At 50.7% G+C, this 144,179-nt stretch overlaps 2 protein-coding genes and 1 non-coding gene across 3 annotated transcripts in view; all 3 read right to left on the reverse strand.

Moving 5' to 3' along the window:
* LOC140387136 (forkhead box protein N1-like) overlaps window positions 1-20,736 on the reverse strand; it is a 90,567-nt gene extending 69,831 nt beyond the window's left edge. Inside the window, exon 1 of the mRNA XM_072470147.1 lies at window positions 20,542-20,736. Coding sequence (XP_072326248.1) covers window positions 20,542-20,736 — 195 coding nt within the window. The remainder of the gene's footprint in view (window positions 1-20,541) is intronic.
* A 22,710-nt stretch (window positions 20,737-43,446) lies between these two features.
* trnai-aau (transfer RNA isoleucine (anticodon AAU)) lies at window positions 43,447-43,520 on the reverse strand. The gene has a single exon. It is a non-coding gene; the product is annotated as a tRNA-Ile (tRNA).
* Window positions 43,521-66,242: 22,722 nt separating this feature from the next.
* Window positions 66,243-117,360, reverse strand: LOC140387137 (RNA-binding protein 45-like). Its single transcript, XM_072470148.1, has 4 exons — window positions 117,090-117,360; window positions 115,910-115,994; window positions 115,546-115,656; window positions 66,243-68,751 (listed from the first exon to the last, which is right to left on the reverse strand). Exon 4 carries the CDS (start codon window positions 68,655-68,657, stop codon window positions 66,513-66,515), a length of 2,145 nt encoding a protein of 714 aa, XP_072326249.1. The 5' UTR covers window positions 68,658-68,751; window positions 115,546-115,656; window positions 115,910-115,994; window positions 117,090-117,360; the 3' UTR covers window positions 66,243-66,512.
* Window positions 117,361-144,179: the final 26,819 nt, after the last annotated feature.

Genomic DNA, 144,179 nt, shown 5'->3' on the forward strand with positions numbered 1-144,179 from the left:
AACAAGTATACCGCTTTGGATACTTGTGGGGGGGACGACTTACCAGGGGTAAGCCATGGGGTACAGACCTCTGGCACAGAGTCTGTCCCTGTTGCTCAGAAGGGAAGGGGGGAGAGGAGCAGAGCATTAGTAATTGGGGACTCTATAGCCAGGGGCACAGATAGGAGATTTTGTGGGAGCGTGAGAGACTCACGTTTGGTATGTTGCCTCCCAGGTGCAAGGGTACGTGATGTCTCGGATCGTGTTTTCCGGGTCCTTAAGGGGGAGGGGGAGCAGCCCCAAGTCGTGGTCCACATTGGCACTAACGACATAGGTAGGAAAGGGGATAAGGATGTCAGGCAGGCTTTCAGGGAGCTAGGATGGAAGCTCAGAACTAGAACAAACAGAGTTGTTATCTCTGGGTTGTTGCCCGTGCCACGTGATAGTGAGATGAGGAATAGGGAGAGAGAGCAATTAAACACGTGGCTACAGGGATGGTGCAGGCGGGAGGGATTCAGATTTCTGGATAACTGGGGCGCTTTCTGGGGAAGGTGGGACCTCTACAGACAGGATGGTCTACATCTGAACCTGCGGGGCACAAATATCCTGGGGGGGAGATTTGTTAGTGCTCTTTGGGGGGGTTTAAACTAATGCAGCAGGGGCATGGGAACCTGGATTGTAGTTTTAGGGTAAGGGAGAATGAGAGTATAGAGGTCAGGAGCTCAGATTTGACGTCGGAGGAGGGGGCCAGTGTTCAGGTAGGTGGTTTGAAGTGTGTCTACTTCAATGCCAGGAGTATACGAAATAAGGTAGGGGAACTGGCAGCATGGGTTGGTACCTGGGACTTCGATGTTGTGGCCATTTCGGAGACGTGGATAGAGCAGGGACAGGAATGGATGTTGCAGGTTCCGGGGTTTAGGTGTTTTAGTAAGCTCAGGGAAGGAGGCAAAAGAGGGGGAGGTGTGGCGCTGCTAGTCAAGAGCAGTATTACGGTGGCGGAGAGGATGCTAGATGGGGACTCATCTTCCGAGGTAGTATGGGCTGAGGTTAGAAACAGGAAAGGAGAGGTCACCCTGTTGGGAGTTTTCTATAGGCCTCCAAATAGTTCTAGGGATGTAGAGGAAAGGATGGCGAAGATGATCCTGGATATGAGCGAAAGTAACAGGGTAGTTATTATGGGAGACTTTAACTTTCCAAATATTGACTGGAAAAGATATAGTTCGAGTACATTAGATGGGTCGTTTTTTGTTCAGTGTGTGCAGGAGGGTTTCCTGACACAGTTTGTTGACAGGCCAACAAGAGGTGAGGCCACATTGGATTTGGTTTTGGGTAATGAACCAGGCCAGGTGTTGGATTTGGAGGTAGGTGAGCACTTTGGGGACAGTGACCACAATTCGGTGACGTTTACGTTAAGGATGGAAAGGGATAAGTATACACCGCAGGGCAAGAGTTATAGCTGGGGGAAGGGAAATTATGATGCCATTAGACGTGACTTGGGGGGGATAAGGTGGAGAAGTAGGCTGCAAGTTTTGGACACACTGGATAAGTGGAGCTTGTTCAAGGATCAGCTATTGCGTGTTCTTGATAAGTATGTACCGGTCAGGCAGGGAGGAAGGTGCCGAGCGAGGGAACCGTGGTTTACCAAAGAAGTGGAATCTCTTGTTAAGAGGAAGAAGGAGGCCTATGTGAAGATGAGGTGTGAAGTTTCAGTTGGGGCGATGGATAGTTACAAGGTAGCGAGGAAGGATCTAAAGAGAGAGCTAAGACGAGCAAGGAGGGGACATGAGAAGTATTTGGCAGGAAGGATCAAGGAAAACCCAAAAGCTTTCTATAGGTATGTCAGGAATAAGCGAATGACTAGGGACAGAGTAGGACCAGTCAAGGACAGGGATGGGAAGTTGTGTGTAGAGTCTGAAGAGATAGGCGAGATACTAAATGAATATTTTTCGTCAGTATTCACTCAGGAAAAAGATAATGTTGTGGAGGAGAATGCTGAGCTCCAGGTAAATAGATTAGATGGCATTGAGGTAAGTAGGGAAGAGGTGTTGGCAATTCTGGACAGGCTGAAAATAGATAAGTCCCCGGGGCCTGATGGGATTTATCCTAGGATTCTCTGGGAGGCCAGGGAAGAGATTGCTGGACCATTGGCTTTGATTTTTATGTCATCATTGGATACAGGAATAGTGCCAGAGGACTGGAGGATAGCAAATGTGGTCCCTTTGTTCAAAAAGGGGAGCAGAGACAACCCCGGCAACTATAGACCGGTGAGCCTCACGTCTGTAGTGGGTAAAGTCTTGGAGGGCATTATAAGAGACAAGATTTATAATCATCTAGATAGGAATAATATGATCAGGGATAGTCAGCATGGCTTTGTGAAGGGTAGGTCATGCCTCACAAACCTTATCGAGTTCTTTGAGAAGGTGACTGAACAGGTAGACGAGGGTAGAGCAGTTGATGTGGTGTATATGGATTTCAGCAAAGCGTTTGATAAGGTTCCCCACGGTAGGCTATTGCAGAAAATACGGAGGCTGGGGATTGAGGGTGATTTAGAGATGTGGATCAGAAATTGGCTAGCTGAAAGAAGACAGAGGGTGGTGGTTGATGGGAAATGTTCAGAATGGAGTTCTGTCACAAGTGGAGTACCACAAGGATCTGTTCTGGGGCCGTTGCTGTTTGTCATTTTTATCAATGACCTAGAGGAAGGCGCAGAAGGGTGGGTGAGTAAATTTGCAGACGATACTAAAGTCGGTGGTGTTGTCGATAGTGAGGAAGGAAGTAGCAGGTTACAGAGGGATATAGATAAGCTGCAGTGCTGGGCTGAGAGGTGGCAAATGGAGTTTAATGTAGAGAAGTGTGAGGTGATTCACTTTGGAAGGAAAAACAGGAATGTGGAATATGTGGCTAATGGAAAAGTTCTTGAAAGTGTGGATGAGCAGAGGGATCTAGGTGTCCATGTACATAGATCCCTGAAAGTTGCCACCCAGGTTGATAGGGTGGTGAAGAAGGCCTATGGAGTGTTGGCCTTTATCGGTAGAGGGATTGAGTTCCGGAGTCAGGAGGTCATGTTGCAGCTGTACAGAACTCTGGTACGGCCGCATTTGGAGTATTGCGTACAGTTCTGGTCACCGCATTATAGGAAGGACGTGGAGGCTTTGGAACGGGTGCAGAGGAGATTTACCAGGATGTTGCCTGGTATGGAGGGAAAATCTTATGAGGAAAGGCTGATGGACTTGAGGTTGTTTTCGTTAGAGAGAAGAAGGTTAAGAGGAGACTTAATAGAGGCATACAAAATGATCAGAGGGTTAGATAGGGTGGACAGTGAGAGCCTTCTCCCGCGGATGGAAATGGCTAGCACGAGGGGACATAGCCTTAAACTGAGGGGTAATAGATATAGGACAGAGGTCAGGGGTAGGTTCTTTACGCAAAGAGTAGTGAGGCCGTGGAATGCCCTACCTGCTACAGTAGTGAACTCGCCAACATTAAGGGCATTTAAAAGTTTATTGGATAAACATATGGATGATAATGGTATAGTGTAGGTTAGATGGCTTTTGTTTCGGTGCAACATCGTGGGCCGAAGGGCCTGTACTGCGCTGTATTGTTCTATGTTCTATGTTCTATGCCCTTCTTTCAATCTTGCTCCAAATAAAGGGAGATCCTTAGCACGATACCCACCATCAAACGTTTATTTCCTCCTGTTGGCTTTGATAAGATGGAGACATGGGTTCAAAGCCCACCACTGCAGCTGGTGAGATTTAAACTTAATTAATTAATTCTGGAATTAAAAGGTAGTCTCAGTAATGGTGACCATAAAACTATCATAGAAATCCATCAGGTTCACTAAGGACACCTGCCGTCTTAATCAGTCTGGTCGATACATGATTCCAGGCGCACAGCAATGCGATTGACTGAGCTGCCCTCTGAAATGGCCACTCGGCTCAAGGGCAATGAGATATGGGGAACAAATGCTAGCCTTGCCACTGATGTCAACTTGCCATGAAACAAAATTAAATTAGGAAGAGTAATACAGTACTCACTTTCTTGGACAAAGTGCTCAAGCGAATTTCCAGCATAAATATTGATTGAGTGTCAGTCTTGTCAAATACCCCAGGAAGTCTCCTGGTATGTTTTAAAAGCTCTTTTAAAGCTCCATCAGCAAGTGAACAATGAAAGATGATACACGTTTAAACAGTACTCAAATATTCTGCAACAACTGGTTTGCTCCCAATCAGCAGGTCTCTGTGAGGAGGGTGATTAGATTAAGCACGAGCCTCAAAATATTGTATTAATGAGTGATAAGTCGCCATCAGCTGTTTAACAATTCGAGCAGATGATTCACCTCCTTTACCGAGAGGATTTATTAAACATTACGGGATGTGGGTGTCGTTGGTTAGGCCAACATTTGTGCCCATCCCCAATTCCCCATTGAGAAAGTGGTGGTGAGCTTCCTTCTTGAACAGCTACAATCCATGTGGTGTAGGTACACTCACTGTGCTGTTAGGGAGGGAATTCCTGGGGTTTGACCCAGCAACAGTGAAAGAACGGTAATATATTTCCAAGTCAGGGTGGTGAGTGACTTGGAGGGGAACCTCCAGGTGGTGGGGTTCCCAGGTATCTGCTGCCCTTGCCCATCTAGATGGTAGTGGTCGTGGGTTTGGAAGGTGCTGCTTAAGGAACCTTGGTGAGTTACTGCGGAGCATCTTGTAGATGGTACACGCAGCTGCTACTATGCGTTGGCGATGGAGGGAGTGAGTGCTTGTGGAAAGAGTGCCAATCAAGCGGGCTTGTTCGGAAGGTGTTGAGCATTTTGAGTGTTGTTGGAGCTGCACTCACCCAGGCAAGTGGAGAGTATTCCATTACACTCCTGACTCGTGCCTGGTAGATGGTGGACAAGCTTTGGGGGTCAGGAGGTGAGTTACTCTCCGCAGGATTCCTTTTGTAGTATTTATTTGGCTCCTCCAGTTCAGTTTCTGACCAATGGTAACCCCCAGGATGTAGATTGTGGGGATTCAGCGATGGTAATGCCAGTGAATGTCATGGGGCGGTGGTTTGATTGTCCCTTATTGGAGATGGATTGCATGGCACTTGAGTGGTGTGAATATAACTTGTCACGTGTCAGCCCACGCCTGGATTTTGTCCAGGCTTGTTGCAATTGAACATGGACTGCTTCAGTGTTTGAGGAGTCACGAATGGTGCTGAACATTCTGAACATCCCACTTCTGACCTTATGATGGAAGGCAGGTCGTTGATGAAGCAGCTGAAGATGGTTGGGCCGAGGACACTACCCTGAGGAACTCCCGCAGTGATGTCCTGGAGCTGAGATGACTGATCTCCAACCATCTTCCTTTGTGCCGGGTATGACTCCAACCGCGGAGAGTTTTCCCCGATTCCCATTGACCCCAGTTTAGCTCGGGCTCCTTGATGACACACTCGGTCAAATGCTGCCTTGATGTCGAGGGCAGTCACTCTCACCTCACCTCTGGCATTCAGCTCTTTTGTCCATGTTTGAACCAAGGCTGTAATGAGGTCAGGAGCTGAGTGACCCTGGTGGAACCCAAACTGAGCGTCCGTGAGCAGGTTATTGCTGAGTAAGTGCCGCTTGATAGCTCTGTTGCTGACTCCTTCCATCACTTTGCTGATGATGGAGAGTAGACGGACAGGACGGTAATTGGCTGGGTTGGATTTGTCCTGTTTCTCGTGTACAGGACACACCTGGGCAATTTTCCACATTCCGGGTAGATGCCAGTGTTGTAGCTGTACTGGAACAGTGTGGCTAGGGGTGCGGCAAGTTCTGGAGCACAAGTCATCAGTACTATTGCCGGAATATTGTCAGGGCCCATAGCCTTTGCAGTGTTCAGGGCCATCAGCCGTTTCTTGGAGTGAATCAAATGGCTGAAGGTGACATCTGTGATGCTGGGGAACTCCGGAGGAGACCGAGACGGATCATCCACTCAGCACTTCTGGCTGAAGATTGTTATGAATGCTTCAACCTTGTCTTTTGCTCAGATGTGCTGGGCTCCTCCATCACTGAGGATAGTCATCATTAGACTTTAATTCCAGATATTTATTGGATTCAGTTCCCACCATCTGCCATGGCGGGATTCGAATTCGGGTCCCCAGAGTATCAGCCTGGGTCTCTGGATCAGCAGTCCAGTGACAATACCACTACCCTTCATCTTAAAGCCCCATGTTTGGCCAGCTCAAAGACTTTTTAAAATAAATTTAGAGTACCCAATTATTCTTTTACAATTAATGGGCACTTTAGCGTGGCCAATCCACCTACCCTGTTGTGTTGTGGGGGCGAAACCCACACAAACACGGGGAGAATGTGCAAAGTCCACATGGACAGTGACTCGGGGCCAGGATCGAACCTGGGTCCTCAGCGCCGTGAGGCAGCAGTGCTAACCACTGTGCCAGCGTGCCACCCCCTATGAGCTCAGATGTTTTCAAACTAATGCCCCCATCCTCTCCCCGAGACCTTTTCACCCCCACATGAGCATCCACCCCTCCAACCCTCCCTTCACACTCCTCCCTTTACACCCCAACCCTTCCTTCACACTCCCCCTCCCACCCTGTGAACCATGCCTGTGGCTAACAATGCCCTCTCTTTGTCTACTCAGGAAAAGCTCTCCCACAATCCCCGGGAGAGGCCCAGATGGGGGGCGGCCAGACCTAAGAATCCTTACCTCCTCCGAGGAGCGCACCCTGGAGGTGACTGGGGTGGCTGAGGACAGGGCGGTCACCTACCACAATCGGCACATCACAGCTGCCATCCCCTCCCTCCACCAGCTCAGATACACACACCTCGGTGGGAAACGTTAGTGGACAGGCTTCTGGGGCACAATCTGGTGAGCACCACACTGCTGCTGATGCCCATCAAATGGAGGCAGAAACCCCCCCAGGCGAGACAACAGGTCCTGCTGGATTCCAGGACCCAGCTGGGTCCCAGCCTGATGCTGAGCTTCTGGAAGTGGATTACCCGGAGCTGATGGAGACGTTATGGAGCAGCCGGGGCAAACAGAGGGAAATGTCAGCGTCACTCCAGCAGATCCAGAGTCGATTGGAGGAGTCCCAGAGGCTAAGGGAGCAGGAGCTGTCGCAGTCAATGCATGACCGAGGCCAACACTGCTAGGGTGGCAACTGCAGTGGAGAGCCTGGTGCACAACGTCAGTGATGGCCATGGCTGAGGGTCTCGGCAGAATGTCCATCTCACTGGGGAATGTCACCCGGTACCAGGCTGACCTCGATGAGGTTCTGCTGGACATGCCCGCTCTCAGATGGAATGGTTGAGACGCTGCGGAGCTTGTCCCAGTTGCAGGTGGGTATTGGTTGAGGCACTGCAGAGCATGGCCCAGTCACTGAGGAGCATTGCTGAGGTTCGATACGATGGTGCAGGCATCGGGGAGCTGCAGGGCTGGCAGAGCCAGATGACGGAGGGGCAGCTGCAGCTCGAACAAGCTGCCCCTCCGTCCCAAGGTGAACCTGTGGGCACCGACTGGGAGGAGGAGGCGCTGGGTGCCAACCCGGACCTGTCCCATGGAGTGGCGATGGTGGCCACCAGCTCCCCCAAGTTCCACCCCTCTGATGAGGCTGCGTCTCACAGCGAGCACATGGGACAGGGCAGCACGGCTGTGCAGCATCGGGAGAGTGGGGAATTGCAAAACACAAAAAAACACCCTTGACCACAACCATTATGCCTCTGCACTTTCTTCCGCAATGCGGCCCGATCTCTGAACCTTTGACCCATCTCTCCAGGCATCACCCCCTCCCCGTGGCCCCCATTTCCCTGGAGCCGTGTCCCATCCCCTGGGTGTCTGGATGTTGGCTGCTGTGTGTGTGATGTTGCCTCCCGCAGTGTTCAAGCACAGTGTCCAGGCATCAAGGTGTGATTGGGATGCTAGGCAATGACTCCCACATGCTACATGGTCTGTCCCACGGTGGCGCAGTGGTTAGCACTGCTGCCTCATGGCACCGAGGTCCCAAGTTCGATCCCGTCCCTGGGTCACTGTCCGTGTGGAGTTTGCACATTCTCCCCGTGTCTGCGTGGGTCTCACTCCCACAACCCAAAGATGTGCAGGGGAGGTGGATTGGCCACGCTAAATTGCCCCTTAATTGGAACAAAATGAATTAGATACACTAAAAAAATTTTTTTTTAAAATACATGACCCGCCCACCCATGGGAATCCACTTGGGTTGTGTGAAGTGCTCACTTAACCACGATTGTTAATTCCCCATTAGCGATGGCCTTCAGCCACACCGCCAGAGGTCTCGGCAATCGGTGGGGGTCAGACGGACAGGGGCTAGGATTGCCTCCGGAATGGGTGCACATGATCCGCGGATTGGCATGGTGGTGCAGCGAGCGTTTGCCCCCCAGCGTCTCCCCACCTCCCCCTGCCCCCCTTCCCATGGCGGCCCACTCCTCCAGAGGGTGCCCCCCCCCCACCCAGCCAAGGGTCCCCAACCCCCTGCCGAGCACTGAGGTGGCAAGCCCAGCGCCCCCGTGCTCTTTGCCTGTGAGCAAAGATGGCTACAGTCTTCCTCGCTCCCCACAGAAGCTCTTCCGCCAGGTTCACGTTTTTCAAAAACAGCAGTAATCGGCGCCAGCGCGACCACTCGCTGGGGAGGCCGCTAAATGACGGAGGCTGTTGGATAAGGGATGGCTCCCGTTAATTGTATGGAAATGGGGCTTAAGTGGTGCTGATTGGTTTCTGGCCTCGCCCCGGCGAGATCCTGATTTCGCCTAAGGGAGTGGGTCGGTTGATTTGCAAACTGTTTGGTGCCTGACGGGGTTCTCGTTTTCGCCCTCTCCCACTATTCACCAACCTCGTTTCGCTTGTGCGAAAGCGCAACGAGGCCGGAGAATCGCGTCCATTCTTTCCAAGGGTTTTCCCTGGGTATTTCCTGTACACTGTTTTAATTGTATCTGGCAAGTACTGTACGTCAACACTTGTCTTTACCCGTATCCTTGGAAATTAAACTGAATTGTCAACAGTCCAATTAAGGCATTGCAGCTATCAGGCACAGACTGCCCTCTGGGGAAGATAGTAAACAAATATTCTTCATCATTTAGAAAGTTGGTTTGGTTATAAATGGCATTAGAAGCACAAAGCAACATTTAGCTCAGCATATTCACCCATAAGCAGATTGTAAAATATTTTAAAAAGCTTTTACATTTACACTGTGAATAAACTTTAGCAGAAAGACGGAAAGCCTCTAACTTTCTAGTTCTATTTTTCACTGAAATAAACATTCCCAAAGTTATTTTTTGTTCAATATCCTTTATATTTCCACAAGAAACATCATTGAGTTTTCTGCATCATGAAAGAATTCATCAATTATGGAAAGTGCTTTATTCAGTTGCTCAGGGTATTTCTCCTCAAAATACTCAAGTCTGTTTTGCTGATGTGATCTTCTAAATATTGAAAGTTCTTAAAAAAATTAACTAACAGGTTTTTCTTCTGCTCAGCAATGTTCACTGATTTTATTATTCCCAAAGTCAGTCGGTACACCCGATTAAGTTGGAACAAGTTGCGACAGGTAACTTACTTGCCTGTGGATAAAATAGATTTTAAACTTGCAGCGATTAAATAAAATATAACATACTGTCTCACCAGCCTTTTATTTCCTGATTATTCGTTCAAAGCTACTTCTGTCCATTGGCGGTTAACATGTATCAGAGCGTCCAGCAAGAGGCTTTTATCATCTTTGAGCTCTGCAAGCTGGCTTTCCTTAGTAACGTGCTCTCACCTCTCCTGCTACCTGGCTGCTTTTATATTTAATACTACCGGTAAACTGAGATCAGCTTGCCAAGTTTACTTTGGCTTGAATTTCAACAACTTTAGAGAAAAGAAAATGACGAGGTTTTCTCTTACCTTTTCCTGCTGACCCCCAACGACAATGCAGCTACTTCAGACCTCGTGAGGAAATGTCATTGAGGAGCAATGGGAGGGGAGAAGAAATTGTAACATCAGGTAGATAAGAATAGCGGCTGGGAGCAGTAAACATGAGCTTTTATGTGCCCCAGGTGTTGCTACATGAGAGAAGGTGAATATATTGTCATATTTGCAATTTTTTGCGCAGTATTGGAGACAGCTGGGACAACTTTAATAATTTCTCAGGTCCTTAGGTAGATGAACCACTGATTGCTCACTCAATAGAACTTCACCCTGACCCTTATTGAATTGTGTTGGTACCTGTGAGGCCATGTGATTCTCTGAAACTTTAAGCAGCTGTCGCACTGGTTGGTGTTGATCAGGTAGTTGGAATATTTTGTTTCCCAGCTCCAGCAAAGTTGTGCAATCAGCAGTAATAAGAGCAATTTTGCTGGTAAAATGTTGATCGTACCTTTTCACTGTGGTTCTGCTAGGAACACTGTCATCTTGGAGTCAGACAATTGTGGATTCAATCCCGACACCAGACTGAGTGAATAACTCGAACTGACACAATGATGTTCTACAGGTGACATTAAAATGAGCCTTGTCTGCTCAGGTGAAACAGTATTGAGAAGACAATACAATAGGATTGCAGTACCTGTGTATGGCTATCTTGATTATTGACAAAATTATGTTTGACTTTCTTGTCTCCTTCACTTGCATCATTCTCTCCTCTTTCATTTCCAATTTATTCTCCATCCGGCTTTGCACATCTCCCAGAAATGCACTCTAATTCCTAAAGTCCTCACTTCCGTTTCTCCAGCAGTCCACGTGTAGCAGAGTGAAAGGCTAGCTTCACCTATTGCTCAACTGTTTGAGACGCCTTACCCCCCAGGGTAATCTGAGATAGACTCAACACTTTTCAATACGCAAAGTAGTGACCTGAGGCCCATTGATGAATCGATGTGATGTACAGCAAGGAATGGTGTGATCAGGGTGGTCATTATCTCACAAGATTGTTTTGGTGCCCAATTTCAGCAACAGGTTTGCACAGTGAGCAAATGGCTTGGGCCCTATTTACAATGTTGCCAATACGGTCAATCTTACAGTGTGTGGAACTGTAGGAATCCCAAGGCGTATATTGAGCAGTGAAGGTGGGCTTGTAGTAGACCACGATAGAGAACTGACTGGCAGATTTCTCAACCAGTACATTAAGGGAAGGGAGCTCATTTGCCTGCTCCATTTCAAAACTGAATCTGAGTGAAGGATGGTGCCCATTAAGGTGTTTGTCATGATACCCACATCAGCATATCATGGTGCAATCACACACACACTGATGGACAGGTAGTTGGACCAACCAACACACACACAACATCGCAGCCAATCACCAGTGAGAGCACACGCGCTATAAAACAGGGAACACCACAGTTCCCGCTCATTCTACCAGGAGATAGCTCAGAGCACAGAGCTCACAGCGTGCCACTCAGACATAGACCATGTGCTGAGTGCCTCACTAAGATAGTGATAGGGCTGGGTCCACAGGTTAGCTGGTGAAGCACGTACCCAAGCCAGTAGTTAGTTGTTACCGATGTTTAGACAATAAAACAGAGTTGTACCATCTACAGCCGTGATGGATCATTTGTGCATCAGGACACCCAACACGACATGATACCAGTAGTGGACGCTAACCAGCGACCGTGAGACCTACCTGCACCCTTTCAGAAATCCGTCATCCTGCTCCATGTACACCATCAGCCCGCCGCAGCCGCTCCAAATCGCTGGAAATCTCGGCGTCAACTGGAAGCTGTTTAAACAGCACTTCCAGCTCTTTCTCGAAGCCACAGACAGGGAGAATGCATCGGACACCAGGAAGATCGCCCTCCTCCTCTCCACGGCAGGGCAACACGCCATCCACATCTACAACTCCCTGGCATTCGCGGAAGGCGAGGACAAAACAAAATATAAGACAGTGCTTCTGAAGTTCGATGAACACTTCAGCGTGGAAGTTAATGAGAACTTCGAGAGGTACCTCTTCCAGCAGCGCCTGCAGGGTAAGGATGAGCCTTTCCAATCTTACTTAACACACCTCCGAATCCTCGCGCAGTCCTGCGGCTATGAGGCCACCTCCGACTCCATGATATGGGATCAGATAGTTTTTAGGGTCATCTCGGACACCCTACGCCAGCAGCTCCTTAAAATAAAGCGACTCACCCTGGCGACTGCCATCGAGACCTGCGTCCTCCATGAGAACGCGACCAGCCGGTACTCCCAAATCCAGGCGGCCGAAACGGCACGGCACGGGCCCCACGAGGAGGAGTGGGTCCAGTCGATCGAGTTCCTCCCGGCCCGTGGCCCGGACGAGGGTGGCCATTTTGCGCGCTTTCCAAGGCCTCCCGCGCTTGTACGCGCTAAAAGGGGGGACGTTGACGCAGAGGAACATGATGCGCAGGCGCAATCTACGCAGGACCACACCACGTGTGCGCGGTGGTGCAACGAACGCCATGACGTCACGACGTGTGGCAACTGTGGCTCCGCCCACTTAAAGCGGCAATGTCCGGCCAAAGCGCGACAATGCCTTCGATGTGGCAGAATGGGCCACTATGCTGCCTGCTGTTGAGCAGCTCAACCTGCCAACTCCCAACAATTCCGCCAGCCTCGCAGGGACGTGCGGGCAATTCAGCCCCTCTACACTGAGTCATATCCAGATAATATGCAGACCAGCGATACTGAAGACAGGGACACCTTCCACGTTGCGGTAATCCACAAGAACCGGATGTCCCCAAGTCGGAACCACCAGCCGCTGCCAGGGCACAGCATTGATCCGGGCGATGAGTGGTGTGCCACCCTAACGGTCAACCGATCACAAATCACATTTCGCCTGGACACTGGTGCCTCCGCCAATCTCCTCACATGGTCAGCCTTCCAGACCTTGAAGGTTAAACCACCGATTCTGCCATCCCACTGTCAGCTGGTTGACTACAATGGAAACGTCATCCCGGCCACGGGGTCCTGCCAGCTCGAAGTTACACACAACGCCACATTATCATTTGAAATCGTAGGATCCTTGAAGGACTCTCTGTTAGGCGCACAGGATCCTCCACCTCGTTCAGCGGGTACACACTCTGTCTCCAGAAGGCAGTCCGATTTCCCGGATGCAGACTTTAGGGCGCAGCTCCACTCACTCCTCGCGCACAACCAGGAGGTTTTCGAGGGTATGGGCACACTGCCCTACACGTACAAAATACGGCTCAAACCGGATGCCACCCCGGTCATTCACGCACCTCGTAGGGTCCCAGCACCACTCAAGGACCGCCTCAAACAGCAGCTGCAGGACCTGCAAGACCAAGGAGTGGCTTTCCCGGGTCACGGAGCCAACGCCATGGGTCAGCTCCATGGTGTGCGTCAAGAAGCCCTCCGGCGAGCTCCGGATCTGCATCGACCATAAAGATTTAAATCACAACATAATGAGGGAACGCTACCCCATACCCAAACGTGAGGAGATCACGAGCGAGATGGCTCGGGCAAAAATATTCACCCAGCTTGATGCCTCAAAGGGCTTCTGGCAGATTCAACTGGATCAGTCCAGCAGGAAGCTGTGCACTTTCAACACTCCATTTGGCAGATGCTGCTACAGTAGGATGCCATTCGGCATCATTTCGGCCTCCAAAGTGTTCCATCGCATCATGGAACAGATGATGGAGGGATTCGAAGGGGTGCGCGTCTACGTAGACGACGTTATCATCTAACCAACCCGCTCTCGATGGCACATTCCGGAGCTCGCTCGGATATGGTGAGCATATCATTAACCTCAATTTAAATAAATTTGCATCTCTTTAGCGAGATTGAAGTCGAATGCAACGGCCTCACGGGAATTAATCGCCCCCCCCCCCCAAGCAAGAAATCACACAGGTGTCATTTAGTACTCGTTTTTAAAACGTGAAGTTGGTGCAATGGCTGCTGAAGGGAATTGACGAGGTGAGTAGCCATTTCCATTTTTTGATACGCAGCTTAAGGGCACTGGAGCATTAGGGGGGTTGGGCTTGGTCGGGGGGAGGCCCTGGGCTGTGGAGGGGGGTGGTTGGTGGTGTAGTGAGGGGCTTTACACCCGTGAGGCCTTCAAGCCATCTTTAAATATTGTGAACACCCATAACAGGAGCAACTATAGCTGCTGCCTGTTTGTCAGACCGAAAACCTCTAGGACAATGCCCTGTTCTTGGTTATATCCTGAATGCCACTTTAACTCCCTTTGACAGTGAGCAGCCTCAAGCTTCACAGCTGCAGGCTATTGCTAATAATGAACTGGCCTTGTTAGTTGTGAGAGCACTTCACGGCTGCAGGTTGTGTTTGCTGCTTGCTCCTGCTGGTGGCTGCAGATGCCTGCAGGCTGCTGTTGCTGTTTCCTTCCTTTTCTGCAGCCGGAAAGAAGGACAATTTTGTCTAAGATACCTGGGTCCTGTAACACCGGGCTCAGGGGGATGTCTGGGTCCAGAAGGCAATCCAGTTTGAAGCAAGGCGACGCTGTTGGACCTGATGTGTAACATTGATCCAAATAGGCCACCAGATGGTGCCATTGAAGAAATGCTTTCACAGATTGGTGACACTTTTTTTGTTGGTGTGGTGAGTGCTGCATGAAACTGGCACATCACCGCGGGTTAAACACAGTGAAAACACACCTCGAGCGCCAGTGGAATAGGTGGATGTCAGGATTTGATTCCGGTGAGATTGGGCCTTGTGGGAGGGGCCTGCACAGCTGGGGTTCCTGGGCGGAGACTGGCACTGTTACGTTTGTACTATTTAGATTTGGTATTCTTGCAAATGTCTTGCTGAGTGCAAAATGAAATGCTTCGACATCCGTCTTTTTTCTGCTCAATTTAGAGTTTGCAGGGTTTGGGAGATCAGGACGCAGGCACCAGCGAATCAAGTACAGGGACAACAAAAGCAAGGATAAGGATTTTGGTGGGAGAGAAGAGGGGTGGAGGTGGACAATAATGCTGAAACGGAAATACTTGTCTCAATCCTCAGAACTAGATAGCTAAACAACTGCAAAGCAGTACTGTAAATATTGTAAAACCTAGCCAGCAGAAACTAAATACAAGATCCAGTTGGTGTAAGATACAGATAACTCATCAGGCAGTGAGATGAGTAATAAGGAAAATGATCTGTGGCATGTTGAAAATAAAGACATGCAGCTGTGACCAATGGTGCTCTGACAGGCACAGAAAGTGGGACAGATTTGATCCCAATTGTTGCATCAGTTAACTTCAATGTTGCACACTTTACTGCACTTGGCATTACAAGAAATTAATGGCTTGCTTGTCATGTTGGAAGTGAAATGTTTTTCCACAGCTGTAAGTGCAGGATAGAATATACAGAGATGTATAGCTTGGCTGCATTAGATTCCGATTTACAAACATTACATCAGAATCAAATGATTTTAATGCATATCAGACTCTTCATTCCCTCATCGTCTGCTATCCATCCAGCTCTGCTGCTGAAGTTTCATAGAGTCCTTACGGTGCAGAAGGAGGCCATGTTAGGCCACTCTGGGCTGCTGCACAGTCAATTCCAGCCCCACAGGCCCCGTAGTCACAGCACAAGTGAATTAAACAATAACTCTGACAAAAATCCCCAAAACCTTTGACCCTTGGTGGCCCAATAATTACAGTCAACAGGTGTGTAAGTTGAATCACAATTACTGCTTATATATAAGATTCATGGTGAAATGTGCAGTGAATGAAACGGAATAGCAACAAGCTAACCAACTACCCCCTTTAATTGCCCCACCCTCTACCCACACACACAAGACAGACAAACACGGTGGGGGGAAAGGGTAAAAATAATAAGGGCGAAGGTCAAACGATCAGAATATTTGTTCTGATGGTAGTTCTGCAGCGGGCTTTCCTCCTAACACGCTGGTAGTTCAAAGCCTCTGGTTTACAGCTGATGATGGCCTTTCTGGCAGAGTCATCCGTCCAGTCTGGTACTTACAGGCAGCGCGCCTTCTGGAGAGACACTTTAGTTCTTATCAAACTGGGCCTTCAACTCAAAGATCCACATTCAGGCCTCTTTCTTTCCTGAGCCACTCTACCTCACATGAAACCTTGCCTTCAGCTAGGGGTTTCATTTCAAGCCTTTGCGGTCTTGTGAGAATGACACCCAGACTTACTGGAGAGAGAATCCGCCCTCATAGCGGCCTTATGAGACACATTGTAGCTGGATCTGTTGGGAGTGAATCAGTTGGGATCCTCCACTTACTCTGCAGAACCAAAAGTGTTCTGAAAAATATACCAGTGGCATCAGATCCAATCTCCACCTGTTATCGGGCAGAGCATCACCTTTTGGGCCCATTCATTGGCCGTGAGCCACATCAATCAATCCAAGTCATCACTGATGTCAGTCTAAAACAGCACAGCCTTCTGGATCTTCCTGTTTGAATTAAAGGCTACTCTACCTTAAAGTCACAGGTCCATTAAACATCCATGGGTCAAAAATGTAACAACAGAAATAAAAGAAAGGGAAAATAAAGGAAGAAACAGGGAATAAACAGGAAGGACCGTAACAAGCTCGGGGGCTGAAGTTTCATAGAATCCTTACAGTGCAGAAGGAAGCCATTCGGCCCATTGAGTCTGCACTGGCCCTCCAAAGGAGCACCCCACCCGGGCCCACGCCCCCGCCCTATCCCCATAACCCCACAAAACCTGTTTCTTTGGACATTAAGGGGCAATTTTAATCTTTATTCTTTCTTATTGTCACAGTAGACTTCCATTAACTCTGCAATGAAGTTACTGTGAAAATCCCCTAGTCGCCACACTCCGGCGCCTGTTCGGGTACACTGAGGGAGAATTCAGAATGGCCAATTCACCTAACAACACGTCTTTCGGGACTTGTGGGAGGAAGCCGGAGCACCCGGAGGAAACCCACACAGACACGGGGAGAATGTGCAGAGAATTTTTCGAACAGACAGTGACCCAAGCCAGGAATCGAACCTGAAACTCTGGCACTGTGAAGCAAAGTGCTAACCACTGTGCTACCGTGCCGTCCAAGCATTTTTTTGATATTTCTGTCCAGTATGACCAATACATCGAACCTGCCCATCTTTGGATTCTGAGGAAACCGGAGCACCCGGAGGAAACTCATGCAGACACTGGGAGAAAGTGCAAACCCCACACAGACAGTCACCCAAGGTCAGAATTGAACTCGGGTCCCTCATGCTGTGAGGCAGCCCTTGAACTGTTGCAGCTCAAACCTATAAAGATCTTATCTGAAATGGCTAGACAGCCTTAATCCGGTTCTTAGTGTATATGGGCCCATTCTTTGGCACTGAATTGGTCGCCTCATTTGGAATGCTCATGATGCATGTGGTTCAGGCTGCTCAGAGGGAACTTTACTCTATATCAAACCCTCCACCACCGACGAACAGTGGCAGCCGTGTGTACCGTCTACGAGATGCACTGCAGTAACTCACCAAGGTTCCTTAGACCTTCCAAACCCACGACCACTACCATCTAGAAGGTCAAGAGTTTCCCTTCCAAGTCACTCACCACCCTGACTTGGAAATATATCGGCCGTTCCTTCATTGTCGCTGGGGCAACATCCTGGAAATCCCTCCCTATCAGCACAGCGGGTGTACCTACACCTCAAGGGCTGCAGCAGTTCAAGAAGGCAGCTCACCACCACCTTCTAAAGGGCAATTAGGGATGGGCACTAAATGCCGGCCTAACCAGCGACACCCACATCCCGTAAATGAATTAAAAAACAGTGCTGAACCTACACCAGGAGTTTGATGGAACAATGTGGAGGGAGTTTTGCTTTGCATTTAACCCTGTTTTGTACCTGGCCTGGGAGTGTTTTATGGAGCAGTCATGAGGGAGCTTTACTCTCTATCTAATTTGTACTGACGTATATACTGAGTCCAACATGGGAGAATGTTTCATTGCTCTGCACCATGTTCCTCACCTGATAAACACTAAATTTAGCACAAAAGTTTCAAAGAACTGTGAAATAATTCTTGTGTTATGCCTGTTTCCAAACGGTTTAACACAACTCCTCAGTGATGAAGTCAAAATACCTTTCACCGGTTATCTATTAACATATTTTCAATATCGTCCTTCCCCTGTCACAGCATAACGCCGACGGCGAAATCGGGAAACGCGATTGGACAGAGAGTCGGCCTTGGCGTCTAAATCGTGGTGGGTGCCGGTTTCAGCAAAGTCCCAATTCTCTGGTGCCTCCCCTCAATTTGAACTTGATCTTTTCCAGGCGGAGAAAGTCGTACAGGTCCCCCAGCCAGGCTGCCAACCTCGGTTTTGTTGCTGACTGCAATCCAACAGACTCCTTCGCCACTCAACAAGAGAGGTGAAGGCCACAATGTCAGCCATCCTCCCCTCCATCAGCTCCGGCATTTCCGATACCCCAAAAATGCCCACCTTAGGGTCCGGCGCGGCCACTACCCCCACAATCTTCAATAGCATCCTAGACACCACCTTCCAGTGCCTCTTCAACTTCTCACAGCCCCAGGACATCTGCTTGTGATTCGCTGGCCCTCACCCAGTTGTCTGCCACCTGGAAGAACCCACTCATCCTCGCCCGAGTCGTGTGCACCCTGTGCAGCACCTTAAACTGAATCAAACTCATCCTCGCACACAAGGAGGTCGAATTCACCCTGTGCATTGCCTCATTCCACACGCCCCATCCCATCTCCCCTCAGTTCTCCTCCCATTTATTCTCAATCCTCACCACCTGCGCTGCCCCAACCACCTGTATATATTCCCAATCCTGCCTTCCCATCACGTCCGGGAGCAGCAGCTGCTCCAACAGGGTACGCTCCGGCAACTTGGGAAACCCTCTCCATTCCTTCCCTGCATTATCCCTCACTTGTACATACCTGAATTCACTTCCTTTCGGCAGCTCCACCCTCTCCCGCAGCTCTTCCAGACCTGCAAACCTCTCCTCAGGTACAAACCCCTCGCCCTCACCAGCCCTACCTCCCTCCACTTCCTATACATGCCACCCGTCTCCCCGAATTAAACCTGTGGTTCCTACACAGCGGTGTCAGCACCGACATCCCCGCCATCCTAAAGTGTCTCCTCAACTGGTTCCACACCCTAACCGTGGACTGCACCCCCGGGCGCACCGTGTACGTCCCAGCGGCAGCGGAACGGCCGCAGTCACCATGGCCCTCAGGCTGGACCTCCTCCAGGACTCATCCATCCTAACCCACTCTAACCCTTCTCCTTCCCACCACCACCTCACCATCTCCCCACTCGCCCGCCGCAGGTTTGGCAGTGCCAACCTCCCCTTCTGCCTCTGTAGTAAGGCCCATTTGCCCTTGGTACCTTCCCTGCCCATATAAACCCCGAGATCACTGTGTCCAATTTCCGGAAAAAGGCCTTGGGGATAAAGATCGGGAGGGTCTGCAATACAAAGAGGAACCTCGGCAGCACGTTCATCTTAACCACCTGGATCCTCCCCGCCAGTGTCAGGTGCAGCGTATCCCATCTCCTAAAATACCCCCTTACCTCCTCCACCAATGTTGTCAGATTCCACTCGTCGCCCACTCCCCCAGCACCTGGACCCCCAGATACCTGAACCTGTCCCTGGCTACCCTAAATGGCAACACCCCCAGATTGGCTCCCTGACCTGCCGCATTCACCAGAAACACCTCTCTTTCCGACATTCACCTTTTATTCCGAGAAGGCCCGAACCTCTCCAGTACATCCATAATTCACCCCATAGTCTTGAGCGGGTCCGACAGCAACAGGTGGTCTGCGTGCAGAGACCGGTGTTCCCTACTCCCCCTCACAATCCCCTGTCACTCCACTGACCCCCTAAGGGCCATCGCCAAGGGCTCCATCGCCAGCACCAACAACACTGAACTCATCTCATTTGTCCATACACTTGCCACCAGGACCACGTACAGCAGACACACCCACGCCACAAACCTCGGCCCAAACCTTCCCAAAATCCCAAACAGGTACTGCCATTACACCTGGTCGAAAGCCTTCTCCGCGTCCATAGAGACCACGACCTCCGGTAGACGTCCCTTCAATGGGTCATGATCACGCTTAATAACCGCATAATGTTACTGGAAAGTTGCCTTTACGAAGCCCGTTTGGTCCTCAGTGACCACCCCTGTAACACCCCCCCATCCTCCCCACCACTAACTTGGACAACACTTTCACATCCGTGTTTAGCCGTGAAATGAGCCGATATGACCCGCACGTTAATGGGTCCTTCTCCTTCTTCGGGATTAGTGTGACCGACGCCTGGGTTAATGTCTCCGGTAGCTCCCCCTTCTCCAGCACCTCACTAAACATCCCCAGGAGATGTGGTCCCCACTCTGTTACAAACTTTTTATAGGACTCCACTGGGTAGCCATCTGGCCCCGGGGCTTTCCCCGACTTCATCCCCCGTATGCTATCCATCACCTCTCTCAACCCTAGCAGCTCCTCCATCACCTGCCTCCTCTCCTCATCCAGCCTTGGGAATTCCAGTTCATCCAAAAACCACCCCATATCCCCTTCACCACCTGGATCAGCCCTATGTAACTTCTCATAGTACTCCCTGAGTGCCTCGTTAATCTTCCCCGGCTCCAATATCCCTCCCCTTCCCTGTCCGTACCTTCGGAATTTCCCTGGACTCGGCCTGCGAACCATAGCTGGTGGGTTAGCACCACTGCCTCCGATGCCACTACCCGATCACTGTGGTTGGACACCACCCTCTCCATCTCCCGGGTCTGTGACCCCTGTGCCTCGAGGCACTTCTCGACTCTCTCCATTGATCCATTCAGAGGTGCTACCGCTCCCTCGATGGCCTTTGCCCGATCTTCCTGCATCTCCTTTCGTTGTTGGCGGAACTCCTCTCTAAAAAACACCATCAGCTGCTCCATCTGGGGCTTTCCGACTTGCAACAACCCTTCCCCCTCCGCCACCTCCACAATTGCTACTGCGCCGCCGGTCTCCTCCAGTTCCTTGGCCAGGTCTTTAACCTTCTTCTGCTGGATCTGATGGCCAGCAGTCACGCCACTCCCGGGGGAACTTCTCCTTCACACCTTCAGCTACACTTTCCTGTCGTAATTCCACCGTTTTGGGGTAAAAAGAGCTCAAACCAAGGCCTTCTGGTTCCCCTCTATCCATTCTGGCTGAGACAACCTCGAAAAAGTAATAAATTAGTCAGACATAATTACCATTTCATGAAGCCATACTGACTGCTTGATTAGATTGTGACTTTACAAACATAGAACATAGAAAAACGTGATGCTATTATTTCCTTAATGATTGATTCCAACATTTTTCCAATAATAGATGTCAGATAAATCAGCCTATGGCCACCCAATTTCTGCCCCCAGCCCTTTTTGAATAAGGGTGTTACACCGGCAGTTTTCCAATCTCCGGCACTTCTCCAGAATCCAAGGATTTTTAGAAAATTACAACCAATGTATCTGCTGTGTCTGTAGCTACTTCTTTAGGACCCTAGGATGCAGCTGTCAGGGCCAGGGGGCCTTACCTGCCTTTAGCCCTATTACTTTGTCCAATAATACTTCACTAGTGATGGTATTTAATTCCCCCCCCCCCCCCCCCCCCCACAGAAGGCTGTTGCTAATAGGAGCAAACTTATAACTGTGGACTGCTCTCACAACTAACAAGGAGAGGCAGGTAGCCTGGGGTGGGAAGAAGGCGGCACATAACCACCGGGGGAGAGAGAAGACCAGAGGCGGCCGGCCGGATCTGCGACACCTCACCGCAGTGCAGCGGCAACCTCACCGCAGAGCAGCGGCACCTCACCGCAGAGCAGCGACACCTCACCGCAGTGCAGCGGCACCTCACCGCAGTGCAGCGGCACCTCACCGCAGAGCAGCGACACCTCACCGCAGTGCAGCGGCACCTCACCGCAGAGCAGCGGCACCTCACCGCAGAGCAGCGACACCTCACCGCAGTGCAGCGACACCTCACCGCAGTGCAGCGGCACCTCACCGCAGTGCAGCGGCACCTCACCGCAGAGCAGCGGCACCTCACCGCAGAGCAGCGGCACCTCACCGCAGTGCAGCGACACCTCACCGCAGTGCAGCGGCACCTCACCGCAGAGCAGCGGCACCTCACCGCAGTGCAGCGGCACCTCACCGCAGTGCAGCGGCACCTCACCGCAGTGCAGCGGCACCTCACCGCAGTGCAGCGGCACCTCACCGCAGTGCAGCGGCACCTCACCGCAGTGCAGCGGCACCTCACCGCAGAGCAGCGGCACCTCACCGCAGAGCAGCGGCACCTCACCGCAGTGCAGCGGCACCTCACCGCAGTGCAGCGGCACCTCACCGCAGTGCAGCGGCACCTCACCGCAGTGCAGCGGCACCTCACCGCAGTGCAGCGGCACCTCACCGCAGTGCAGCGGCACCTCACCGCAGTGCAGCGGCACCTCACCGCAGAGCAGCGGCACCTCACCGCAGTGCAGCGGCACCTCACCGCAGTGCAGCGGCACCTCACCGCAGTGCAGCGACACCTCACCGCAGTGCAGCGGCACCTCACCGCAGTGCAGCGGCACCTCACCGCAGTGCAGCGGCACCTCACCGCAGTGCAGCGGCACCTCACCGCAGTGCAGCGACAGGCAGTGGGCCTGGTTGTGGGCCAGACAGAGGGCAGTCACCAAGGCGGAGGTCAACATCGGGCGAGCAAGTGAGCCCCTGCTGAGTTGCAGTTCCCCATGGCACGTACGGTTCAACAACCCCCCTCCCCCCCCCCTCACCCCACCCCCACCCCACCTATCCCCCTCGGGATTCTGGAAATGGCGGTCCCATCGATAGTGGAGATGAAGTCACAGAGCCTGGGACTACATGAGGGGGTGTCAGCAACCATCCAGCAGGAGCAGCTGAGAGTCGAACCGCCTGTGGGGGCAGGAGGCGGTGCTGACTATATGTGCTACCCAGGCCAACACTGTGCAGTTGGCGTCGTGGTGGAGGCCTTGGTGGCAAAGGTATTGCCCATGGATCAGGATGTCCAAGGCCTCGGGCACTCTGTGCAGGCGGTGGCCAAGGCCCCCAATCGGGCTGCCCTGTCACAGGCAGCCATGTACCAGAGCCACCTGCGCATTGCAGCGGTGCTCCAGAGTTTGGCCCAGTCACAACGGGTCAAGTCTGCGGGCGGCGGCGGCATTGCCCCGGCACTGGCTGATATGCGCCAGTCAATGAGGGAGGTGGCACAATCACTGGGTGGCTGTGAGCATTGAAACCCTAGTCGAGGTGGGAGTGGGCCTCCAGGATTGGCAGTGGCAGCCTCAGGGGTTAGCTCTGCTCGTACCCCGTCCCATGGAGTATCCCGGGCTCCCAAGGGAAGGAGGTGATGGGGCCCATGCCGGTGGCTCCCGCAGGCTCGTGCTGGTGCCGGAATACTGCAGAGCCTCGGACCCCCCCTCCCCAATCCCTGCCACACCTGATGGGCAGCGGGCAGAACAGCGTGGCATTACGCCACCTGGGACACCCGAACCCATCCAGGCCCGGTCGCTCCAGGAAGGCGGCCGCCACAGGGGACCCATGTCACAGGGCAGTAACCGCAGCAGCTGCCTCCACTCCTGATGTACTGCCTGGGGGCCCACCTAGACCTAGCCTTAGGCCCGTAAGGCCAGAAACCCGATAAGTTGGCACGGGTGCAGTACACAATATAGCGTTCGGGGCTTGGGCACAAACCTGTACAAAAATGTTCACCGTTTCACAATAAACACCTGTTCACAACGTTTCAACCAGCCTCGGTGCTCTGGCAGATCCAGACTCGGTGCTCTGGAGAACCAGCCTCGGTGCTCTGGCAGAACCAGCCTCGGTGCTCTGGAGAACCAGCCTCGGTGCTCTGGAGATCCAGCCTCGGTGCTCTGGCAGAACCAGCCTCGGTGCTCTGGCAGAACCAGCCTCGGTGCTCTGGCAGAACCAGCCTCGTGCTCTGGCAGAACCAGCCTCGGTGCTCTGGCAGAACCAGCCTCGGTGCTCTGGCAGAACCAGCCTCGGTGCTCTGGAGAACCAGCCTCGGTGCTCTGGAGAACCAGCCTCGGTGCTCTGGAGAACCAGCCTCGGTGCTCTGGAGAACCAGCCTCGGTGCTCTGGAGAACCAGCCTCGGTGCTCTGGAGAACCAGCCTCGGTGCTCTGGAGAACCAGCCTCGGTGCTCTGGCAGAACCAGCCTCGGTGCTCTGGAGAACCAGCCTCGGTGCTCTGGCAGAACCAGCCTCGGTGCTCTGGAGAACCAGCCTCGGTGCTCTGGCAGAACCAGACTCGGTGCTCTGGAGAACCAGCCTCGGTGCTCTGGCAGAACCAGCCTCGGTGCTCTGGAGATCCAGCCTCGGTGCTCTGGCAGAACCAGCCTCGGTGCTCTGGCAGAACCAGCCTCGGTGCTCTGGCAGAACCAGCCTCGGTGCTCTGGAGATCCAGCCTCGGTGCTCTGGAGAACCAGCCTCGGTGCTCTGGCAGAACCAGCCTCGGTGCTCTGGCAGAACCAGCCTCGGTGCTCTGGCAGATCCAGCCTCGGTGCTCTGGAGAACCAGCCTCGGTGCTCTGGCAGATCCAGCCTCGGTGCTCTGGCAGATCCAGCCTCGGTGCTCTGGAGAACCAGCCTCGGTGCTCTGGAGAACCAGACTCGGTGCTCTGGCAGAACCAGCCTCGGTGCTCTGGAGAACCAGCCTCGGTGCTCTGGCAGAACCAGCCTCGGTGCTCTGGAGAACCAGCCTCGGTGCTCTGGCAGAACCAGACTCGGTGCTCTGGAGAACCAGCCTCGGTGCTCTGGCAGAACCAGCCTCGGTGCTCTGGCAGAACCAGACTCGGTGCTCTGGCAGAACCAGCCTCGGTGCTCTGGAGATCCAGCCTCGGTGCTCTGGCAGAACCAGCCTCGGTGCTCTGGAGAACCAGCCTCGGTGCTCTGGCAGAACCAGCCTCGGTGCTCTGGAGAACCAGCCTCGGTGCTCTGGCAGAACCAGACTCGGTGCTCTGGAGAACCAGCCTCGGTGCTCTGGCAGAACCAGCCTCGGTGCTCTGGCAGAACCAGACTCGGTGCTCTGGAGATCCAGCCTCGGTGCTCTGGAGAACCAGCCTCGGTGCTCTGGCAGAACCAGCCTCGGTGCTCTGGAGAACCAGCCTCGGTGCTCTGGAGAACCAGCCTCGGTGCTCTGGAGAACCAGCCTCGGTGCTCTGGCAGAACCAGCCTCGGTGCTCTGGAGAACCAGCCTCGGTGCTCTGGCAGAACCAGCCTCGGTGCTCTGGAGAACCAGCCTCGGTGCTCTGGAGAACCAGCCTCGGTGCTCTGGAGAACCAGACTCGGTGCTCTGGAGAACCAGCCTCGGTGCTCTGGCAGAACCAGACTCGGTGCTCTGGAGATCCAGCCTCGGTGCTCTGGCAGAACCAGCCTCGGTGCTCTGGCAGAACCAGCCTCGGTGCTCTGGAGAACCAGCCTCGGTGCTCTGGAGAACCAGCCTCGTGCTCTGGCAGAACCAGACTCGGTGCTCTGGCAGAACCAGACTCGGTGCTCTGGAGAACCAGCCTCGGTGCTCTGGCAGATCCAGACTCGGTGCTCTGGAGAACCAGCCTCGGTGCTCTGGAGAACCAGCCTCGGTGCTCTGGGGAACCAGCCTCGGTGCTCTGGAGAACCAGCCTCGGTGCTCTGGAGAACCAGCCTCGGTGCTCTGGCAGATCCAGCCTCGGTGCTCTGGCAGAACCAGCCTCGGTGCTCTGGAGAACCAGCCTCGGTGCTCTGGGGAACCAGCCTCGGTGCTCTGGAGAACCAGCCACGGTGCTCTGGCAGAACCAGCCTCGGTGCTCTGGAGAACCAGCCTCGGTGCTCTGGCAGATCCAGCCTCGGTGCTCTGGCAGATCCAGCCTCGGTGCTCTGGAGAACCAGCCTCGGTGCTCTGGCAGAACCAGCCTCGGTGCTCTGGAGAACCAGCCTCGGTGCTCTGGCAGATCCAGCCTCGGTGCTCTGGCAGAACCAGCCTCGGTGCTCTGGAGAACCAGCCTCGGTGCTCTGGGGAACCAGCCTCGGTGCTCTGGAGAACCAGCCACGGTGCTCTGGCAGAACCAGCCTCGGTGCTCTGGAGAACCAGCCTCGGTGCTCTGGCAGATCCAGCCTCGGTGCTCTGGCAGATCCAGCCTCGGTGCTCTGGCAGATCCAGCCTCGGTGCTCTGGAGAACCAGCCTCGGTGCTCTGGCAGATCCAGCCTCGGTGCTCTGGCAGAGGGGTGTGAGGGATGAGCAGGGCTGGGCTGGCTGAAGTGGGGGGAGATGGGCTCGGACCAGGGGTCCCAGTTCAGCTACCACTCACCATCCCGGTATCCCACCCCACCACTACCCCTCTCCTCCCGAAAACCCACCCCCCACCATCCCCACCACCCCAAGGGTCTGTTGGCACCGTGTGATGGAATGGCCAGCTTGCATGCAGGGATAGCCCAGGTGGACGGTGGCAGGTGCCACCATGGGCATGAGTCAGAAGTCAAACGATGTGGAGCACCAGAGCTCATCCCAGAGGGGTTATCATCATCCTCCATCCCATGGACCAGACCTACCATTACTGCCAACCCAGGGCCCGCACACCGTACTGAGGCAGGTAGGAATCACGGAGGGGGCGCATGGAGGGTGGTCGAGAAAGGGGGTGGTCGGCCGGGAGGGAGGTGTGGGGATGGGATGGGGTGTCTGTGCCGCTGGCCAGGCCCCCTAGTCAGTGAACCTGGAGGCGATTAGGGCCTCCCTTGCACACAGGCCAGGCCTACATGTTGTGCGATCTCCTGTGCCTGCCCAGGCCCCATGTCCTGTCCATCCAAGCTCTCTCCCACATCCTCCTCGTTGGACGAGGCTTTGCATTCATCCCCCTACTCCAGGACATCACCCCTTTGCTGCACCATGCTGTGGAGGGCGCAGCAGGCCACCAGGATGTGGGAGACCCTCCTAGTGCTTTACTGGAGGGCCCCTCCCAAGCGGTCCAGGCACCTGAACTGCATCTTCAAGATGCCGAATCACCACAATCACGTCCCAGTCATGGACATCATTGTAGCGGGTCTCCGCGTCGGTCTGTGGTCAGCGAATAGGCGTCATCAGCCACGGTCGCAGCTGATAACCCCTGTCACCTAAAAGCCAACCCCTCACCCGGGGGTGCACCTCGAAGAGGTCAGAAACAGTTGAGTGTGCCAGGATGAAGGCATTGTGCACGCTGCCTGGGTATCGGGCGCAGACATGCATGATGTGCAGCTCATGGTCACACATCAGCTGCATGTTCATCGAGTGGAACCCCTTTCAGTTTGTGTAGAGCGGCCTGTTCTCTGCATGTGCCCGTAGAGGAACATGCATCCCTTTGATCACCCCCTGGACCTGGGGCATCCCGGCGATGATTGTTGAGGGGGATAGCCTATCAGGGGAAAACAACAGCAACCAGAACTGGCTCTGTTGCTCAGTAGGGGAGGGCAAAGTGCAGGAGAGCGAGTTATCGGGGACTCTATAGTAACTGATTTGTTATGTTGTAGGTGTAACATAAGTGGCTTCCTTGTGGTGCACTTGACAAAGGAAGGTTCAGACGTGGAGATAACTTCAACACGTTTATTAAACTATTTACACTTCTATAACTCGGGTTCGACACTACTGCTAATCCTACTATAGCTACCCAGACTGACTAACCAGTTGCTGTAATCCACGTGGTGGGTGTAATATTGAATCAACCCTGTGTCTGTACTCACTGACTGTCTCCACTGGAAAGAGGCAGATCATGTGTGTGGTGTCCTTTATATATGGGTTGGTGTAATGCCCCCCTGTGGTCGTGTCACCTCCTTGTGTATCTTGAATGTCTATTGGTCACGTCCTATCTACTTGATCTATTGGTTGAGTGTGTGTGTGTGTGTGTGTGTGTGATGTTTCTAGTACTCCCTCTAGTGTCTAGCTAGCCTACATGTATTTACATTGATGCACATCACCACAGTAAGGGGCACAGATAGGCGCTTCTGTGGACGTGAAAAGGACTCCAGGATGGTGTGTTGCTTCCCTGGTGCCAGGGTCAAGGATGTCTCTGAACAAACACAAGACATACTGAAGGGGGAGGGTGAACAGCCAGAGGGCGTAGTACACATAGGTACTAACGACATTGGCAGGAAGAGTGATGAGGTCCTGCAGGAGTTCAGGGGGATAGGCAGTAGGTTGTAATCTCAGGATTACTTCCTGTGCCATGTGCCAGTGAGGCTAGAAATAGGAGGATAGAGCAGCTAAACACGTAGCTAAACTGGTGGTGTAGAAGGACGGGTTGCACCTAAACTGGAGGGTCACTGACACCCTGGCTGGGACGTTTGCTAGAGTCACTCGGGAGGATTTAAACTAATATGGCAGGGGGGTGGCAACCAGAATGTGAGCTTAGAAGGTGTAATAACTGAAGGGGAAATAGAGAACCAAAATAACAGAACAACATCACCCTCAGGCAGAGCAAAAAAGGTGACAAGTGTGCGGTGTGACCACTGCAGGAGTCCGCCATGCGCAGATCTGGGGCGTCATTCTCCGACCCCCCGCCGGGTCGGAGAATCGCCGGGGCCTGCCGTGAATCCCGCCCCCGCTGGTTGCCGAAGTCTCCGTTACCGGATATTCGGCGGGGGAGGGAATCGCGCCGCGCCGGTTGGCGGGCCCCCCCCTCGATTCTCCAGCCCGGATGGGCTGAAGTCCCGCCGATAAATTGCCTGTCCCGCCGTCGTGGATTAAACCACCTTTTGAACGGCGAGACAAGGCGGCGCGGGCGGGCTCCGGGGTCCTGGGGGGGGCGCGGGGTGATCTGGCCCCGGGGGTGCCCCCACGGTGGCCTGGCCCGTGATCGGGGCCCACCGATCCGCGGGCGGGCCTGTGCCGTGGGGGCACTCTTTCCCTTCCGCCTCCGCTACGGCCTCCACCATGGCGGAGGCTGAAGAGACTCCCTCCACTGGGCATGCGTGGAAACTGTCAGCGGCCGCTGACCCTCCCGCGCCGCCCGGATATGTCATTTCTGCGCCAGCTGGCGGGGCAACAAAGGCCGTTTCCGCCAGCTGGCGGGGCGGAAATTCCTCCGGCGTCGGCCTAGCCCCTCAATGTTGGGGCCCGGCCCCCAAAGATGCGGAGCATTCCGCACCTTTGGGGCGGCGCGATGCCCGTCTGATTGGCGCCGTTTTGGGCGCCAGTCAGCGGACATCGCGCCGTTTCGGGAGAATTTCGCCCGTGGTTACGGACCCGGCAATTCTCCATCCGTATCTGCAGGTAAAGTCGGGGGCTTTACATGGCGCGGAAGCTAGCCCCCCACCAGAGCACCGGTGCGGGGGCGCCACTGACCTTTTGCATAAGACCATAGTTTCTCCTCAAATCTGTTTTAAATTTGCTACCTCTTATTCTAAGATTATGGCCTCTCATTCTAGAATGCCCCACAAGAGGAATTCGCTCCGTGCCTATTTTATCCATACCTTTTATCATCTTGTATACCTCAATTTGATCTCCTCTCATTCTTCTAAACTCTAGACAGTACAAGCCTAAACTGTTCAATCTCTCCTCATACGACAAACCCCTCATCTCCAGAATCAACCTAGTGAACCACCTCTGAACTGTCTCCAATTAATTGGTGGGGTGGGGTTGGAGTGCGGGGGTGGTGAGGTGCAGGGTGGGGAATGCAGTGCGGGGTGGGTGGGGGGGTGCAGGGTGGGGAATGCAGTGCAGGGGTGGGTGGGGTGGTGCAGGGTGGGGAATGCAGTGCAGGGGTGGGTGGGGTGGTGCAGGGTGGGGAATGCAGTGCGGGGGTGGAGAGGTGCAGGGTGGGGAATGCAGTGCAGGGGTGGGTGGGGGGGTGCAGGGTGGGGAATGCAGTGCGGGGGTGGGTGGGGTGGTGCAGGGTGGGGAATGCAGTGCGGGGGTGGAGAGGTGCAGGGTGGGGAATGCAGTGCAGGGGTGGGTGGGGGGGTGCAGGGTGGGGAATGCAGTGCGGGGGTGGAGAGGTGCAGGGTGGGGAATGCAGTGCGGGGGTGGGTGGGGGGGTGCAGGGTGGGGAATGCAGTGCGGGGGTGGGTGGGGGGGTGCAGGGTGGGGAATGCAGTGCGGGGGTGGGTGGAGAGGTGCAGGGTGGGGAATGCAGTGCGGGGGTGGGTGGGGGGGTGCAGGGTGGGGAATGCAGTGCGGGGGTGGAGAGGTGCAGGGTGGGGAATGCAGTGCGGGGGTGGGTGGGGGGGTGCAGGGTGGGGAATGCAGTGCGGGGGTGGGTGGAGAGGTGCAGGGTGGGGAATGCAGTGCGGGGGTGGAGAGGTGCAGGGTGGGGAATGCAGTGCGGGGGTGGGTGGGGGGGGGTGCAGGGTAGGGTGGTGCAGTGCGGGGGTGGGTGGGGGGGATGCAGGGTGGGGAATGCAGTGCGGGGGTGGGTGGGGGGGTGCAGGGTAGGGTGGTGCAGTGCGGGGGTGGAGAGGTGCAGGGTGGGGAATGCAGTGCGGGGGTGGGTGGGGGGTGCAGGGTAGGGTGGTGCAGTGCGGGGGTGGAGAGGTGCAGGGTGGTGTGCGGGGGTGGTGGGTTGGGGTCACCCATATGGCCGGTGTCACTCTGTGCAATGATGGGCCACGGTGGGCGGCCAGTGGGGTCCGCAGCAAGATGGCTGCCTTGTAGGCCATAGCAACGGCAGTCCGTGCCTGGATACCCTGGTCCCGGGGGTGGTCACTCCGACCCCATGGCACATTACCCTGTTGGCCCCCTCCCCGGCCCTGGCAGTCACCCCCCCAACCCGCCTCCGGCGAGCAGCACGACCAGCACCTCCTCTATCTCCTCTTTCTTCCTCAAGAAGGGGTGGGGGGAAGCTGAGGGTAACAGGGGGTGGGGGTGGGGGTGTAGGCCGGCCTGCGATACTTAATAACATGGCAAAGGTTTCACATGCTTGAAGGGCAGAACATTTTAATTCTTCACTTCTGAAACCCTAACTGTCCCTCGCGAACGATGGTGCCTCACCTTGGACACCACAACTCATGGTGCTGACGTTGTGCTCCAGGCTTTCCACTGCAGTCACCACCCTCGCAGTGTTGGCCTTGGTACCACACATTGCCGGCACCATTGCTTGTGCCCGAAGCCTTTGGGATTTCTCGAATCAACTATGCACTCACCACAGTGTCGCTGACATCTCCTCCTGTATCCCACAACCGTATCTTAGAGTCAGCTCCAGGATAACCGTGTTCAGTGGCTCTGCATCTGACTGGGACCCAGCTGCATCCTGGGATCCAGCAGACCTCCGACTGCTGACTCCTTCGGATGTGCATCAGCGACTGTGTGCTGTTCACCAGATCGTGCCCCAGAGGCCTGTTCACTAAAGTCGCCCAATGCCGCGTGTTTCTCTGCGCTGGTGGAGAGTGGGTGTGACAGCTGTGACGTATCAATGGTGGCATCCTCGGAGCTCTTCCCCGAGGTGTTCTCCAGGGTGGGCGGAGGGCCGGGGCGGGGGGTTAGGGTTAGGCATCGATGGAAATCCTGCGAGAGAAAGGACATGTGGTCAGTGAGGACGGATCACTTTGTCCGATATGCACAACTCATGAGACAGGTCTTCTGGGAGAAGGGGCAGTGGATCCTCTCCTCTGTGGCGCAGGCCAACATCACTGTTAGTGACTGCTCTCTCCTCGGTCAGCCCCACGATCTCCAAGGCCCATTCCCCATAGTGGGTGAGGACTCTGATGTCTGGCACGCCACTGCCTGTTTAGGCCCTTTCCAGCCTATTATGTGCCAGTTTCTCCTGTGAGAACAAAGAGAAGAAATTGGGAGCCACACATTTATGCTTTGGGGGTGGGGTTGGGGGGTGTCAATGGCAGGCGCCATGTGTGGCCACCGCTGCTGGGCATGGGTGGGTTGTGCTAGGTGCCAGGTGTGCTGGAGCACCGGCACGGTATTATGCTGGGAGGGGGGTTGTGGTGTGAAGTGCCAGCCATCAACCCGTGTGGGGACGGGGGACCGGGGGGGAATGGGTGGAGGGGGGGGTTGCAGGTGGGACCGATGCCAGTGGGCTGGTGTCAACTTACCCCTGCGGCCCGGTGGAGGTCGTTGGTCTTCTCCCTGCACTGGAGTGAGGTCCTCCCGTTCGAGTTGCCTGAACTTACAGCCACTGCCTCCCAGGCGGTATTGGCAGCCCTGATCTTCCGACCCGGGAACAGGGTGTCCCGTCTCGTCTGCACGGCATCCTGCAGCCTGGTCAGCTCAGTGTCCTCGAAGCTGTCTGGAGTGTGTTCGGAGGGAATGGTTTATATGTTGCACCCTTGTTAGCGGGGATTTGCCGGGTGTGTTCCAGGCGAATCAGCTGGCAGGACGGCCATTTCTGCCATGGAGCCCGTGGGGGATCATTTCTGGCCCTAATTGACATGAGATACTAGGCGTGGTCTCGTCAGGCCAGCCGTTGGGAAGCACCCGGGAAGTTGCACCCACTACCCCACTTAGTGCTTCTCCCGTTAGGTCAAACCTAATAACTGTTTGACTCTTCTGCCATTTCCTTGTTCCCCATATAAGGAGGCAATAACTAACTCCCCAGATTCTTTTTCTAAGGGGCCTATGTTCACTTGAAATGAAAAATGAAAATCGCTTATTGTCACAAGTAGGCTTCAAATGAAGTTACTGTGAAAAGACCCTAGTCGCCACATTCCGGCGCCTGTTCGGGGATTGAACTGTGCTGCTGGCCTGCTTGCAAAGCCAGCGATTTAGTCCTGTGCTAAACAGCCCCTACTTTGACCTCGCTCTTCCTTTTTATATATTTAAAGAAGCTCTTGTTGTCAGTTTTTATATTCCTCGCTAGCTTGCCTTCATAGTTTATTTTCTCTCTCTCTATTATCTTTTTAGTCCTCCTTTGCGGGATTCTGAATTTATCCCAATCTTCAGGGCTCTCACTGACTTTTGCCTCCTTATATGTTTTTACTTTCAACTTAATACTCTCCTTAACTTCCTTGGTTAGCCATGGTTGGTTTATCTCTCTCTTAGAATCAATCCTTCTTCCTGGGATATTTTTTTGCTGAGTCATGAATTACCTCCTGAAATGTCTGTCACTGCTTGTTTCCTGTCTCCCTGCTAATCTATCTACCTGGTCAATCTGCATTTCATTGTAATTCCCTTTATTTAAGTTAAGCACAGTTGTTTCCGACCCAGATCTCTCACTCTCCCCTTGCTTGGACCCAGAGAGTGGGCATAGGCGAGTGGGGTCAGGAGAATCAGAAGTTTAAAAGGTACTTCAGCCTCTTTCGGGGATTCCAGTTGGGTGCTAGCTTCCGGGGCTAGGGGCTTCTGGAAGGCACAGTAACAGGGAGGCAGCTGGTCCGAGCTTGGGCCAGTCCTTCTGAACTGGAATGACAGGAAGATGGTTTTCGGACAGGGGCCTCTTCCACATTGATATTGTATATGGCTATAGTGCAGTAGCCTGGTGGGGTAAGCATGGGGTCCAATCTGGTTGAGGTACCTCTGCTGGTGAATTGGGTAATGGCATGTGTCTTTTTGGGCCACCAATGCCCTCTGTGGGATGATCAGCTCTTGCTGTACCTTTGAGTGGCTTATCAGCTGGGTGAGGCAACACCCTAATTCTTTCTGAGCAAATTTGGGAACTGTTCTGCTCCATGTTTAAATTTGTCATAAAATGTTCAACATATCAATGACTGGCTTCCTGGCCAGGACGCTCTCCTAACACGTTTCCTGTCCTCTGGAACACTACTGCCCTCTGGTGGAGGTGCAGCTCTAGTTATGCTCTCTCGTAGCTTTTATTTGATTTGATTTGATTTATTATTGTCACATGTATTAGTACACAGTGAAAAGTGTTGTTTCTTGTATGCTGTACAGACAACGCATACCATGCATAGGGAAGGAAGGAGAGACTGCAGAATATAATGTTACAGTCATAGCAAGGTGTAGAGGAAAGATCAACTTATTACAAGGTGGGCACATGATGGCAGTCGGGAAGAAGCTGTTCCTGAGTCGGATGGTACGTGACCTCAAACTTTGGTATCTTTTTCCTGACGGAAGAAGGTGGAAGAGGGTATGTCCGGGGTGCGTGGGGTCCTTAATTATGCTGGGGGGAGGCAAGTTTCCTCCTCAGCTCTGGGTTATTTAGGAATCCTTTGGCTTCTCCCCCAAATTCGGAAAGGTGGCTTTGGGTAGCCAGACCTCCTGCTCACCCAGCAGGGCGTAGGCTCCCTTTGACTTAAATCTGGCCAAAGTCACTCACCAAATGAGTATTTGTTTGGCAACTTTCCAGGCATCCCTCTTGTAAAAGTGAAAAGGTTTCAGACAGCCAAGCCTCCTCCTCATGCAGCAGAGGTTATAGGCACCCTTCTTTTTACATTTGATGGCCAGGTCTGGGTACTTTCTGTGCGCCTATTTAAAGCCAGAAAGAATGATTCTCCTGGCCATACTTTGGGTGAGTTATAACTATTTCCCTTTCAGACTTAACACCCTGTTTTCTTTCTGATTATTTGGCTACATGGGGCATCTCCCTCGCTATTACTTTCTCTGCTGAAGGATTTCTCTGGTTCCTCTTTAACTTGGGAATATTTGGGGATCCATTTCAGATTCTAAGGACCTTCTCTGCACCTTGTTTTATTTTACAGGCCTGGCTTTGGCCTTGCTGCCTTTGAGCAGCTCCTGCCTGAGGTCCCATTCTTTTGGGTCTCCTGACCTTTTCCACCTTTTTGCCCTTCCGAAGATTTCTGCTGTTTGGTGTTGGCATCGTTATACTTTTTGGCATAATCTTAGCCTTTTTTGATTCCAGGTAACTTTTCTAGAGCAACCTTATACCGATGGGTTATTTCGCCCACTGGAGAGTATCTGAACTTTCCCCAGCTTTCTGCTGTATGGATTGTTCAGCCTCTCTGGCTTGTTCTGGCTTCTTGGGGCACAATGCCTGGGACCTCACCAAGTCATTTCCCTGCAATATAGCTAATTCCCTCTCTGCTGTTTGAATTTTTAATCTCATCTCCAGCATCCTATGCTGGTGAGCCTGTTCTCTCTCTCACTCTATTTCCTGGAACTCGAAAACGAGCCTCCTCCTTCCCAGCTTCACAGGCTGGTCAGGGTAGCTTCCTGGACTACAGGGGCGAAATTCTCCTACCCGCCCCGCCACATTTCTGCCCCGACCGGCCGGCGGGAGCCTCCGTAACACCGGCTGGTCAATGGGGTTTCCCATTGTGGGGCAGCCCCACGCCGTCGGGAAACCCCCGGGCGCCGGCAAAACGGAGACTCCCGCCGGCGGAGAATGACGCCCCAGGTCTCCAATCATTGTTTTGGTCTGATTCTTTTACCTGCTCTGATTGGGACTGAAGTCTTTTCTTCAAAAGTATTTGCAGTACCTCAGGATTTGGGGTCTCAGGAGGAACTTCTACCTTATTTTTCTGGCTACAAATCTTAATTCCCCCAATTTAGAGAGACTAGGATTTCACTTTATTGTAATATTGTAATTTACCATGTTGTTCTAAGAGTTTGCTGTGGTACATTACTTTTCTTAAAATTAGTTTCATTAGAGAATTTTCCTTTTATGGTTTCCAATTGATTCTTTTATCTTTAATTTGGCTCATCTCTTAATTTGGACTTTGGTCAAATTCAAATTGGGTTTCCCTGACTTGAACTCCCAGTTTCTCTTATGGTCATGAGGGGATTAATTTAAACAGTCCTGATTTCTCCTCTCACTACCCATCCGCAAACAGAAAGGTGTTATTAATTTCCCTCTTTATAAGTGGTGGAATATTTCCCCCAATCATTAAATTTGGACAGTAAGAAGTCTTACAACACCAGGTTAAAGTCCAACAGGTTTGTTTCGAATCACTAGCTTTCTAGGTGAGAGATGGACCCCTTTCCTCAGGTGAGGAAGGAGCAGCGCTCCGAAAGCTAGTGATTCAAAACAAACCTGTTGGACTTTAACCTGGTGCTGTAAGAGTTCTTACTGTGCTCACCCCAGTCCAATGCCAGCATCTCCACATCATTACATTTGGAGTGTTGCAATGTTCTATGAATAACTTGCATAGCAAACTCAAAATAAGTGCAAAATAAAAGGGTTGTTTTTTTCATACACACATAATGTGGGAAAGGGGTCCGTCTCTTTTACAATAACAGAGGGATAAGGGAAAGAAAGGGGTACAGGGCCAGAGCACAATAAAATAATAAGCTATGGTTTTACACAAGTCCAAAACCATGTCTAATGCAGGGTCTCTTCTGAGGGTAGGCTGCTTCACTATCACACGGCGATCCATCTTTCTAGAACTGAGACTTTCACAAGGGGAGAAGGCATACAGAATTGAATTATAATAATAATAATTTTATTATTGTCACAAGGACTTGTGGGAGGAAACTGGAGCACCCAGAGAAAACCCACGCAGACACGGGGAGAACGTTCTGACTTCGCACAGACAGTGACCCAAGCCGGGAATCGAACCTGGGACCCTGGCGCTGTGAAGCAACAGTGCTAACCACTGTGCTACCGTGCCACCCTCCAGGAAGTGCTGAGGGTTTTGGCCAAGGGTGGTATCATGACCGGTACAGGCTTGGAGGGCCAAAGGGCCTGTTCCTGTGCTGTACTGTTCTTTGTTCTAATTCCGGCCACTATGTATGTCTCTAGCCATTTATTGTAGTAAAGTGCTGTCTTGTATGTTAGTCTTTCTTGTGTGTTTTGTTAAGTTAATATTCTTTTACGTTTGATTACAATAGGACTAGACTGTTCCTCACTGCTTTGCATATTTTTCCTCATATTATGTACCAAATTGAAACCATACACCCCAAAAACTGGTGTTCCAAGTTACCTTTCTGGGTTTTGGGATACCTTTGCATTTAACATCGATAGGGTTCTTAACAATCCCCAAATGACTTCCGGGTGCGGCGATGACCAGCTGAGTCGCACGTTTCGGCAGCTCCCGGTGAAACGGACTTTTGGGCTCTTGATAGGAGCCCCAACGGCAATTTTGACGGCTAAAAACACTGTGCGGTAAACCAGAAGGGAATCCCCCCTGGATACGGATGAAAAAAGGAGGAGAAAGTGGCCGGATTGCAGTGGATCCTTTAGAACAGCGGCAAGGAAGGCAAGCAAAAACCAAGATGGCGTCGGAAGGTGGCAGTTTAACATGGGGCCCTGAACAACAAGAGTTCTTGAAATGCTGTGTGGAAGAGCTCAAAAAGGAAATGAAGAAAGAGCTGTTGGCCCCGATACTACAGGCGATCGAAGGGCTAAAGGAGGAACAAAAGACCCAGGAGCGGGAGCTTCGGGTCGTGAAGGCAAAGGCAGCTGAGAATGAGGACGACATACAGGGCCTGGTGGTGAAGACGGAGACGCATGAGGCACATCAGAAACGATGTGTGGAAAGGTTGGAGGCACTGGAGAACAACGCAAGGAAGAACAACCTGAGGATTCTTGGTCTTCCTGAAGGTGCGGAGGGAGCGGACGTCGGGGCATATGTGAGCACGATGCTGCACTCGTTAATGGGAGCGGAGGCCCCGGCGGGTCCGTTGGAGGTGGAGGGAGCATACCAAGTGATGGCACGAGGACCGAGAGCAGGAGAAATTCCCAGAGCCATAGTGGTGAGATTCCTCCGTTTTAAGGATAGAGAAATGGTCCTTAGATGGGCGAAGAAAACTCGGAGCAGTAAATGGGAGAACGCGGTGATCCGCGTTTATCAAGACTGGAGTGCGGAGGTGGCGAGAAGGAGGGCGAGCTTTAATCGGGCCAAGGCGGTGCTTCATAAAAAGAAGATAAAATTTGGAATGCTGCAACCGGCAAGACTGTGGGTCACATATCGAGGGAGGCACCACTACTTTGAGACGGCGGATGAAGCGTGGACTTTTATTGTGGAAGAAAAACTGGAATGAGCGGGTTATTAAAAAGAACGTTTGAACAAAGTGGTGGGGCGAATGTGGGGGGCGAAGAGGGGGGTTAAAAAGGGGGGAAAGAGGAGTTTCATGTACTAATCCTGCGATGTGGTAACTTTTCTCTCTTCCACAGGTGGTGATGGGGGGAGGAGGGGAGGTGGAGGAGATGGGGCGTTGGCCATTGGGGGCGGGGCCAAGGGAGAAGCGCGGGCTTGGTTCCCGCGCTATGATAATCATGGCGGGAATAGAGAAGCAGGAAGGAGGGGGCATCGCACGGTGCGAGCCGAGGTCACGGGGGGAAGCCGAGGTCGGCCAGAGTTTGCTGACTTCTGGGAGCAACATGGGGGAGTAATTACGCTAGCGGGGGATCTAGCGGGGGGGGTGGGAGGGGGGAATTACTGGGTTGCTGCTGCTGGGGAGAAGGGGGATCTGGTATGGGAGAGGATGGGCGGGGGGGCACCATCTGGGGGAGATACAGCTGCGTGGGAACCGGGTGAGGAGCTGGAAAAAGGGGATGGCTAATCGACAAGGGGGGGGGGGGGTAGGAAGCCCCCCAACCTGGCTGATCACGTGGAACGTGAGAGGGCTGAACGGGCCGATAAAGAGGGCACGGGTACTCGCACACCTTAAGAAACTTAAGGCAGATGTGGTTATGTTACAGGAAACGCACCTGAAACTGATAGACCAGGTTAGGCTACGCAAAGGATGGGTGGGGCAGGTGTTCCATTCGGGGCTAGATGCGAAAAACAGGGGGGTGGCTATATTAGTGGGGAAGCGGGTAATGTTCGAGGCAAAGACTATAGTGGCGGATAACGGGGGCAGATACGTGATGGTGAGTGGCAAACTACAGGGGGAGATGGTGGTTTTGGTAAACGTATATGCCCCGAACTGGGATGATGCCAATTTTATGAGGCGGATGCTAGGACGCATTCCGGACCTAGAGATGGGAAAGCTGATAATGGGGGGAGATTTTAATACGGTGTTGGAACCAGGGCTGGATAGGTCGAAGTCCAGGACTGGAAGGAGGCCGGCAGCAGCCAAGGTACTTAAAGATTTTATGGAGCAGATGGGAGGTGTAGACCCGTGGAGATTTAGCAGACCTAGGAGTAAGGAGTTTTCGTTTTTCTCCTATGTCCATAAAGTCTACTCGCGAATAGACTTTTTTGTGCTGGGAAGGGCGTTGATCCCGAAGGTGAGGGGAACGGAGTATACGGCTATAGCCATTTCGGATCACGCTCCACACTGGGTAGACTTGGAGATAGGGGAGGAAACAGGAGGGCGCCCACCCTGGAGAATGGACATGGGACTAATGGCAGATGAGGGGGTGTGTCTAAGGGTGAGGGGGTGCATTGAAAAGTACTTGGAACTCAATGATAATGGGGAGGTCCAGGTGGGAGTGGTCTGGGAGGCGTTGAAGGCGGTGGTTAGAGGGGAGCTGATATCAATAAGGGCACATAAAGGGAAGCAGGAGAGTAAGGAACGGGAGCGGTTGCTGCAAGAACTTTTGAGGGTGGACAGACAATATGCGGAAGCACCGGAGGAGGGACTGTACAGGGAAAGGCAAAGGCTACATGTAGAATTTGACTTGCTGACTACGGGCACTGCAGAGGCACAATGGAGGAAGGCACAGGGTGTACAGTACGAATATGGGGAGAAGGCGAGCAGGTTGCTGGCACACCAATTGAGGAAAAGGGGAGCAGCGAGGGAAATAGGGGGAGTGAGGGATGAGGAAGGAGAGATGGAGCGGGGAGTGGAGAGAGTGAATGGAGTGTTCAAGACATTTTATAAAAAATTATATGAAGCGCAACCCCCGGATGGGAGGGAGAGAATGATGGGCTTTTTGGATCGGCTGGAATTTCCCAAGGTGGAAGAGCAGGAAAGGGTGGGACTGGGAGCACAGATCGAGGTAGAAGAAGTGGTGAAAGGAATTAGGAGCATGCAGGCGGGAAAGGCCCCGGGACCGGATGGATTCCCAGTCGAATTCTATAGAAAATATGTGGACTTGCTCGCCCCGGTATTGACGAGGACCTTTAATGAGGCAAAGGAAAGGGGACAACTGCCCCCGACTATGTCTGAAGCAACGATATCGCTTCTCTTAAAGAAGGAAAAGGACCCGCTACAATGCGGGTCCTATAGACCTATTTCCCTCCTAAATGTAGATGCCAAGATCCTGGCCAAGGTAATGGCAATGAGAATAGAGGAATGTGTCCCGGGGGTGGTCCACGAGGACCAAACTGGGTTTGTGAAGGGGAGACAGCTGAACACGAATATACGGAGGCTGTTAGGGGTAATGATGATGGCCCCACCAGAGGGGGGAACGGAGATAGTAGTGGCGATGGATGCCGAGAAAGCATTTGATAGAGTGGAGTGGGATTATTTGTGGGAGGTGTTGAGGAGATTTGGTTTTGGAGAGGGGTATGTTAGATGGGTGCAGCTGTTGTATAGGGCCCCGATGGCGAGCGTGGTCACGAATGGACGGGGATCTGCATATTTTCGGCTCCATAGAGGGACAAGGCAGGGATGCCCTCTGTCCCCATTATTGTTTGCACTGGCGATTGAGCCCCTGGCGATAGCGTTGAGGGGTTCCAAGAAGTGGAGGGGAGTACTTAGAGGAGAAGAACGCCGGGTATCTTTGTATGCGGACGATTTGCTACTATACGTGGCAGACCCGGCGGAGGGGATGCCAGAAATAATGCGGATACTTGGGGAGTTTGGGGATTTTTCAGGGTATAAATTGAACATGGGGAAAATTGAGTTGTTTGTGGTGCATCCAGGGGAGCAGAGTAGAGAAATAGAGGACCTACCGTTGAGGAAGGTAACAAGGGACTTTCGTTACCTGGGGATCCAGATAGCCAAGAATTGGGGCACATTGCATAGGTTAAATTTAACGCGGTTGGTGGAACAAATGGAGGAGGATTTCAAGAGATGGGATATGGTATCCCTGTCACTGGCAGGGAGGGTGCAGGCGGTTAAGATGGTGGTCCTCCCGAGATTCCTCTTTGTGTTTCAGTGCCTCCCGGTGGTGATCACGAAGGCTTTTTTTTAAAAGGATTGAAAAGAGCATCATGGGTTTTGTGTGGGCCGGGAAGACCCCGAGAGTGAGGAAGGGATTCTTACAGCGTAGCAGGGATAGGGGGGGGCTGGCACTACCGAGCCTAAGTGAGTATTATTGGGCCGCTAATATTTCAATGGTAAGTGGATGGGAGAGGAGGAGGGAGCGGCGTGGAAGAGATTAGAGAGGGCGTCCTGGAGGGGGACTAGCCTACAGGCTATGGTGACAGCCCCATTGCCGTTCTCACCGAGGAACTACACCACAAGCCCGGTGGTGGTGGCTACACTGAAGATTTGGGGACAGTGGAGACGGCATAGGGGAAAGACTGGAGCCTTGGGAGGGTCCCCGATAAGAAACAACCATAGGTTTGCCCCGGGGGGAATGGATGGGGGATATGGAATGTGGCAAAGAGCAGGAATAACGCAACTGAAAGATCTGTTTGTGGATGGGAAGTTCGCGAGTCTGGGAGCGCTGACCGAGAAATATGGGTTGCCCCAAGGGAATGCATTCTGGTATATGCAACTGAGGGCTTTTGCGAGGCAACAGGTGAGGGAATTCCCGCAGCTCCCGACACAAGAGGTGCAGGACAGAGTGATCTCAAAGACATGGGTGGGGGATGGTAAGGTGTCAGATATATATAGGGAAATGAGGGACGAAGGGGAGACTATGGTAGAAGAACTAAAAGGGAAATGGGAAGAAGAGCTGGGGGAGATCGAGGAGGGGCTGTGGGCAGATGCCCTAAGCAGGGTAAACTCGTCGTCCTCGTGTGCCAGGCTAAGCCTGATTCAGTTTAAGGTATTACACAGGGCGCATATGACTGGAGCACGGCTCAGTAAATTTTCTGGGGTGGAGGATAGGTGTGCGAGGTGCTCGAGAAGCCCAGCGAATCATACCCATATGTTTTGGTCATGCCCGGCACTACAGGGGTTTTGGATGGGGGTGACAAAGGTGCTTTCAAAAGTAGTGGGGGTCCGGGTCGAACCAAGCTGGGGGTTGGCTATATTTGGGGTTGCACAAGAGCCAGGAGTGCAGGAGGCGAGAGAGGCCGATGTTTTGGCCTTTGCGTCCCTAGTAGCCCGACGCAGGATATTGTTAATGTGGAAAGAAGCCAAGCCCCCGGGGGTGGAGACCTGGATAAATGACATGGCAGGGTTTATAAAGCTAGAGCGGATTAAGTTTGTTCTAAGGGGGTCGGCTCAAGGGTTCACCAGGCGGTGGCAACCGTTCGTCGAATACCTCGCAGAAAGATAGATGGAATGGAAAAAAGAAGGCAGCAGCAGCAGCCCAGGATCGGGGGGGGGGGGGGGGGGGGGAGGAGGAGGAGGAAACAGAAGGACTCTCAGGGTTGTTAATATATACTGTATAATATGTATAGGTCGTTGCTACAGATAATTATATATTGGACTGTTAAATTATATTTTTGGAGAGTGTTACTTGTGATAAGGCAGTTGCCAATTAGGGTTAGTTTTCATTTTTGTTATTTATTATTTATTCATTTTTTTGTTTATAAAATAGGTCATTGTTATTTGTGTTGTTATAATATTGTGTAAAGGATGCACAATGTACTGTGTTGGTTGACCAAAAATTTTCAATAAAATATTTATATAAAAAAAAACAATCCCCAAATCTCTGACTTCATAAATTCAATCTGTCAGGACGTTTCACAACTTTCCTTGATCATGTTCTTGTCAAACTGGGAAGATCAGTAGTGTCTCTTTGAACTTCTTTTTCTTGATTTGGTTGGTTTTCATTGAGAGTTGCAGTATCAGGTTCGTCAGCTTGTAACTCAACACCTAGTTTTTCCAAATGCATGATGGATAGATGTCTTTGAGGAATGACGGTAAGATTTCACCTGTTCCTTCTTATAGTATCCTCTGAAGTATGTACTAAATAAGATATCTGTTGTCATCCCTCACAACAATGACTCATTCTCTACCTTGGCCTCATATCTGGACCTCTTTATTTTTACCTCTTTGCTGTTATATTAATATTTTTTAAATATAAATTTAGAGTACCCAATTCATTTTTTCCAATTGAGGGGCAATTTAGCGTGACCAATCCACCTAGCCCGCACATCTTTTGGGTTGTGGGGGCGAAACCCACGCGAACACGGGGAGAATCTGCAAACTCCACATAGGCAGTGACCCAGAGCCGGGATCAAACCTGGGACCTCAGCGCCGTGAGGCGGCAGGGCTAACGCACTGTGTCACCGTGCTGCCCTTATTTATCTTGATCATTTGTCCTTTGGTTGGATTTTGTAGGTTTATATCTCTTTGCGTTTAACATGTTCTCTATCCTGATCTGTTGAGTTCTCTCGGTTTGCTTTGGATCATAGAATCATAGAATTTACAGTGCAGAAGGAGGCCATTCGGCCCATCGAGTCTGCATCGGCCCTTACAAAGAGCGCCCTACTGCAGCCCATGTAACTACTCGATCCCCGTAACCCAGTAACTCCCACTTAACATTTTTTTGGACACTAAGGACAACTTAGCATGGCCAATCCACCTAACCCGCACATCTTTGGACTGTGGGAGGAAACCGGAGCACCCGGAGGAAACCCACGCACACACGGGGAGAATGTGCAGACTCCGCACAGACAGTGACCCAAGCCGGGAATCGAACCTGGGACCCTGGAGCTGTGAAGCAGCTGTGGTAACCACTATGCTACCGTGATGCCCATCAAAATGCTGCGCAACCAACACTGGACAGGTTGCCTGAAAATGAATGCAGGGCGGAGGTGATTTTGTGACAGTATCGCATTGTTGGCCAGTACGGTGATTGAACCCGCGACCTTGGCATTATTAGCACCACACTCTAACCATCTGAACTAACCGGCCATGGCGTTGCCATTCTTTACTTCTGAAGTAGCCTCTTTGTGAACCCGTTGATAATCCTGGACTGCTATCTCTGAAAGTAATTGATGTTATTACAAATTATTTTTACCAGGATGTAAAGCTGTGAGGATGCCATGTAATCAATATCTTGCTTTTCCTCAAAAGCCAGCATGCCTGGTGTAGCAATAATGACAGTGTCTTGGAACATGGAAGAGGCAAATGCATGGTTTGTTCTATGTCCAGTTCTGAACCTTTTTTAATGCTAGCATCTTTGGCTATCACTTTTGGTGGATGGATAGGTTCAGATGTGCTTTCTAGAAGGTCAGCACTGTTGGATGAACCTGCAACAGTGTATTCTGTCACTTGTGTTACATCTTCCACCTTCTCAGCACAACCACATGATCATTGCCTTACTCAAGTACTCTCTGGTCTTCGTGTGTGAAGCTTAGCAGCATTCAATTCAAGATAACGCATCCTCTTTGTGTGTGAAGCTTAGCCTTATTCAATTCAAGGTAGTCCACAGGGCACATATGGCGGTGGCCAGGATGAGTAGGTTATTTGAGGGGGTGGAGGATAGGTGTGGGCGGTGTGTGGGTGGGCCTGCGAACCATATCCACATGTTTTGGGCCTGTCCGAAGCTGGAGGGATTCTGGCGGGGGTGTGCTGACGTTATGTCTGAGTTGTTGAGGGTAAAGGTGGTCCCAGGTCCAGAAATGGCAATCTTTGGAGTAACGGAAACCCAGGAGTCCAGGGGCCGAGATAGGCCGATGTGCCCGCCTTTGCCTCCCTGGTAGCTCGGAGATGGACCTTGCTGGAATGGAGGGTCTCGGGGCCGCTGAAACCTGGGGTGCGGGTGAGCGACCGCGCGGAATTCTGCAGGTTGGAAAAGATCAAGTTCGCCTTGAGATGGATTGTGGAGGGGTTTGCCCCAGAGATGGAAACCAGAATAGTTAAGAAGTCAGCTGCGTGCCGGGGGGGGGGGGGGACAGTTGTTGGGGGTAGAGGCAGGGAGAGTGGACGGTGGGGTGTTAGATATTTATTTGCTATGTGAATTCTTGTTTGCTCTCTTTTTGGTTGCCATTGTGTTTGATGTATATATATATATACAAATGCCTTAATAAAAACATTTTTTTAAAAAGTACTCTCTGGTCTAATTGGTTCACTGTGGCTTGAGGGAGAACAAGTTCACTCACATCCTCCTGCGCATCTTCCTGGAAAGGACTGGATTACCAATCTCTGTGAACAGTGCCAGAAAAATCAGCACTGAAGTCTCAATCCAGATCTTTAATGGGATAGTTTCAAGGGGTTCAGTTTTGATGTCATCCACGGTCTTGATGATATTGAGGTCAACACAAGCATTTCAACTTAGAGGAGAGAATTCCTGATTGCTTGCAACACATAAGGCGGGATCCTCCATCCCGTCACACCCGTTTTCTGGTGCAGGACAGGGATTCTCTGTCCCGGCAGCCGGCCAATGGAGTTTCCCATTGTGGGCACCCCCACGCCGTCGGGAAATCTGCGGGCGTGAGTGCACTGCAGGCGAAATGGAGGATCCCATTGTCACAGAATCCAGCCCATAATGTTTGCAGTATCTTTTTTCTCTTGTACTAATGTATTGCCTGTAACGTGCCTGTAATTTGTAGTTTGACCATGTAACAGGGTTTCAGTTGGCTTCAGGTATTCTGTCGTTAACCAGTCCTTTGTTTGATAAAACTGTTTTACTTGTTCCTGTATCCAGTTTAAAGTTGGTGATATGTCCTTTGACACTAATATCTGCCTTGCTGAATGCGTACTTAGGGTCTTTGATCTCACCCAGGAACCAGTTTTGTTCTTGTTGAAATTCCTCAATTTCATTCAGGGCCTTATAACCTGTAAGGTTAGAGGCATTACTGCGGTACATTTTCCCCAAGTGTCCTAAACAGTGGAAACATTCTGTAGTGCTTGCTGGACACTGTCATGCCTTTTGTATCTTTTTGATACCATAATGCTGCCATGGTTTGATAGCATCATGTACTTTTCATCAGCGATGGTAAAGCCATTGAATGTCAAGGGGGTGATGGTTAGATCCTCTCTTGTAGGAGATGGTCATTGCCTGTGCACTTGTGTGGTGGGAATGTAACTTGCCACTTGTCAGCCCAAGCCTGGATATTGTCCAGGTCTTGCTGCATTTGGACATGGACTGCTTCATTATCTGAGGAGTCGCAAACGGTGCTGAACATTTTGCAGTCATCTGCAAATATCCCCACTTCTGACCTTATGATGTGAGGGAGGTCATTGATGATGTTTTATATTTTGTTGTAGTAATGTCATTGAAAACACTGGGTTTAAGATAGACAGGCAGTGTGTCTACTAAAGCTGTAATTAAGAAGTTGTAAAAGTGAGGTAACTATTGTTTCTAACCATTTACTTGTTTATATATAGATGGATAACAGGATATTGCTGGAGATTCCCTGGGGTATAGATAATGTGAGGGATTGAGGTTAGTCCTAGCTAAGCAGATCATGGGATGTCTTAGTGAGATACAGATAATGCAATTAATAGGAGGTGCCAGGTATGTTTGCAGTTTGTAGTTTTACCAAATGCTGTTAAGTTTCACAAAAGGATCTGCCAAGACAGAAGTATATTGGTGGCAGTCCAGAGAGGGTTCATTAGATTAATCCTAAGTATGGAGGGATTTTCTTATGAGGAGAGGTTGAGTAGGTTCAACCTGTATTCATTGGAGCTTATAAGAACGAGGGGTGACTTAATTGAGACATTTATGATTCTCAGGGAGCTTGACAGGGAGCTGGATGGTTGTTTCTCCTTGTGGGAGAAGCTAGGACTGAGAGTATAATCTCAGAGCAAGAGGTTTTTTGTACTCATCATAGAATTTACAGTGCAGAAGGAGGCCATTCGGCCCATCGAGTCTGCACAGGCCATTGGAAAGAGCATCCTACTTAAGCCCACATCTCCACCCTATCCCCGTAAACCAGTAACCCCATCTAACCTTTTGGACACGAAGGGGCAATTTAGCATGACCAATTCACTTAACCTGCACATCTTTGGACTGTGGGAGGAAACCGGAGCACCCAGCTGCACAGTCACTCGAGGCCGGAATTGAACCCGGGTCCTTGGAGCTGTGAGACAGCAGTGCTATAATCATTGTGCCATTGTGCCGCCCCTATACATTTATCAAGAAAGCCCAGGATCGCACATGCTTTAATAACTGCTTTATTAACAATTATCATGGAATCATAGAATTTACAGTGCAGAAGGAGGCCATACAGCGCATCGAGCCTGCACCGGATCTTGGAAAGAAAACCCTACTTAAGCCCAGGCCTCCACCCCATGCTGTAACCCCGTAACCCCACCTCAACTTTTTGGACACTAAGGGCAATTTATCAAGGCCAATACACCTAACCTGCACATCTTTGGACTGTGAGAGGAAACCGCAGCACCCGGAGGAAACCCACGCACTCTGCACAGACAGTGACCCAGGCGGGAATCGAACCTGGGACCCAGGAGCTGTGAAACAACTGTGCTAACCACTGTGCTGGCATGCAGGCACTTTCTAATTTTTCTACACAAGCACCTCTTTTTTTTGCTCATTTAAGACAGACATGACAAAGAATATCTTCTCTTAGAGCGTAGTGAATCTGTGGAATTCTTTACTGCAGGGGGCTGTAGAAGCTGGGTTGTTCAGTATGTTCAAGGCTGACATAGACGGGTTTTCAATCAGCAAGGGAAACAAGGGCTATGCGAATAAGCAGGAAAGTGGAATTGAGGATAAGCAGGAATTGAGAATGGAGGGTCAGACGTGATGGGCCGATACTCGTGGCTGATTTCAGACAACTCAGTGTACAAAGGGGAAAAATTGAGTATTCTTTTTGTCCGATTGACAAGATTAATTTTGTTTTCTTGACTTTCTCCCAATGTTCCTGATTTTAATCCAACTTTCCATTTTCAACTCACTCCTTTTATTCAAATTCAATAGTATATTTTTAATGTACACATGAGCACATTAAGTCATGATACCAAAATATATTTTTGCACCTCTTCTCATAGATCTGGGCTGGATTCTCCAATCCCCGCGGCCAAGTTCTGACGCCGGCATGAATAGCGGCGGCAACCACTCCGGCATCAACCGTCCTCGATCATCGGGTATGCTCCCCTTCCTAGGGGGCTAGGTCGGCGCAGGAGTGGTCCCCTCAGCTCCAGCTGGCGCGGCACGGCCGGCATGCGATTGGGTTCCTGTCTCCGCGCTGGCCCCGGGCAATATGGCAGAGCTATACAGGGGCCCGGCGCGGAGGAACATAGGCACAAAAGAAACTTTGTGTGTTAATTAGATCATTGTATCTTAAGATGTACTTTGTAATCCGTGTCAATCCAAAAATTGTCGCTAAAGGGGAAGTAAAGGAGTATCGTATTATAACCTAATTTTGTCATGTTTAATCATGTTTTTTCTTGTTTTTAAAACGAATTTGTGGTCCTGTGACTCTTCCTCCACCTTTTATAAAAGTTACTGGATGGGATTCTTCGTCCCCGCGACCCCCAGTATGCTTTCCCCGATGGGACAGAGAATCAGGGCAAAATCGGGATCGGTGCGCACGCCATGCTCTGAACCCTCGCTGGCGGCGTGTACAAGTTCCATGCCACACGCCAGATGGAGCATGGAAATAAATGACCCATTTACATGTATTTAGCGGACCCGGCACCCTATGTTCTGCCCTCTGGTGATTCTCCGGTCCCCGCAGCATGAACGAGGTTAACTTGTGGTTTCTACAATCGTGAACCTGATGTTGCGGACCTTGCGAGGTCCACCACGTCAGGGCTATGATGGTAGAGACCACATGAGCCTATGTCCCCCCACCCCGCTCAGCACAGCAGCCCCCAACCCTGATTGCCTGAATGAACCCCCCACCCCTAAGTTTCGGGGTGATCTGCATCCCCTGAACCCCTGTAACAGGAAGACTCCCCAGAGGGACCCCTGTGATAGGGGGAACCCCCAGAGGGACCCCCACAGGGACCTGTGTGGTAGCGAGACGCCCCCCCCCCCCACAGGGACCCCCTGATTAAAGAAACCTCCTCAGGGCCCCTTAACTAAGTGACCCCCACCCCAGAAAAGCGACCCCTGTCTGGAAGATAGAGAGCAGTCCATACAGGGGCTGTGGGTGACATTATAGCTGTAATACTTACCTTGCAGCTCCATGTGTCCATTCCTCGAAGTAGAGAAGCTGCGCCTGCGTTTGGTTCCCACCGATCCACTATCTGCAGTCCATTCATGACTTTCCAGTAGTGGCCTGTGATTGACAGCTCGTAAAAACCATCTGCAGCTTTGAACCATTCATATCCCTTCACCATTCAGTGACCTAAGTGGTGAAACCCTAATATTTGTAATCATTGCCCACATCAAAGAGATGAAAGTGCAGTGAAATCACATGCTTGAGTGATTGGAATGCACTTAGTGCAATGGCCCCCAGATGTTTATGGTGGAGGAATTAAGCAATGGTAATGTCTTTGAATATCAAGGTAAGTTGTTAGATTCCCCCTTGTTAGAGATGGTCATTGCCTGGCATTTATGTGGTGCAAATGTTACCTGCCACAATGCAGCCCAAAAAAACTGTAATGGGCAGTGATATATCCTCCATCCTGCATGAACCATGGCTATCTGAAGCAAAAGGTGCAGATTATTGAGAGAAACAGGGTTAAATAAAGTCAAGATTGTATTGCCTTAACATTGGAGGGGAGTTCTGACATTTCTACCTGATAACAAGAAATTTGTAACAGCATTAGGAAAAACCTCATAACTGCACAATAATATCGAGAGTGTTTCTCTCCCAACCTCTTTCAGTTTTGTTCTCAGTAAAAAATACATGTACTCACATGCATGTGACTCCATTTATCTGAATTCAACACCATTTACCAATGCAAGCACACTCTCTTTGAATTGGATTGCAGTTCTCCATTGTTTTTAACCATTGCACAGATTTTGTGAATTTTCTTTTCCCTTCAGTCCGGATGAAATGATCAATCGAACACCAAGTTACTTCAGCAAACGTACGTTTGTTCACGGCCGGGACTTCACCACTGTATTTCCAAGAGTCTACAGTAGCAAGCCGAAATTAATACAGCAGACAATTACTTATATATAATTAAATGACAATGTTTCCTTCCTAAGGACAGCCCCCTTAGAGGAGGCCTGAGAATTACAGCATTCTGTTGCTCTCAGCTGAAATATAGTTATCTGTAGAATTGGAAACGATTCCCAAGGCCGTGTCTTGTTACTGTAAACTGTCTAGCGCAAAAGCATAAGCGATTACAAAAAACCTTGACATTCCATTAGACTAAAAGCTCTGTTTGACATTTCATTTTCCCATCAAGCTCTATTTTAGTTTTAGACTAAAAGCTCTGTTTGACATTCTATAGCTTGAGCCATATTCTCAATTTTGGGCTGGATTCTCCGGCCCCCCAGCCCCGTGTTTCTCAGCGCGCACCGTTTGCTGGCAGGTTCAACCACATCTGTTAAATAGATATTTTTGGCTGTGGATTGAGAACCAATTCCTAATCCAGTGCTTCAAATTTCGACTGTCTTTTATCTTGTGAAGTAATCTAGTGTGACTTATCTTTAAAAGTCTTTCTGAAAGTCCAGGTAGATAATGCCTACCTGATTTCTCTCATTCATTCTCAAGTGTGAGATTATCCATTTTGGTAGGAATAACAGCAAAAGGGATTATTATTTAAATGATTAAATATTAAAACATGCTGCTGTGCAGAGAGACCTGGGTGTGCTAGTGCATGAGTCGCAAAAAGTTGGTTAACAGGTGCAACAGGTGATTAAGAAGGCAAATGGAATTTTGTCCTTCATTGCTAGAGGGATGGAGTTTAAGACTAGGGAGGTTATGCTGCAATTGTATAAGGTGTTAGTGAGGCCACACCTGGAGTATTGTGTTCAGTTTTGGTCTCCTTACTTGAGAAAGGACATACTGGCACTGGAGGGTGTGCAGAGGAGATTCACTAGGTTAATCCCAGATCTGAAGGGGTTGGATTACGAGGAGAGGTTGAGTAGACTGGGACTGTACTCGTTGGAATTTAGAAGGATGAGGGGGGATCTTATAGAAACATATAAGATTATGAAGGGAATAGATAGGATAGATGCGGGCAGGTTGTTTCCACTGGTGGGTGAAAGTAGAACTAGGGGGCATAGCCTCAAAATAAGGGGAAGTAGATTTAGGACTGAGTTTAGGAGGAACTTCTTCACCGAAAGGGTAGTGAATCTATGGAATTCCTTGCCCAGTGAGGCAGTAGAGGCTCCTTCATTAAATGTTTTTAAGATAAAGATAGATAGTTTTTTGAAGAATCAAGGGATTAAGGGTTATGGTGTTCGGGCCGGAAAGTGGAGCGAAGTCCACAAAAGATCAGCCATGATCTCATTGAATGGTGGAGCAGGCTCGAGGGGCCAGATGGCCTACTCCTGCTCCTAGTTCTTATGTTCTTATGTTCTTATGTCTCCCTCCAAAATCTATCAACGTTGTTTGGCCTATTTTTCACAAGCTGTATTGTGAATTTCTAATGGTTGCTTCCTTCCTCTTCCTAGTGATCATAATGGACATGTCCTAAGATCCCTTCTAGCATCTTCTCAATAATGGATATTTTACTGATACATCCGTCATTCAATTATTCTTATTTGTATCCTTGTTTTGAAGATATGAATTACATGAACTAGCTTCCAACATAAGGGAACTATCCTTGATCCTACTGAGCTATTGAAGTTAAATGTAAAGGTCTTAACAGAACAGCTGTAACATTTCATTAATCATGCTTGGATGGATATTAATCAGACCTGGAGTCTTATAAATTTAGAGTTTTGACTTCCGGGTGCGGCGATGACCAGCTGAGTCGCACGTTTCGGCAGCTCCCGGTGGAACGGACTTTTGGGCTCTTAAATAAGAGCCCCAACGGCAATTTTAACGGCTAAAAGTACTGTGCGGTGAACCAGAAGGGAATCCCCCCTGGATACGGATGAAAAAAGGAGAGGAAGGTGGCCGGATTGCGGTGGATCCTTTAGAGCAGCGGCAAGGAAGGCAAGCAAAAACCAAGATGGCGTCGGAAGGTGGCAGTTTAATATGGGGCCCTGAACAATACGAGTTTTTGAAACGCTGCGTGGAAGAACTCAAAAAGGAAATGAAGAAGGAGCTGTTGGCCCCGATATTACAGGCGATCGAAGGGCTAAAGGAGGAGCAAAAGACCCAGGAGCGGGAGCTTCGGGTCGTGAAGGCAAAGGCTGCCGAGAATGAGGACGACATACAGGGCCTGGTGGTGAAGACGGAGATGCACGAGGCACACCATAAACGATGTGTGGAAAGGCTGGAGGACAATGCGAGGAGGAACAACCTAAGGATTCTTGGTCTTCCTGAAGGTGCGGAGGGAGTGGACGTCGGGGCATATGTGAGCACGATGCTGCACTCGTTAATGGGAGCGGAGGCCCCGGCGGGTCCGCTGGAGGTGGAGGGAGCATACCGAGTGATGGCGCGAGGACCGAGAGCAGGAGAAATTCCTAGAGCCATAGTGGTGAGATTCCTCCGTTTTAAGGATAGAGAGATGGTCCTTAGATGGGCAAAGAAAACTCGGAGCAGTAAGTGGGAGAACGCGGTGATCCGCGTATACCAAGACTGGAGTGCGGAGGTGGCGAGAAGGAGGGCGAGCTTTAATCGGGCCAAGGCGGTGCTTCACAAAAAGAAGATAAAATTCGGAATGCTGCAACCGGCAAGACTGTGGGTCACATATCAAGGGAGGCACCACTACTTTGAGACGGCGGATGAGGTGTGGACTTTTATCGTGGAAGAAAAATTGGAATGAGCAGGTTATTAAAAAAAAGAACGTTTGAAACAAAGTGGTGGGGCGAGTATGGGGGGCGAAGAGGGGGGTAAAAAGGGGGGAAGAGGAGCTTTATGTTATTAATCCTGCGATGTGGTAACTTTTCTCTCTTCCACAGGAGGTGGTGGGGGGAGGAAAGGAGGTGGAGGAGATGGGGCGTTGGCCATTGGGGGCGGGGCCAAGGGGGAAGCGCGGGCTCGGTTCCCGCGCTAGGATAATTATGGCGGGAATAGGGAAGCAGGAAGGAGGGGGCGTCGCACGGTGCGAGCCGAGGTCACGGGGGGAAGCCGAGGTCGGCCAGGGTTTGCTGACTTCTGGGAGCAACATGGGGGATGTAACTACGCTAGTGGGGGATCTAGCGGGGGGGGGGGGGGGGGGGGGGGGTGGGAGGGGGAAATTATTGGGCTGCTGCTGCTGGGGAGAGGGGGGAGCTGGCATGGGGTGGGATGGGCAGGGGGGGCACCGCCTTGGGGGGACACAGCTGCGTGGGAACCGGGTGAGGAGCTGGAAAAAGGGGATGGCTAATCGACAAGGGGGGGGTAAAAAGCCCCCCAACCCGGCTGATCACGTGGAACGTGAGAGGGCTGAACGGGCCGATAAAGAGGGCACGGGTACTCGCACACTTTAAGAAACTTAAGGCAGACGTGGTTATGTTACAGGAAACGCACTTGAAACTGATAGACCAGGTGAGACTACGCAAAGGTTGGGTGGGGCAGGTGTTCCATTCGGGGCTAGATGCGAAAAACAGGGGGGTGGCTATATTAGTGGGGAAGCGGGTAATGTTTGAGGCAAAGACTATAGTGGCGGATAGCGGGGGCAGATACGTGATGGTGAGTGCCAAACTACAGGGGGAGACGGTGGTTTTGGTAAACGTATATGCCCCGAACTGGGACGATGCCAATTTTATGAGGCGTATGCTAGGACGCATCCCGGACCTAGAGGTGGGAAAGTTGGTAATGGGGGGAGATTTCAATACGGTGTTGGAATCAGGGCTGGACAGGTCGAGGTCCAGGACTGGAAGGAGGCCGGCAGCAGCCAATGTGCTGAAAGATTTTATGGAGCAGATGGGAGGAGTAGACCCGTGGAGATTTAGCAGACCTAGGAGTAAGGAGTTTTCGTTTTTCTCCTATGTCCATAAAGTCTATTCGCGAATAGACTTTTTTGTTTTGGGAAGGGCGTTGATCCCGAAGGTGAGGGGAACGGAGTATACGGCTATAGCCATTTCGGATCACGCTCCACATTGGGTGGACTTGGAGATAGGGGAGGAAACAGAAGGGGGCCCACCCTGGAGAATGGACATGGGACTAATGGCAGATGAGGGGGTGTGTCTAAGGGTGAGGGGGTGCATTGAAAAGTACTTGGAACTCAATGATAATGGGGAGGTCCAGGTGGGAGTGGTCTGGGAGGCGCTGAAGGCAGTGGTTAGAGGGGAGCTGATATCAATAAGGGCACATAAAGGAAAGCAGGAGAGTAGGGAACGGGAGCGGTTGCTGCTCCTGTTCTGAGGGTGGACAGGCAATATGCGGAGGCACCGGAGGAGGGACTGTACAGGGAAAGGCAAAGGCTACACGTAGAATTTGACTTGCTGACAACGGGTACTGCAGAGGCACAGTGGAGGAAGGCACAGGGTGTACAGTACGAATATGGGGAGAAGGCGAGCAGGTTGCTGGCCCACGAATTGAGGAAAAGGGGAGCAGCGAGGGAAATAGGGGGAGTGAGGGATGAGGAAGGAGAGATGGAGCGGGGAGCGGAGAGAGTGAATGGAGTGTTCAAGGCATTTTATAAAAAATTATACGAAGCTCAACCCCCGGATGGGAGGGAGAGAATGATGGGCTTTCTGGACCGGCTGGAATTTCCCAAGGTGGAGGAGCAGGAAAGGGTGGGACTGGGAGCACAGATTGAAATAGAGGAAGTAGTGAAAGGAATTAGGAGCATGCAGGCGGGGAAGGCTCCGGGACCGGATGGATTCCCAGTGGAATTTTACAGGAAATATGTGGACTTGCTCGCCCCGCTACTGATGAGGACCTTTAATGAGGCAAAGGAAAGGGGACAGCTGCCCCCGACTATGTCTGAGGCAACGATATCGCTTCTCCTAAAGAAGGAAAAGGACCCGCTGCAACGCGGGTCCTATAGACCTATTTCCCTCCTAAATGTAGACGCTAAGATTCTGGCCATGGTAATGGCAATGAGGATAGAGGATTGTGTCCCGAGGGTGGTCCATGAGGACCAAACTGGGTTTGTGAAGGGGAGACAGCTGAATACGAATATACGGAGGTTGCTAGGGGTAATGATGATGCCCCCACCAGAGGGGGAAGCGGAGATAGTGGTGGCGATGGATGCCGAGAAAGCATTTGATAGAGTGGAGTGGGATTATCTGTGGGAGGTGCTGAGGAGATTTGGTTTCGGAGATGAGTATGTTGGATGGGTGCAGCTGTTGTATAGGGCCCCAGTGGCGAGTGTGGTCACGAATGGACGAGGATCTGCATACTTTCGGCTCCATAGAGGGACAAGGCAGGGATGCCCTCTGTCCCCATTATTGTTTGCACTGGCGATTGAGCCCCTGGCAATAGCATTGAGGGGTTCCAAGAAGTGGAGGGGAGTACTTAGAGGAGGAGAAGAACACCGGGTATCTCTGTATGCGGATGATTTGTTGTTATATGTAACGGACCCGGCGGAGGGGATGCCAGAGATAATGCGGACACTTCGGGAGTTTGGAGAATTCTCAGGATATAAACTGAACATGGGGAAAAGTGAGTTGTTTGTGGTGCATCCAGGGGAGCAGAGCAGAGAAATAGAGGACTTTCTGCTGAGGAAGGTAACAAGGGACTTTCGTTACTTGGGGATCCAGATAGCCAAGAATTGGGGTACATTGCATAGGTTAAATTTAACGCGATTGGTGGAACAAATGGAGGAGGACTTCAAGAGATGGGACATGGTATCCCTGTCACTGGCAGGGAGGGTGCAGGCGGTTAAAATGGTAGTCCTCCCGAGATTCCTTTTTGTGTTTCAGTGCCTCCCGGTGGTGATCACGAAGGCTTTTTTCAAAAGGATCGAAAAGAGTATCATGAGTTTTGTGTGGGCCGGGAAGACCCCGAGAGTGAGGAAGGGATTCTTACAGCGTAGTAGGGATAGGGGGGGGCTGGCACTACCGAGCCTAAGTGAGTACTACTGGGCCGCCAATATCTCAATGGTGAGTAAGTGGATGGGAGAAGAGGAGGGAGCGGCGTGGAAGAGATTGGAGAGGGCGTCCTGTAGGGGGACTAGCCTACAAGCTATGGTGATGGCCCCATTGCCGTTCTCACCGAAGAAATACACCACAAGCCCGGTGGTGGTGGCAACTTTGAAAATTTGGGGACAGTGGAGACGGCATAGGGGAAAGACGGGAGCCTTGGTGGGGTCCCCGATAAGAAATAACCATAGGTTTGCCCCGGGGAGAATGGATGGGGGATTTGGAATATGGCAAAGAGCAGGAGTAACGCAACTGAAAGATCTGTTTGTGGATGGGAAGTTCGCAAGTCTGGGAGCGCTGACCGAGAAATATGGGTTGCCCCAAGGGAATGCATTCCGGTATATGCAACTGAGGGCTTTTGCGAGGCAACAGGTGAGGGAATTCCCGCAGCTCCCGACGCATGAGGTGCAGGACAGAGTGATCTCAAAGACATGGATGGGGGACGGTAAGGTGTCAGATATATATAGGGAAATGAGGGACGAGGGGGAGATTATGGTAGATGAGCTGAAAGGGAAATGGGAAGAAGAGCTGGGGGAGGAGATTGAGGAGGGGCTGCGGGCGGATGCCCTAAGTAGGGTAAACTCATCGTCCTCGTGTGCCAGGCTAAGCCTGATTCAATATAAGGTGTTACACAGGGCGCATATGACTGGAGCACGTCTCAGTAAATTTTTTGGGGTAGAGGATAGGTGTGCGAGATGCTCGAGAAGCCCAGCAAATCACACCCACATGTTCTGGTCATGTCCGGCACTACAGGGGTTCTGGGTGGGGGTGACAAAGGTGCTTTCAAAAGTAGTGGGGGTCCAGGTCGAACCAAGCTGGGGGTTGGCTATATTTGGGGTTGCACAAGAGCCGGGAGTGCAGGAGGCGAGAGAGGCCGATGTTTTGGCCTTTGCGTCCCTAGTAGCCCGGCGCAGGAAGCCAAGCCCCCGGGGGTGGAGACCTGGATAAATGACATGGCAGGGTTTATAAAGCTGGAACGGATTAAGTTCGTCCTAAGGGGATCGGCTCAAGGGTTCACCAGGCGGTGGCAACTGTTCGTCGAATACCTCACAGAAAGATAGAGGGAATGGAAAAGAAGAAGGCAGCAGCAGCAGCCCGGGGGGGGGGGGGGGGGGGGGAGGAACCAGAAGGACTCTCAGGGTTGTTAATATATATGTATAATATGTATAGGTCGTTGCTATAAATAATTGTATATTGGACTGTTAAATCATATTTTTGGAGAGTGTTTATCTGAGACAAGGCAGTTGCCATTTAGTTTTAGTTTTCATTTTTGTTATATATTATTTATTCTTTGTTTATAAAACAGGTCATTGTTATTTATACTGTTATATTATTGTGTAAAGGATACACAATGTACTGTGATGGTTGACCAAAAATTTTCAATAAAATATTTTTTTAAAAAACAAAAGTTTTCCTAATCTATCCAAGATGACATGACTGTCTTTTTAATAGTAATAATTATATACAAACTGTGGTGAACCTATTATGGTAACCATTCACCACTGTATTGCATTGTACTATGTTGTGCCCTTGTGGACTCCACCTATGGACCATTGTACTGTATTACACCACTTGTATCATGTTGGTGCCCTTGTGGGCTCCGCCCCTGGCTCCGCCCCCTTGAGGGGAGGTATATAGAGCAGCAGCCCTGTCGGCGGCTCTCAGCGCAGAGCAGTCGCAGGCAGGCACTGTTCTAGTTGATTAAATCCACTGTTCACTTCAAGTCTCTGTCTCGTGTGAATTGATGGTTGCATCAATTTAATCAACTACAACATCGCGATGGAAGCAGCCCTCAAACCTGACCGACTGGAACTCGACCCACAGGCCGCGGAAGCCAAAGGGATCTTTTCGCACTGGCTCCGATGTTCAGGAGGCCTACCTCGCCGCCTCCTCCTCGCCCTCCGTCACCGACGGACAGAAGCTGAGCCTCCTCCACGCCCAGGTGAGCCATCGAATCTCCGTGCAAATCGAGGAAGCGACCATTTACGCAGATGCGCTCGTGATCCTGAAGCGGCAATATGTGAGGCCGGTGAACAAAGTGTTCACGCGGTATCTCCTCACCACTCGCCGCCAACGCCCCGCAGAGGAGTACCTACGCGACCTGAAAGTCCTCGCGCGAAGTTGCAACTACAAGGCCGTCACGGCCTCACAACACATGGAACTTGCCACCAAGGACGCCTACGTGGCTGGAGTCCAGTCCAATTCCGTCAGACAGCGTCTGCTCGAGAAGGGCGCCCTCGACCTAGAACATTTGTGAAACCACTCTAAAGCCCATCTACACTATTCCCTTATCGTCCATATGTCTATCCAATGACCATTTGAATGCCCTTAGTGTTGGCGAGTCCACTACTGTTGCAGAGACGGTAAAACTAACCACCTCCCTAGAAGTAGCGTTTCAAAGCCTCAACGCTTTCCCCTCCGACCACGCGACCCCCTCGTGGACACCCGACCAGAGAGTACCCCAGGCCTGTGCCGCGCGGCTGCCCGCCCAATCCGGAGGGCTGCCCTGCTACTTTTGCGGCTAAAACCAGCACCCCAGGCAGCGTTACCCGGCTCGGAATGCGAACTGTAGCGACTGTGGCAAGAAAGGACACTTTGCCAAAGCTTGCCTGGCCAGGTCCCAGTCCTCCAAATCACAGGCCCGGCTCTCAGACTCACAGGCCCGCAGACCCCGCAGCGTGGCTGCGTGCCTGCCGGCTCCGTCCCATTTGGACGCGTCACCCGCCTCGTGTTGTCCATGGGGCAGCCATCTTCTACTCTACATGACACGTGCGACTCACGGGGGCCGCCATCTTGGCCGCCGTCCCCCACGCGGCCCGCCATGTGCGACCGATGGGGGCCGCCATCTAGGCCGCCATCTTCAACGCCGCCCAACACGTGCGACCGACGGGGACAGCCAGCTTGGGGCCACCCCACCACCTCTGACCACGCTGGCTACCCGCAACTCGGCATGGTCACCCTCAACCAGTCATGCCCAAAGCACCTCAGGAACTCCATGATGACTGTCCGGGTCAATGGGCACGAAACGCCCTGCCTGTTTGACTCCGGGAGCACGGAGAGCTTCGTACACCCAGACACGGGAAGGCGCTGATCTCTCCAAATCTCCCCCGCATTTCAAACAATCTCTCTCGCTTCCGGATCGCACTCAGTGCAGCTCCTACTCAGTGCAGCTCCGGGGGTACACTGTCGTGAACCTCGCGATACAGGGCGTTGAATACGCAAACTTTAAACTATATGTACTCCACGATCTCTGCGCTCCTCTTCTGTTGGGACTGGACTTCCAGCGCAACCTCAGGAGCCTGACTCTAAAGTTCGGCGGGCCCCTACCCCCCTCACCATTTGTAGCCTCGCGACCCTGAAGGTCGACCCTCCCCTGCTATTTGCAAACCTCACCGCCGACTGTAAACCCGTCGCCACCAGGGGCAGGCGGTACAGTATCCAGGACAGGACTTTTATCAAGTCCGAGGTCCAGCGGCTCTTGCCGGAAGGGATCATTGAGGCCAGTAACAGCCCCTGGAGAGCCCAGGTGGTGGTTGTCAGGACCGGGGAAAAGAACCGGATGGTTGTAGATTACAGCCAAACCATAAACTGGTATACGCACCTCGATGCGTACCCCCTCCCTCGGATAGCGGACATGGTTAATCAGATTGCACACTACTGGGTGTTCTCCATGGTAGATCTGAAGTCCGCATACCACCAGCTCCCAATCTGCCCGGATGACCCCCACTACACGGCCTTTGAGGCAGATGGCCTCCTCTTCCACTTCCTCCGGGTCCCCTTCGGCGTCACCAACGGGGTTTCGGTCTTCCAAAGAATGATGGACCAAATGGTGGACCAGTACGGGCTGTGGGCCACATTTCCGTACTTGGACAACGTCACCAACGGCGGCCACGACAGTAGGACCACGACACCAACCTTCAGAAGTTTCTCCAAACCGCCCAATCCCTCAACCTCACTTACAACCAGGAGAAATGCGTTTTCCACACAACCAGACTAGCCATCCTCGGCTATGTCGTGGAAAACAGAGTCCTAGGGCCCGACCCCGACCGTATGCGCCCCCTCCTGCAACTCCCCCTTTCCCACTGCCCCAAGGCTCTGAAAAGCTGCCTCGGGTTCTTTTCCTATTATGCCCAGTGGGTCCCCAACTATGCGGACAAAGCCCGCCCACTGATCAAAGCTACCATCTTCCCGCTGGCGGCTGACGCCCGTCAGGCCTTCAGCCGCATCAAGGCAGATATTGCCAAAGCCGCGATGTGCGCGGTGGATGAGTCTGTCCCCTTCCAGGTGGAGAGCGACGCATCAGAGGTCGCCCTCGCCGCCACCCTTAACCAGGCAGGCAGGCCCGTAGCATTTTTCTCCCGTACCCTCAACACCGCCAAGATTCGACACTCCTCAGTCGAAAAAGAAGCTCAAGCCATCGTGGAAGCTGTACAGCACTGGAGGCACTACCTCGCTGGTAGGAGGTTTACCCTCGTCACCGACCAATGGTCGGTAGCCTTTATGTTCGACAATACACAGCGGGGCAAGATCAAGAACGATAAAATCTTGAGGTGGAGGATCGAACTCTCCACCTATAATTACGATATAGTGTATCGTCCTGGGAAGCTCAACGAGCCCCCAGATGCCCTGCCCCGCGGCACTTGCGCCGGCGCGCAAGATGACTGACTCCGGGCCATCCACAATGACCTCTGCCACCCGGGGGTCACCCGGCTTACCCATTACATCAAGGCCCGCAACCTGCCCTACTCCACTGAGGAGGTCAGGGCCATGACCAGGGACTGCCAAATCTGCGTGGAGTGCAAGCCGCACGTCTATCGACCGGATAAGGCCCACTTGGTGAAGGCATCCCGGCCCTTTGAGTGCCTCAGTATCGGCTTCAAAGGGCCCTTCCCCTCTACCAACCGCAACACGTATTTCCTCAACATCGTTAACGAGTACTCCCGCTTCCCCTTTGCAATCCCTTGCCCCGACATGACCGCGGCCACCGTCATTAAGGCCCTACATAGTATCTTCACCTTGTTCGGTTCCCCCACTTACGTCCACAATGACCGTGGTTCCTCATTTATGAGCGACGAACTGCATCATTACCTGCTCGGTAAGGGCATCTCCTCGAACAGGACTACCAGTTATAAATGGACAGGTGGAGAGGGAGAACACGACGGTATGGAAGGCCGTCCTCCTGGCCCTGCGGTCTAGGAATCTCCCAGTTTCCCATTGGCAGGAGGTCCTCCCCGACGCGCTCCACTCCATTAGGTCACTTCTTTGCACGGCCACGAATGAGACCCCTCATGACCGCCTATTTGTTTTCCCTACGAAATCCATCTCCGGGGTCTCGCTTCCAGCCTGGCTGAAGACACCGGGGCCCATACTCCTCCGGAAACACGTGAGGAGCCATAAATCAGACCCCTGGTCGAGACGGTCCAGCTCCTTCACGCCAACCCCCAGTATGCATACGTGGCGCACCCTGACGGCCGACAAGATACGGTCTCCCTCCGGGACCTGGCACCCGCAGGATCCCCTACGACCGCCACCTACCCCCCCCCAACCTACACCGAATGTTAAGTAATGGGTTAAGAGACATTGCAATTAGTTGTCTCATTTATGTTAAGTATCCATTAATTGACACTGATATGTAAAGGGGCTTCAGGTGGCCTCTGGGAGGTGGTGTGTTTTGTAAGAGTTTTGTGCAGAGGCTGTGGAAGTGAAATAAATGGTGTTTGGTGAAAAGGAACAAGAACTTTAGACTCTTCATTTCACAGCAACTAAAACGTCTAACAATGATAGCAGAGGATGGTTGCTGTGTAAATGTGAAGGTTTGAAAGATACAACTTTTCCTGATCAAACCAAGGGGTGAGTGAGAAGGAAAAAAAAAAGATACATGGCTGAACCCAGGATAAAGATGGCTGGATATGACTATCCTCCCTTATTTTCTGAAAGGGAATCGTACGACCAATGGAGAAGTGCAGTAGTTATGTGGACTAAAGTAACTGCTTTGGGAAAGAGAAAACAAGGTATGGCATTGGCTCTTTCTCTACCATATGGCAGTAAAATCCGAAACAAAGTGCTTTCTGAGCTGGAATTGGAAGAGCTAGACTCAGAAGAAGGTCTGGAGACTTTATTACATTATATGGATAAGATTTATAAGAAATTTGACTTGTTAAGTGCGTATGAAGCATGGTCGGATTTTGATAAGTTCCGGAAAATGGAGGATATCTCCATGGAAGACTATATAATGGAATTTGGCAGACTATATAAAAGGCTGCAGAAACACAACCTGGAATTTCCACAGTCTGTGTTGGCCTTTAAATTACTTGACTGTGCTAGAGTGAGCAACATGGAGAGGATCCTGGTTTTGACAGGAGTTCAGTTTACTGATAAGGATACCTTATTCGAACAGATGACAAAAGCTTTACAAAAGTTTCTGGGGAAACATTCGATTCCGATGGCTCTGATGACCCAAATAGATCAGCCTGCAATAAGGCAGAATATGGAAGATACACTAGTAACAGGATGGCAAAATCATATGGCTACGAACAGGGCTCAAGACTATAGACGGAGACCGAGACAAGGAAATTATGAAGACAGAAACCCAGTTAGAACCTACAATAGGAAGACGAACCCCAGAAATGCACGGGGCATGATAAATCGATGTTTTCGATGTGACTCTCAATACCATTATGCTTTCAACTGTCCAACTCGTTATGATAGAGTGTTTGAAGCGACACATGACACGGAAGAGTCAGAAGAGGAAAAAGATAGTGACCAGAAAGAAGGCATTGTCCTATTGACAAGCAGTTTTACGCCGGTAATGAAGGTGTTGGTTGCAGAATCCTTCAACTGTGCTGTATTGGACAGTGGCTGCACATCTACTGTGTGTGGAATTGACTGGTTAAAATGTTACCTGGACTCTTTGAATGCTAAAAATCGTAACAGGGTTAAGGAATTTGAAAGTTCCACATGTTTCAGGTATGGGGAGGCCACTGGAAAGTATAAACATTGGTTGAATGTACAGCATTCAGGGGAAGGAGTCAAGACAATGGATTGGGAAAACAAAGTTCAAAAATGGAGGGCACAGAAACGCAGTGCCAGTTCAGATAGTACATCGGATAGTGACCAGGTCCGCAGGAAAAGGTCGAGAACTATTGAAAGGACATCCCACAGCAGAAGGGAAAGATCAAGCAGTAGCAGTACGGAACGAGATACCAGGCGGGAGAGGGGACGTAGTTTATCAAGATCTCGGAACATGAGTAAGACTACGAATACTAATAGGAGTAGAAGCCCACATGCACGTGAGATTTTGGTGGCTTCAAATAAATTAGATGAAAAAGTTATTAAAGAAGCTAAACAGCAAGAATTGCATAGTTGGAGTGAATTTGGGGTATACACGGAAGTACCGGATAGGGGACAAAGAGCTCTATCCCACAGATGGATTTGCACGGAAAAGGTTCTTCCGGATGGAACTTATAAGGCAAAGGCCAGGCTTGTGGCAAGGGGATTTGAAGAAAACTTAGAAAATCAGGATTTAAGGGTAGATTCACCTACAGCAGGAAAGGTTATTTTAAAGATCTTCTTGGCTCTATTAGCCACAAAGGCATGGGAATGCAAATCTATAGATATAAAAGCTGCCTTTTTGCAGGGGCATCAGCTCCAGAGAGACATTTTTCTCCGTCCTCCTAAAGAAGCAGCTAACACAGAAGGGGTACTCTGGAAGTTGAACAAATGTGTATATGGATTAAATGATGCATCTAGAGTCTGGTATTTTTCGGTCAGGTCAGTTTTGTTAAAGTTAGGCTGTTGCCAGTTGAAAGCAGATTCTGCAATGTTTTACTGGCACTATAAAGGAAATCTTTCTGGCATTTTTATGATGCATGTCGATGATTTTTTGTGGGGTGGGACTAGTGATTTTGAAGCTGTTGTAATCTCTGGTTTGAGGAAAGAATTCAGGGTTGGGAGTCAGGCTTCCGGTGCATTGAAATATATTGGACTGGAAATTGGACAGACTAAGTTAGGGGCAACTTTACGTCAGCAATCTTATTTGGAAAGCATCACCCCAATAGCAATTAGTCATGGCCGAGTTTCACAAAAAGACACAATGGTTTCAAAGATAGAAAAAGAGCAACGCAAAGTTTAATTGGGCAACTGAACTGGTTAGGTAGACAGACTAGACCGGACGTGAGTTTTGATGTCTTAGAGTTGAGTACAAAATTGAATGATCCCAAAGTGGAAGACATAATAAGAGCAAATAAAGCGTTGGCCAAACTAAAAATGCAGGAGTGTCTTTTGAAGATCCCGGTTTCAGGTGACCTTAAGCACTTGAAACTCATAGTTTATAGTGATGCGTCCTACGCAAATTTATGTGATGGGGTTTCAAGCGCAGGAGGTTTTATAATTTTCCTTTTGGGGAACAATGGTAAATGTTGCCCACTTGTGTGGGAAACAAAGAAAATAAGGAGAGTGGTAAAAAAGCACTTTAGCTGCTGAGACGTTAAGCCTTATAGAGGCGGTGGATATGGCTTTTTATATAAGTATGATATTGACAGAAATTTTGGGATTAGGGGATTTGGGTAATATACCTATTGACTGTCACATTGACAATAAATCCCTGTGGGAAAATGTGCACTCTACAAAAAGTGTCAATGAAACGAGGTTACGGATAGACATCGCAAGTTTGAAGCAGATGTTTAACAGAGGGAAAATAACAAAAATTAAATGGGTCGACAGGAGCTATCAACTGTCAGACTGTTTTACGAAAAGAGGGGCGAGTTCACGGAAACTTTTGGATATTGTTAATGAAGGGTGCCTGTTTCTGTGACTGTTTTTTTTTCTTTCTTTCTCGTCCAAACAAACAAAAAACAAAAAAAAGGGGGGGGGAACATCTTGGGCGTCATTCTCCGCCGGCGGGAGTCTCCATTTTGCCGGCGCCCGGGGGTTTCCCGACGGCGTGGGGCTGCCCCACAATGGGAAACCCCATTGACCGGCCGGTGTTACGGAGACTCCCGCCGGCCGGTCGGGGCAGAAATGTGGCGGGGCGGGTAGGAGAATTTCGCCCCATGTGTGTGTTTTTGAGTTTCTTGAAATTTTGTTTTCACCTAATTATTTTTTTTTCTCCAAGGAAGGGGAGACTGTTAAGTAATGGGTTAAGAGACATTGCAATTAGTTGTCTCATTTATGTTAAGTATCCATTAATTGACACTGATATGTAAAGGGGTTTCAAGTGGCCTCTGGGAGGTGGTGTGTTTTGTAAGAGTTTTGTGCAGAGGCTGTGGAAGTGAAATAAATGGTGTTTGGTGAAAAGGAACAAGAACTTTAGACTCTTCATTTCACAGCAACTAAAACGTCTAACACCGAACAGCGCCCCCGCCCCTACATGGCCTCCACAACCCCTCCTATACCCCCTCCCATCGCCGACCTACAGGGCGAAGCTCCAGAAGACACGCTCCCGGAGTCCACACCCGTGCCCGAATCGACGAGTTCAACACCCATGCCTGCACCGACGAGTTTGACACCCGTGCCCACTGCGAAACCAGAGCTCAGGCGATCGCAGCGCACGGTCAGGGTGCCGGACAGACTCAACCTGTGAGCCCTTCACCCCCGCCGGACTTCAATTTTTTAACAGGGGGTGAATGCAGTGAACGTATTATGGTAACCATTCACCACTGTATTACATTGTACTATGTTGTGCCCTTGTGGGCTCCACCTATGGACCATTGTACTGTATTACACCGCTTGTATCATGTTGGTGCCCTTGTGGGCTCCGCCCCTGGCTCTGCCCCCTTGATGGGAGGTATATAGAGCAGCTGCCCTGTAGGCAGCTCTCAGTGCAGAGCATTCGCAGGCAGGCACTGTTCTAGTTGTTTAAAGCCACTGTTCACTTCAACTCTCTGTCTTGTGTGAATTGATGTTCGTATCACAAACCAAAACCAATGTGCCCATCAACCTCCTGCCCAAATATGGAAGATAATTATTATTTACGGGTATATATGCAAGAGTCAATCGGCAGCTCTACCATAAGTTGAGAATCAGTCCAACAGTACCTATTTGTGTGGCCCTATACAGTCCTTAATGGTCTTCTGACTAACATTAGCTGAAATAGCTCTTTTTATAACAAACCATCTTTTTTCTAGAAATATCTTGGCTAATCTTATGGCTGTTTTCGTCTCCCTCAATTGTATGCAATACTTATCCCTGTTCTTCTGAGTTAAATATCCAAAATGTGTATCCTAAATGCCTTCAGTTTCAATTAAATTTGCCTCTGTGCATTCCTTGTCATCCAAAATTGTTTTTTTGTGTATCATTTTAATCATTGAGACATTTGAAAATCATTTAACATATAACTAATTTGTCCTCCATATTTGATTTCCTGTCTGAGGGCTTCCCAGTCAACTTTTGCCAGATAATCAGTCATTTTTGTTAGTCCTCTTGAAATCCAGGACCAGCATTAGATTTGCTGCAGTCTTAGTTTGGCCAAGTAAGATTAAACCTAATTATAGTTTGTTCCTACCAGTGGTAAACTTAATCTTGGGTTTATACATTGAAATGTGGGCTTAATTTGCTTTGTATCTCAATCACAATAGTGTGGAATAAAATTATGCAGCAAGTATACAAAACCAGAATAACTCACAAGCAAGTTTTATTTTGCGGCATACACGTTATGTAAGACTGCACATGAACAGGTATAATCCAAATTAACTGGGATTGTAAGGTTACATGGATTCAAGCACATTTCTACAAGTTATAGTCTTTGAAAATTCCTATCTTGAATAGTGTGAATTAAACTATGTCAAGATCTTCATTTGTTGCTCATTCTCACAAAGTAAAAGTAAATAAAGTTAACTGCTCAGTTGGAAGTTACTGGGTATTTTTAAATTGGTCTGACAGTTAGCCAACTGATATGTCCCCTCTCTTGAAACGTCTCAGTGTGTTCTTTGGCGTTTGACTGAATCTTCTCTTGGAGGATCACCATTTTGAGGTGTAGGTGCAACAAAGTCAACCTGCAACTGAGATATTGGAATACTAGTGCTTCCTCTAAAACCAGATGAAGAAGGATCCATCTGATGGCCAACAGAATTGCTACAGGTTATTGACATCAACTGAGCTGCCACAAGTTGCAAGGCCATCATTCCAACTGGGTTTGAACACCTCTCACCAAGGGCACCTTCAATGTAATTGACTCTCAGCTGATTACCAGGCGGGTACTCAAATCCGTGCAACTTTTCTTTGGCATGTACTGCTGATGCCACATTGTTGTACCGAACAATGGCATAACCTATTTTGGGGTCTCTCTGAATTTCACAACATTCAATTCCTGGGATGACATCGAAAAGACTATAAATCTGCTCATGTGTAAGCAGGCATCTAGTAGACACTGAAAGACAAGTAGTAATATTTTCTCCATTCCTTGTTTCACCAGTTCTGATTTCACAAATACCTCTCATCTCACCAGTGCCTCTCATTTCACTGACTACTTTCTTTTCACCATCTTCCTTCATCTCACCAACATTTGTGTGACCAGCTCCACTCATTTCACCATCTATAATCTCACTAATTCCTCTCATTGCACCACATCCCACTTCACCAGCTCCTCCCATCCCACCAATTCCTCCCAGCCCACCAATTCCTCCCAGCCCACCAATTCCTCCCAGCCCACCAATTCCTCCCATGCCACCACTCCCCATCCCACCAATTCCTCCCATGCCATCACTCCCCATCCCACCAATTCCTCCCATCCCACCAATTCCTCCCATGCCACCAATTCCTCCCATCCCACCAATTCCTCCCATCCCACCAATTCCTCCCATCCTACCAATTCCTCCCATCCCACCAATTCCTCCCATCGCACCAATTCCTCCCATCCTACCAATTCCTCCCATCGCACCAATTCCTCCCATCCCACCAATTCCTCCCATCCCACCAATTCCTCCCATCGCACCAATTCCTCTCATTTCACCACCTCCCATCTTACCAAGTCCTCTCATATCACTTGTCCTTCTTTCTCCCATTTCATTGACACCTCTCATTTCACCAACTCTTTCTCCACTTTTCATTTCACCAGTTTCTCTTGTTGTACCAGCTCTTCTTTCTCTACCTCTCACTTCACCAGTTCCTCTCATTGTACCAGCTCCACACATCTCACCAAATCCTCTCATTTCACCATCTCTTGATTTTCTTCTCCTTTCATCACCTCTTATTTCATTTGTTTCTATGCTGCTAAATCCATGAAAAGGTAATATATTTTGACCTTTTAGATGATGAAATCCTGACCCATATGACAATAATTTTTCTTTGAGCCCTCCCACATAGTTATTCTCAGAATAGGCAGGTTTATGTTTTGGTTCCGCAAGTATTGCCTTAAAAGATCGGTCACAGTTTTCAATGGCCTTAGCAGCCTGAGATGGTTTCAGAAATCTCACATAACCAAAGCCTTTGCCCTCCCCAGTTTTCTTATTCTTGACAATATTGCAGTATTCAATATCTCCAAAATCCTTAAACTTTTCTCTCAGATCATCTTCTGCATAGGATTTTGGAATCATAACAAAAATTCTAGTCAACTCCTCATCTTCAACATCACGGTGGCTCTTAGATCCTCTAGACTGTGCAATGAACACCTTGATAGGTTTGGTGTCCCCAGTGAGAGTCTTGCCATGCATGACCTCCATCGCTTTACAAGCCTGCCATGATTTGCTAAACTTCACATAGGCGATGCCCTTATGGCTTTTGGATTGTTTATCACGCACTAGCCAAATATCCTGGATATCACCGAAGAGGGAAAATTTCTCTCTAATTGCCTCCTCTGATATTGATTTACTGATGACCAGAAAGAGTCGACTATTGGGTGGATGATTGACGTTCAACATAGGACGTGAGCTGTCACCATTCTCCATCATTACAAATGTCACAAATACAACTAAATTGACCCTGAGCTCTTCATAACCCCACACACTTCCCCATATTGAACTCCATTTGCATTGTTTTGCCCACTCACGAAATCTGTCTGTCTTTTGATCCTGGCTACACTTACTGTGGTTCTTAACTTTGTCTTTTTGGCAAACTTTAGACATACAACATGTCTGTATTGGTGTTGAGGTTGTTGTAGCCTGCTACCTATAGAAGCTCTTCACTCCAGGAAGTCCTGGAAACTCACGTCTTAAGTACCTGACAAAGGAACAAGTCTTTAGATTTTAAGCACAAGAGGCAACCGAATAGATAAAGTTAATGCTTTTATTGTCAATTACGTAATAGTTTTGTGCCTTGGATCTTTGTTAAACACAGGTACTGAAGCTAAGATAAAACAAAAAGGGAAGAAAAAGATTTTCAAGATGTATTGAGTGATTTCATTGTTCCTTTTCTCTTTTGGTAACTGCTTACTAACTACCTTTTCTTTATCTTGGTGGTTTTTATGCCTTTTTGCCTCTGTACATTAATAGGTTCAATAACTGTTCACTTGCAACTGATTGATGTTTTACTGGAATTTGTGGGTCAGTCACGTTCAAGTCTGACATACATCTTCAAGTATGATTGATCTAACAGAATTGTTACAGCACAGGAGGCCATTTGGCCTGCTGTGTCTTCACCGGCTCTCCAAATGACCAATTCATCTAATGCCATTCCCCGTCTTCTCCCTGTAACCTTGCCTTGATTGTGGTGAAGGCAGATTCACTCTCAGGCAGTATATTCCTGACCTCAACCACTTGCTGCATGATAATGTTTTTCTTCATGCCGATTTTGCTTTTTTTGCCAATTACTTTAAATCTGTGTCCACTGGTTCTTGATCCTTTCACAATTGGGAACAGTTTCTACCTATCTACCCTGTTCAGACTCATGATTTTGAATACCTTCATCAAATCTACCCTCAGCCCTCTCTTCTCCAAGGAAAACAACCAACTTCAAGTTCTTTGTCTCTGGAACCATTCTCGTGAATCTTTTCTGCAGTCTCTCCAATTCTCACACATCTTTCCTAAATTGCAGCACCCAAAAGTGGACGCAATACTCCAGCGAGGCCAAACTAGTGCTTTATGAAAGTTCAGAATAACCTCTTTTCTCTTGTATTCTATAACCCTATTAATAAAACCTAGAAAGCTGTATTCTTAATTAGCCATTCTCTCAACCTGCCCTGCCACCAATGACCCAGGTCCCTCTGCTCATGCGCCACCTTCAAAGTTGTACCCTTTCTTTTATATTGCCTCTCCATGTTCTTCATACCAAAATGAACTAGTTCACTTTGAACTTCACCTGCAACTTGTTTATGTTCTTTTGAAGTTCTACACTATCCTCCTCACAATTCACAAAGCTTCCAAGTTTCATATCAGCCATAAATTTTGAACTTGTGCTCTGTACACCAATGCCTAGCTGATAACTAAATATTGAGGAGAGTAAGGGTCCCAACAATAACTCCCTGGGGGACTCCACAACAAACCTTCCTCCAGCTTGAAAAACCATTATTTGCCATTATTGTCTGTTCCTATCACTCTGCCAATTTTGTATCCATGTTGCTACTTTCGCTTTTATCCCATGAGCTATACCGTTGCTCACAAGTCTGTTGTACAGCACTGTATCAAATGCCTTTTGGAAGTCCATGGTACAGCAGATCAGCAGCATGGCCCTAATAAATCCTTGATGTTTGCTCTTTAAAAAACCTCCAGTAAGTTAGTTAAACACTATTTTTCTTTAAGAAATCCATGCTGGCTTTCCTTAACTAATCTGAATTTGTCTATGCGACCATCAATTTTGTCCCAACTTATTAGGCGGAATTCTCCAGCTCTCCCCACCAGGGAGAGGAATGTAAATCTCCATCGACTTCAGCAGGACTGGAAGATCCCACCGGCGGCCAATGGTGAGCTTCCTCAGCTGTGGGAAAATCCAATGCTGGGGGCTCTGGAGAATTCTGCCCATTGTTTCCTGAAAAATCCCCACCATTGAAGTTACACTGACTGGTCTGTATTTGCTGGGCTTATCTTTACAACCTTTCTTGAACAAAGATTAACATTTACAATTCTCCAATCTCTTGAAACCACCTCAAAGTCTACAAAATATTGGACAACTATGGCCAACACCTCTGCAATTTCCACTCTTGCTTCCCCCAGTATCTTTGGACAAATCATATTCAGTCCTGGGGCTTTATTAACTTTGAGACAGACTAACTAATACCTCCTTTTCAATTTTAAACCCTTCTAGTATTTCAATTCCCTCCTCTTTCACCATGGCCTGAGTAGCACCTTCTTCCCTGGTAAAGACACATGCAAAGTAATCTTTAATACCTCAACTAGTTCTCCTTTCACCATGCATAAATCCCCTATGGTCCTACTTGCCTTTACTCTTCCTTTTACAACCCGTTTACCATTTATATCCCTACAGAAGGCTTTGGGATTGTATTTTATGTTACCTGCCAATCCATACTTCCTCTTTACTTCTTTTATTTACCTTTTCACTTCCCTCTGAACAGCCAGGTTTTTATTGTTTTTATTTTATTTTTTAAATTTAGGGTGCCTAATTCATTTTTTCCAATGAAGGGGCAATTTAGCGTGGCCAATCCACCTACCCTGCACATCTTTGAGTTGTGAGGGCGAAACCCACGCAAACACGGGGAGAATGTGCAAACTCCACACGGACAGTGACCCAGAGCCGGGATTGAACCTGGGACCTCGGCGCCGTGAGGCAGCAGTGCTAACCACTGTGCTACCGTGCCGCCAGTCCCCTAAATGTTTTCCAATGGAGAAATTATCTACTTGGCTCACCTCATTCCCAAGAACCAGGTTCAGCAGTGCCTCTCCTCTCATCCAGACTGGGAACATATTGCTGTAGAAAATTCTGTGAACACGTTCTGGGAGCTTTTGCTCCTCTCTGCCCTTTGCACTACTATTGTCCCAGTCTATATTCCGATAATGAAAGTCCTCCATTATAACTACTCCTGCACCTCTTCTGTAATTTCCTTACAAATATGGTCTTCTACATCCTTTCCACTAGGTGAGGCCTATAGACCTCAATGAAATTGCAACTTGTTGGTTCTTAGATCCAACCAAATAGATTTTGTCCATGGCCCCTCTGGGACATCTCTCCTCCAGCACTGCAATGCTCTCCTTAATCAATACTGCCACTTCCCCCCCTCCTTTCTTCCTTCCATAACTTTTCTGAACACCCCCAGGGATATTTAACACTCAGTCCTGCCTTCTTTAAGCCAAGTTGGTTATAGCCACAGCATCGTATTTCCACATGGCAATTTAAGCCTGTAACTCACCAATCTTATTAACCGCACTGTGTATTCACATACATGCACATTAACCTCGATTTAAACTTACTTTCTCCCTTTAACTGAAACCACCTAATAACCTACTTACTATTCCCTACTCTAGTGCTATTTAGCTCTACCAGTAGGGTAGAGGGGGCACGGTAGCACAGTGGTTAGCACAGTTGCTTCACAGCTCCAAGGTCCCAGGTTCAATCCCCGGCTTGGGTCACTTACTGTGCGGAGTTTGTACTTTCTCCCCGTGTCTACGTGGATTTCCTCCCACAGTCCAAAGATGTGCATGTTAGGTGGATTGGCCAAGCTAAATTGCCCTTAGTGTCCAAAAAAGGTTGGGTGGGGTTACTGGGTTACGGGGATAGGGTGAAAGGTGCGGGCGTAGGTAGGGTGCTCTTTCTAAGGGCCGGTGCAGACTATATGGGCTGAATAACCTCCTTCTGCACTGTGAATTCTATGATTCAGTATTCTGTGCACTTTGGTATTCCTCTCTAATAATTCCTCCTCGTAGGGCAGCACCACAGTGGCACAGTGGTTAGCACTGCAGCCTCACGGCGCTGAGGTCCCAGGTTCGATCCCGGCTCTGGGTCACTGTCCGTGTGGAGTTTGCACATTCTTCCCGTGTTAGCGTGGGTTTCACCCCCACAACACAAAGATGTGAAGGGTAGGTGGATTGGCCACGTTAAAGTGCCCCTTAATTGGAAAAAATGAATTGGGTACTCTAAATTTATTTTAAAAATAGATAAATAAATAATTCCTCCTGGCCAGCTTAGTTGAAACCCTTCCCAATAGCACAAGCAAATTTCACTGCAAAGAACTCAGTCTCGGCTCTATTTAGGTGTAACCCATCTGGCCTGTACAGGTCCCATCTCCCCCCAGGGTCAGTCCCAATGTCCTAAGAAGCTAAAGCTCTCCCTCCTGCACCATCATCTGCATTATCCTAACATTTTAATATTCACTTGCACATGGTACTGGGGGTGTCTGGAGATTACGGGCGGAATTCTCCCCCCCCCCCCCTCACGCCGGGTGGGAGAATCGCCGGGGCGCCGCGCGAGTCCCGTCAGGCCGCCCTGGCACCCACACGCAATTCTCCCATCCCCCCCAAACCGGCGCAGCGAGAATCACGGCTGGCCGCTCGGAGAATCGCCGCTCGCTGTTTGTAACGGGCGAGCGGCGATTCTCCGGCCCGGATGGGCCAAGCGTCCTGCCCAACACGACAGGTTCCCACCGGCGCCGTCCACACCTGGTCGCTGCCAGCGGGAACAGCGCGGGAATGCTGGGGCGGCCTTGGGGGGGGGGGGGGGGGGGGGGGGGGGGGGGGAGCATTCCTGCACCGGGGGGGGGGGACTCAAAAGGGGTCTGGCCCGCGATCGGTGCCCACCAATCAGCGGGCCGGCCTCTCTGAAGGAGGACCTCCTTTCCTCCGCCGCCCCGCAATTTCCATCCGACATCTTCTTGCGGGGCGGCCGCAGGGAGGATGGCAACCGCGCATGCGTAAATGACGCGGCGCCACTCCTAGCCCCCCGGGGGCAGGAGAATAGGGGGACGGGAGCGGCCTCCGACGCCGGAGTGAAACACTCCGGTTTTCACTCCGGTGTCGGGACTTAGTCTCCCGATGGGAGAATTGCGCCCTACTACTTTTGAGGTCCTGCTTGCTAATTTCCTACCAAGCTCCCTAAATTCTAAATGCAGGACCACATTTGTCTTTCTGCCTATTTGGTCATGCCAATGTATACTATGATTACTCCCCACTCAGGATGCTCTGCAGCCAGTGACATTCTTAAACCTGGTGCCAGGGAGACAACAAACCCTCCTGGATTCATGTCTGCCGCTGCAGAAACACCTGTGTTTGCCCCTAATTATTGAATCACCTATCACTATTGCTCTCCCAGTCTTCCTTGAACCTTGTACCTGCCCCTCCATTCTCCACATCCCATACAACATAGTACCATGCACTCTCCGGGTGAACCATCACCCTCATCTGTATTCAGCACTGGTTGGAGAGTGAAATGCACTCAGGAGATTCTTGGACTACCTCAACTGCCTGATGGTCACCCATTGCCTCTCTCCCTGCATACTCTTTAAAAAAAAATTTAGAGTGCCCAATTCATTTTTTCCAATTAAGGGGCAATTTAGCGTGGCCAATCCACCTACTCTGCACATCTTTGGGTTGTGGGGGTGAAACCCACGTAAACACAGGGAGAATGTGCAAACTCCACACGGACAGTGACCCAGAGCCGGGATCGAACCTGGGCCCTCAGCGCCGTGTGACAGCACTGCACCACCGTGCTGCCCCCTCCCTGTATACTCTTAAACTGTGGGGTGGCCACATTAATAAACATGCTATCCACATAGCTCTCAACCTCATGGAGGCAACACGGTGACACCAACTGTTGGTCAAGTTCTGAAACCCAGGGTTCAGGTTTTTGCACCTGATGGCACTGCCAGCACAAATGGTTATCAAGGACAAGGGATCATAACAAGGTTTTAAAGTAAACTGTATAGGAGCCTTTTATCTTTTTTATCTGAATCTTAAACTCCCTGGCTGTCTTTAAGAGATCAGGGATGGGATTCTCCGTTCCCTCAATCGCGTTTTTCTTGGCGGTGCACCATTCACTGACGGCGGGATTGATGCTGTGGTTAGGGGTGCAGTGTATGCGCAGTGACATCCCCCTCCTCAGCTGGTGTTGGAGTGTGGGCATCCAAAGAAAATGAAAACTTGCATTTATATAGTACCATTCAAAACCAGTGGACATGTCAAAGCACTTTGCAGCCAATGAAATACTTTTGAAATGAAGTCACTGTTATAATGCAGGAAACATGTACGCACAACACCCACTCACAAACAGCAATGCAATGATGACCAGATAACCTGCTTTTATGATGTTGATTGGCCAGGATACGACCCTTGTTATTTCCTAGAGGGCAGACAAAGGCCACGATCTACCGACCAAAATAGAGAAGCATCTCACGAGCTTTAACGGCTTTGTTGTGCTGCGCAAGATCTAACGAGATCTCGCGAGGCATCATGATCTGGATCCCGCCCAATGAGGTTGGGATCCAGATTTGCATATTCAAGTGTGCAGTCAGGTTCACTTGAATATGCTTTCAACAGAGTTACCCAAGGCGTGGGATCTAACTCCTTCACCATGAGACCCTGAGTGAATGCCGTTTAGCACTGGTCTCCACCAATGTGGACCAGGTGTATTGGCAATTATCTCCCAGGTGATTGGGTGTCCCTCAGTGGTCAGGTTCTGGGTAGGGTGGCACCCTGGTATCCTGACGCCAGCCACAAGGTGCCCTGGTGGCATCTTGCCCACACTGGGGATTGGGCCCAGGGATGCCCTGCCCTGATAAGGTACAGGGGGGGTTGAGGGACCCCTCTTTGGTGGGGGGGCTTGGCTCTTGAGATTAGGGTGCTGTGATCTCTTCTTGCACTTGCAAGCGGGGCTCGTTAGTGAAGAAAATGGGACGAAGTGCCTCGCTGAGGCCCTGAAATGAAGAGAGTCCTGTTTAATAGCGGGGATGCTCTTGGCACTGCCAACACCCGGAAACACCCAGCTAAACGTGCTCGAAACAAGACTCGGTTTCATTTCCATTAAAATGCACCCAAATCTCTGTTTGAGATTTCACTTGAAAGAGTCACATCTGACTATTTAGCACTCCCACAGAACATCACTGGAGTGTCAGTCTAGATCGTTGTGCTCAAGCACTGGAGTGGGACATTGATTCCTACTCAGCATAGTGCCTTTGCAGGTTAGTCCAGAGCAGATCACCAATATCTACATCACACACATTGTGCTTTCTGAAAAAGAACTGCAATCTACGTCTACTTAAGTACAGAAGCACACAAGATGTCTTCATAGCAGATGTACAACAAGTGTTCAAATATTCTAATCCATTACAGCATAATTATACATTTATACCATAGTGCTGACCTTGAGGGGGGAGCACAGGCAGTGCTGGCTGTGGATGGAGCACTGGCAGTGCTGGCTGTGGGGCGAGCACTTGCAATGCTAGCTGTGGAGGGGAGCATTGCCAGTGCTGGCTGTATGGGGGATCACTGGCAGTGCAGGATGTGTGTGGGTGGGAGCACTGCCAGTGCTGGCCTTGGGGGGAAACACAGGCAGTGCTGGAGGTGGGGGGAGCACGGGCAGTGCTGGCTGTGTGGAGGGGAGAACTGGCAGTGCTGGCTGTCCCCCACAGCCGGCAGTGCTGGCTGTCCCCCACAGCCAGCACTGCCAGTGCGCCCCCCCATACCCAGCACTGCCAGTGCGCCCCCCCATACCCAGCTCTGCCAGTGCTCCCACACATAGCCAGCATTGCCAGTGCACCCCCAAAGCCAGCACTGCCTGTGCACCCCACACACAGCCAGCACTGCCAGTGCTCCCCCTCACAGCCAGCACTGCAAGTGCTCCCCCTCACATCCAGCACTGCAAGTGCTCCCCCTCACATCCAGCACTGCCTGTGCTCCCCACATCCAGCGCTCCCAGTGCTCCCCCCACAGCCAGCACTGTCAGTTACAAACGGCGAGCGGCGATTCTACGAGCGGCCAGCCGTGATTCTCGCTGCGCCGGTTTGGGGGGGGGGGGGGGGGGAGAGAATCGCGTGCGGGTGCCGAGGCGGCGTGGCGGGACTCGCGCGGTGCCCCGACGATTCTCCCACCCGGCGTGGGGGGGGAGAATTCCGCCCCATTTTTAAAAAAATTCAAAGACCAGTTTGAATACTTTGCATGTGTAGAATTAGCTGATTTCAAACGGTAATAAACGCATTACAAATAGCCTCAACACGTTATCAGATAGTGCTGTGGTTATATTACTGGGCTATGAATTCAGAGGCCTGGATTGGTAATCCATGCAAAACATTCACCTAATATGAAGTTGAGGGTAAAACCTGCTAGGTTTCACTCCAGATTTGTTATCCACTGGCCCCTACTGAAAAAAACATGTTTCGGCTCAGCTGTGATTATACCTCCCTAAATAGTATGACCATGGGTATCAGAGGTTGACTAGCATCCAATAAACTGTAGCTGAGTGATATCAGTGGGGATTGACTCAATTCAAGAAAAAATGGCAGAAAGGGGAATGAAAAAATAAATGACAGAGGAAGATTCCAAGTTGGTTGCTCTTCAATTTTGTTAATTTCAATGATATACATTTCTTTCAAGCAGCAATTCTGATTAGCCATGTCATTAAATGAATGATTCTTTTAAAGAGATGTAATGTTACTTTCCTTTAAATATAATGACAGTGAAACAAAGTAATAAAATAATTCAGAGGAAATTATTTATTCTGTAGTTGCTTAAATGCTAGCTGAACAGGTAAGATTACATGGCATAGTGAGTTGGTGTATTTCTGCAACCTCTTGTGATGGCTCTAGGCCTGTTTCACCCTTCTACTCCAGAGGTTTGACTTATGCATTTTAGTGAGTCCCAACTCCTAATGCCTTTGTGGGTGTCTTAATCAGGTCTAATGTTTAGGTAAGCTTTTGTTAATACACCCAGAATAACATGCAGACCAGCCTTTCTCTTAATTACTATAGCTCCTGGAAATTATATTGTGGACACAAGGGGCGAAATTCTCCGGAAATGGCGCGATGTCCGCCGACTGGCGCACAAAACGGCGCAAATCAGACGGGCATCGCGCCACCCCAAAGGTGCGGAATGCTCCGCATCTTTGGGGGCCGAGCCCCAACCTTGAGGGGCTAGGTCGGCGCCGGACGAATTTCCGCCCCGCCAGCTGGCGGAAAAGGCCTTTGGTGCCCCACCAGCTGGCGCGGAAATGACATCTCCAGGTGGCGCATGCGCGGGAGCGTCAGCGGCCGCTGACAGCTTCCCACGCATGAGCAATGGAGGGAGTCTCTTCTGCCTCCGCCATGGTGGAGACCGTGGCGGAGATGGAAGGGAAAGAGTGCCCCCACGGCACAGGCCCGCCCGCGGATCGGTGGGCCCCGATCGCGGGCCAGGCCACCGTGGGGGCACCCCCAGGGCCAGATCGCCCCGCGCCCCCTCCAGGACCCCGGAGCCCGCCCGCGCCGCCTTGTCCCGCCGGTAAGGTGGGTGGTTTAATTTACGCCGGCGGGACAGGCATTTTAGCGGCGGGACTTCGGCCCATCCGGGCCGGAGAATCGATGGACGTTGATGGCAAGCCCAGCATTTATTAACCATCCTTAATTACTTGTGTAGGTGGTAGTGAGCTGCCTTGTTGGTGTACATACACACACATTGCTGATGGAGGGGAGTTCCAGGATAATAATAATAATAAGGATGCAGAGATCCTTCAGTATGATCTGGACAGGTTGGGCGAATGGGCAAACCAATGGCAGATGCAGTATAATTTGGATAAAAGTGAGGTTATTCACTTTGGAAGCAAAAACAAGGCGGCAGATTACTGCCTGAATGGTTGTAAATTGGAAGAGGGGAGTGTGCAGCGGGACCTGGGTGTCCTTGTGCAATCCAGTCACTGAAAGTAAGCATGCAGGTGCAACAGGCTGCAAAGAAAGCAAATGGTATGTTGGCTTTCATTGCGAGAGGATTCGAGTACAGGAACAGGGATGTGTTGTTGCAATTATACAGGGCCTTGGTGAAGCCACACCTAGAATACTGTGTGCAGTTTTGGTCTCCTTTTCTGAGGAAGGATATTCTTGCTCTCGAAGGTGTGCAGCGAAGGTTTACCAGACTGATTCCAGAGATGGCGGGACTGAAATATGAGGAGAGATTGACTAGGTTAGGATTGTTTTCGCTGGAGTTCAGACGAATTAGGGGATCTCATAGAGACTTAGAAAATTCTAACAGGAATAGACAGGGTAGATGCAGGGAGGATGTTCCCAATGGTGAGTGTGTCCAGAACCAGTGGTCACAGCCTGAGGATTTGGGGTAGACCATTTAGGACAGAGATGAGGAGACATTTCTTCACCCAAAGAGTGGTGATTCATTACCACAGGAAGTAGTTGAGGTTAAGACATTGAATACATTCAAGAGGTGGCTAGATATGGCACTCGACGTGCAGCCATCTGGGGTGGCCAATTCCAGTATACAAAATAGACACTCGCAGAGCCTATCGGGAAAAATGGACAATACAAAGCCACAAGCAGGCACAGAGCCTGAATGTATATTTGGAAGGCAGTCAGCAGACGGAATCGAAACTCTGGGTCGATTTACATATTGATGGCCCATCTCTGGGGACAAAGGACTAATGCTCAGGGAGCCGATACTGTCTCAGACATTCCGGCGCCACTACCCCAACCAGAAGACACAAACAAATCAAGGCCAATGGCCACCTAGGACATGCCCAGCCATCAAGGCACCCGCCCCTTTATTGGCTTAGATCGATGACAATGATCAAGAAGCTGCCCAATTAATTGGGACCAAGTTTAAGGCCCGCCTAAAAGCGCGCAAAGCCCCTCCAAGTATAAGAAGGAACCCCCGCGAAAGGTTCAGTCTCTTGGATTCAGCTCTCAAGCGGAAAGACCCTTCCACCTGCATCACCAGAAGCAAGTAAGTTCAAGGTCAACGCTCGCTACCAGACGGACGACCTTAGCTGTTCTCCTGTTACCTCTTCGAACCCAACAGCCTCAGATCCGAACAACGGCCATTGTTCCTCTGACCTAAGTGGGCACCCGAAGTTAAGTATAGGTGTTAGTGATAGATATAGTTTAGCCTGTAGTGTTATTGTGCATGAGTAAATCATACTGTGTGTAAATAAAGTAGTATTGACTTTGAACTAACTAACTGGAGTACTGGCTCTTTGATCGGTATTCGGGTTGAACCTTGTGGCGGTATCGAGAGATACCTGGCGACTCTGAAAGTATACTCATAATTAGGATTAAGAAAGGCGACCTTATTAATCGCCATATTTATAGCAAGTAAACAGAGCAACATTACTGGCAACATTTGACGGGACTCGACCTAGAAGTGACTTTGTCACTCCGAGAGAACCCAAATTTGAGTTAGAAATCCAAATTGGAAAAAGTAAAAACCACAAGCGTAAGACCAATATCGATCAAACCTCCAAGATTCGGAAGTGTGTTATTTGCATGCGTACTAACAAGGGATACAAGGTAAACTTGATAGATTTTGTTGCGTAAAACTGTCGGGAGTTTTATAGACCGGAAAATAGCGTAAGCCGTACCCGTGTTTACATCACCGCTTTATTCCCCCCTGTTCCAAATTCGGTAGAAACCCATAGATAACAGTAGAGATGGCAATGAAGGCAATGGAACACCTTATGAACCCCCAGGAATTCGAGGTCGCAGCGATCAATAGAGCAGAGCAGTGTCCCGTATGGGAAGAGGAAATCTGGAAATATCTAAAAGGGAAAAAGGATGGCCCCTTTGGAGCGAATTTTGTGCAAATGACGAAACAAGTCCCGGAAGTACAGGACATACTTGGTGGGTGAACCTGACCGAGATTCATAAGAAAAGCTTCGGAAAAGCTCGTAAGCCAATGGCAATCGTGTCCTGCTTGGCACAATTGCGAGGCACAGAGGAGGTGGTGAGGACGCTCCGCAGAGAGATTCAGGACAGAGTGAAGAATAGTGAGGCAGATGTTAGCGAGTGCGAAAAAGTTAACAGGCAACTTAGAGAGCAGTTAGCGGCGAAGGACAAGGAGATGGCTGATGTCAAACGGCACACCAATCTTGTCTCGCTCACCTAAGCAGTTTTCAGTCACAATGTGATAAGGCCTACCAAGACACGCAACGCGCGGTGTTGGTACGAGAAGAGACAGAGCACCAAGTTGAGCAATTAAAGAAACAATGTCACGATTTAAAAGCAGCCCTACGAGCACTCCACAGTTCCACAACGGAACATAAGGCAGAGTTCGGTAGACCACACCAAATGCCGAAAGCAAATTGCAGACCTGCAATCCCTGCTCTCTGTACAAAATGGTTTCCAGAACACATTTGGACCCCAGTTAGATCAGGAAAATGGCCCTGATTGGCAAGAGTTAAATGAAACTGCCCATCGCTATGTACATGGAACATGTACTCAGGATAAACCTCAGAAAAGAAAAGCACCACACCCCCGACTGCACAGGTAGAGCACAATCCCATGAACCCTATCACCACACAGCGCAGGACCACAACAAACGGAGATCCCGATTTTCTGTACACCACCCCATTAACCGTCACCCAATTAAGGGACGCGTGTGACAAAATAACACTGTTCCAACCCACATCGGACCCACACCATTATTTTGCAAAGGTTAAGCAACAGGCGACCATGTACGGCCTGGATGAAAAAGAGCAAGTTAAGCTCACAGTTTTGAGCCTCGACCCCTCAGTCGTGGCAGCCCTTCCCGACCCACAAAATGTAGGAGGAGGCACCCTCCAAGAAATGCATACAGCGATCCTTGATGCGATCGGCTACAATAAGGGAGATCCCGTAGAAGGCCTCAATAAATGTAGGCAGAAAAAGACCGAGCATCCAACAGCGTTTGCTGGACGCCTTTGGACTCATTTCACAGCGGTATTCGGAGAGTTAGCCCGCGCCCATTTGACACCAGAGAATATGGCCAAATGGACTTGAATCCTAGTTTCTCACGCGACCGAAGCAGGACAGAGAGCTTGCGCTAATTACGACCCCTCAGACGATACCCACAATGAGAAATGGGTACTAAAGAGATTATCCCGAGCTTGGGAACAGTCCCTTCAGGGAAAGTCACAATACGGAAAAGCAGATGAAGAGCAGGCAGATGCTAACATGCATCCAGTCAGGACACACCAAAACCCCGCATGGGTAAATGAGGGAAGAAACAGCCCACAGCAGCCTAAATCCCACAAATGCTACAATTGCGGACAGTTAGGACTATTGCCTGAGAGTGCAATGCCCCCCAGAAATAGCAGCGAAACCAGCAGGCAAATATCCTAATTAAGAACAGGACCAAGCCCATTCATAGTGTTAGCGCCCGTTCCGAGAACGCAGACATGAACGGCACCGATTGACAGTGTTCGGACTCCCCAACTTGGGTCTGCGATACCCTTTGGGACAAGTCCGGAAGGCCGGTAGTAGCAGGCACAGTCCGGAGACACCCCGTAGAATTTCTTTGGGACACAGGAGGGTCCCGTACCACGCTAAATTCCTCCACAATGTTCCAACGGGATACATGGCCCACCACAGATACTATTACCCTCAGCAGCTTTACAGGACACTTGCAGCAGGGACACATTACAGCCCCTGTAGCGATTCAGATAGGAAACATTAAAACCAAACACCCTGTTGTTTTAGTAGATCTACCCCAGACAGCCGAACACATTTTGGGGATAGACTTTATGAGCTCCCACAATCTTTTGTTCGACCCTGTAAATAAATGAGTGTGGAGAATGGCAAAGGCAGCACGAGCCCCCGCCATGCTCACAGTTGGAGGCTAGGCACCAGGATTAGCGCAGTAGGCGACTTCTGGTTTGATCCACGAGCCATTAGTCAGGACAAAGACGTTAGAGACGTTTTGCAGAGACACAAAGCTTCTTTTGCCCAGCACAAGCATGACTGCGACAAGATAGCAGGTTTAGTCAACATTACAGGACCCGACCCCAAACCCCCAAAACAGTACGGTTTCCCCCAACAAGCAGAGGGAGAAATCGCAAAGGTCATCCAAAGTTTACTTGACCAAGGCATACTTCGTTCAGTAGCCTCAACTAACAATGCCCCATTTGGCCCGTCAGGAAACCCGATGGCTCATGGCTACTGACCATCGATTATAGGGAACTAAACAAAGTGACCCCATTAGCAGCCCCCACCGTAGCCACGAGTCCCGAGACAATGTTAAAACAGGGACCCCAGTCAAACTTTTTCTCGGTTTTGGACATCAGCAACGGCTTTTGGTCCATTCCATTGGATAAAGCGTGCCAATACAAATTTGTTTTCACCTTCCAGGGACAGCAATACACGTGGACGTGCCTACCACAAGGCTTCCACAACACCCCCCTCCATTTTCCACTGACAGCTGGCGAATGGATTAGCTAAACTTTCCCGACCCAATTGCCTTGTCCAGTATGTAGACGACTTACTTCTACAGACAGACACTAAGGGAGAGCACATTTCGCTTCTCACCGAATTATTAGGACTCCTTCACGAAATCGGATGGAAGGTAAACCCCAAAAAGGCCAAGATTCACCAAGAAAAATTTATTTAGGCACAGTGATCACCCATGGCAAACGCGAGATCAAGCAGAAACGCATTGACTCCATTGTAAAATTACCCTTGCCCCATAATGTCACAGCCCTCCGGTCATTTCTAGGACTGGTTGGCTACTGCAGGAACATCGACGGTTTTGCCACAAAGGCAGCCCCTCTTTCCGAACTCCTAAAAAACCAATCCCCATGGGAATGGCTTCCACAGCACACAGATGTCGTGGATGCATTAAAACGAGCCCTCAGCACAACTCCCGAATTACAGGTACCAGACCCACTCTCCCCATATGCAATTGAGGTTGCAACCACCGACCGAACCCTTTCGGCCGTGCTCCTCCAGGAAAGACACGATCGTTTAGGTCCCGTAGCATACGCCTCACGAGTTCTCGATCCAGTAGAGCAAGGATTTTCTGCCTGCGAAAGGCACTTGCTCGCAGTTTTTTGGGCTGTTCAGTACTTTGCAAGTACACCTTTGCAGTACTCCTTCCAAGAAATGCATGCAGCGATCCTTGATGCGATCGGCTACAATAACAGGACTCAACCCCGTAACCATTTTAACAGAGCACACCCCAACCCAACTTCTACTAGACGGTAGACTAAAGGACGGCACAGTCAGCCAGATTCGTGCAGCACGATGGACCCCTACTCCTACAAGGACGGGACATTACAGTTAAAAGGACTAAGACACACACGTTTCTAGCAAATAATTTACAGTTTGCAGGCACCCCACATGAGTGTGAGATCATCACCACCAGGCACAATACAGGACCTTTTGTACCCAAATCAGCTCCCCCGAAACCAGGCACTACACCCCAGAGACCCCAGCCCACAGACACAGACGTACCCCTTAAGGTTTATGTGGATGGCTCCTCCACAGTTTTAAAAAGTAAACAAATCACTGGTTGTGGCATTTATGTAGAGGACGCGCAGGGACACGCATTAGAGGATATCATTGAAATTGCCTGGACATCTCGGTTCGCAGGCAGCAGAATTAGCAGCCGTAGCATATATTGTAGAGCACCCCAATTCATTCCCGACCCCAGCTGACATATACTCCGACAACCTATATGTCTGCAATAGTTTAACGGAATTCCTACCCCTTTGGGAATCTAGAGGTTTTGTTTCCGCGGATGAAAAACCCTACCCTCAGCCCCATTACTCCAGCATATTCTCAGGTCGGCAAAAGATCGTAAATATTGTATCATTAAAGTCCGTAGCCACCATCGTTCATCCCCCCCCCCGGTAACGTTAAGGCAGACGCCCTAGCAAAGGCAGGTTCCAAACATGGTCACTTTTGGAATCACCCCGAGCGTGCCCCAGTACACATTGTCCAGATCTCACAGACCAATATCCAAGATTTAGCTCAGGCCCTAAAGGAAGACGAAAAGCTCAGGGAAGTTTTAAAAGGTAACTTCCGAGACTTCCGGGTGCGGCTATGCAGAGCTAGGTCGCATATTCAGTAGCTCCCGCTTGGAACGGACTTTTGGGCGCTTTTACAGGGCCCCCACGGCATTTGTTTGCCATTTCCCGGTGTGGGAAGAAGACTGCAACATTCCCCTGACAATGTCCCCCAGGAATGGTATGCCTTTTGGTTACCAGACCCAGCAGAAACAGTAAAAGATTTGGCTGTAACTGCAGGGGAGAGAGGGGCCTCTTCCAGCATGCAGGCGGGGGAAGGGCAAGCTTAAAGCTGCAATCTGACTTAACTCTATTAAAGGTGAATTCTAGCAGCAGAGGGAACAACTGTGAAAAAATCTACCAAGGCCATTGAAGAAGCAGGGACGAGGTTTCCGGTGGCGGCCATGGAGGAGTACTTAAGAACATAAGGGCTAGGAGCAGGAGTAGGCCATCTGGCCCCTCGAGCCTGCTCCACCATTCAATGAGATCATGGCTGATCTTTTGTGGACTCAGTTCCACTTTCCGGCCCGAACACCATAACCCTTAATCCCTTTATTCTTCAAAAAACTATCTATCTTTATCTTAAAAAGTAGGTTGCGCATTCGGCAGCTCCCGTCTGGAACGGACTCTCAGACCTTTTTCTGGAGTTTCCATAGACTTTTTGGGGCAGATTGGTGAAGCGAACACTGCCAATAGGATTCCCTCTCGAGACTTCCGGTTGCGGCTATGCGGAGCTAAGTCGCACATTCGGCGGCACCCACAAAAACGCCCTTTTCGGCTCTTTTCAGGGCCCCCAAGGGCACTTTTTCAATGTTTCCCAGTGTGGGAAGGAATTAATAATAGCTCCCCATCAGTATATGGCTTTAACTAGGAGCGGGGCGACAAAAAAGGTGGTGGTGGACCAGAAGAAGGGAGGAAAGAAGGACAAAATGGTGGCGGGTGGAGACCAGGCAGCATGGAGGCAGTGGGCGGAGGAGCAACAGGAGGATATACAGCGCTGCCTCAGAGAGATTAAAACGGACCTGCTAGAGCCGATGAAGGCTTCTATTGATAAGCTGCTGGAGACACAGGCGGCCCAGGGGGTGGCGATCTGAGAGGCTCGACAAAAGATCTCTGACAATGAGGACGAGAGCTTAGGCTTGGCGGTAAAGGTGGAGGCGCACGAGGCGCTCCACAAGAAATGGCAGGAGCGATTCGAGGAGATGGAGAATCGGTTGAGGTGGAAGAATCTGCGATTTCTGGGCCGCCCGGAGGAGCTGGAGGGGCCGGACGTGGGGGCCTATGTGGTCACCATGTCCAGGGCACTGATCTCCTTGATCCTTAAGCGGGACAAGGATCCCCTCAAATGTGGGTCTTACAGACCGATTTTCTTGCTAAATGTAGATGCCAAGGTGCTGGCAAAGGTCTTAGCCACGAGGATTGAGGATTGTGTGCCGCAGATCATTCATGAAGACCAGACGGGGTTTGTGAAGGGGAGACAGTTGAACGCGAATGTGCGGAGGCTTTTGAACGTTATCATGATGCCGGCGAGGGAGGGGGAGGCGGAGATAGTGGTGGCGATGGACGCTGAGAAAGCCTTTGATAGGGTAGAGTGGGGGTACCTGTGGGAGGTGCTGAAGAGGTTCGGGTTTGGGGAGGGGTTTGTCAGGTGGGTTAGGCTGTTGTATGAGGTCCTGATGGCCAGTGTGGCCACAAATAGGAGGAGGTCCGAGTACTTTCGGTTGCACTGAGGGACGAGACAGGGGTGTCCCCTGTCCCCCCTGCTCTTCGCACTGGCGATTGAACCCCTGGCTATGGCACTGAGAGAGTCGAGGAACTGGAGGGGGTTGGTGCGGGGTGGGGAGGAGCATAGGGTGTCGCTTTATGCGGATGACCTGCTGCTGTATGTGGCGGACCCGGTGGGAGGGATGCCAGAGGTAATGAGGATCCTGAGGGAGTTCGGGGACTTTTCGGGGTACAAGCTCAATATGGGGAAGAGCGAGCTGTTCGTAGTTCAGCTAGGGGACAAGGAGAGGGGGATTGGCGAGCTCCCACTAAAAAAGGGCGGAGAGGAGCTTCAGATATTTGGGGGTCCAGGTGGCCAGGAGCTGGGGGGGCCCTGCATAGGCTTAATTTTACAAGGCTGGTGGAGCAAACGGAGGAGGAGTTCAAGAGGTGGGACGCGTTGCTGCTGTCCTTGGCGGGTAGGGTGCAGTCAATCAAAATGACGGTGCTCCCAAGGTTTTTGTTCCTGTTCCAGTGCCTCCCCGTGTTTATCCCGAAGGCTTTTTTCAGGCGGGTTAACAGTATAATGGGGTTTGTGTGGGCGCGAGGGACTCCGAGGGTGAGAAGGGTGTTCCTGGAGCGGAGTAGAGATAGGGCGGGGCTGGCGCTGCCCAACCTCTGTGGGTACTACTGGGCCGCCAATGCGACGATGGTGCGCAAGTGGGTGGTGGAGGGGGAGGGGGCTGCATGGAAGAGGCTGGAGATGGCGTCCTGTGTGGGTACAAATCTGGCGGCGCTGGCAACGGAGTCGCTGCCGCTCCCTCCAAGGAGGTATACCACGAGCCCGGTGGTGGTGGTGGCCCTCATAATTTGGGGGCAGTGGAGGCGGCATAGGGGGGAAGTTGGAGCCTCGACGTGGACCCCATTACGGGGGAACCACCGGTTCGCCCCAGGAAGAACAGATGGAGAGTTTTCGGGGTGGCATAGGGCAGGGATATGAAAGTTGGGGGACCTGTTTGTGGACGGGAAGTTCGCGAGCTTGGGTCAGCTGGAGGAGAAGTACGGGCTCCCCCCGGGGAACACCTTCAGGTACTTACAGGTAAGGGCGTTTGCCAGGCGGCACGTGGTGGAATTCCCGCGGCTACTGCCACACAGAGTACAGGACAGGGTGCTTTCGGGGGGGTGAGTGGGAGTGGGGAAGATCTCGGAAACTTACCAGGTGATGCAGGAGGAGGAGGAGGCCTTGGTGGTGGAGTTGAAAGGTAAGTGGGAGGAGTTGGGAGAGGAGAGGAGTTGGGAAGAGGGGACGTGGGCAGATGCCCTAGGGAGGGTGAATTCTTCCTCTTTGTGCGTGAGGCTCAGCCTCATACAGTTTAAGGTGCTGCACAGGGCACACATGACCGGGACAAGGATGAGCCGGTTCTTTGGGGGTGAGGACAGGTGTGTTAGGTGCTCAGGGAGCCCAGCAAATCACACCCATATGTTCTGGGCATGCTCAGCGCTGGAGGAATTTTGGAAGGGCGTAGCGAGGACGGTGTCGAGGGTGGTAGGATCCAGGGTCAGACCAGGCTGGGGGCTCGCAATATTTGGGGTGGCAGAGGAGCCGGGAGTGCAGGAGGCGAAAGAGGCCGGAATTCTGGCCTTTGCGTTCCTGGTAGCCCGGCGAAGGATTCTCTTTCAGTGGAAAGATGCGAGGCCCCCAAGCGTGGAATCCTAGATCAACGATATAGCAGGGTTCATTAAATTGGAGAGGGTGAAATTCGCCTTGAGAGGGTCGGTACAAGGTTTCTTTAGGCGGTGGCAACCGTTCTTAGACTTTCTGGCAGAATGATAGACATTGGTCAATGGCAGCAGCAGCTCGAGGGGGGGGGGGGGGACTTTATTTTTGTTTATGTTATTTACACTGGAGGGTCTGAGGGGGTGTATACACCTGTTGTGTTAAGTCAGGGTGTTAATGTTAATTTATTATTTATGTACAGGGGGGGGAGGGGTTTGGGGGTTGCTTTTTTAGATTGTGTTTTGTACTTAACCCTGTTGGGTTAATTTTTCTTTCTCATTTTGTTATTGATATTTTATGAAAACCTTTAATAAAAAGTTTTTAAAAAAAAGTTAACTTCCTAGCCCCCTACGATAAGTAAAGAAACACTTTAACGACACACAACAGCATAATTTCAAAGGATGGTATTTATGTGGTCCCCACCCAAAGCAGAAACCAAATTATTTGCCAATTCCATGACAACAATGGACACCAAGGGATAGATGCAACCCTTGCCCACCTCAGACCTCTCTGCTGGTGGCCCAATTTGAAATCCAATGTAACGCATTACATTGAAAATTGTTTAATTTGCGCCCAGAACAATCCAGACAGGTATGCGAGGAAAGGTCAGCTCAGTCACACCCGCCCTGTTAATGGCCCCTGGCCGAATTTACAGATTGGTTACATAGGTCCCCTACCCTCCTGCAAGAATGGTTTTAAGTATGTGTTGGTAGTAATTGACACCTTCACGAAATGGGTGGAAGCTTTTCCATCTAGAACTAACACGGCTAAAACGACAGCCAATATCCTAACGCAGCTCATCTTCACGAGATGGAGACTTCCCCGTAGTATAGAGTCAGACCAAGGCTCACATTTCACAGGACGCGTCATGAAAAATGTCCTCACAATTTTCGGCATCCGACAAAAATTCCATATTGCCTTGCACCCCCAATCAAGCGGAATCGAAGAGCGAATGAATAGAACCCTCAAGGCAACCCTCAGGAAAATGGTGCAACAGCACAATACCACATGGGACACAGTTCTCCCCTGTGCACTCATGTTCATAAATAACACGGTATCCACTTCGACCGGATACACCTCCCACACCCTCATGACCGGACAACCCATGAAGGGAACAGAATACTTGTTAGGGCTTGATTTGGCCAGCCCCACAGTCACCGCCCTCACCCATGAGAAGGCAGTACAGCAGTTTCTCGATAATGTTAAAGCAGCCCAGCTCGCCGCAGCTGTTAGGCTTGGTACACGAAAGAAACAAAGTAAGGTATGTTTCGACAAGACAGTACACGCCACAGAATTTTCATTAGGGCAGCAGGTCATGCTCTCCCTGTACAACCCCAGTTCATTTCTTTCCCCCAAATTCGCAGGACCCTACTCCATTTCAGATAAAGTCAGCCCCTCCATTTATAAGATCACTTATCCCAATGGCAAGTCAGGATGGTTTCACATCAACCAGCTTAAGGCTTATGGCACAGAGCAACCACTCACACCACATCTCACTTGCAGCAACAGATGAACACGCCCCGCCCATGGACGACCTATTCCTACCCTTCCCCAACCAGTCCAGCCCATCCTCGGACACCACTTCAACTCCACCCCCAGAGGCACAACTCCGCCTCTCCCTTCATTCGACCAGCAATGACACCGACAGCGACAGCGATAGCACTGAAACATTAGACCCCATGGAACCGCCACCTGATTTCAATTCTGCACCAGGTTCCACTCCCAGCGACTCCGAACAAGATTCGTTCGACCCCTTTGAGACCACTTATATAAAAGCCCCTGAACCGGACCCACTGCCCGACAACTATGGATTGCCCCCTACCACCTCCAACCTCGACACTAAACATTGGCACCGCGACAATTCCTACTGACTCATCCGTAACGATGAGATGGACCCCACATCGCCCCAAGCAGCTTTGGCACAGCTACTCCAGTCATGAGTGTAGCAACCGGGAGAAGATGATGACTCAGAGTCTGACTCCCACCAGACGAGCCCCTTTGCGGCTCTTTTCGCTACAGAGCAATGAGGTGTCCAGATGATGGTAAAAAAGAACCGATTGAGATTTACGGTGTCCTTCTTTCTGATGGAGCCTGCCCGATTTTGTTATTTTAGTTTGTTAATTTTAAATGTTGAATGTTTGTTTGTGTACAATCATCTGATAAAGTTTATTCATGGCCCCACGCAAAATTTTGATACAGTCATGACTATTCTTTTAATGCCACATGGTAGTTAGAGGAACAAGTTTGTCGACAGACACCCAGTCATAACTACTCTTCTGCTTCAATGGTAATCATAAGAGGCAGTGTCCACGATGAACACAAATTCTTTCCGTTCTTGTGCGGTCACCCAGGCAATGGAGTAACGGCACTGATCCCCGCCCTGCCTGAGGACTCCCATCTGGTCAGCTACACTCGGGTAGTGCACCTACGGCACTGGTCACTGTCCTACCCGGGGATTCCACCCATTCTTGCCCCGCCGCAGCCCATACGCACCCCATTCAGAGCTTTTGGTTCAAAACTCTTTTACTGTTCTTTTAGTCTGTGGTTTAAAGAATGCTCTTTGCCACAAGTTTTGTTTGCTTTCGGCGACCCTTTGGTCGCTACCCCACATGCTATTTACATCCTCAAACACTTGGATGAAACGCTTTGCTCCTGGACGGAGAAATTGTCCGCCCCCTCACCGCATCGATCAGACAGGCTGCGAGATTGCTCGCACTGTGACAGATTTTCTTTTTCGGATGTCTTGTCCCCAAAAATATTAGGTTTAAAAAAGAAAAATGAGGGAGTCACATATGGTGACAATTCTAATGGGCAATTGATAATAAAAGGACAGACAGACAGACATACGAGATCTTAAACAAGGTAATAACATATATTATGCTTGTGTCCACAGGAAATCCAGAACAACAGAAGACAAAGGAAGACCAAGAAAGAAAAAGAGAACATGAAGACAGACATCATGATCTACATTTGGATCTTCGCGGGATCACTACAGTTGCGCGCGGATGCGACCCCCCTGACCCACACCACACAGGCCATGAATGTTTCCCATCCCTGCCATACACCACATCCAGAGACAGACACTGATACACCAACATGGTTGATATACCTTCAATTCACCAAGAGGCCGAGAGAGCGAGTGAACATAAGGCTTTATTAGTCGTGAACTTGCCTAGCCAGAGTCGGTTGTGTAGATGAGTGCCACCCACAGGTGGCCAGGTTATATATGGCCCTGGTGAGGGCGGAGCCAGAGGTGGAGCCCACCGGGGTTACAGTACAGTAAATGGAAGCAGCTCGTATCACCACTTCCAGGTCAAAGGTTACATTAGGTGGATACAATGGTTACAGTGTCATGCATTATGGTGAATACATTCACCACATTCACCCGCTGTTAAAAAATCAAGTCCAGCGGGGGTGACGTGCGGTCATTACATATTCAGTCTCTCTGGAGGTCGTTTTGTTCTCTTCAACCTCCTCAGCTCTGGTGGTGCGGTGGGCACGGTTGTTGCAGGTGGTGACTCCAGGGGCATTGTGTCTCTCCGGCGAGTCGGATACGGTTGGGGTGTGGGGGTAGACAGGGAGGTGGTGGGTGGCGGCAGTGGCGGCGGGGGACAGTACAGGAGGCCCAGGGGGGGGGGAAGAGGCTCTGGGGGTGGGGACGGATGGCGGGGGGGGGGGGGGGCGCGTTGGCAGGGGAGCCAGCTGGTGCCAGGTCTCGTAGGGAGACCGTATCCTGCCATCCGTCCTGGTGCGTGATGTAGGCAAACTGGGGGTTGGCATGGAGCAGCTGGACCCTCTCGACCAGCGGGTTGGTCTTATGGCTCCTCATGTGCCTCCAGAGAAGGATAGGTCACAGAGTTGACAGCCAAGGTGGAAGCGAGACCCCGGAGATGGACTTCCTGGGGAAGACAAACAAACGATTGTGAGGGGTCTCGTTCATGGCTGTGCAGAGGAGTGATCTGATGGAGTGGAGGGCGTCGGGGAGGACCTCCTGCCAGCGGGGATTGGGAGACTTCTAGACCGGAGGGTCAGAAGGACGGCCTTCCATACCGTCGCGTTCTCCCTCTCCACCTGCCCGTTTCCCTGCGGGTTATACCTCGTAGTCCTGCCCGAGGCGATGCCTTTGCTGAGCAGGTACTGGCATAGATCATCGCTCATGTACGATGTACCCCGGTCGCTGTGGATGTAGGCAGGGAAACCGAACAGTGTGAAGATGCTGTGCAGTGCCTTTATTACAGTGGCCGAGGTCATGTCGGGGCCGGGGACAGCAAAGGGGAAGCGGGAGTGCTCGTCGATGACGGTGAGCAAATATATATTACGGTTGGTGGAGGGGAGGGGGCCCTTTGAAATCGATACTGAGGCGCTCAAAGGGCCGTGGGCCTTTACCAGGCGGGCCTTGTCTGGCCGGTAGAAGTGCGGTTTGCACTCCGCGCAGACTTGGCAGTCCCTGGTCATTGCCTTGACCTCCTCGGTGGAGAAGGGCAGATTGCGGGCCTTAATGAAGTGGGTAAGCTGGGTGACCCCCGGGTGACAGAGGTCATTGTGGGTAGCCTGAAGTCAGTCATCTTGCGCACTGGCGCATGTGCCGGGGGACAGGGCATCTGGGGGCTCGTTGAGCTTCCCAGGACGATACTTGATATCATAATTGTAGGTGAAGAGTTCGATCCTCCACCTCAGGATTTTGTCATTTTTTATTTTGCTCTGCTGTGCGTTGTCGAACATGAAGGCGACCGACCGCTGGTCGGTGATGAGGGTGAACCTCCTACCAGCTAGGTAGTGCCTCCAGTGCCTCATGGCTTCCATTATGGCTTGTGCTTCCTTCTTGACCGATGAGTGTCGGATTTCGGAAGCGTGGAGGGTCCTAGAGAAGAATGCTATTGGCCTGCCTGCCTGGTTGAGGGTGGCGGCCAGGGCGACGTCTGACGCATCGCTCTCTACCTGGAAGGGGACGGACTCGTCCACCGCATGCATTGCGGCCTTGGTGATGTCGGCCTTGACGCGGCTGAAGGTCGAGCGGGCCTCATCCGTCAGGGGGAAACTGGTGGTTTGAATAAGTGGGCAGGCTTTGTCCGCGTAGTTGGGGACCCACTGGGCGTAGCAGGAGAACAGCCCCAGGCATCGTTTTAGGGCCTTGAGGCTGTGGAGAGGGGGGAGTTCTGTGAGGGGGCGCATACGGTCGGGGTTGGGCCCCAGGACTCCGTTCTCCACGACGTAGCCGAAGATGGCCAGTCGGGTAGTACGGAACACACATTTCTTTGTTGTATGTAAGATTGAGGGATTGGGCGGCCAGGAGGAACCTCTGAAGGTTGACGTCATGGTCCTACTGATCATGGCCGCAGATGGTCACGTTGTCCAGGTACGGGTATGTCGCCCGCATTCGGTCACCATTCGGTCCACCATTCGGTCCATCGTTCTCTGAAAGACCGAGACCCCATTAGTGACGCCGAAGGGAACTCTGAGGAAGTGGAAGAGTCGGCCGGCTGCTTCAAAGGGAGTGTAATGGCGCACTTCCGGGAAGATTGGGAGCTGGTGGTAGGCCTACTTCAGATCGACTGTGGAGAACAGACGGTACTGTGCGATCTGGTTGACCATCTCCGCTATGCGAGGGAGGGGGTATGCATCCAGTTGCGTGAACCGGTTAATTGTCTGGCTGTAGTCCACAACCATCCGGTTCTTTTCCCTGGTCTGGATGACCACCACTTGCGCTCTCCAGGGGCTGTTGCTGGCTTCTATGATCCCTTCACTCAACAGGATTTTTGAAGAGCGGGAGCTGCGAGTCGGAGCGGAGATTTAAAAAACGCCGGAGCTGCAAGTCGGAGCGGAGATTTAAAAAGAGCAGGAGCTGCGAGTCGGAGCGGAGATTTAAAAAGAGCGGCAGATGTGAGTCGGAGCGGAGATTTAAAAAGAGCGGCAGATGTGAGTCGGAGCGGAGATTTAAAAAGAGCGGGGGCTGCGAGTCGGAGCGGAGATTTAAAAAGAGCGGCAGATGTGAGTCGGAGCGGAGATTTAAAAAGAGCGGGAGCTGCGAGTCGGAGCGGAGATTTAAAAAGCACGGGAGCTGCGAGTCCGAGCGGAGATTTAAAAAGCGCGGGAGCTGCGAGTCGGAGCGGAGATTTAAAAAGACCGGGAGCTGCGAGTCAGAGCGGAGATTTAAAAAGCGCGGGAGCTGCGAGTCGGAGCAGAGATTTAAAAATCTCGGGAGCTGCGAGTCGGAGCGGAGATTTAAAAAGCGCGGAAGCTGCGAGTCAGAGCGGAGCTTTAAAAAGAGCAGGAGCTGCGAGTCGGAGCAGAGATTTAAAAAACGCCGGAGCTGCAAGTCGGAGCGGAGATTTAAAAAGAGCAGGAGCTGCGAGTCGGAGCGGAGATTTAAAAAGAGCGGCAGATGTGAGTCGGAGCGGAGATTTAAAAAGAGCGGGGGCTGCGAGTCGGAGCGGAGATTTAAAAAGCGCGGGGGCTGCGAGTCGGAGCGGAGATTTAAAAAGCGCCGGAGCTGAGAGTCAGAGTGGAGATTTAAAAAGTGCGGGAGCTGCGAGTTGGAGCGGAGATTTAAAAAGCGCCGGAGCTGAGAGTCAGAGCGGAGATTTAAAAAGATCGCGGCCTAGTTTTGGGAGCCGTTCGGAGGAGGAGGAGCAGTCTCTGTCAGGGAGAGAACCTGAGAACATCTGAGACCCTCAGAAGGTAAGTAAGTGATTTTTACTCATTTTTACTTTTATTACCTTTTCAAATTGTGTGTGTGTGTGTGGGGGGGGGGGGGGGGGGAGGGGGGTAACTGAGGTGACATCACAGAAAAGCTGTGACCTGAATGGCTGGTTGGGAATCTACATTAAATATAAAAAATTAAGCATTGGTAACTAATTAAACGTAATTACTTAATTATAATTTAGAGGGGTATCTAAGCCAGAGATCGGAGATTACTATATTTAGCTTTTACATTTATAGTAGAAGTCTAGTGCTAGGAAACAGATAGTTAAGGTTTTTTAACATTTTAACTTTTAACTTTAATTTACTAATTAATTGACGCAATGTCAGTTAGAGGGGTGCAGTGCTCTGACTGTGAGATGTGGCAGGTCCAGGAGGCTTTCAGCATCCTGGATGGCTTCATCTGCAGAAAGTGCACCCAACTGGAGCTCCTCACAGACCGCATGGTTCGGTTGGAGTAGCAATTGGATGCACTTAGGAGCATGCAGGTGGCGGAAAGCGTCATAGATAGCAGTTATATAAATGTGGTCACACCCAAGGTGCAGGCAGAGAAATGGGTGACCACCAGAAAGGGCAGGCAGTCAGTGCAGGAATCCCCTGTGGTTGTCCCCCTCTCGAACAGGTATACCCCTTTGGATACTGTCGGGGGGGATAGCCTATCAGGGGAAAACAGCAGCAGCCAGAGCAGTGGCACCACGGCTGGCTCTGATGTTCAGAAGGGAGGGTCAAAGCGCAGAAGAGCAATAGTAATAGGGGACTCTATAGTCAGGGGCACAGATAGGCACTTCTGTGGACGTGAAAGAGACTCCGGGATGGTATGTTGCCTCCCTGGTGCCAGGGTCCAGGATGTCTCCATACGGGTAGAGGGCATCCTGAAGGGGGAGGGCAAACAGGCAGAGGTTGTTGTACATATTGGTACTAACGACATAGGCAGGAAGGGGCATGAGGTCCTGCAGCAGGAGTTCAGGGAGCTAGGCAGGAAGTTAAAAGACAGGACCTCGAGGGTTGTAATCTCAGGATTACTCCCTGTGCCACGTGCCAGTGAGGCTAGAAATAGGAAGATAGAGCAGCTAAACACGTGGCTAAACAGCTGGTGTAGGAGGGAGAGTTTCCGTTATCTGGACCACTGGGAGCTCTTCCGGGGCAGGTGTGACCTATATAAGGATGGGTTGCATCTCAACTGGAGAGGCATTAATATCCTGGCCGCGAGGTTTGCTAGTGTCACACGGGAGGGTTTAAACTAGTATGGCAGGGGGGTGGGCACGGGAGCAATAGGTCAGAAGGTGAGAGCATTGAGGGAGAACTAGGGAATAGGGACAGTGTGGCTCTGAGGCAGAGCAGACAGGGAGAAGTTGCTGAACACAGCGGGTCTGGTGGCCTGAAGTGCATATGTTTTAATGCAAGAAGTATTACGGGTAAAGCAGATGAACTTAGAGCTTGGATTAGTACTTGGAACTATGATGTTGTTGCCATTACAGAGACCTGGTTGAGGGAACGGCAGGATTGGCAGCGAGACTTTCCAGGATTTAGATGTTTCAGGCGGGATAGAGGGGGATGTAAAAGGGGTGGCAGAGTTGCGCTACTGGTTAGGGAGAATATCACAGCTGTACTACGGGAGGACACCTCAGAGGGCAGTGAGGCTATATGGGTAGAGATCAGGAATAAGAAGGGTGCAGTCACAATGTTGGGGGTTTACTACAGGCCTCCCAACAGCCAGCGGGAGATAGAGGAGCAGATAGGTGGACAGATTTTGGAAAAGAGTAAAAACAACAGGGTTGTGGTGATGGGAGACTTCAACTTCCTCAATATTGACTGGGACTCACTTAGTGCCAGGGGCTTAGACGGGGCAGAGTTTGTAAGGAGCATCCAGGAGGGCTTCTTAAAACAATATGTAGACAGTCCAACTAGGGAAGGGGCGGTGCTGGACCTGGCATTGGGGAATGAGACCGGCCAGGTGGTAGAAGTTTCAGTAGGGGAGCATTTCGGGAACAGTGACCACAATTCAGTAAGTTTTAAAGTGCTGGTGGACAAGGATAAGAGTGGCCCTAGGGTGAATGTGGTAAATTGGGGGAAGGCTAATTATAACAATATTAGGTGGGAACTGAAGAACCTAGATTGGGGGCGGATGTTTGAGGGCAAATCAACATCTGACATGTGGGAGGCTTTCAAGTGGCAGTTGAAAGGAATACAGGACCGGCATGTTCCTGTGAGGAAGAAAGATAAATACGGCAATTTTCGGGAACCTTGGATGACGAGTGATATTGTAGGCCTCGTCAAAAAGAAAAAGGAGGCATTTGTCAGGGCTAAAAGGCTGGGAACAGACGAAGTCTGCGTGGAATATAAGGAAAGTAGGAAGGAACTTAAGCAAGGAGTCAGGAGGGCTAGAAGGGGTCACGAAAAGTCATTGGCAAATAGGGTTAAGGAAAATCCCAAGGCTTTTTACACGTACATAAAAAGCAAGAGGGTAGCCAGGGAAAGGGTTGGCCCACTGAAGGATAGGCAAGGGAATCTATGTGTGGAGCCAGAGGAAATGGGCGAGGTACTAAATGAATACTTTGCCTCAGTATTCACCAAAGAGAAGGAATTGGTAGATGTTGAGTCTGGAGAAGGGGGTGTAGATAGCCTGGGTCACATTGTGATCCAAAAAGACGAGGTGTTGGGTGTCTTAGAAAATATTAAGGTAGATAAGTCCCCAGGGCCTGATGGGATCTACCCCAGAATACTGAAGGAGGCTGGAGAGGAAATTGCTGAGGCCTTGACAGAAATCTTTGGATCCTCGCTGTCTTCAGGGGATGTCCCGGAGGACTGGAGAATAGCCAATGTTGTTCCTCTGTTTAAGAAGGGTAGCAAGGATAATCCCGGGAACTACAGGCCGGTGAGCCTTACTTCAGTGGTAGGGAAATTACTGGAGAGAATTCTTCGAGACAGGATCTACTCCCATTTGGAAGCAAATGGACGTATAGTGAGAGGCAGCACGGTTTTGTGAAGGGGAGGTCGTGTCTCACTAACTTGATAGAGTTTTTCGAGGAGGTCACTAAGATGATTGATGCAGGTAGGGCAGTAGATGTTGTCTATATGGACTTCAGTAAGGCCTTTGACAAGGTCCCTCATGGTAGACTATTACAAAAGGTGAAGTCACACGGGATCAGGGGTGAGCTGGCAAGGTGGATACAGAACTGGCTAGGCCATAGAAGGCAGAGAGTAGCAATGGAGGGATGCTTTTCTAATTGGAGGGCTGTGACCAGTGGTGTTCCACAGGGATCAGTGCTGGGACCTTTGCTCTTTGTAGTATATATAAATGATTTGGAGGAAAATGTAACTGGTCTGATTAGTAAGTTTGCAGACGACACAAAGGTTGGTGGAATTGCGGATAGCGATGAGGACTGTCGTAGGATACAGCAGGATTTAGATTGTCTGGAGACTTGGGCGGAGAGATGGCAGATGGAGTTTAATCCGGACAAATGTGAGGTAATGCATTTTGGAAGGTCTAATGCAGGTAGGGAATATACAGTGAATGGTAGAACCCTCAAGAGTATTGAAAGTCAAAGAGATCTAGGAGTACAGGTCCACAGGTCATTGAAAGGGGCAACACAGGTGGAGAAGGTAGTCAAGAAGGCATACAGCATGCTTGCCTTCATTGGCCGGGGCATTGAGTATAAGAATTGGCAAGTCATGTTGCAGCTGTATAGAACCTTAGTTAGGCCACACTTGGAGTATAGTGTTCAATTCTGGTCGCCACACTACCAGAAGGATGTGGAGGCTTTAGAGAGGGTGCAGAAGAGATTTACTAGAATGTTGCCTGGCATGGAGGGCATTAGCTATGAGCAGCGGTTGAATAAACTCGGTGTGTTCTCACTAGAACGAAGGAGGTTGAGGGGAGACCTGATAGAGGTATACAAAATTATGAGGGGCATAGACAGAGTGGATAGTCAGAGGCTTTTCCCCAGGGTAGAGGGGTCAATTACTAGGGGGCATAGGTTTAAGGTGAGAGGGGCAAGGTTTAGAGTAGATGTACGAGGCAAGTTTTTTACGCAGAGGGTAGTGGGTGCCTGGAACTCGCTACCGGAGGAGGTGGTGGAAGCAGGGACGATAGGGACATTTAAGGGGCATCTTGACAAATATATGAATAGGATGGGAATAGAAGGATACGGACCCAGGAAGTGTAGAAGATTGTAGTTTAGTCGGGCAGCATGGTCGGCACGGGCTTGGAGGGCCGAAGGGCCTGTTCCTGTGCTGTACATTTCTTTGTTCTTTGTTTGTAGTAGTTGGACCTCCGACTTGATAAATACCATGTCTAGCGAGCTGTACCATCTGCTCCTGGTGGCAATGGGCTTACAGTGAGGAGTGAGATTCGCAAAGAGTGAAGGGGGGGGGAGACCTTGAAGGTCGCGAGGCTGCACACTGTGAGGGGGGGGCAAGGGTCCGCCGAACTGTAGGGTCAGGCTTCGGTGATTACACTGAAAATCCAATCTGAGCAGTAGGGGGCCGCAGAGGTGGGGGAGGACATAGAGCTTAAAGCGGGTATACTCCGCGCCCTGCATCGCGAGATTGGCGATACAGTACCCCCGTATCTGGACTGAATGAGACCCGGAGGTAAGGGAGATTGGTTGTGAGGCGGGGTAGGTGTGGAGGCATGGACAAAGCTCTCCGTGCTCCTGGAGTCGAAGAGGCAGGGGGTCTCGTGCCCGTTGACCCGGACGACCATCATGGAGTTCTTTAGCGGTTTCGGCTACGACTGGTCGAGGGTCACCGCGCCCAGCTGCGGGTAGCCTGCGTGGTCGGTGGAGTCACAAGATGGCGGCCCCCATGTGTCGCACGTGTCGGACGGGATCCAAGATAGCGACCAAGATGGCTGCCCCCATCGGTTGCACGTGTCGGTCGGTGCCGGGGCCGGCGGACAAGGTGGCAGCCCCCACGATCCACACGATGCTGATGACGCATCTAGAGGGGGCGTTCCGGGCAGGCACGCAGCCACACTGTGGGGTCTGTGGAGCTGCGAGTCCATAGGCCGGGCCTGGTGTGTTTTTGATTTCTGGGCCTTAGGTCGGCCCAGACAGACTCTCGCGTAATGCCCCTTTTTCCCGCAGTCGCTGAGCGGGCTGGGCAACGCTGCCGGGGGTGTTGGCCCTGGCCTCAGAAGGCCATGACGATAGTGTCCACGAGGGGTTCGTCGGGCCCGCAGGGAACGCGCTAAGGTTCTGGTAGGCCACCTCTAGTGAGGTAGCTAGCTTTACCGTATCCCACAGGTCGGAGGTCCTGTTTTCCAGCAGACGCTGCCTGATATAGTTCGAGCGGACCCCCGCCACGTAAGTGTCCCAGATCTGTGAGTTCATATGCTCCTCCGTCGTCACATCTCGATAGCTGCAGTTCCTCGCGAGTAGAGTCAGGGTTTCCAGATACTCGTCCAGCGATTCTCCAGCATGTTGACGGCGAGTAGTGAGGAGGTGTCTAGCGAACACCTCGTTTACGGGCTTCACGAAGTGCGCCTTGAGGATTGCGATCGCCTCCTCGTACGTGGCCGCTTTCTCAATCATTACCGAGATTCGATGGCTCACCCGAGCATGGAGGAGTCGCAGTTTTAGGGTCTCCGAGGGAGCCGTTGTGGAGGAGCCGATGTAGGCCTCGAAGCATCGAAGCCAATGTTCAAATATTTCCTTGGCTTCGGACGCGCAGGCGTCGAGTTCGAGCTTGTCTGGCTTTAGAGCATCTTCCATGGTGCTGTTGACGACTAATAAATTGATAAATTGTGGGCAGCATGGTAGCATAGTGGTTAGCACAATTGCTTCACAGCTCCAGGGTCCCAGGTTCGATTCCCAGCTTGGGTCACTGTCTGTGCGGAGTCTGCACGTTCTCCCCGTGTGCGCGTGGGTTTCCTCCGGGTGTTCCGGTTTCCTCCCACAGTCCAAAGAACATAGAACATAGAAAATACAGCACAGAACAGGCCCTTCGGCCCACGATGTTGTGCCGAACCTTTGTCCTAGATTAATCATAGATTATCATTGAATTGACAGTGCAGGAGGCCATTCGGCCCTTTGAGTCTGCACCGGCTCTTGGAAAGAGCACCCTACCCAAACTCAACACCTCCACCCAACACCAAGGGCAATATTGGACACTAAGGGCAATTTATCATGGCCAATCCACCTAACCTGCACATCTTTGGACTGTGGGAGGAAACCGGAGCACCCGGAGGCTACCCACGCAGACACGGGGAGGATGTGCAGACTCCGCACAGACAGTGATCCAAGCCGGAATCGAACCTGGGACCCTGGAGCTCTGAAGCAATTGTGCTATCCACAATGCTACCGTGCTGCCCTTAAGAACAAATAAATCTACACTATATCATTTTACCGTAATCCATGCACCTATCCAATAGCTGCTTGAAGGTCCCCAATGTTTCCGACTCAACTACTTCCACAGGCAGTGCATTCCATGCCCCCACTACTCTCTGGGTAAAGAACCTACCTCTGATATCCCTCCTATATCTTCCACCTTTCACCTTAAATTTATGTCCCCTTGTAATGGTTTGTTCCACCCGGGAAAAAAGTCTCTGACTGTCTACTCTATCTATTCCCCTGATCATTTTATAAACCTCTATCGAGTCGCCCCCCATCCTTCTCCGTTCTAATGAGAAAACGCCTAGCACCCTCAACCTTTCCTCGTAAGACCTACTCTCCATTCCAGGCAACATCCTGGTAAATCCCCTTTGCATCTTTTCCAAAGCTTCCACATCCTTCCTAAAATGAGGCGACCAGAACTGTACACAGTACTCCAAATGTGGCCTTACCAAAGTTTTGTACAGCTGCATCATCACCTCACAGCTCTTAAATTCAATCCCTCTGTTAATGAACGCGAGCACACCATAGGCCTTCTTCACAGCTCTATCCACTTGAGTGGCAACTTTCAAAGATGTATGAACATAGACCCCAAGATCTCTCTGCTCCTCCACATTGCCAAGAACTCTACCGTTAACCCTGTTCCGCATTCATATTTGTCCTTCCAAAATGGACAACCTCACACTTTTCAGAGTTAAACTCCATCTGCCACTTCTCAGCCCAGCTCTGCATCCTATCTATGTCTCTTTGCAGCCGACAACAGCTCTCCTTACTATCCACAACTCCACCAATCTTCGTATCGTCTGCAAATTTACTGACCCACCCTTCAACTCCCTCATCCAAGTCATTAATGAAAATCACAAACAGCAGAGGACCCAGAACTGATCCCTGCGGTACGCCACTGGTAACTGGGATCCAGGCTGAATATTTGCCATCCACCACCACTCTCTGACTTCAATCGGTTAGCCAGTTTGTTATCCAACTGGCCAGATTTCCCACTATCCCATGCCTCCTTACTTTCTGCAGAAGCCTACCATGTGGAACCTTATCAAATGCCTTACTAAAATCCATGTACACTACATCCACTGCTTTACCTTCATCCACATGCTTGGTCACCTCCTCAAAGAATTCAATAAGACTTGTAAGGCAAGACCTACCCCTCACAAATCCGTGCTGACTATCCCTAATCAAGCAGTGTCTTTCCAGATGCTCAGAAATCCTATCCTTCAGTACCCTTTCCATTACTTTGCCTACCACCGAAGTAAGACTAACTGGCCTGTAATTCCCAGGGTTATCCCTAGTCCCTTTTTTGAACAGGGGCACGACATTCGCCACTCTCCAATCCCCTGGTACCACCCCTGTTGACAGTGAGGACGAAAAGATCATTGCCAACGGCTCTGCAATTTCATCTCTTGCTTCCCATAGAATCCTTGGATATATCCCGTCAGGCCCGGGGGACTTGTCTATCCTCAAGTTTTTCAAAATGCCCAACACATCTTCCTTCCTAACAAGTATTTCCTCGAGCTTACCAATCTGTTTCACACTGTCCTCTCCAACAATATCGCCCCTCTCATTTGTAAATACAGAAGAAAAGTACTTGTTCAAGACCTCTCCTATCTCTTCAGACTCAATACACAATCTCCCGCTACTGTCCTTGATCGGACATACCCTCGCTCTAGTCATTCTCATATTTCTCACATATGTGTAAAAGGCCTTGGGGTTTTCCTTGATCCTACCCGCCAAAGATTGTTCATGCCCTCTCTTAGCTCTCCTAATCCCTTTCTTCAGTTCCCTCCTGGCTATCTTGTATCCCTCCAATGCCCTGGCTGAACCTTGTTTCCTCAGCCTTACATAAGTCTCCTTTTTCCTCTAACAAGACATTCAACCTCTCTTGTCAACCATGGTTCCCTCACTCGACCATCTCTTCCCTGCCTGACAGGGACATACATATCAAGGACACGTAGTACCTGTTCCTTGAACAAGTTCCACATTTCACTTGTGTCCTTCCCTGACAGCCTATGTTCCCAACTTATGTACTTCAATTCTTGTCTGACAACATCGTATTTACCCTTCCCCCAATTGTAAACCTTGCCCTGTTGCACGCACCTATCCCTCTCCATTACTAAAGTAAAAGTCACAGAATTGTGGTCACTATCTCCAAAATGCTCCCCCGCTAACAAATCTATCACTTGCCCTGGTTCATTACCAAGTACTAAATCCAATATTGCCCCTCCTCTGGTCGGACAATCTACATACTGTGTTAGAAAAGCTTCCTGGACACACTGCACAAACACCACCCCATCCAAGCTATTTGATCTAAAGAGTTTCCACTCAATATTTGGGAAGTTAAAGTCACCCATGACTACTACCCTGTGACTTCTGCACCTTTCCAAAATCTGTTTCCCAATCTGTTCCTCCACATCTCTGCTACTATTGGGGGGCCTATAGAAAACTCCTAACAAGGTGACTGCTCCTTTCCTATTTCTGACTTCAACCCATACTACCTCAGTAGGGTGATACTCCTCGAACTGCCTTTCTGCAGCTGTTATACTATCTCTAATTAACAATGCCACCCCCCCTACCCCACCCCCACCTCTTTTACCACCCTCCCTAATCTTATTGAAACATCCATAACCAGGGACCTCCAACAACCATTTCTGCCCCTCTTCTATCCAAGTTTCCGTGATGGCCACCACATCGTAGTCCCAAGTGCCGATCCATGCCTTAAGTTCACCCACCTTATTCCTGATGCTTCTTGTGTTGAAGTATACACACTTCAACCCATCTCCGTGCCTGCAAGTACTCTCCTTTGTCAGTGTTCCCTTCCCCACTGCCTCATTAGACGCTTTGGCGTCCTGAATATCGGCTACCTTAGTTGCTGGACTACAAATCCAGTTCCCATTCCCCTGCCAAATTAGTTTAAACCCTCCCGAAGAGTACTAGAAAACCTCCCTCCCAGGATATTGGTGCCCCTCTGGTTCAGATGCAACCTGTCCTGCTTGTACAGTTCCCACCTTCCCCAGAATGCGCTCCAATTATCCAAATACCTGAAGCCCTCCCTCCTACACCATTCCTGCAGCCATATGTTCAGCTGCACTCTCTCCCTATTCCTAGCCTCGCTATCACGTGGCACCGGCAACAAACTAGAGATGACAACTCTGTCTGTCCTGGCTTTTAACTTCCAGCCTAACTCCCTAAACTTGTTTATTACCTCCACACCCCTTTTCCTACCTATGTCGTTGGTACCTATGTGCACCACAACTTCTGGCTGCTCCCTCTCCCCCTTAAGGATCCTGAAGACACGATCCGAGACATCCCTGGCCCTGGCACCCGGGAGGCAACATACCTTCCGGGAGTCTCGCTCGCGACCACAGAATCTCCTATCTATTCCCCTAACCATTGAATCTCCTACAACTATTGCTTTTCTATTCTCCCCCCTTCCCTTCGGAGCCCCAGAGCCAGACTCAGTGCCAGAGACCTGGCCGCTAGGGCCTTCCCCCAGTAGGTCATCCCCCCCAACAGCATCCAAAACGGTATACTTGTTTTGAAGGGGAACGGCCACGAGGGATCCCTGCACTGACTGCCTGTTTGTTTTTTTCCCCCTGACTGTAACCCAGCTATTCTTGTCCTGTATCTTGGGTGTGGTTACCTCCCTGTAACTCTTCTCAATCACCCCCTCTGCCTCCCGGATGATCCGAAGTTCATCCAGCTTCAGCTCCAGTTCCCTAACACGGTCTTTGAGGAGCTGAAGTTGGGTGCACTTCCCGCAGGTATAGTCAGCAGGAACACCGGTGGTATCCCTCACCACCCACATCCTACAGGAGGAGCATGTAACTGGCCTAGCCTCCATCCCCTCTTACCTGACAGGATATAGCTGCCCTGTGGACTAACTAGATCTCTGCCCTCCGACTCTGCTCCCAGTCAGCTACACTTTCTGTAAACTCCTGGCTCTCTTCTCACTCTTTGCAGAAATGTCGGAAACAAAATGAAAGGAGCACCTTACTCCCTCCTCACCTAACTCCCTCGGTCACCAAACTCTTACTATAGCACTCAAATGCACCAAATTCAGCACTCCCTCAGTCACCAAACTCTTACTATAGCACTCAAATGCACCAAATTCAGCACTCCCTCGGTCACCAAACTCTTACTATAGCACTCAAATGCACCAAATTCAGCATTCCCTCGGTCACCAAACTCTTACTATAGCACTCAAATGCACCAAATTCAGCACTCAGTGCAAACAAAGTCTGCACTGTAGGGGATCACTTTTATACTGTGAATCTAGCCTCTGAAAACTGGCCTAATCCAATTAACTAATTAACAAGCTCCAGCTGCAAGTGCCTACAAGTAGAAGCTTGTTTAAAGCTGATTGAAAATTCACCTTCTTCTAAACCAAACAGCAACTTTTAAGTTAATTCACTAAATAAAAGAAAGACTAAACTTTAGATAAAAATGAAGCCTTATACTCCCTCGGTCACCAAAGATGTGCAGGTTAGGTAGATTGACCATGGTAAATTGCCCTTAGTGTCCAAAATTGCCCTTAGTGTTGGGTGGGGTTACTGGGTTATGGGGATAGGGTGGAGATGTGGCCCTGGGTAGGGTGCTCTTTCCAAGGGCCGGTGCAGACTCGATGGGCCAAATGGTCTCCTTCTGTACTGTAAATTCTATGATTCTACACCTTCAATTCACCAAGAGGCCGAGAGAGCGAGTGAACATAAGGCTTTATTAGTCGTGAACTTGCCTAGCCAGAGTCGGTTGTGCAGATGAGTGCTACCCGCAGGTGGCCAGGTTATATATGGCCCCGGTGAGGGCGAAGCCAGAGGTGGAGCCCACCGGGGTTACAGTACAGTACCTGGAAGTAGCTCGTATCACCACTTCCAGGTCAAAGGTTACATTAGGTGGATACAATGGTTACAGTGTCATGCATTTTGGTGAATACATTCACCACAATTGTGTGACAACTTTATAAAATGTCGCACATCGTAGAAGCCCTGTTAGTCATAGCAATACTCTGCAGTGTCATCCAGACACTGAGACTTCGGAAATGGCAAAAGAAAGCCTCCCACACTCCGGGATATACACTCAGACCCCCTGTTTTCGGACTCCAGCAAACCCCCACTCTCTCTAAGTAAATAAAGTGCATCGACTAATTTTTTGTATGTTCTAATAAAAGAAAGATGTGAAATTCTGTACTTGACCGCCAAGATACAGACAAATGTAATGCTGCTATTATATAGTTTATACTGTTTGTAAATTCTTTTGATTGACTAAGGATAGTTTAGAGAAGGATAGTTAGAGGTTCTCGTGTTTTAAATGATAAAGAATTGTAATGCATGCTTGAATGTCATAACACTCCATTAGGATTTTATAATAATGTGATGTACATAAAGCAATTTAGGTAAAGGTTCCAATCCATAGGACAGAGTAGAATAGAACCTGTCCTTGATTGCGGGTGCTCGACTTAGGCAGAGAACAAAGAAGATTCAGTTATACGATCCTTCACGCTTCACGTTGAGGATCACAAGGAGGGAGTGTAGCCATCTTGGATGGCCACTTCCAGTATACAAAATGGACACTCGCAGAGCCTATAGGGAAAAATGGACAATACAAAGCCACAAGCAGGCACAGAGCCTGAATGTATATTTGATAGGCAGTCAGCAGACGGAATCGAAACTCCGGGTCGATTTACATATTGATGGCCCATTTCCGGGAACTCCGGGAAAGGACTAATGCTCAGGTAGCCGATACTGTCTCAGGCATTCAGGCGCCACTACCCCAACCAGAAGACACAAACAAAGCAAGGCCAACGGCCACCTACGACACGCCCAGCCATCAAGGCACCCACCCCTTTATTGGCTTAGATTGATGACAATGATCAAGAAGCTGCTCAATTAATTGGGACCAAGTTTAAGGCCCGCCTAAAAGCACGCAAAGCCCTTCCAAGTATAAGAAGGAGCCCCGCGAAAGGTTCAGTCTCTTGGATTCGGCTCTCAAGCGGAGAGACCCTTCCACCTGCACCACCAGGAGCAAGTAAGTTCAAGGTCAACGCTCGCTACCAGACGGACGACCTTAGCTGTACTCCTGTTACCTCTTCGAACCCAACAGCCTCACATCCGAGCAACGGCCATTGTTCCTCTGACCTAAGTGGGCACCCAAAGTTAAGTATAGGTGTTAGTGACAGATATAGTTTAGCCTGTAGTGTTATTGTGCATGAGTAAATCATACTGCGTGTAAATAAAGTAGTATTGACTTTGAACTAACTAACTGGTGTATTGGCTCTTTGATCGGTATTCGGGTTGAACCTTGTGGCGGTATCGAGAGATACCTGGCGACTCTGAAAGCATACTCATAATTAGGATTAAGAAAGGCGACCCTATTAATCGCCATATTTATAGCAAGTGAACAGAGCAACAGAGGTGAATGGGATCAAGGGTTATGGGGAGAAAGCAGGGTTAGGCTATTGAGTTGGACGATCAGCCATGATGAATGGCGGAGCTGGCTCAAAGGGCCGAATGGCCTCCAAAGAGAAAATGCTGGAAAATCTCAGCAGGTCTGGCAGCATCTGTAGGGAGAGAAAAGAGCTAATGTTTAGAGTCCGGATGACCCTTTGTCAAAGCTAAAAGTTAGAGAAAGTGGGAAATATTTATACTGAGGAGTGAGAATGAAAGATGAGTCATAGCCACAGAAACCCAGGGAAACAGGGTGCTAATAGCCACAGGAACCAAGGGGAAAGAGTGCTAATGGCAATCCCCAGAGAGAACAAAAGGTGTGAGAGGCCAAACAGCAGAGAAACTAACATCAGAGGGTAAACTGTGACAGATGTAGATGTGGGGGAGGGGTCGGGGAAGCAAAGGGGAGAAAGGGTAAGGAAAAATGGATAAGATGGGTGGGGGGGGGGGGGGGGGGAGGTAAATATATATAAAGAAAGACAAGAAAGAAAAAAATGGTAAAAGACAGTTAAAATGAAATGGGATGGAAACAAATGGGTCGAGGTGGGTAGAGCTAATCATCTGAAGTTGTTGAATTCGATGTTGAAAGGCTGTAGCGTGCCTAACCGGAAGATGAGATGTTGTTCCTCCAGTTTGCGTTGAGCTTCACAGGAACATTGCAGCAGGCCAAGGACAGACATGTGGGCATGGGAGCAGTGTCTTGTGTTAAAATGGCAAGCAACGGGAAGGTCAGTGTCCTGATTGCGCACAGACCGAAGGTGCTCAGCAAAGCGATCACCCAGTCTGCGTTTGGTCTCTCCGATATAGAGGAGACCACATTGGGAGCAGTGAATGCAATAGACCAAATTGGATGAGTTGCAAGTGAAACGCTGCTTAACCTGGAATGAGTGTTTTGGGCCTGGGCATGGAAGAGGTAATGGGGCAGATGTTACACCTGCTGCGATTGCATGGGAAGATGCCATGGATGATGGGAGAGGTGTTGGGTATGGTGGAAGAGTGAACTAGATTATCTCGGAGGGAACAGTCTCTGCGGAATGCTGATAGAGGGAGTGAAGGGAAGATGTGTTTGGTGGTGGCATCATACTGGAGTTGGCGAAAATGGCGGAGGATTATACTTTGCATATGGAGGCTGCTGGGGTGAAATGTGAGAACCAGGGAGACTCTATCCTTGTTCTGGGAGGGAGTGGAGGGGGCGAGGGTAGTGGCGTGGGAGATGGACCACACACTGTTGAGGATCCTGTCAACAACTGTAGGTGGGAAATCACAGTTGATCTTATCTTCTATGTTTCTATGTTTAATACCCAGCTACAAGTGAAGAAATAACAATATATTTCCAAGTTAAATGAAAATCGCTTATTGTCACGAGTAGGCTTCAATGAAGTTACTGTGAAAAGCCCCTAGTCGCCACATTCCGGCGCCTGTTCGGGGAGGCTGTTACGGGAATCGAACCGTGCTGCTGGCCTGCCTTGGTCTGCTTTCAAAGCCAGCGATTTAGCCCTGTGCTAAACAGCTTAATTAAGATGGTGCTTGGAGGAAATTTTGGCAATAAATTTAAAATTATAATTTGGTGGGTACTTGAAGTACTATGGGCTGGATTCACCGGTCGGCGATGCCAAAATCGCGTTCGGCAATTGTCTGGGGAATCCGAGTCCCGACCAAATTGGGGGAGGCGCCGCTTTTGCGATGCTCCGCCTCCTCCACAGCAGCATACTCTAGGAGTACGGCACGCCACGTATTGACGGCCTCAGGGCGTTGCCTGAGGCCTGCCCCCCGATGCTCCGCCCCCAACCGACCGAGTTCCCAACGTCGTGGGTCTCTCACGGTCTCACCCGTCTGGAACTTGGCGTGGAGGTTGCGGACTCACCGGGGAATCGGTGGCCATTTTTTGCCACTGTTCCCACGCCGGCATGGGCATAGCCCCAGAATCGGAGAATCCAGCCCCATAACTTGCGGGGCTACGGATTTTTATTTTATGACGGGACGTGGATGTTGCTGTGCTGACTCGGCCAGAATTTTTATTGCCCATCCCTGAGAATTTTTATTGCCCAACCTCTAGCCTTTGAAAGCTGGAAGATGGGTTTACACCGGATAGCTCTTTTGTGGTCAACACAGGCACAATAGGGCAACTAGCATCCTCTGTGCCATAATTATATTGTAATTTATTATTTGTACAGTGTAAATTATATTAACTAGGTCCTCAAAACAAAAAAAACAATACAATAATAATAATGACCTTTATTAGTGTCAAAAGTAGGCTTACATTAACACTGCAATGAAGTTACTGTGAAAATCCCCTAGTTGTCACACAACGGCACATGTTCAGATCCACTGAGGGAGAATTTGGAAAGTTTGCAATCTATAAGATTCAATGGATGAACTGCTTCTTGCTTTGTTGTACTATTCTGTGATTATATTGGCTAAGTTTTGTTAAGTTATATAAACCTCTTTTTCCCTTTAAGTCTCATCTAATTGTGGGAACTGGCTAGCCATTCTCACGTTTGTTATAATTCCATGGTGGCTCTCTGCTGTTGAATAAACTCAACTGAATAAACAGAGGAGAGTGAATGCTGGAATTGGAACCTGAATCATTACTACGCCGTTGCCGTGCAGATCTAAAAATAGAATTGGTAAAACCCTGGACCCAAGACATTCACTGACCTGAGCCATAGGGAATAGTTAGTGTAATTAAGTTACGCTTAAGGAGGGGAAATAACCTCAACATATGAAAGGATGTTTGGAAAAGTTATTTAAAAAGCCAGTCGATTCCAACATGCAACTTGCCAAGAATATTCTGATGCTCAGAAAAGTTGCAATATAAGAAAATAATCGTACAAATTGGAAAGAAATGTCGGAAATAAATGCAGGAAGCTTTTGCTTCTCGTGGAGTAATTCTCCATAAGCATGGAGTTGTGTAAATTATTGGATAGCTCCCATCCTCCATTACAGCTGTGATCTGCTATTAAAGCACCAGATGCCAGAGCTGGAGATTAAGAAACCAATTTGTTTTGGAAACAAGATTTTTTTTCACGAAAGGAATATAATTAACCTGACATATTAACAGGGTTTGAAGTTGTCATTCACTAACAGTACGGGTTTTTATATACTATAGAACAAGCTTTTTTCAAACAGGGTGGGTGTCAGGAGGGTCACGGAGCGATCAGTTGCGGAATTCCCAATCAGCCTTCAAGAATGCTGGCCGCGACTGACCTTTAAATACAAACGATGGAGTCTACCCGCCAGCAGCGGTGGCAGAGAGCAATTCATGAGCGCGGTACGTACACTGACGCCACGTGCCCTGTACATCCGTGATTTGAGCGCAAAATCATGGAGAGATTCCTTCATTTGTAGCTGCCAGCAAACAAGCAACGGGACTGTGTGAAGAACTGAAGAATGGTCATTTTGTAACTTTCCGCACTCCTCGTCAAGTTAGTCCAGTGCAGGTACACCACCAGCAACTAGGGGCGATGTGCCAAATTGCCTAGTTATGTCCTATCCACAAAAAGGACAAATCCAATCCAATCAATTACCACCTCATCAGTCTACTCTCAATCATCCGTAAAGTGATGGAAAGGGGTCATCAACAGTGCTATCAAGTGGCACTTGCACAGCAATAACCTGGTCACCGACGCTCAGTTTGAGTTCCACCATGGTCACTCAGGATCTGACCTCATTACAGCCTTGGTCGACGTCAGCAGAATGAGTGGAGGTGTCCAAGGCGTGGCTCAGTCAATGGCAGCTATGGCTGAGGGCCTCGGTTGAATGTCCAACTCGCTGGAGGATGTGACCCCGTACCAGGCGGACCTTGATGAGGCGCTGCAGGTCATGTCTCAATCTCAAATGGGAATAGCCTAGGCGCTGTGGAGCTTGTCCCAGTCCAGGTGGGCATTGCCGAGGCACCTCAGAGCGTGGTCCAGTCACTGAGGAGGATCACCGAGGGCGTCGACTCCATGGTGCAGACATTGGGGAGCCAACAGGGCTGGCAGAGCCAGGTGACATAGGGCAGCCAGGGCTCGATCCAGCGGTAATGTCCCCAGTGCTGGGTCCCAGACTCTGGGTGTTCGGATGTTGGACGCTGCGTCCATAGTGTTGCCTCCTGCAGTGTTCAGGCACAGTGTCCAGGCATCATGGTCTGATTGGGATGCTAAGCAATAACCCTACATGCTACATGAAACGCCTACCCACCGGGACCCACTTGGGATGTGTGAAGTGCTCATTTAACTATGATTGCCAATTCCCAATTAGCTAAAACTTTCAGCTGCATGGCCAGAAGCCTCCACGGTCAGTGGAAGTTATGGATGTCGGGGGCAGACAGTCAGAGGCTAGGATTGCACCCGGATGCATCCGACCCAGGGTTTGGGGTTGGCATGAATACCTGCGGGTGATTGGACCCCCCCCCCGCAGCCGAGACCGTGGGCTGCCACGCCCCCCCTGCTCCGCGATCCCCCTCCCCATGGCGGCCCACCCTAACCCAAGCTGCCGCACCCCGGTTGCTCCCCCACCCATTCCGAGCACCGGAGCAGCAAACCCAGTGCCCCCTGTGCTCTTTGCCTGTGCGCAAAGATGATTACTCACCTTCTCGGGTCCCTGCAGCAGCCCTTCAGCCAGTTTCACGTTTTTACAAAGAAGTGCTAATAGGCGCCTGCATGACCACTTGCTGGGGAGGCTGTTAGATAGGGGGTCATTCTGGATAATTGCATGGAGATTGACCTTAAGTGGTGATTGCTGATTTCTCACCACACTAAGGCGTGATCCCGATTTTGTCAAGGGGAGCGGGCCGGTTACATCGTGGACGGATCGACACCTTCCGCAGTTCTCGTTTTTGGCCCCCCCCCCCCGCTTCTAACAGCCTCGTCGCGCTCTCGCTTATGTGCAACACGGCCATTAAATCGCGGTCAGTGTGCAAAAACAGAATAGGTGTCACTGCAATCAAAGTGGATCACACTATGGCAAAATAGTCAAACTGGATGGCTAGCCTATGAACACTTTCCTGGCGTCCTGGCTCAGTCAACATCACTAAGCGATTATCTACTCATTATGATATTGCTGTTTGTAGAAACTGGCTTTGTGCAAATTGGCAGCCATGTTTCCTATACGGTGATTACACTTTTAAAATAATTCAATTGCTGTAAACTGCATTGAGACTTGCAGTGATTGTGAAAGCAACTATTTGAATGCAAGGTTTTTTTTAAACTTCCAGTGGCGACATGTAGGAGGAGGTTGCACATTGGGTAGCTCCTGCCAGAGTCCTCGGTTTTAGGCCTTCTTCACACACTTTTTGGGGAGCATTTGAATGGAAACCTTTCCTAATTGAACATTGGTTATGAAAGGATGTCTAAAAGCCAAAGAAATAATACCACGACAAAAGGTGCAAGCACTAGTCTGCCGGCAGGGTCAAGTCCAGTGAGGAGTGCGGTGGGAGGATAGATGGTGGAGGTGAGCTCTCCGGGTGGGGCCGTTCTGGTAACGATAGGAGCACTGGTGGGGGTGATGGCGGCTGAGTTTGAGAAGCAGTTCAGCAAGCATTTCGAGTAGCATGGGAGGGAAATGCTGGAGAGTCTTAACCTGTTGGTGGAAAACCCGTTGCCCCGATGAGGGAAGGGATTGGAAGGATGTCCGAGACGGTACGGAAGCATGGTGAGATGCTGAAAGGGTGGAGGCACTGCTATCAAGGCACAACGACCAGCAGTTTGCTAGTAAACGGGAGCAAGGTGGGGGAAAGGGCTGCCGCCTGCTGATCCTGTTTGTGCAGGTTTCAGCCTGCCTAGGAGACGTAAATGGTGGGGGGATGGAGGGATAAGAGCGGTTTCGGGAGGAAGTGGTTTTGGGATGTATGGGGTGGGAGGGGTAGTTTGCTGACGATGACTGGGGCTGTTTTTGGCTCCATCCGATGGGTGGGGCCAGCTGCCATCTTGGGCAGGCACTGCTTGTTTGAAATTTTGGAGGGATGGGTGCTTAACCCTGATCAATAAAATAATCTGGTTCCAGATGCAGAAGGTGGTAGCGGATCAGGGGGGTAGATATGTTATGGTCTCGGGGGTGTTGGAGAGCATCTCGGTAGTGTTGGTGAATGTGCAATCTCCAAATTGGGACTAGGTAGATTTCATGAAGAAGGTGGTGGTGACTTTCCCGGTTGATCCTGGGAGGGGATTGGAATACGGTCTTGGATCCGAAGGTGGACCGTTCCAAGTCAAAATCAAGGTATACAAGGAACTTAAGCCTAATGCTTTCACGAATAACATGACCTCAAAGTATTTTCAGCTGTTTAGGGGAGCGAGGCAGGGGTGCCCTATGTCCCGCTCTTATTCGTGTTGGCGATAGAACCTTTGGCAATTGTGTTGAGGAATTTGGGTGAGTGGAGAGGGTGGTGAGGGAGGGGATTGAACATAGGGTGTCTCTGTATGCTAATGATCTGTTTCTGTATATTTCGACCCGGTCCTGACAATGGGGAGCATAATGGCGCTTTTGAAGCGGTTTTGTGCGTTCTCTGGGTATAAATTAAACCTGGGGAAGAGTAAGTGTTTTTTGGTTACCCCACCGGAGAATGGAGCTAATTTGGGGATGTTGCTGTTTTGTTTGACGGACATCATTTTATGTATTTAGGGGTGCAGGTAATGCGGGTTGGGCTCGGCTTCTTAAATTGAACTTTACGAGTCTGGTGGGTAGGGTTAAGGCGGACTTGCAGAGGTGGGATAGCCTCCCTCTATCCTTGGCAGGCCGAGTGGAGTCCGTGAAGATGACCATTTTGACACATTTTCTGTTCCTATTCCAATGCTTGCCGGTTTTTTTTGCCAAAGGCATTTTTTGCAGCAGTGGATAGGCTGTTTTCATCGTTGATTTGGGTGGGTACATTTGCTAGGATTCGGCCTTACAAAGGGACTGCCAGTCAGGTGGTTTGGCGCTGCCGAGCTTGAACTATTACTATAGGGCGGCGAACGCGGAAAAGGTGTTGGGTTGGTGTGGGGATCAGGAGGCAGTGTGAGTGAGGATGGAGTCAGGCTCATGTAAGGGGAAGGGGTTTCTGGCGCTGGTGACAGCCTCACTGCCATTCTCTCCAGGGAAGTATTCAAATGGTTGCGACATTGAAAATCTGCCGTCAATTTCGACAGCATTTTAAATTAGGTAGGATGTCGAAGCGGGCGCCGATTTGTGATTATCTTATGTTTGAGCCGGCAAGACTGGATGCCAGGTTTCGGGGATGGGTGGATAAGGAAGCGGATGACCTGGGGGACTTGTTTTTGGAGGGGTGGTTCGTGAGCCTGGAGGAGGTGTCAAAGAAGTTCGGGTTTTCGCAGGCGGAAAGCTTTGTATACCTGCAGGTGAGGGACTTTGCAAGGAAGGTATTCCCATCATTTTCGGTAGTGCCGCCATCCTCACTATTGGAAAGGGTTTTGATGCTCGCAGATCTGGAAGAGGGGAGCATCTCAGAAATTTAAGGGAGGATAATGGCGGAGGAGATTTTGGGCCTCCTTATTCAGCACAATATCAAAGATTTTACAGATGGATTTGGAGCCCAGTTCCCTAGCGGCCATATCAGACCTGCCAGAGCTGCAGAAGAGTGTGGGGGCGGATGTCTTAGCCTTCGCCTTGTTGGTCGCTCGCAGGCGGATTCTGTTGGAGTGGAAGTCACCTTCACCACCCAATACCTCGGTGTGGCTCGGGGATCTCATGGAGCTTTTGCATTTGGAGAAAGTTAAATACACGTTAAGGAGTGCAATTGACGGGTTCCACATATGATGGTGGCCTTTTATTGTGTTCTTTAAAGAGCTAGTCACCGTCAGCTGTTAAGGGGGAATTGATGCTGCTGTTATAGTTTTGTATTTATTTAAAAATGTTTAATAGAAATATGTTTTTTAACATAAATGTAAGTTTTTCTTTAATTCAGCAACAGCTAACTTGGCCAAGGATATTAAAACTGAGGCTGGCTGGTTGTTTCTACAGCTTTTGTTTTAGTCTATCAACAATATGCCAACAGATTCGAAAGGTGAAAAGGTTGTGATGATTAATACCTGGGGCTTGTGTGACATCGATAAACCACCACAGAACCACTCTCTCAGCTTATCGGATGTGAACCCCAGATAAATTGATACATTATTATTGCATTACACAGCTTCATTTGAAGAGATAGGAACGATGGATCAAATGGTGTCCTTCTATGTTGTTATTTCTCAGCCAATATATAAAATTCTTGTAACAATATGAATAGTGATGTGTTGTTTATAAATACCTTAGTTGATAATGGCAGCAGGTAGACAGTGCAGATTCCTGTCTGGTTCCTGCTGGTAAGTCATCTTCAATCATATTCTACAGAAACAATGATTCTTCTGGAGCTGCATCTCTGAAAATCCGTAAGATCCATATTATTCAGCACTGAAAGACTTGCTTTGTCATTCCTCAGTTCTGAGAAACTTAAAACCCTCTTCATTCACTCAAGAGCACAACAATAGACAAACAACGAGCAAACCGTGGGTTGCAGCAATTTTACATCATGAGTTTCAAATATACAAAGGGTTTTTCTAAAACAAGAACATAAAATTATTAACCATTAAGAGAATAAAAAGATTTTTAGTTCATTATTGTATGTAACTTACACTGAAGGTGAAGCCAGTCAAACTCCATGGTGTACAGTCAGCATCAAATCACAGAATAATCCAGTCAAAAAAAATAGATGTGCAGCTGTAACAAGACAATATTTTTGGCAGATTATTTTGAAATCATCCTGAGGGAATATCTAAAAATATCTTGACTATAATTTACATATTTTTCCAACTATCCTTATTTCCTACAGGGAAAGCCAGTCTTATTCAAGTGAGAATGCAGAGTGCTGGCCAAGCCCTTGAAAAGGGGTTTTTGGTTTATGGGATTTTGCTTTTTGAATTGGAACAGTTAAGGGGGAATTCATTAAGTGTTATACATAGATTAATGTAGCTGTGGGGTGTCTTTGTGTTTGTAATTCACTCTGCATTCTCACTTGAATAAGACTGACTTTCCCTGATAATCTGACCCCGTCTCACCAGCAGATGAAATTTAAATGAAATGAAAATCGCTTATTGTCACAAGTAGGCTTCAAATGAAGTTACTGTGAAAAGCCCCTAGTCGCCACATTCCAGCGCCTGTTCTGGGAGGCTGTTACGGGATTTAAACCCTTCTGGAAAGCAAACTATGTCTTAAACCACCTCAACCACCAAGGTGATTTTTACTGGAACAGATATTTAAAATGAAACGAGAGAGACAGGGCAAAACACTTCTTTCTCCTGTCCGAGTCCACAGCAGTCAAATCAAAAAAAGTGAAACCAGAAACAGCTCACAGCCACAGCTCAGCTCCACCCACACAATGACATCACTGAAGCCATGTGATAAGACAAAAACCTTTCTTAAAGGAACACTCACATGACACCTTCAACTACTTATCTAACTTTCTTTTGAAAGTTACTATCGAATCTACTTCCACTGGCCTGCCTGACAGTGCATTCCAGATCGTAACATTAAAAAACTACCTCATCTCTTTGTTAATGAAGTTTTGCTTAACCTATGCTGCAATAATTTTATTTTGCCAGATTGTCTCTTCGCCCATGTCTCTCTGTCTAGCTCTCTATCTATCGGCCACTCTTACTCTGCCTCTCTGTTCATCATTATGTGGAGATGCCGGCGTTGGACTGGGGTGGGCACAGTAAGAAGTCTTACAACATCAGGTTAAAGTCAAACATGAGAGTGATGAAGGAGCTACGCTTGGAAAGCTCGTGATTCCAAATAAACCTGTTGGACTTTAACCTGTTGTTCTCTGTCATCATTTTCCTTATGGCTCTGATAACATCTGTCTTTCTCCCTGGGCAGGATTTTGCGGCCATGTTGTCCTTGGGAAGATGTTGGTGAGTTGCCTTCCATGTGCTGCGGGTACACTCACAGTGCTATCAGGGAGGGAGTTCTCAGAGTTTGAGCCACTGACAATGAAGATATGGCGATATAGCCCTTGTCCTTCTTGATGGCAGCGATCATGAGTTTGGAAGCTCATTGAACTTGCTAGCCAGAACAGCTCCTCAGAGATCGGGGCACCGTTTTGAAAGGGTGCCCCGATCTCTAAGTGAGCTTCAGGGGCCCAGCCCACCCCACCCCCGCACCCCCTCACCCAAGGGAACTGTCACCTCAGACACACATGGGCATTACCCTCCCCCCTACCCAAGTCAGGACACTCCGCTATGGGATCCCTGAGGGTCCCCCTCCTAAAGCCCCCCATTCCAGGACACCTACCCTTAACCCCCTCCCCCATCCTCGCAGAGGCCCCACTTACTTGCCCTGCACCCGTCCCCTACTTCTTTCATGGGAATGACCCCCCTAAATCCTGCCCCTCACCCCCTCCCACTCACCTCCTCCCCTCATCGTCTCCACTCCTCACACCCTCCCCCTCCTTCCCCCTCCCCCTCTCTCCCCTCCCTCCTTCCCCCTCCCCTCATCTTCTCCACTCCTCACACCCTCCCCCTCCCTCCCTCCTTCCCCCCCACCTCCCTCACCCTCTCTCTGAAGTTTGAATCTAACGGTTATTAGGAATCACGTGCGCACGAGGCGGGAGTCGGGGATGCGCATGCGCACTGGCCGCACAGCCCCCAACCTGAAGGGCGGGGGCGAAGCCGCGGCTTTCCGGTCAGAATGTTATCACAGGGCGGAAAATGTATTTCATCTTTTCAAAGTTGGAAGGATTCCTGAAATTAGATGTAAGGGTTCGTGAAATTTGATGCAATTTATTAATCTTATATTTGTAAATTCCATTGGGAGAGTTTGGCGGCCCAACTTGCCAGCGGGAGTTGTAGTCTTTTCCGCTCGAGCCCCGCATTGGGAAAGCGGCGGGAAATGCCCACCCGAACCACACATCCCATAATGCAGCGGGAACCTCACCCAACTACACATCCCACAATGCAGCGGGTAATCCCCACCCCCGAACTGCACATCCCACAATGCAGCGGGAGCCCCAAATGACCAACAAATCCCACAATGCAGCGGGCAGGCGCCCAGTGTCTGTGGTTCTGACCAGATCAGCCTTTGTTTACAGTGGAAAAGTTGGACGGTTTCGTGAAATTTACCCGCAAGGCCGCGTACTTAGCCCCCGGCTCTACCCCCTGTACACACACGACTGCGTGGCAAAACTTGGTTCCAACTCCATCTACACGTTTGCTGACGATACGACCATAGTGGGCCGGATCTCGAATAACGATGAGTCCGAATACAGGAGGGAGATAGAGAACCTAGTGGAGTGGTGTAGCGACAACAATCTCTCCCTCAATGCCAGCAAAACTAAAGAGCTGGTCATTGACTTCAGGAAGCAAAGTAGTGTACACACCCCTGTCAGCATCAACGGGGCCGAGGTGGAGATGGTTAACAACTTCAAATTCCTAGGGGTGCACATCTCCAAAAATCTGTCCTGGTCCACCCACTTCGACGCTACCACCAAGAAAGCACAACAGCGCCTATACTTCCTCAGGAAACTAAGGAAATTCGGCATGTCCACATTGACTCTTACCAACTTTTACAGATGCACCATAGAAAGCATCCTATCGGGCTGCATCACAGCCTGGTATGCCAACTGCTCGGCCCAGGACCGCAAGAAACTTCAGAGCATCGTTAACACCGTCCAGTCCATCACACGAACCTGCCTCCCATCCATTGACTCCATCTACACCTCCCGCTGCCTGGGGAAAGTGGGCAGCATAATCAAAGATCCCTCCCACCCGGCTTACTCACTCTTCCAACTTCTTCCATCGGGCAGGAGATACAGAAGTCTGAAAACACGCATGAACAGACTCAAAAACAGCTTCTTCCCCACTGTCACCAGACTCCTAAATGACCCTCTTATGGACTGACCTCATTAACACTACACCCTGTATGCTTCACCCGATGCCAGTGCTTATGTAGTTACATTGTGTACCTTGTGTTGCCCTATTATGTATTTTCTTTTATTCCCTTTTCTTCTCATGTACTTAATGATCTGTTGAGCTGCTCGCAGAAAAATACTTTTCACTGTACCTCGGTCCACGTGACAATAAACAAATCCAATCCAGTTTTGATGTACGGTTCTCCATGCCAATGTTCTCCATGCAAATTTATTCTGGCCACACTCTGACTCTCATTCTGCTGATTTAAGATTTTCCATAAAATCAACTCCCAACGTTTAATAAGGGCACGAAGAGCCACCTGGATTTTGGCCACGTTGCCTGAATGGCATCCAAGGAAAACCTCCAGGAATTTGCTGAGTACCGTCCCCAAACCGCCAGATCCCACTTGGAGGATATGCTGCCAATCCAACTGCAGCTGGTGCAGCCAATTGTGGCCTAACAGGCTAGGGCGGTTCCTTGCACATCAATGAGGGGAAGGTGCACTGATCGGCGCCCATAAACCACCGGAGTGAGGGTGGACCCCACAATATTCAGTTGTTCTCTGGTACAAGCGGCCAAATGCCATGGCTGCCATGTCAGCAAAGACAAAGTATGCACTCCTTGCTTGGTAAGATCGAAAGTGCTCTGCACCACGACAGAAACGGCCGCTCCCATATCTAGCTCCATTTGGCGGATAAGACCGTCCACCTGTACCGGAATGCGAATAGGGGCCACACAGGGCACTGCCAAACAGTTCAGTTGCATCTCAGCCTTGTCCTCTGTCTCTTCTGGTCATCCAGATGCAAAGACCGGCCCCTAGGCTGACGCTTGCGTTGACCGTGGCATCTGAAGCCCTGGCCTTCCTGCTGCCGGCAGGTACACATAGGCCAGGATCCACATGTTGCACACAGGCCTGAATTGCCTTCAGCCGGGTTTGGTGGCATTGCACATCCCGGTAGCTGGCTCTTCCCCTAGAAGCCAGAGTCACAGCGGCGTTCAGTCGAAACTGCGGGATACTACGTGAGGAATGACATCCCAAAACATTCACCTCCATTCCTTGTATCTCTCAGACGTTTCATTCCACATTTTCTTGGGATAGGGAGATCTGCAGCGCCTGCTGAATACTTAGGGAGACTTCACCCAAAAGCTTTCTCTAAGTTTCCATATTATGGAGACAGTACCGATTACGGTGTATGTCAGACAAAACAGTTCATTGCTCACAAAACCCTGGTGGGTACGTGACACTCCAAACGTATGCGGTCCACAGGCCATCAACAGTATGACTGTCTGGCACTCGCTCTCCATCATATTTTTGACCCGGAAGAAATAACGCAACCGGCCACAATTGGCTGCACCAGCTGCAGTTGGATTGGCAGCAGATCCTCCAAGTGGGATCTGGCGGTTTGGGGACGGTACTCAGTAAATTCCCGGAGGTTTTCCTTGGATGCCATTCAGGCAACGTGGCCAAAATCCAGGTGGCTCTTCGTGCCCTTATAACCCTAGCACTAAATGCCCAAATAGAGGCATAGCAAATCAAAGACATCTAAACTTGTTTCCAGAAGGTTCAGCTGAGAAGGTTGCAGCATTGACAGTAAACCAGTTTACTCCTCGTTGCCAGTTTAATACGGGCACAGGAGTCCACACCGAGTAAAAATAATGTTTTATTTACAACCAACACTTCCCGGTAGACCCCTACCGGATTCCATCTGGTCAGTGCCTTGCTGGCCGACCTTATATACACTGGGTAATTGAGATGCCCCGCCCCTAGCGAGGGAGCTCATAATCCGCAAAGAGCACGGGAAAGGCGAGAATTCCCATTCCCTAGGTGCTGTGCGGGATATTACATTCCATCTGCACTACCAGGTTTGCAGTGTCCGTGTGGAGTTTGCACATTCTCCCCGTGTCTGCGTGTGTCTCACACCCACAACCCAAAGATGTGCAGGGGGGTGGATTGGCCACGCTAAATTGCCCCATAATTAGAAAAATTGAAATTTTAAAAAAGGAAAGAGAAAAAGAAATGGGGATGCGGAAGCTGGAACTAGAGAGAGGAGAAAGCAAAATGAGAAAGAGTTCCGGATGAAGGTGCCAGAAATTAGAGGCAAGACTAATTCTAGAATGGAACCCCGTGGCAATATGTTTAAATTTATACAGGCCCTCCCAAAATTCAAAGAGAAGGAGGTGGAAACCTTTTAATAATAATAATAATAATCGCTTATTGTCACAAGCAGGCTTCAATGAAGTGATGTGAAAAGCCCCCAGTCGCCACATTCCGGCGCCTGTTCGGGGAGGCCGGTACGGGAATTGAACCCACGCTGCTGGCCTTGTTCTGCATTACAAGCCAGCTGTTTAGCCTACTGTGCTAAACCTGCCCCTCTTTTTTAAGGCTGTTGAGAAAATGGTGACCCGAATGGAGTGGCCAAGAGAATATTGGACATTACCAATGCAGAGTAAACTGAGCAGACGGGAACAGGAGGTTAATGCTCCCCTGTCAGAGCGGGTGTTTCAGAATTATGACGAGGTAAAAAAGGTTATTCTGGGTGCATATGAATTTGTTCCCGAGGCATATGGGCAAAAGATTTGGAATTTAAGGAGACAGCCGGGACAGATGTATGCTCAAATAAAACAATGTGGAAGGAAATTGATCACATGTCAAATGGCACTGGTAATGAACCAGATTCTGAGAACTCAGTCAACCAATTCTGAGAGGATTGAACCCTCAGCAGCACTTGTTGCTGAAGGTAGCCATGTGAAGGACAAGAGAGAATGTAAAGCTGGAGGGGATGAAGAGTATTTTTTGGTTAAACATGAACCCAATATTTCTCTCAGCATTGCCATGACTACTTGCAGTTTAGTTGCAGGAGATCCTCGAAATTTGGTTAAATATTAATTGGACAATCAGAAAAGACTGATTGCAATACGCGAGACACAGAAAGAGTGTAGATGGAGTTGTAGGGAAAAAACAGGGGGAACTCTGTTAGCTACTTATGATGTAGACATAGAAATTATGAACCACTAAAGCCGCATCTGTCTTGACTAAAACCACAGAAACGGACTCAGTTAGAGATTGAAATACAATGCATGTTGGACATGTTGCACAAACAAGCAAAAACAGTGTGGTCCACAGAACATCAAGTAGTGTTTGGGAGATTGACGGCCATGTTGGAGGATGAACCATTGCTGCCGCCCCGGACCTCTCCAGACCATAATCTGCTTGTGTTTATGGAGACGTTTAAGATCTGGAATACAAGATTATTTAGTTGCAGATTATCATTTCAACAGATCAATGTTAAAATTGAAATGAAATGAAAATCGCTTATTGTCACAAGTAGGCTTCAAATGAAGTTACTGTGAAAAGCCCGTAGTCGCCACATTCCGGCGCCTGTTCGGGGAGGCTGGTGCGGGAATTGAACCGTGCTTCTGGCCTGCCTTGGTCTGCTTTAAAAGCCAGCTATTTAGCCCTGTGCTAAACCAGGCCCTTGTCCATATTCCCGGAAACGATAACGTGTTTGTGGATGCTCTGTCACACGTTTAAAGATGGCCGATGTTACCAATGTAGCGATTGGGTAGGGAAGCTGGGGATGGATATGTATTTGTGATTTATGTCTTGCATACCTCATAATGAAACATCCATGCTCTGAAGTTTCATTCTTTTGAGCGAGGGGGGTATGTACTGGTCCCTCGTGTGTGCTCCCTTATTTCCCCTTTCTTTTACTTTTGCCGTTGCATTTTTGATCCTTGGATGGTTGGTGGTCATGTGTCTTTCAGGCATCTGTGGCTTTAATTCAAATAGAAGAATCCAGAAGGCTGTGCTGTTTTAGACTGGCTAACGTCAGCGATGACTCGGTTTTATTGATTTGGCTGGTGGCAAATGAATTGGCCCAAAGGGCTGTACTCTGCCCGGGAACAGGCATTGATTGGATCTGATCCCACTGGAATGTTTTCAAAGTTACGAGGTTCCAGTTTGGTTTAACTTTTGATTCTGCAGCCTGGATGGAGGAATTTAACAAACACTTTCCAAAAAGATCGAATTAATCCTCTCCATAAGAACACTGTGAGGGCTGATTCTCTCGCCAGTCAGACTGGGTGTCATTCTATTGAGACTGCAAAGATTTGAAGTCAAACTATGAGCTAAAGGCAAGGTCTGATGTAAAATAAAGTGTCTACACAGAAAGATATAGGCCTGGATGTGACCCTCGAGCTGAAGGCCCAGCTGTCTGCAAAGAGATTCGGAGGAAAGAGAGCAGCAGAACCTTCCTTTGTGCTGCCAGGATCAAAACGAAAACTTTGAGACTCTGAAAAGCATTGCACTGGGATGTAATGCAATCACCACCTGTTACCAGGCAGAGTACAGCCTTTTGGGCCAATTCATTGGTCACCAGCAATCAAAGCGAGTCCCAACCATCTCTCTCACTGGTGCCGACAGGTCTGTGGTCTCCTGTCGGGCAAGGCCCCGGGGCCTGACGGCTACCTGGTGGAATTCTATAAGAAGTTTTCAGAGATATTGAGCCCACTGCTGGTGAGGACATTTAACGAAGCAAGAGAGAAGGCAGTCCTCCCCCCAACAATGTCGCAGGCCTCAATTTCATTGATCCTGAAACGGGAGAAGGATACGGAGCAATGCGGGTCATACAGGCCGATTTCTCTACTGAATGTGGACGCCAAACTGCTGGCTAAGATACTGGCCACGAGGATAGAGGACTGTGTCCCAGGGGTGATAGGGGAAGACCAGACGGGATTTGTTAAGGGCAGACAACTCAAGGCCAACGTTTGAAGGCTTCTAAATGTTATTATGATGCCCTCAGAAGGAGAGGAGGTGGAGGTGGTGGTAGCGATGGATGCGGAGAAGGTTTTTGATCGGGTGGAGTGGAATTACCTGTGGGAGGCGCTGGGAAGGTTTGGGTTTGGTGAGGGCTTTATTGACTGGGTGCGGTTGCTCTATCAGGCACCAGTAGCCGGTGTGCGTACGAACCGGCTGAGGTCGGGGTATTTTAAACTACACCGAGGAACAGGCAAGGGTGCCCCCTCTCCCCGCTACTGTTTGCTCTGGCCAGAGACCCATTGGCCATGGCGTGAAGAGCCTCGAGGAACTGGAAAGAGCTGGTTTGGGGGGGGATGGAGCAAAGGGTCTCGCTCTACGCAATGACCTGCTCTTGTACATTTCGGACCCGTTGGAGGGGATGAGGGAAGTAATGCGAATCTTGGGGGAATTTGGCAATTTTTCGGGGTATAAATTGAACATGGGGAAAAGCGAGATGTTTGCGATCCAGGCAAGAGGGCAGGAGAAGAGACTGGGAGAGCTGCCGCTTAGAACGGTAGGGAAGAGCTTTCGATATCTGGGAATCCAGGTGGGAGGTACTACACAAGTTAAACCTATCCCGGTTGGTAGATCAAATGGAAGGGGACTTTAAGAGATGGGACATGCTCCCGCTATCACTGGCGGGGAGGGTACAGACGGTGAAAGTGACGGTCCTCCCCAGATTTCTGTTTGTCTTTCAGTGCCACCCCTCTTAATCCCAAAGGCCTTTTTCAAGTGGGTGAATAAGATTATTTTGGGCTTTGTGTGGGCGAATAAAACCCTGCGAGTGAAGAAAGTGTTGCTGGAGCGCAGTCAGGGGGAAGGTGGGTTGGCGCTGCCGAACTTCTGCAATTACTACTGGGCGGCTAATATAGCCATGATCAGGAAGTGGGTAGTGGGGGAGGGGTCTGCATGGGAGCGGATGGAGGGGTCGGCATGGGAGCAGACGGAGGCGGTGTCATGTAAAGCCACCAGTTTGGGAGCGTTGGTAACGGCACCTCTGCCGTTCTCGCCGGCCCGATACTCCACAAGTCCGGTGGTAGTGGCGGCTCTGAGGATCTGGGGGCAGTGGAGGAGATATAAGAGAGTGGAGGGAGCATCGGTTTGGACCCCGATTTATAACAACCACAGGTTTGTACCGGGTAGGCTAGATGGCAGGTTCCGGAGTTGGCAGAGGGCAGGAATTGGAAGGATGGGGAATCTATTTATAGACGGGAGCTTTCCCAGCTTGAAAGCTTTGGAGGATAAATTTAAATTGCCAGCAGGGAATGGTTTTAGGTATTTGCAGGTGCGCGACTTCCTGAGAAAACAGGTTCCGGCCTTTCCGCTGCTGCCGCCACGGGGGATACAGGATAGAGTAGTTTCCAGTACCTGGGTGGGAGACGGGAAGGTATCGGATATTTACCAGGAGCTTTTGGAGGCGGAGGAAACTCCGGTGGAGGAGCTTAAGGGCAAGTGGGAGGACGAGCTAGGAGGAGAGATAGAGGCGGGTCTATGGGCAGATGCCCTAAGCAGGGTTAATACCTCCTCATCATGCGCCAGGCTTAGCCTGATACAATTTAAGGGAGTCCACCGGGCACACATGACAGCGGCTAGGATGAGCAGGTTTTTCAGGGTAGAGGATAGGTGTGCGAGGTGCGCGGGAAGCCCAGCAAATCATGTCCACATATTTTGGGCATGCCCGAAGCTCAGAGGGTTTTGGCGGGGTTTTGCTAAGGCAATGTCCACGGTGCTAAAAACACGGATGGTGCCGAGTCCGGAGGTAGCGATCTTTGGAGTGTCGGAAGATCCGGGAGTTCAGAGGGCGAAAGAGGCCATCGCCCTGGCCTTTGTCTCCCTGGTAGCCCGGAGACGGTTCCTTTTAATGTGGAGGGACATGAAGCCCCCGAGTGTAGAAACCTGGGTTAGTGACATGGCTGGGTTTCTCAGTCTTGAGAAAATAAAGTTTGCCTTAAGAGGGTCAATGTTAGGGTTCTCCCGGAGGTGACAGCCGTTCGTCAACTTTCTCGGGGAAAATTCAAATGTCAGCAGAAGCAGTATTCCGGGGGGGGGATTGTTGTTATATGGTTGAGGTGTGTGAAGATTGGGCTGGGGGAGGAAATGTTTATTTTACCATGTTGATGTCATTGTTTATGTTACTGTTATAAAAATTTTCAAACACCTCAATAAAATATTATGAAAAATAAAGGTCTGTGGTCTCCTGTTCAAACCAGCATAAAAGGGTGTAAAGATAAGTCCATCAACTAAAGGCCAATCAGGTTATCTTCAATGGCTGAGAAACTTTGAGAATCAATAATTTGGGACAAAATTAATAGTCACATGGACAAATGTGTTTAAAAAAAATAAATTTAGAGTACCCACTTCTTTTTTTCCAATTAAGGTGCAATTTAGCGTGGCCAATCCACCTAGCCTGCACATCTTTGGGTTGTGGGGGTGAGACCCACGCAAACACGGGGCGAATGTGCAAACTCCACACGGACAGTGACCCGGGGCCGGGATCGAACCTGGGACCTCGGTGCCGTGAGGCGGCATCGCTAACCACCATGCCACCCCTGTGGATAAATACTGTGTCACCGTGTCGCCCAGTCCAGTCACAGCTGGGGTATTGCGTCTAGTTCTGGGCTCTGCTCTTTCGGAAGGATGCAAAGGCGTTCGAGACGGTGCATAAAAGAATGGTTCTAGGCATAAGGAACTTAAGTTATGAAGACAGATTGGAGAAGTTGGGACTGTTTTCCTTGGAGAAGAGAAGCTGAGGGGAAATTTGATCGAGGTATTCAAAATCCTGAGGATTCTGCACAGAGCAGAAAGAGAGAAACTGCTGCTACTCATGAAAGGATCAACAATGGGCCGAATGGCCATGTGCACTGTAACCATTATCTGATTCTATGAAGTCCCAATATGATTTACAGCCAAAGAAGTATTTTTAAAATGTGGTCACTCTTGTAATGTAGATTTCACAGATTAAATTGGAAGGCCCTTCATCCTCATGATGAAAAATTACAATTTCCCCCTCTATTTTGTAGGTGTCACTCAGGGTTCAGGGGGTAGACGCTTGGATCTGAGTCAGAAGGTTGTAGTATTTAAGCCCCCCCCCCCCCCACCAGCCACTTGAGCACAAGAACCAGGCCGACACTTCATAATAATAATCTTTATTATTAATAATAATAATAATAATAATAATAATCTTTATTGTCACAAGTAGGCTTACATTAACACTGCAGTGAAGTTACCGTGAAAAGCCCCTAGTCGCCACATTCTGGCACCTGTTTGGGTACACAGAGGGAGAATTCAGAATGTCCAATTCACCTAACAAGCACGTCTTTCGGGACTTGTGGGAGGAAACCGGAGCACCCGGAGGAAACCCACGCAGACACGATGTGGGGTACTGTTTTTCAGTTAAATCCAGGCCTTATCAATTCTTTCAGGTGCTCAGATCCCACAATGCCTTACAATATGGCTGCAGTCACCGCAAGAGCATTTGCAGATCAGTGAACAAATGGTTTCTGAGGAACCTGATTGTGTAAACTGTGGGGGACAGATTGGTCTTCAGCAGAGTGCAAAGTAAACTGCAAATCGACAGCCACTCCAAGAATTGGGCATGGTGTAAATCAAGTGTGATGTAAGATGGGTAGCTCATTCACTTTCAGACTGTTTTGTACATCTGTACAAACTAATTTCACTGCTTCTGCACCTATACCCTTGTCACGATACGCAAACATGCAACCAATGAACACTCAGACTAGGACACAACCAATGGGCAGTCAGGACACTCAGAGGTGGCATCACCACAAGGGGGCAGGACATAAACACTATAAAAGGGATGAGGCACTCACACCCTGCCTCTTTCCACAGACAGACATCTAGAGAGTTAGACAGGGTTGATCAGCATCACACCCCAGCACGTGGCTTAGAGCAAGCTGCTACAGTTAGACTGAGTTACTACAGTTAGATTAGCAGAGAGTCGAACTCATTTGAGAACTGTGTTAATAGTTCAATAAACACATTGAACTCATTTCAGAGTCTGGAGCATCCTTTAGTTAAGACTGCATCAAGTAGCAGCCCGTGTTATCCGAAGCAGCAGAGCACAACAATCCTCTCAACAACTTGAAGTAAACCACGAGAACCAGCAGAGTGTGCAATTTGTATTCTTTGTTTTAATTCAGGAAGTGAACCAGTGACATTTCTCAGCAAGGAAAACAAAACAGCATCAGCAGCCTATCAATTAAAGGTTTCTATCATTTCCCAGCGAGTAGTGAGAATGTGGATCCTGGGATCATGGATTCAGGGGACGAGCATTTAAGAGAAATCTTGCTAAACACAGGATAAATGTACATGGAGTTATGCTGGTCAGGCACGATGCGGTCGAGTGGGAGGATACTCACTGTGTGATTTTAGTGTGCACAAATTAACCATTGTGTTTTCTACATTAAAACACCGACTGAACTGACTGTAAAGTGCTTTGGGGTGCCCTGAGGCCATGCAAGGTGCTATAGAAATGCAAACATTTATTTTTGCTGGCATGAAGGCATTTGCAACAATCTGCAGCCAGAAGTGGTGGATAATCCATCTTGGTCTCATACTGAGGTTCCAGGCATCACAGATTTCAGGCTTCACTCCGTGTGATACCAAGAAGGCACTGGACACTGCAAAGTCTGTGAGCTCTCACAACATTACAACAATAGTGCCCCAAAATTAGCTGCACCCCTAGAATAGCTGTTCCAATACAGCTACGACATTGGCAATCCAACAATGTGGGAAATTGCCCAGATATGTTATTGTCCACAAAATATGACAGATCTAGCCGGGCCAATTATCACCCCATCAGTCTACCCTCAATCATCAGCAACGCATTGAAAGGAGCCGTCAATACTATCGAGCAGCAGGTACTGAGAAATAACCCGCTGACTGACATTTGGGTTCCACCGGAGCCATTTAGATCCTGACCTCATTACAGCCTTGGTTCAAACATGGATATAAGAGGAGAAGAGGTGAGGTGAGAGTGACTCCCCTCGACATCGAGGCAGCTTTTGACCGAGTGTGGCATCAAGGAGCCCTAGCAAAGCTGGAGTCAGTGGGAATCAGGGGGAAACTCTCCGCTGGTTGGGACCATACCCGGCACAAAGTAAGATGGGGCGTGATTTACGATTTAACAGGACAAAAACAGAGTCCTGATTGGGTACATTTAGCGGCGCCGAGAATGACACCACTACTTAACGGAACTTTACCATTTTCTCATGGCCTCGGCGAGGAATACCCTGTCAAGGCTACACTGACCTCATTTCCTGCACCGACAAGCTCAGCTCACCAGGAAGAGTATTCACAGATCAGGGTGCCATTTTTAAATGCTGTCCCGATCTTTCAGCCCCCTCAGCCACCCCAAAGTGGCCTCTGAACACCCCCTCCCCACCCAACGTACCTCTTAGGGGGCACCCGGAGGAAACCCACGCAGACACGGGGAGGACGTGCAGACTCCGCACAGACAGTGACCCAGCGGGGAATCGAACCTGGGACCCTGGCGCTGTGAAGCCACGGTGCTAACCACTGACCTGCCATTGTGATCCTGGGAGACCCGCTTAGCAAGGTTCTTATTCTGCTACCGGACAACCCCGCATCCCATGGCGGGCATTGTGCCAGCCGAGATGTTGATGGGTCTGTGCCCCTGGTACCCATTTGAGTCTCGTCCTTCTGGATATTGGTGGAAAAGTCCCCCGTGCTCAGGACCGAACGGAGGCAGGCACAGGTCTCCGCAGCCCCCTTCGCACCGAGAGACGCAGTACACGTCTGGAACCTCGGCAGAGGGGTCGCTTGGATCCCGGACGTCGTGTTGCCGAAAACAGGTCTGGTTTCTTACCAAATACGGGCACGTGGACTATCTCCGAAGCTGCCCACTGACACTCCCACCATACCAGCCGTTGATTCAGACGTCTCATCTTCACCATTGCCCTGGCCATCCCTGTTAGCACCAACGCCCCCGACTCCCCTGCCGGTGCGGAGCATTCAGTGGTAATCTTTCCGAGATGGGCATTCTGCCACCGCTGGAGGTGCCAATGCCGGCATTGCCACCTCCGCCCAGACGCTCGGCACGCAAACACCACTCCCCAGTCCGATATACGCCTCCTGACGCTGCGAGGCCAGCGCCTGCACGCCTCCCACACTCGAAACGGTCGAATGGCCCGGCACATTTACCCATGGATGTAAACATTGCTCCGAACCTAGCGGGGGGAGAGTGTTATAATCCCAATGGAGATCTCGAGATCAGGACAATATGATTTCCCGTGACCTCCCGGAATATGGACTTCCCCTTTAAGGCAGGCAGGCCTTCCCCTTTAAAGGGGTGGAGTTTCCCCTTTACAAGGTTGTACAAAAACCACGGCCAAGCTGCCGGTCGGGGAAGGAGACCCCTGGAGGAGCGGAGGAGTATTGGAATTGTATTGGAATAAACCTTCTTCTGTAATTTCTACTTTTGTCTACGTTCTGCCGTCTGCGGATTCAACACTCACCTTCTGTAAAAAAAACATCTCATTCACTAATGTCCTTTAGGGAAGGAAATCTGCCGTCCTTACCCGGTCTGGCCTACACGTGACTCCAGACCCACAACAATATGATTGACTCTTAACTGCCCCTCTGAAATGGCCGAGCGAGACACTCAGTTCAAGGGCAATTAGGGATATCTCAGCAATTAGGGATAAGACAGCGACATCTCATCAAACAATTAAAAAAAATATTTGGTGAGCCACTCACCTCCTGACCCCCCACAGCCTGTTCACCCCGTGTAAATGGGGTGCCATCTACATGGCACAAGTCAGGAGTATACGGAGTATTCTCCATTTGCCCGGATGAGAGCAGCTCCAACAACACTCAAGGAGCTCAACACCATCCAGGATGAAACAGCCCACTCTATCGGCACACCATCCAAAAACATTCACTCCCTCCACCACCGACACACAGCGGCAGCCGTGTGTACCATCTACAAGATGCACTGCAGTAACTCACCAAGGTTCCTCAGACAGCACCTTCCAAACCCACGACCTCTACCATCTAGAAGGACAAGAGCAGCAGATACCTGGGAACCCCACCACCTGGAGGTTCCCCTCCAAGTCACTCACCATCCTGACTTGGAAATATATCGGCCGTTCCTTCACTGTCGCTGGACTCCCTCCCTAACAGCACAGTGGGCGTACCTACACCACACGGACTGCAGCGGTTCAAGAAGGCAGCTCACCCCCAGCTTCTCAATAGCAGTTCGGGTTGTGCAGTGAAGACTGGCCTAGCCAGCGAGGCCCACATTCAGTGAAAGAATTTTAAAAATGACAGAGATCAGACAGCTTGGCACCAACCCATTATGACCATTCTGGTCTATTAGTCACAGACCCAGATGACTTAGCCACTGGGGCAAATCAAGATTTGTTATCCTGTGTATATGTAGGACTTCTGAACAGGAGAATCCCACAAATTATTTAACATACCATCTGTGTAGCTAACTATACCAATCACATGAAACTGGCCATGTAAATGTGTTCACACGAACTTTTAGGCCTGTTCCTGCTCCTAATTAATATGATCACATTGTTATAATTGGACAAGGTCTCTAATTTGTTAACTTCTCGATCGGGACCCCAATTGTGCCTCCTCTCAGGTGAGGAGGAATGAGCTGGCTCCCCATCTTTATTCAACCCCCTCGAGTCAAAGAAAGAGTAAGTTCATTAGTTACTGAAAGCCAAGAAAAATAATAAAAACACAACATACATACACACGCTGATCAGAAATGAGGGGTTAAAAAGAGTTTACGAGTGAGTCACTGGCTTCTCCGCAAGGTGTAAATGGCAGTACGCGTTGCGGCCATTAAGTTGGATGGTTTTGGTAGAGCAGACTTCAGCTGTTAGTTTGCAGACATTGAGTTCTGCAGGGTGGCTTAAAGGCTGTCCTCTGTCCTTTAGATTTTGGCTTTTGCTGAGCCTTGCCTCCAGCAACAGACAGAGAGAGACTTTGCCTGCTTGTCATTGCAGGGGTGACTGTGATGTACCGTCAATGACCACGAGACGAGAATGGTGGAACAATCGAGGCTTTATTGAACAAGATGTTGTGCCTCCTGTAGCTGGAACCAGAATGGCTGCAGCTCAGGAGAGCACACACTTTTATACTCCGCCTGCTGGGCGGAGCCAGCAGGCAGGGATTTACCGTCGTACCTGTAATATACGGGCAGTGCCGTAATACATACAATATATCACTAGTGGTGTTTACCACAGACTGGCTGCTGTTTCTTCTTGTTTCTGTGTCACTCACACACTGATTTGCCAGTACACACAGGTCAGGTCTGCAGCTAGCTTTTCCCGGTGTATACCTGGGAGGGCAAAACAAACATGTCTTTTGCCCAGAGTCCATTTTCAATCTACTCAGCCCATTTCCACATTCTGAGATATAAACTCACCAGGAGGTGGGTTTGGGATATTTGCTGAGACGCAATAACCAGTTTCCATTGGCTCTGCAATCATCGGAGAATAAAGGGCAATCTTTCGCATTTCATCTCTTCCTTTCTCGTGTCTCTATCTGAAGTAGGCCTTGACACCTTTTTCGGTATAATATCCCTAAATGTGGCGCATGGCCCGCGACCCTCCGAGCACCTGCCCGCAGCCTGGGTTTGAAACTGACTGGACTAGTCAGGTCACGTAAACTGATGTCACGTGTTCTGTGCGCAAGAGAGATTCCTCCGTTGTGTAGCTGCCAGCAGGGCTGGTGTGAGCTCCAGGGCCTCTGGTCAACAACCCATCAGGAAGATGCTGAAAACAGGGACAAAGCAGCATAAAGATGATTACTTGAGGTTTGGGGTTCACTGCAAATCAGGATTCAAAGTTCATGTCCGTTATATGCAGGGAAATACTGGCAAATGAAAGTTTCAAACCCTCAAAACTTGAAAGACATTTGAAGACTAAACATGGCGCGTTTGAGGACAATCCTCTTGATTTATTTCAACGGATGCAGTGAGATCTTCAATCGTCAGCTGAAGCCCTCATCAGAAATGTAACATTGAATAACAAAGTGGAGTTTGCGTCCTCCCCGTGTCTGCGTGGGTTTCCTCCGGGTGCTCCGGTTTCCTCCCACAGTCCAAAGATGTGCAGGTTAAATGGACTGGCCATGATAAGTTGCCCCTAGGTGAGGTTATGGGATAGGGTAGGGGATTGGGCCTAGGTAGGGTGCTCTTTCAGAGGGACGGTGCAGATTCGATGGGGCGAATGGCCTCCTCCTGCACTGTCGGATCTCTACGATGCTATGAAATGAGATTCTGACGAGCGAGCAGGCTCACCTGTCACATTACAGGTAAGTGAAACTGGTGGGTCACAATGGCCGTCCAGCACATCTCACGAAGGTCGGCCTGTGTGGGTCCCGAAGGATTGCCGGTTGTTAAAAACACCCACACACACCAACACATACACACCCACACACACTCACACACACACACACCCACACACACTCACACACACACACACCCACACACACACTCCACACCCACACTCACACACACCAACACATACACACCCACACACACACCCACACACACTCACACACACACCCACACACACACCCCACACCCACACTCACACACACCAACACATACACACCCACACACACCCATAAATATACCCTCACACACCCACACACACCCCACACCCACACACACACACTCACACACACCAACACATACACACCCACACACACCCATAAACACATCCTCACACTCACACCCTCATACCCACATCATCAGACCCACACCCCACACACCCACCCATGCACACACCCATACACACACCCACACACACACCCTCACACACACATCCACACACATACCCACCCTCACACCCAAACGCACACCCACCCGCTCAGAGACCCACTTTCATACCCACACACACACTCATCCACACACCCACACAACTACACACACACATACATGCCCCCACACACACACTCTCACACACACAACATACCTACACACACACATCCTCACCCACCCTCACATCCATTCACACACCCACAAACATTCTCACACACACCCGCACACAGATACACACCCTCACACCTACACATACACACACTCACACACACTCATACCCACACACACACCCAAACACACACCCTCACACCCACACACACACCCTCACACCCACATCCATCCACACACCCACACATACGCCCACCCTCACACCCACGCCGACCCTCATACCCAAACCCAACCTCGCACCCAGACAGATCTTCACACACACCCACCCTCACTGACATATGGGGATGGTTTTATCTTTATCTTCATATATTTGATTTTGAACCATGCCTGGTTGATCCGGCTGGTTCGGTGGTGTATGGTTGATCCGGCTGGTTCGGTGGTGCCTGGTTGATCCGGCTGGTTTGGTGGTGTGTGGTTGATCCGGCTGGTTTGGTGGTGCCTGGTTGATCCGGCTGGTTTGGTGGTGTACGGTTGATCCGGCTGGTTTGGTGGTGTGTGGTTGATCCGGCTGGTTTGGTGGTGTACGGTTGATCCGGCTGGTTTGGTGGTGTACGGTTGATCCGGCTGGTTTGGTGGTGTACGGTTGATCCGGCTGGTTTGGTGGTGTACGGTTGATCCGGCTGGTTTGGTGGTGCCTGGTTGATCCGGCTGGTTTGGTGGTGTACGGTTGATCCGGCTGGTTTGGTGGTGCCTGGTTGATCCGGCTGGTTTGGTGGTGCCTGGTTGATCCGGCTGGTTTGGTGGTGCCTGGTTGATCTGGCTGGTTTGGTGGTGCCTGGTTGATCCGGCTGGTTTGGTGGTGTATGGTTGATCCGGCTGGTTTGGTGGTGTACGGTTGATCCGGCTGGTTTGGTGGTGTATGGTTGATCCGGCTGGTTCGGTGGTGCCTGGTTGATCCGGCTGGTTTGGTGGTGTATGGTTGATCCGGCTGGTTCGGTGGTGCCCGGTTGATCCGGCTGGTTTGGTGGTGCCTGGTTGATCCGGCTGGTTTGGTGGTGCCTGGTTGATCCGGCTGGTTTGGTGGTGCCTGGTTGATCCGGCTGGTTTGGTGGTGTACGGTTGATCCGGCTGGTTTGGTGGTGTATGGTTGATCCGGCTGGTTCGGTGGTGCCTGGTTGATCCGGCTGGTTTGGTGGTGTGTGGTTGATCTGGCTGGTTTGGTGGTGCCTGGTTGATCCGGCTGGTTTGGTGGTGTACGGTTGATCCGGCTGGTTCGGTGGTGCCTGGTTGATCCGGCTGGTTTGGTGGTGCCTGGTTGATCTGGCTGGTTTGGTGGTGCCTGGTTGATCCGGCTGGTTTGGTGGTGCCTGGTTGATCCGGCTGGTTCGGTGGTGTATGGTTGATCCGGCTGGTTCGGTGGTGCGTGGTTGATCCGGCTGGTTTGGTGGTGTACGGTTGATCCGGCTGGTTTGGTGGTGTACGGTTGATCCGGCTGGTTTGGTGGTGTACGGTTGATCCGGCTGGTTTGGTGGTGTACGGTTGATCCGGCTGGTTTGGTGGTGTACGGTTGATCCGGCTGGTTTGGTGGTGTACGGTTGATCCGGCTGGTTTGGTGGTGTGTGGTTGATCCGGCTGGTTTGGTGGTGCCTGGTTGATCCGGCTGGTTCGGTGGTGCCTGGTTGATCCGGCTGGTTTGGTGGTGCCTGGTTGATCCGGCTGGTTTGGTGGTGTGTGGTTGATCCGGCTGTTTTGGTGGTGTACGGTTGATACGGCTGGTTTGGTGGTGTACGGTTGATCCGGCTGGTTTGGTGGTGTACGGTTGATCCGGCTGGTTTGGTGGTGTACGGTTGATCTGGCTGGTTTGGTGGTGTACGGTTGATCCGGCTGGTTTGGTGGTGTGTGGTTGATCCGGCTGGTTTGGTGGTGTGTGGTTGATCCGGCTGGTTCGGTGGTGTGTGGTTGATCCGGCTGGTTCGGTGGTGTGTGGTTGATCCGGCTGGTTCGGTGGTGCCTGGTTGATCCGGCTGGTTTGGTGGTGTACGGTTGATCCGGCTGGTTCGGTGGTGTACGGTTGATCCGGCTGGTTTGGTGGTGCCTGGTTGATCCGGCTGGTTTGGTGGTGTATGTTTGATCCGGCTGGTTTGGTGGTGTACGGTTGATCCGGCTGGTTTGGTGGTGTATGGTTGATCCGGCTGGTTTGGTGGTGTACGGTTGATCCGGCTGGTTTGGTGGTGCCTGGTTGATCCGGCTGGTTTGGTGGTGCCTGGTTGATCCGGCTGGTTTGGTGGTGTATGGTTGATCCGGCTGGTTTGGTGGTGTACGGTTGATCCGGCTGGTTTGGTGGTGCCTGGTTGATCCGGCTGGTTTGGTGGTGTGTGGTTGATCCGGCTGGTTTGGTGGTGTATGGTTGATCCGGCTGGTTTGGTGGTGTACGGTTGATCCGGCTGGTTTGCTGGTGTGTGGTTGATCCGGCTGGTTCGGTGGTGTACGGTTGATCCGGCTGGTTCGGTGGTGTACGGTTGATCCGGCTGGTTCGGTGGTGCCTGGTTGATCCGGCTGGTTTGGTGGTGCCTGGTTGATCCGGCTGGTTTGGTGGTGCCTGGTTGATCCCGCTGGTTTGGTGGTGTATGGTTGATCCGGCTGGTTTGGTGGTGTACGGTTGATCCGGCTGGTTTGGTGGTGTACGGTTGATCCGGCTGGTTTGGTGGTGTACGGTTGATCCGGCTGGTTCGGTGGTGCCTGGTTGATCCGGCTGGTTTGGTGGTGCGTGGTTGATCCGGCTGGTTTGGTGGTGTACGGTTGATCCGGCTGGTTTGGTGGTGCCTGGTTGATCCGGCTGGTTTGGTGGTGTATGGTTGATCCGGCTGGTTTGGTGGTGCCTGGTTGATCCGGCTGGTTTGGTGGTGCCTGGTTGATCCGGCTGGTTCGGTGGTGTACGGTTGATCCGGCTGGTTTGGTGGTGTGTGGTTGATCCGGCTGGTTCGGTGGTGTATGGTTGATCCGGCTGGTTTGGTGGTGTACGGTTGATCCGGCTGGTTCGGTGGTGTACGGTTGATCCGGCTGGTTTGGTGGTGTACGGTTGATCCGGCTGGTTCGGTGGTGCCTGGTTGATCCGGCTGGTTTGGTGGTGCCTGGTTGATCCGGCTGGTTCGGTGGTGCCTGGTTGATCCGGCTGGTTTGGTGGTGTACGGTTGATCCGGCTGGTTTGGTGGTGCCTGGTTGATCCGGCTGGTTTGGTGGTGTATGGTTGATACGGCTGGTTTGGTGGTGTGCGGTTGATCCGGCTGGTTTGGTGGTGTACGGTTGATCCGGCTGGTTTGGTGGTGTGTGGTTGATCCGGCTGGTTTGGTGGTGTACGGTTGATCCGGCTGGTTTGGTGGTGTGTGGTTGATCCGGCTGGTTTGGTGGTGTATGGTTGATCCGGCTGGTTTGGTGGTGCCTGGTTGATCCGGCTGGTTTGGTGGTGTATGGTTGATCCGGCTGGTTTGGTGGTGTACGGTTGATCCGGCTGGTTCGGTGGTGTACGGTTGATCCGGCTGGTTTGGTGGTGCCTGGTTGATTCGGCTGGTTTGGTGGTGTACGGTTGATCCGGCTGGTTTGGTGGTGCCTGGTTGATCCGGCTGGTTTGGTGGTGTATGGTTGATCCGGCTGGTTTGGTGGTGTACGGTTGATCCGGCTGGTTTGGTGGTGTACGGTTGATCCGGCTGGTTTGGTGGTGCCTGGTTGATCCGACTGGTTTGGTGGTGTGTGGTTGATCCGGCTGGTTTGGTGGTGTACGGTTGATCCGGCTGGTTCGGAGGTGCCTGGTTGATCCGGCTGGTTTGGTGGTGTGTGGTTGATCCGGCTGGTTTGGTGGTGCCTGGTTGATCCGGCTGGTTTGGTGGTGTACGGTTGATCTGGCTGGTTTGGTGGTGTACGGTTGATCCGGCTGGTTTGGTGGTGTACGGTTGATCCGGCTGGTTTGGTGGTGTACGGTTGATCCGGCTGGTTTGGTGGTGCCTGGTTGATCCGGCTGGTTTGGTGGTGTGTGGTTGATCCGGCTGGTTTGGTGGTGCCTGGTTGATCCGGCTGGTTCGGTGGTGTACGGTTGATCCGGCTGGTTTGGTGGTGTGTGGTTGATCCGGCTGGTTTGGTGGTGCCTGGTTGATCCGGCTGGTTTGGTGGTGTACGGTTGATCCGGCTGGTTTGGTGGTGTACGGTTGATCCGGCTGGTTTGGTGGTGTACGGTTGATCCGGCTGGTTTGGTGGTGCCTGGTTGATCCGGCTGGTTTGGTGGTGCCTGGTTGATCCGGCTGGTTCGGTGGTGCCTGGTTGATCCAGCTGGTTTGGTGGTGCCTGGTTGATCCGGCTGGTTTGGTGGTGTGTGGTTGATCCGGCTGGTTTGGTGGTGTACGGTTGATCCGGCTGGTTTGGGGGTGTACGGTTGATCCGGCTGGTTTGGTGGTGTACGGTTGATCCGGCTGGTTCAGCGGTGTGTGGTTGATCCGGCTGGTTTGGTGGTGCCTGGTTGATCCGGCTGGTTTGGTGGTGCCTGGTTGATCCGGCTGGTTTGGTGGTGTACGGTTGATCCAGCTGGTTTGGTGGTGCCTGGTTGATCCGGCTGGTTTGGTGGTGTGTGGTTGATCCGGCTGGTTTGGTGGTGCCTGGTTGATCCGGCTGGTTCGGTGGTGTACGGTTGATCCGGCTGGTTCGGTGGTGTGTGGTTGATCCGGCTGGTTCGGTGGTGCCTGGTTGATCCGGCTGGTTCGGTGGTGCCTGGTTGATCCGGCTGGTTCGGTGGTGCCTGGTTGATCCGGCTGGTTCGGTGGTGCCTGGTTGATCCGGCTGGTTTGGTGGTGTGTGGTTGATCCGGCTGGTTCGGTGGTGCCTGGTTGATCCGGCTGGTGTGGTGGTGCCTGGTCGATCCGGCTGGTTCGGTGGTGTGTGGTTGATCCGGCTGGTTTGGTGGTGTACGGTTGATCCGGCTGGTTTGGTGGTGCCTGGTTGATCCGGCTGGTTTGGTGGTGTACGGTTGATCCGGCTGGTTTGGTGGTGCCTGGTTGATCCGGCTGGTTTGGTGGTGCCTGGTTGATCCGGCTGGTTTGGTGGTGCCTGGTTGATCCGGCTGGTTTGGTGGTGTGTGGTTGATCCGGCAGGTTTGGTGGTGCCTGGTTGATCCGGCTGGTTCGGTGGTGCCTGGTTAATCCGGCTGGTTTGGTGGTGCCTGGTTGATCCGGCTGGTTTGGTGGTGTACGGTTGATCGGCTGGTTTGGTGGTGCCTGGTTGATCCGGCTGGTTTGGTGGTGTGTGGTTGATCCGGCTGGTTTGGTGGTGCCTGGTTGATCCGGCTGGTTTGGTGGTGTGTGGTTGATCCGGCTGGTTTGGTGGTGCCTGGTTGATCCGGCTGGTTTGGTGGTGTGTGGTTGATCCGGCTGGTTTGGTGGTGCCTGGTTGATCCGGCTGGTTCGGTGGTGTACGGTTGATCCGGCTGGTTTGGTGGTGCCTGGTTAATCCGGCTGGTTTGGTGGTGCCTGGTTGATCCGGCTGGTTTGGTGGTGTACGGTTGATCGGCTGGTTTGGTGGTGTGTGGTTGATCCGGCTGGTTCGGTGGTGCCTGGTTGATCCGGCTGGTTCGGTGGTGCCTGGTTGATCCGGCTGGTTCGGTGGTGTGTGGTTGATCCGGCTGGTTTGGTGGTGCCTGGTTGATCCGGCTGGTTTGGTGGTGCCTGGTTGATCCGGCTGGTTCGGTGGTGTACGGTTGATCCGGCTGGTTCGGTGGTGTACGGTTGATCCGGCTGGTTTGGTGGTGCCTGGTTGATCCGGCTGGTTTGGTGGTGCCTCGTTAATCCGGCTGGTTTGGTGGTGCCTGGTTGATCCGGCTGGTTTGGTGGTGCCTGGTTGATCCGGCTGGTTTGGTGGTGCCTGGTTGATCCGACTGGTTCGGTGGTGTACGGTTGATCCGGCTGGTTTGGTGGTGTATGGTTGATCCGGCTGGTTTGGTGGTGTACGGTTGATCCGGCTGGTTTGGTGGTGTACGGTTGATCCGGCTGGTTTGGTGGTGTGTGGTTGATCCGGCTGGTTCGGTGGTGTGTGGTTCATCCGGCTGGTTTGGTGGTGTGTGGTTGATCCGGCTGGTTTGGTGGTGTGTGGTTGATCCGGCTGGTTCGGTGGTGTGTGGTTGATCCGGCTGGTTTGGTGGTGTGTGGTTGATCCGGCTGGTTTGGTGGTGCCTGGTTGATCCGGCTGGTTTGGTGGTGTACGGTTGATCCGGCTGGTTTGGTGGTGCCTGGTTGATCCGGCTGGTTTGGTGGTGCCTGGTTGATCCTGCTGGTTTGGTGGTGCCTGGTTGATCCGGCTGGTTTGGTGGTGCCTGGTTGATCCGGCTGGTTCGGTGGTGTACGGTTGATCCGGCTGGTTTGGTGGTGTACGGTTGATCCGGCTGGTTCGGTGGTGCCTGGTTGATCCGGCTGGTTTGGTGGTGCCTGGTTGATCCGGCTGGTTTGGTGGTCTACGGTTGATCCGGCTGGTTTGGTGGTGTACGGTTGATCCGGCTGGTTCGGTGGTGCACGGTTGATCCGGCTGGTTTGGTGGTGCCTGGTTGATCCGGCTGGTTCGGTGGTGTACGGTTGATCCGGCTGGTTTGGTGGTGTATGGTTGATCCGGCTGGTTTGGTGGTGCACGGTTGATCCGGCTGGTTTGGTGGTGTACGGTTGATCCGGCTGGTTCGGTGGTGCCTCGTTGATCCGGCTGGTTTGGTGGTGTACGGTTGATCCGGCTGGTTTGGTGGTGCACGGTTGATCCGGCTGGTTTGGTGGTGTACGGTTGATCCGGCTGGTTTGGTGGTGCACGGTTGATCTGGCTGGTTTGGTGGTGCCTGGTTGATCCGGCTGGTTCGGTGGTGTATGGTTGATCTGGCTGGTTTGGTGGTGCACGGTTGATCCGGCTGGTTTGGTGGTGTACGGTTGATCCGGCTGGTTCGGTGGTGCACGGTTGATCTGGCTGGTTTGGTGGTGCCTGGTTGATCCGGTTGGTTCGGTGGTGTACGGTTGATCCGGCTGGTTTGGTGGTGCACGGTTGATCCGGCTGGTTTGGTGGTGTACGGTTGATCCGGCTCGTTTGGTGGTGCACGGTTGATCCGGCTGGTTCGGTGGTGCCTCGTTGATCCGGCTGGTTTGGTGGTGTACGGTTGATCCGGCTGGTTTGGTGGTGCACGGTTGATCCGGATGGTTTGGTGGTGTACCGTTGATCCGGCTGGTTCGGTGGTGCCTCGTTGATCCGGCTGGTTTGGTGGTGTACGGTTGATCCGGCTGGTTTGGTGGTGCACGGTTGATCCGGCTGGTTTGGTGGTGTACGGTTGATCTGGCTGGTTTGTTGGTACCTGGTTGATCCGGCTGGTTCGGTGGTGTACGGTTGATCCGGCTGGTTTGGTGGTGTACGGTTGATCCGGCTGGTTTGGTGGTGTATGGTTGATCCGGCTGGTTTGGTGGTGTATGGTTGATCCGGCTGGTTTGGTGGTGTATGGTTGATCCGGCTGGTTCGGTGGTGTACGGTTGATCCGGCTGGTTCGGTGGTGCCTGGTTGATCCGGCTGGTTTGGTGGTGTACGGTTGATCCGGCTGGTTTGGTGGTGCCTGTTTGATCCGGCTGGTTCGGTGGTGCCTGGTTGATCCGGCTGGTTTGGTGGTGTACGGTTGATCCGGCTGGTTTGGTGGTGTACGGTTGATCCGGCTGGTTTGGTGGTGTACGGTTGATCCGGCTGGTTTGGTGGTGTGTGGTTGATCCGGCTGGTTTGGTGGTGTACGGTTGATCCGGCTGGTTTGGTGGTGTGTGGTTGATCCGGCTGGTTTGGTGGTGTACGGTTGATCCGGCTGGTTTGGTGGTGCCTGTTTGATCCGGCTGGTTTGGTGGTGCCTGGTTGATCTGGCTGGTTTGGTGGTGCCTGGTTGATCCGGCTGGTTTGGTGGTGCCTGGTTGATCCGGCTGGTTTGGTGGTGCCTGGTTGATCCGGCTGGTTTGGTGGTGCCTGGTTGTTCCGGCTGGTTTGGTGGTGTACGGTTGATCCGGCTGGTTTGGTGGTGTGTGGTTGATCCGGCTGGTTTGGTGGTGCCTGGTTGATCCGGCTGGTTTGGTGGTGCCTGGTTGATCCGGCTGGTTTGGTGGTGCCTGGTTGATCCGGCTGGTTTGGTGGTGTATGGTTGATCCGGCCGGTTTGGTGGTGTGTGGTTGATCCGGCTGGTTTGGTGGTGCCTGGTTGATCCGGCTGGTTTGGTGGTGTGTGGTTGATCCGGCTGGTTTGGTGGTGTGTGGTTGATCCGGCTGGTTTGGTGGTGCCTGGTTGATCCGGCTGGTTTGGTGGTGTGTGGTTGATCCGGCTGGTTTGGTGGTGCCTGGTTGATCCGGCTGGTTTGGTGGTGTATGGTTGATCCGGCTGGTTCAGTGGTGTGTGGTTGATCAGGCTGGTTTGGTGGTGTACGGTTGATCCGGCTGGTTTGGTGGTGTACGGTTGATCCGGCTGGTTTGGTGGTGTACGGTTGATCCGGCTGGTTTGGTGCTGTATGGTTGATCCGGCTGGTTTGGTGGTGTGTGGTTGATCCGGCTGGTTCGGTGGTGCCTGGTTGATCCGGCTGGTTCAGTGGTGTGTGGTTGATCAGGCTGGTTTGGTGGTGTACGGTTGATCCGGCTGGTTTGGTGGTGTGTGGTTGATCCGGCTGGTTCGGTGGTGCCTGGTTGATCCGGCTGGTTCGGTGGTGTGTGGTTGATCAGGCTGGTTTGGTGGTGTACGGTTGATCAGGCTGGTTTGGTGGTGTACGGTTGATCCGGCTGGTTTGGTGCTGTATGGTTGATCCGGCATGTTTGGTGGTGTGTGGTTGATCCGGCTGGTTTGGTGGTGTACGGTTGATCCGGCTGGTTCGGTGGTGCCTGGTTGATCCGGCTGGTTCGGTGGTGTACGGTTGATCTGGCTGGTTTGGTGGTGTATGGTTGATCCGGCTGGTTTGGTGGTGCCTGGTTGATCCGGCTGGTTCGGTGGTGCCTGGTTGATCCGGCTGGTTTGGTGGTGTGTGGTTGATCCGGCTGGTTCGGTGGTGCCTGGTTGATCCGGCTGGTTTGGTGGTGTGTGGTTGATCCGGCTGGTTCGGTGGTGTGTGGTTGATCCGGCTGGTTTGGTGGTGTACGGTTGATCCGGCTGGTTTGGTGGTGTACGGTTGATCCGGCTGGTTTGGTGGTGTACGGTTGATCCGGCTGGTTTGGTGGTGTGTGGTTGATCCGGCTGGTTTGGTGGTGCCTGGTTGATCCGGCTGGTTTGGTGGTGTGTGGTTGATCCGGCTGGTTTGGTGGTGTACGGTTGATCCGGCTGGTTTGGTGGTGTACGGTTGATCCGGCTGGTTTGGTGGTGTACGGTTGATCCGGCTGGTTTGGTGGTGTACGGTTGATCCGGCTGGTTTGGCGGTGCCTGGTTGATCCGGCTGGTTCGGTGGTGTGTGGTTGATCTGGCTGGTTTGGTGGTGCCTGGTTGATCCGGCTGGTTCGGTGGTGTATGGTTGATCCGGCTGGTTCGGTGGTGCCTGGTTGATCCGGCTGATTTGGTGGTGTACGGTTGATCCGGCTGGTTCGGTGGTGCCTGGTTGATCCGGCTGGTTTGGTGGTGCCTGGTTGATCCGGCTGGTTCGGTGGTGTACGGTTGATCCGGCTGGTTCGGTGGTGTACGGTTGATCCGGCTGGTTTGGTGGTGCCTGGTTGATCCGGCTGGTTCGGTGGTGCCTGGTTGATCCGGCTGGTTTGGTGGTGCCTGGTTGATCCGGCTGGTTTGGTGGTGTATGGTTGATCCGGCTGGTTTGGTGGTGTACGGTTGATCCGGCTGGTTCGGAGATGCCTGGTTGATCCGGCTGGTTTGGTGGTGTATGGTTGATCCGGCTGGTTTGGTGGTGTATGGTTGATCCGGCTGGTTCGGTGGTGCCTGGTTGATCCGGCTGGTTCGGTGGTGCCTGGTTGATCCGGCTGGTTCGGTGGTGTGTGGTTGATCCGGCTGGTTTGGTGGTGCCTGGTTGATCCGGCTGGTTTGGTGGTGTATGGTTGATCCGGCTGGTTTGGTGGTGCCTGGTTGATCCGGCTGGTTTGGTGGTGTATGGTTGATCCGGCTGGTTTGGTGGTGCACGGTTGATCCGGCTGGTTTGGTGGTGTACGGTTGATCCGGCTGGTTCGGTGGTGCCTCGTTGATCCGGCTGGTTTGGTGGTGTACGGTTGATCCGGCTGGTTTGGTGGTGCACGGTTGATCCGGCTGGTTTGGTGGTG

This window comes from Scyliorhinus torazame, chromosome 12 (genome assembly GCF_047496885.1).
Source record: "Scyliorhinus torazame isolate Kashiwa2021f chromosome 12, sScyTor2.1, whole genome shotgun sequence".
In the NCBI taxonomy this organism is placed as follows: Eukaryota; Metazoa; Chordata; class Chondrichthyes; order Carcharhiniformes; family Scyliorhinidae; genus Scyliorhinus; species Scyliorhinus torazame.

Bases quoted from the DNA above. Each gene is read 5' to 3' on its own strand.
- LOC140387137 (XM_072470148.1), bottom strand. From the start codon at position 68,657: ATGTCTAAAGTTTGCCAAAAAGACAAAGTTAAGAACCACAGTAAGTGT.